The 125,647-nt window shown below is 47.3% G+C and overlaps 2 protein-coding genes across 3 annotated transcripts; both read right to left on the minus strand.

The window, feature by feature from the left end:
* Window positions 1–25,896: 25,896 nt before the first annotated feature.
* LOC142465581 (venom prothrombin activator porpharin-D-like) lies at window positions 25,897–60,254 on the minus strand. Of its 2 annotated transcripts, none has more exons than XM_075569613.1 (9): window positions 60,115–60,254; window positions 56,300–56,377; window positions 45,859–46,013; window positions 41,343–41,367; window positions 39,740–39,853; window positions 36,125–36,259; window positions 32,032–32,693; window positions 31,294–31,411; window positions 25,897–28,514 (listed from the first exon to the last, which is right to left on the minus strand). In XM_075569613.1, exons 2-9 carry the CDS (start codon window positions 56,358–56,360, stop codon window positions 27,937–27,939), a joined length of 1,848 nt encoding a protein of 615 aa, XP_075425728.1. In that variant the 5' UTR covers window positions 56,361–56,377; window positions 60,115–60,254; the 3' UTR covers window positions 25,897–27,936. The 2 variants fall into 2 exon arrangements, with proteins under 2 accessions (XP_075425728.1, XP_075425729.1); XM_075569614.1 differs by lacking the exon at window positions 60,115–60,254 and adding an exon at window positions 59,815–59,929.
* Window positions 60,255–76,879: 16,625 nt separating this feature from the next.
* Window positions 76,880–113,570, minus strand: PROC (protein C, inactivator of coagulation factors Va and VIIIa). Its single transcript, XM_075569615.1, has 9 exons — window positions 113,417–113,570; window positions 98,134–98,220; window positions 90,083–90,243; window positions 89,971–89,995; window positions 85,694–85,804; window positions 81,951–82,091; window positions 80,353–80,450; window positions 79,026–79,140; window positions 76,880–77,929 (listed from the first exon to the last, which is right to left on the minus strand). The coding sequence occupies exons 1-9, from the start codon at window positions 113,421–113,423 to the stop codon at window positions 77,301–77,303; spliced, it is 1,374 nt and encodes a 457-aa protein (XP_075425730.1). The 5' UTR covers window positions 113,424–113,570; the 3' UTR covers window positions 76,880–77,300.
* Between the last annotated feature and the right edge of the window lie 12,077 nt (window positions 113,571–125,647).

Raw genomic sequence — 125,647 nt, forward strand, 5'->3', positions numbered from 1 at the left:
GAGGAGAGAATCCAGTCTAGCAAGGAATGGTTATGCGATTTCAGGTTTATGCGTGTGGGTTGGGAAATGAGTTGCGATAGGTTAAGTGACTTGAGTTGTATCTGGATTTTGTGGTTTTTAGGGTCAAGCCAATTGAAGTTGAAATCCCCAAGAACTAGCAGCTCACTCTTCTCATTCAGAGAGGAAATGGAGCCAAGAAATTGGGTGATATCAGTCAAGGATTGTAGAGGGGCTTTAGGGGGGCGGTAGATGCCAGCAAGCAAGATGGGCTTAGAAAAGGGGAGGCAGATTTTGCCAACTAGAGTTTCAAAAGAGGATGGACTTGGTGGGCAATTTAACAGTGTAAATTGTAAGGTGTCTGCAATATAAAATAACACCCCTCCTCCTCTCTTTGACCTATCTCTCCTAAAAATTGAGTATCCCTGAATGGCGATATTTGCATCAGGGGTTTTAGGGGATAGCCATGTTTCTGTAAGAACGATGGCTTTGGGTTTATGCATAAGGCACCATGCCCTTAGTTCGTCCAGTTTGGGCAGCAGGCTCCGGATATTTATATGGGCGACAGATAGCCCTTTTTGGAATTTAAAGGTGGAATTCTCAGGGTCATGGGACAGAGCTGAAATGGGAGGACCTGGGTTAGGTTCAATATCACCTGCTAAAGAGAGTAATAGTATGACTAGAAATTTGGGTAGTTGTTTGCAAGTTGTAGATTTGTGGTGTTTTCCATTAGAGTGAGCAGTGGTTGGAGTGCTGGTTTTTAGAGTTCTCCACCAACATTCAGTAGATAGTGCAAGGCTTTTGAGTAGTCCAGGGTGTATGGTGATGTTGGGTGTGGGCCAGGATGGAGGAGTTTGTAGTGGATAGAGGGAGTAACATCTCTGAGACCAGGAGAAAGAAAAAAATTAAAATACATAGCAGGTTCATGATGGCAGAGGTAGGCAGTGCTGCAAGGAGCTGTTGTGAGCAGAGTGAGTGTGAGCAGACTAAACAGCAGGTGTGTGCCTGTTACTTGTCAAATGTTTAGCTGTATTGCAATGCTAGAGTCAATTCAGGGTTTCAGTGTATTGTGCAGTCAGTTTTGGGAGAGACTGCAGTGAGTAAGTTGTAAAGGGGTGGGGGGTTGAAATAGGCAGGTTAGCAAGCATGGGATCATGGTGTGATCTGAATAGCTTGCCGTTTGTTGTCTTGAGTAAAAGAGTTTGCAGAAAGAAGCAGTCCCCAGTCACCTCTAGTCTAACTGTAGTCTAACTGTATTTATCACTTAAAAAGCTCACTTTAAATGCCTCACTGTCTAATGCCTAATGCAGTTCCTGCAAAGATGCAGGAAAGGTTTTGGTATTATACAGATAAAAGCAGTCACATGACCTTCCCCCTCCCCAATCAATCAGCTTGTTCCATTTGGTCAATTAACAGCACAGAGTTAAGAGGGAAAAAAAAAAAAAAAACACTTTTTACATTCAAACATACTAACTTATATCAATTCTACAAGCCCAGATTCAGTCTTTTACACAGGGTTTCAGCATCAGGAACATACTTATATCAATTATATCAATTCTACAAGCCCAGATTCAGTCTTTTACACAGGGTTTCAGCATCAGGAACATACCTGTGAAGAGAATGCAATTAGATCCATGTTATATCAGCTGAGGTTATTGGTTATTGGTCTTGCATGAAGAAAGTGAGTAAATTAACTATATATATATATTTATATATTAACTGTAGTCTAACTGTATTTATCACTTAAAAACCTCACTTTAAATGCCTCACTGTCTAATGCCTAATGCAGTTTCCAAATAGAAAGAATGTGAATTATAATTGTAATAATCCCCGAAGGACAGGACATTACCTGGCCATGAATGGACGTAATTAACATATATACGCACAACGTAATGTATAGCAGCCATAGAATCGCTTTATTTGGGAAAAATTACAAGGTGGAAATGTTGCTGTAAACTGATAAAATCGAGTCTGCAAACGTCACAGCACCTGGGGAATTCTGGGTAACCGCGGTTGCCGGCGCATGTTATCTGTTTGGTAAATCCTAATATACAGCAGCTTCACAAAATAGTGCCAGCGTTCATGAGGAAGAACAGGGGTATATGGCTATTAGAAGGGCCATTATAGGGGCTGTGAGCTGCTTATAGAGAGTGTGTGACAGTGAAGTAGGTGTGTGTCAGTGATGTCACTGTACCTTTTGGCCAATGAGAGTTGTGTGGGAGGCTGACTATGGGCGGGCGGACATAGGGACCAATGTCTGTGTGTGTGTGTGTGTGTGTCACAGTGGAGCGTACCTCTTGGCCAATGAGAGCCACGGTGGGGCGGGCAGACCCACGGACCAATCAGATTCACCACATCTAGTAACAATCTCACAAATTTTGATTATATAGATATAGATTGTGTCCTGTCTGGTAATAGTGACCCCAGTGGTAAAAGGTGTTAAAAGTACTGGTCTCCCGTGACAGGCTTTTTACCGGTGTCAGCGGTGGGCTCACTAGGCTCAGCTCTTAAATTCTTTTGGGAATTTCAGTTCTGAGTCAGTGTTAATTTCAAGACGGCAGGACCAGTAGTTGCGGGCAGTGCATAGTCCAGTGTACCTCTCCGTTCACATGTGTAAAATGATATATTAGGCGCAAAACAATGTAACAGGTGATCACTATTAATACAGTGAAGTGAATTAAACAACCTTATCTATTTATCTACAGTGCACATATATTCAAATGCACATATAAATATTGTGAATTAGTGATAATGATATAATGCAGTGAAATACAAAAAGTAAAATATTAATAAGTCTTAACCCCCTGCTCAGACCCTCTGGTGGGGTTCGTCTTCACTTGTCCCAAAATGTTGAGGTAGATTCACAGAGTCTCGGGGGGAGCATAAAGGGGAAAAAAGACAACAAAACACAAACAATCTGAGTGTAGGAGTAGTGTAATGTTGGACCAATAACAGCTCCAATCTTGGCTCTTATAGACGACCTAATTACAAGATGTAAGATGTTCAAAAGCAGTATGTAACTAATGCTGTGGCAGTATCTCCAATATGTAGTGTAGCTCAGCGTCATCAACAGTACTCAGAGGAAGCGACCCCCATAAAGAGAGATGAGAGAGCACTATATAGCACAGATCAACTAGGTATGAAAAATGTTTATCTTTAAAATATAAAGTTTGCACTTACAATAAAATTGTTTAAAATGGGCACATAACACTGAAATAATGTAAACGAGAAGCCGCTCACCGTCCCATCTCTCGTAAACGGCTGCTGTCCCCGGATCAGTTCTCTGAGCACCTAGGAGACGCGCCGCAGGCTGCTTGAACATAGCTGAAGCCAAACCGGAATTGACGTCAGACGTCCAGACTCGCGGTGACGCAACAGAGCAGGGACCATAGACCATGATCCATCCACCATAAACAGTGTTTATCAGTTGTCCATGGAACAATGCCTGCAGTCCCTCCAGATGACTTGCCCTGCGATCCCCACACTGGCCTCCACCAGCCGTAGTCACTGTCCCCGGCCCCACCGTGCCAGGGTGTCGTGCTTGGGCTTCGCCAAGTTTGTGCACGGCACCAACAATATCAATGGGTTCCTGAGTGCATTCAAGAGCCAATGATCGTCGCACGGGTTGCCGGAGACCAAGTGGGTGAAGTACCTGATCCCACAGCTGAGCGGGAGGACGTAGACAGCGTGTTGCCCACTAGAATGTCAGCGAAAATTCCCATGTGAAGGCCAAGTTGCTGTCCAGGTATGGCATCAAGACGGTGACCTACCCAGCGGCCGCTGAGATGGCCGATGATGGTGTGGGCACGCAGCCACAATTAGAAAAGCGGTCCTGACTCATGCTCCGCCGGCGGAGGTTGCCCACGAGCACCAGTGCTCCCTGTGTAACCGGCTGGGCCATCTGCAGGTGGATGTGACGATCGTGAGGGTTTGGCCCGGGATTAACGGGGTTACCCCCCCAATTGGCCCCCTCTAACCTCGCCAGGGAGACAAGGGGTTAACTGGGCTGAGGCCCAGAAATGTGATTTAACCCTTGTTATAACATGAAAATGCTTATTCCCCTGTGTAAATGTATTGTTGCTGGATCAGTGTCTGCATAACCCACCCACTGGGACTTAAGGGGTTAATCTTACATGCAGTGCTGAATAAACAGTTACCTGAAAACTGGTAATTTGGGAACAGAGAGCGCCAGCACCCGGATTTTTGGGGTGCCGCCTCAGCGTAAAACCCAAAGGACACCCCTATTAAAAATATAATGTTGTCATAAGAGGAACATATATTTTTGATATTTGTGCCTTTCTGGTGCAGTTTTGAAATGCATACCAGAACCAAATGTTGCCTCTGCCTGCCCTTTGTAATGCAAGCTTCCTCTCTGCAAGTGCAAAAGTGCATATCAAAAGGGACCCAGAGGATTCAGGACTGGGCCCCAGTGAGCAAAAGGTAATTACCTAATTGTTTATGCGGGAGGCAGGCACAAGGAATAGTTAAGTGTAACAATTCACACTTACAATGGAAGCCAAAAGCCTGCTTCAAAAGGTTTTATTGATGGGGCCAGGGTGGGGCTACCCCAAGCAGGATATCTGAATGGGTGACCTTATTAAATATAAGAATATTATGAGATGTCCTTGACTGAACATGCTAAGAGTTACATATTTGTATTAGTGGGATTTAGCATATCTTTTGGAGTCTAAACACTGTATATGTAACCGCTACGAAATGCCAGATATTAATATCTCTATTAATTTTCAGATTACACTGTAATGTTTGGTCTCTCTGCGAGCGTCAGGTGTGACGGAATGTATTAATATATCTCACCGGCCTGTATGTATTACTGAAGTTAGGGAGTGATTTGCAGTAAATATGAAGTTCTGAAAGACTGCAACCCCCCCCCCCCCCCCCGTTATGATAATGAGCAGGGACGAGGATGTTTTTGTAAACGTGGTAACTCACACTTACACACCAAGGTTTCCTGCAGGAGTGAACATGACAAATGTCCTCCCTGCTTCAAAGGGTTTATTGATGGGGGGGCTACCCCAAGCTGGATGTCCAAAATGAGCTTCAAAAGCTTCAAAGGGACTTTTGCTAGACGGCACGGCGCCGTATCTGGGAAAGAGGGGGTTAAAATGATATATAAGTCAGAACCACCTTTTACCCATTGTTTTTCATGTGTTCATTGCCTTCATGCCTGCATGTCATCAGGCCTGTTGTGCTATACCATCTTGATTGCTGAGAAGAAATGCCATGCAATGTCTTGGGCTGATTGCTGCATGAAACTGCCAGTCCAGATGGGACTGTTTTCATTATTTTCATCTTTTAAGTAAGTAATTTTGCTGTTATTTGTACATTTTTTGTGTGTTCACCTATCCTAAGGAATAAATACATTTTATCATATCTAAGTCTCGTCCCAGTTCAAACCCAGGTATATATATATTTATATATAGTTTTGGTGTAAATTACAGCCTGTCATAAGCTACCGTGACAGTGGACTGCCCCCACCTACCCCGATCCAGTTAACCCCAATCCAAGGCAACGCTCGGGAGCGGCGAGGCCAATCATCTGGCCCCAACAGCAGTGCAGCAGGTGCCGCAGCAGTCGCAGCAGCAGCTGGCGGCGCAGAAGCAGAGCTCGATGGACCTTGGGTCGCAGCCGTAGGACTGGAGGACAACAATGTCCGACAATGGTGTTTGTGCTCGGTGACCAGCGGCCGGCCTGATGGACACTAGCACTATGGTATCTCTGGCGCAACCTGATATGGTCAGCCCAGGGACAGGTATGGAAGTGAAGATGCCGGTAGGAGCCCCAAGTCCTTACAAGTTGCCTGGGTGTCCCCCAACTGGGGCACCGGTAGAGGAGCCCGGGATGTCGGAGTTTTGCCAACTTTGGGCACCAACCTCCTGCAGGTCACCCGGAGCCAAAGTTGGGCAATTGTCCAGGTAGAGGTGCCTTTGGCGCTGCCACCCACCAACTTGATCGCTCCCAAGCTTTTGGAGCCAACGAGAGCTGATAACTCGGGGAGACCCGGCAGGTATGGCAGCATGAGCGTGACCTTTGGCCCAACATTTCCCCTGACTCTGTGACTGAGGGCGACCGACCAAAGCTGAGTCAGGAATTCAGGGAAGCGGTGTGATCGGACCCCGATCTGGAGGGTATGAGACCTCGGACATTCGAGTCTGACTTCAAGATCGTGTCCGATTGATCGCTCGGACACCGTGGGCTCTTATACCGGGAACAAGCCCCGGTGCTCCAGTCAGACCATGGACAAGTAGGAGACAGTGGTTCCCTGGGTGGATAGGGAACAGTGGTTGCAGGTTGCAGGTGGCCCAGGCGATCCTGCTGGTGGGGCATCAGGGTTTCACTTGTACCAGTGCCCGGCTACTGCAAGCTTTCTACTGTCCGGAGGCATCACAGGAGGTATCGGCGTTCAGCCGCACCTGGGATGTCTGCCAACAAGTAGGCAAACCTGGTGACTATGTGAAGGCTTCCCTAAGACCACCACCGGGGCTAGGTGAGTGTGACGGTGAGGGGGTACCCAGGCCAATAAATAAAGGTATTATGCCCGGCTGGGTGCCCCTGAGCCAGATTGGGAATTGTAGAGTTCCAGCTCTGCAACTGTGACGATCCAGGGGATTTCTTCCCCTTCCTTAGCTTCCCCTGTCCCATCTCCTGTTAAACCTTCTACCCTGTCCCACTCCTGTTCCGTTCCTTCTACCTCTCTCCCACTTCCTCAGCTCATGCCCCGCAGACCTCGCGCATCCGCGCGGTCCTCGAGCCCCTGCAATAGCGCTCCCCGCTCCCAGTCACCCGTTGCGCCCACGAGCAATACCTTGCCATCCTTGGCGGTCCCGTCCGCTCCTCTGCCTCCCTCCTGCACGGTTCCCGCAGCGCGGCGCTCCGAGCGCCTGGTGACGTGGCCTGTGCACACGCCCTCTCCACTCACGCAGGGCGCGCGCACACGCTCCTCCGGGCTCTGTCCACCCTCTACGTCCTCCTCCCGGTCCCTGCGGGCCGTCCCGCTCTCCCGGCCTGTGCGCGCATCCTCAATTTACAGAGGGCGCGCGCACACGTTCCTTTTCTCTACCTTGCCACAACCCTGACTCCTCCCAAGCTCCACCGGTTACTCCCCTGAGTGCCCCCTCTGTCTCCTCCTCTCTTATTCCTGATCTATCCCTATCTTCTCCCACTTCTCTCTCTGCTCCTCCCCTTTCTGTCATTGGTGCACTTTCCTTTATAATCCCTGTCTGTCCACTTCTTCCTCGCTCTGCATAGTTCCTGTTTCCCTGTGTGCTGACCTATGCTGTGCTCCCTCTGTGTCCCTGCTGTATCCTGCTCCTGTGTTTACTTTGGATTTCCCTAGCTTTGACCCTGCTTGCTCTGACGACTCTGCTCTCTGTACCCCTTTGAACCTTGCTACACTCTCGACCACGTTGCTCTCTGGAACCCTTGGGCCTGGCTTTGTACCCCGACGACTCTACCTTCTGGAACCCTTGGACATTGGCATACGGACACGACTATCCTCTCGCATACTACTAAGGACGTTGCAAGTATTACTAACTACTCTTTCTACAGGCACAGCAACGCTATACCACACTCCGGGCTTGCTCCCACTGCTGTGGGTGTGTGGTGTAATACCTTTCCCACCTCAGTACTGGGGTCTTGCCAGGTCTGCGGGCATACAGGCGTGACATTATGCAGAGCTCAACAAACGCAGACCCCCCTGAGGTGGGTACGAGTATTTCCTTAGAGGCCTTACAGTTTGTCAGCAGCCAACTCTCTACCGTTTCCCAACAATTGGCGAACTTCTCCCCTCAGGAGAATCTCATGGCCCCCATGCCATCAGTGGCCACGACTTACCCCAATTCTGTGCCTCGGATTCCCTCTCCGAACCGTTACAATGGGGACCCCCTCGCCTGCCGCGGTTTCCTAAACCAATGTGAGGTGCAGTTTGAGATGTCCCCCTCCCTGTTTCCTACTGGCCGCGCCAAAGTAGCTTATATCTACGCCCTGTTAACCGGAGACGCTCTCGCCTGGGCTTCCCCCCTGTGGGAGCGCAAAAGTGAAGTGACACAAGATTACTCTCTCTTCAGACGCGAGTTCCAACTAATATTTGATACTCCTGCACGGCGTGAGACAGCCGCCTTCTCTCTTTTTCACATTTCTCAGGCCCGAAGATCTGCTGCCAAATACGCCATCGAGTTCCGCACGCTGGCCGCTGAAGTCCAATGGAATGACGAGACACTTGCTGCCGCTACTGGCATGGACTCACGGATATGTTGAAAGATGACCTTACGACTCATGCCCGGCCTTCCTCCCTGGAGGAGTTGATTACCCTGAGTGTACGCATGGATCAGCGTACTCAGGAGCGGCGGCATGAAAGGAGTTGTTCTCGTTCTCCCTCTTCTGTTGTTTCTCATAGGTCGCCTACAACTCCGCTCCTGGCACTGGAGTCTCCGGAACCGATGCAGGTCGGCAGCCAGCAGCTTCGGGCCACGGAAAGAGCGCGGCATCGCCTGAATCGACTGTGCTTCTATTGTGCCTCTCCGGAACATCGTCTCCAGAATTGTCCTCTGAAGCCGGGAAACGGGCACACCCGAACCTTTTTCTGAAGGTTGAAGCGTTCATCGACTCGGGTTCGGGTGGTAACTTCTTGGACCAGAAGTTCGCTTCAGAGAACCAAATTCCCATGGTCAGAAGGAAGACTCCCATTGGCCTCGAGGCCATTGACGGCCGACCACTCCAGCCGGCATTTATCATTTGGGAATCTATTCCTCTCACATTGACCCTGGCTGATGGCCATAAGGAGGTAATCATCTTCGATATTTTTCAATCTCCTTCTGTGCAAATTATTTTAGCATTACCGTGGCTTCAACTCCATAATCCGCACATTGACTGGACCGGTGTTTTGCCTCCCCAATGGCCTTCGTCCATGGATACCGCTCCCCAGAAGTCTCCTGTTGCGGTGTTGGCCGGCCTGGATTCTGTTTCTTCCAATCTATTAACCCTTCCTACTGTGTATCACGAATACCTGGATGTGTTCAACAAGGTACAAGCAGAGATTCTTCCCCCACATCGTCCGTACGATTGTCCTATTGATCTCATTCCAGGTACCGTCCTGACGAAGTCAAAGTCTTATCCACTCTCCGTCCGGAGACTGAGGCCATGACGTCCTATATTCAGGAGAATTTGGAGAAGGGATTCATCCACAACTCTACCTCCCCTGCCGGGACTGGCTTCTTCTTTGTGAAGAAGGATGGATCGCTTAGGCCGTGCATAGACTTCCGTGGACTCAATAAAATCACGGTGAAGAACCGCTATCCTCTTCCGCTTATCTCAGAACTGTTCGATCGTCTCCAGGGGGCGTCTATCTTCTCTAAGCTCGACTTAAGAGGGGCCTACAATTTCATCCGCATAAGGGAGGGGGATGAGTGGAAGACTGCATTTACACACGTTCTGGACATTATGAATACCTTGTTATGCCCTTTGGGTTATGTAACGCCCCTGCCGTTTTTCAAGAGTTCATGAATGACATCTACTGCGATGTATTGGGTACATTTGTTATAGTCTACTAAGACGACATTCTAATTTTTTCAAAGAGTTTGGAGGAACACATTCAACATACCAAACTAGTGCTTTCTAGACTCCGTTCTAACCATCTATATGCGAAAATGGAGAAGTTTTTGTTCCATCAGTCTTCTACGGCCTTTCTAGGCTATATCATCTCCAGCCAAGGCTTCTCCATGGATCCAGAGAAACTGAAAGCTGTTCTCGATTGGCCATTGCCTGATTCACTCAAGGCTGTGCAGCGTTTTCTTGGCTTTGCCAACTATTATAGGAAATTCATCAAAAAAAAATCTTCTATTGCGCTTCCCATCACTGCCTTGACTAAAAAGGGCAAATAGTGATATATCAAAAGTGGCGCTCTATTATAAGCTTTAAACACGTGTTAATCCAATATTAACATATAAACCATAAATTGAATAAATATAAGTGATACAAACAAATCCTTGAATGCTGCTGTGACCCAGTGCAGGACTGCTCTCTCAATCCCAGGTGAATATGGCGACGTGGTGATCAAAGGGAAGCGCAAACATGTGGAGATATAAAAAATAAAACTGATGGTGCAGTATTGTGACAAATAAATATGTATTCTTCTTTAAGTCTGCTGTTATTTATACTCACAAGTGTGAGGATGATACTGTGTACGTAAAGGTATCTTTGGGTATATGTCTGCAGTGATGATAAGCTGACTGGAACCTCGGTGTGGGAATGTATTCCTTAAATGGTTAAACACAGAAAAGCCAACATAGCGCGATCTGTTTAAAAACTGTATTCAAGTGGTTAAAAATATAACAATACACTCACATGATGTATGCTATTTAAAAGCATTTAGATACGCAATGCATCTCGCCTCCGGTATCTTGGTGCAGTTTTTCCTTCCCTCTTCTCGGCGTGCGTCTCACTCCTGCGTTCCAGCAGGGCGGATGTGACGTCAGTGAGACTTCGGGAGTTCCGGTTTGGAGGACTGGCTGTGAATCACCTTCACTCTACGCGTTTCTTCCCTTAGGATTTCTTCAGGAGCCTGGTGTTTAACCATTTAAGGAATACATTCCCACACCGAGGTTCCAGATCATCACCTTCAACCTTTAGTTCACCAGGTCCGATCCTACTTGCGTGATACTACTCATGTCCTCCAGATATTGAGAGACTTGGAGTGGAAGCCAGAATACACATGGGTAACAGCCGATGTGACATCACTGTATACTACCATCAATCATGTGAAAGGATGTCAGGCTATATCACGTAAGTTAGAATCGGACAGCACTACGTCACCAGCACTTAAATCATTTTTAGTAGATAGTATTAATTTTATTTTAACACATAATCACTTTCAATTTAATTCACAATTCTTTTTGCAGATCTGTGGAACGGCGATGGGCACGAGGTTTGCCCCAAGCTATGCGAATCTTTTCATGGACAGTTGGGAAGAAGATTTCATTTGGAACAACTGTCCGCTCGGGGCCCACCTGGTGCTCTGGCGCCGTTTCATAGATGACGTTATATTTGTTTGGTCAGGTAGCCAGGTACAGCTTGAATAGTTTTTTAACTATTTAAACTCTAACGATAGGGATCTTAAATTCACCTTTAACCACCATAAGGAACGTATAGAATTTTTAGACCTCAATATATACATTAGCAACAACAAAATAGAAACAAAAACATATTTTAAATCTGTCCAAGCCAACAACTACCTCAGGGCAGACAGCCAACACAATCCAAGCTGGATCTGGAATATCCCTAAGGGCCAGCTCACCCGTCTGAAGCGCAACTGTTCATATCCTGGGGAGTTTGCGCTCCAGGCGGATGAGCTCAAAGATAAATTCCGTGATAGAAAATATCCAGAACATATACTTAAGGAAGCGTCCTTTCAGGTGGAGAAAATTGAGAGGGCCACCTTGCTTGAATATAAAAATAAAAATCAACTAAATGAAATAGAACAGAATAATGGAGTGGTTTTTGTCACCCAATATAATGAGATGGCACCAAGAATTCGCCAGATTTTTAATAAACACTGGCCAATGCTCCTGTGTGATAACACTCTATCAAAATGTCTCCCAGAAAAAACAAAAATTATCTTCACAAAGGCTCCAAATATTAAAATGCGTCTAGCCCCCAGTTGCCCTTTAGAAAATTCAGTTTCTAAAATAATTAGCAATAAAAAGGGATTTTTTAAATGCACTAATTGCACGGCTTGTTCATTTAGTAGTAGCACAGAAACCTTTAAATCAAATGTTACAGATAAAATATACACCATCAAGACATCAATAAACTGTCACTCAACTTTTGTAATTTACCTGCTACAGTGCCCATGTGGCTTACAATATGTAGGTAGGACTGGAAGGTGTTATCAGAGAAGGGTGTATGAACACATTTATAATATAAAACGAGGTTTAACAACATTTTGTGTTTCACACCATTTTAACATTCATCATAGTAGAAATCCGATGGGTCTTAAGTGTCAAGCCATAGAAACCGTACAGACTAATTGGAGGGGAGGAAATCAATTACAACAGATCAGTAGACGTGAAGCCTATTGGATTTACGAATTAAAAACTCTCTCACCGAATGGTCTCAACATTGATTTCGATCTAGGCGTCTTTCTTAAATGAAATATTTTATTGTATTTTATTGAATTTTAACATAAATAATATATATTTATAAGTTTTTTTATAATTAAAGTATACATGTTTTAAATTAATGAGTCCTTTAAAAATTAATAGAGACGCGTATATATGGATAGCTATCAGCATCTTTTGCATTTTTGCACAAGTAAAAGTCAAATAACGTGCCAAAGTATATTACATCAATATGAAATAGATTTTGCCGTTAATACTATCTATTTTAATCCTATACTGTTATAATACCAATGCTTTGATTGTTAAGATGTTTAAGTATGAACTGTATATATTTTATTATGTCTTGTCATTTGTGAGTTTGTTTTATGTAGCAATATGTTTGTAGTTTGTGTGTGTTAGGCTGCTTTTCACACAGGACAAGATTGACAGGTATTCTAACCAATCGTGGTCACCACAAGTTAAGTGTGAGTGACATTCGGCGCAACCAATGGTATACATCCTGTCAGTATTTAATTCCATCATGTACTGTGTCAATTTTCCCCTGAAGAAGTGCGCATGCGCACGAAACGCGTTGGGCCTTTTTGAGAATCATTCCAGCAGTTCACTGGCATTGGAGCAGACCCTTGCAGGAGTCCCATTGCATAACGGTTCATCGGAGATACAACCATCAACCATAGGAGCGAGTTCCGGAACGCGGTCCCGCCTACCGTGACGTCATTCCGGGCGCGGAGAGAAAGCGTTGTGGGAAGCTGCCTGCAGTGACGCCGTGCTCGGCGTCCATCGGAAGAAGTGCTTGCAGTCCTCAACAAGTGGCACGCGTCCACCAACAGCTGCCGTCGGACAATCGCCACCTTATCCACCTGCCTATATACTGTGGACATCTTGTAAGTAGGACTCCGGTTTTACACACTGGATCCTAAACCTGCTCCTCATCAGTTTTCTGCTATTTATTGTTTAATAAATTATCTGTATATCAGTCAGCCTATCTGTTCATTGTTGTATGTGTGTGTTTGTCTTTGTCTATGTGTCTTGTCAGTTTAAACAGTGTCACGCTATGATTTTTCCTTCTTGTCTCCCCTGCATCGTATACTATTGTTGCTGCTGAGGAATCTGCTGTATATTCGGCTGGATCATCATACATTGGACACTGCCACCAATCTCTGGACTTATTCTATTTCCATCCATTTGGACTCTAGGCACCGGTCTGTATTGTTTTCTTGTGTCTTCACTAACTGTGTTTGGGTTAGTTTTCCTGGCAGCCTTGCCTCACTATATTATTGTTCACTCTATTGTTTACTATTAGCATTGCACATATATACATTTTTAGCGCTGTATACACCACCTTTTTTTTCTTTTGCCAGAATCACTCTGCTCTTTTCTAAATCTATCTCAGCGTCTCCCCTGCTTAAATCCCTCTCCTGGCTTCCTATCAAATCCCGTATCACACACTCAATTCTCCTCCTCACTTTTAAAGCTTTACACTCTTCTGCTCTTCCTTACATCTCAGCACTAATTTCTCGCTATGCACCATCCCGGCTGTTAGGACCAGTATGTCAGGCCAGAGTCTGCACTCATGTTAAGCTTCCATTTTGTATGGTCATAACTAGTTAAGATTCTGTAGTCAGCCTTTTGCTGAAATATAAATTCATAGATGCACTCAGTTTCTCTGCTAAATTGCATTTCCTTTCTTCCTGGTCAGGATATTACTAGATACTTTTGTGATGTCAATTTCCTGGTGTTTTAGTAGAATATAATAGAATGGTTCTCTGCAAGAAGCAAGGTAGTGAAATATAGTTGCAAGACTCAAGGTCTCTTTTGATAACAGACAATGAATAAGCTATGTATTTAGACAATTGCTTGTATTGAAAAAAAACACGTCTCAAAAGTCACGCCACTAATATGTCCTGCCCCTAAATCACGCCTCTAATCAAAGCTACGCCCAAGACACACCTAGTATACGCCCAAGACACGCCTATGTTACGCCTCTAACCAATATCTTTTTTTTTCTGTATAAAAGTTATTACCCTATGAGTAATAAATTGGGACAAAGGATTTGAAACCTGGCATGCGTTACGTTTCATTTCGTTCGTCAACCAGGCCTGAAAAGTTCATCAAAAATCGAAGATAACAGTGGCAGGGCGTGAAAACTTTTCCGGGGAAGTCTGCTGCAAACGGTGCAGATTGTGTCCAGTCACAAGGCTTCAGTTTTCTTTGCAGAGAATAGGTTCCTTTTGGTTCTGAGGCCAGGGGAAGGAAATTAGATTTTCCTTCAGTTTGGCTTCAGTTTTTCTCTGCAGAGAATAGGTTCCTTTGGTTCTGAAGCATCGGCGAGGAAATTAGATTTCCTTCAGTTTTGGCGTCCAGAAGTGGGAAATTCACAAAGGTGGTGAGTATATATGTAAATTTTTATATATGATACTTCACCCCCTCTGGGAATTTAATAGACCTAAATTGTGACTGAAGAATTGGGATAGGCCCTTTTAAACAGAATTTTTGGTAAGAGTCCAGTAAATTCTGTGCACGACTGGACTGTTATCTCTGATCTAGCTGAACGACCATTGTATATTGTGTAAGTATAAATATTGCAATTATTTGTAATAATTAAGTTGTTTTTCTTTAAGCCACTAATGGGTGCTTGCATGAGTAAGAATGACTCTGGACGGAAGCCTAGGAATGTACAATTTTTAAATGCGAGTGTAAATCTGGTCTGATTCCTGAGGAATTTGTTGCTCAGACAGCTAGTCATTACCCGTTTGTCGAATATGCAGAAGGTTGTTCTCGGCATGAAAATAAGGCAATGTATTTACAAGGCAGAGGGCAGAATAGACGGAGATCTTATGCTGGTCCCAGAAATCAATCAGGGAGAATAGCTCAGAATAATGGTGTCTGTTTTAATTGTGGTGGTTTTGGTCATTGGCAGAGAGTGTGCCACCATCAGTCAGAAGCAGGGAAGTGCTGCTTTGCCCATAGGGGCTCAGAGTGAAAGTCTCTGTAAAAAAAAAAAAAAAAAAAAAACACCGCTACTTTATGTAAAGCTTGTTTGTAACCCTGATGAATTTTTTCCTGAATGATTTCTTGTGTGAAAGACACTGTGTGGTCATGCTGATTAACATCTGTACAAAAATATGAATATTAGTTGCTCATGATGAAATCTAAATTTTAAAAGGTTTTAAAAAAAGGTGTACACCGAATATAGAGAGAAATACCTCACAACAAAAGGGGAGTATATTCAGCTCGGTCCCTGGTTATAGTTTGAAAGGTTTATTCGTCCTGGCCAGGCGGATACTTTTTAAACCGGACACATTTCTTTTCGTTTGTGGTATTTCTATCTTAATAAAAGGAGGGGCACAGCCTCTCCCTTACAGTTTAAAGAATGTGAAGCATTCACATTAAAATTAACTAGCTGTGCTTAAGCAGTTTATTCATGAGTAAAAAGGTAACGTAGAACTGTCTTCTTTTCCGTAAAGCAGTAAGATAACACATTTCAATTTTATTTCTACAGGATTAAGATATATTTGGGGCTATTTTTGTTTAAAATGCTGGTAAGAGCTCATAAGCACTGTTTGAATTAATATATTGCATTATATATGTATATAACGCCATTAATGTACATAGCGCTTCAAAAGGAGGGTGTGCCTGGTGTGAGCGGAGTGTGAGGATATCTGCCTTTAGCAGCATGGAGGTCAGTTATTTTAGCGAGAATTGTCTCCGTTAAATAAGCAGTGTAGAAGCCATACAAGACAGGTAGGGTCAAGCTTGCTGTTTATTTAGTCATGGTATAACTGTTGCATGTTTGAAGATATTTTGTTTAGTTTAAGAGAGGACATAGTTAAAACGGGATAGCAATTGTATTGATGGAAGTTTGCAGGAGTATGAGATTTCTTGCAGAAGGCATTCAGGTGAATGAATGAAAGAATATTGCATGCTCTTGTAGGCATAGACTTGGTGTTTATAAGTAATTTGAAATATTCCCGTTATTTAATTTTTGAAAGACCATACAAAATGCAGTTTTAGGACAGCGTGGAAAGCTTCATATTTAAAATTAAACTAATGTTACAATCCCCTGTGTGAGGATTAATCCAGTAGTTAATATGAATTAGACAGTGAACCCCATTGTCTGTTATCTGTACTGTGAAATTTCTGGCTGTTTTCCCAGAAAGAAAGAAAAGAAAGAAAAAAAAAAAAAAAAAGGCTCTTTGAAAATTATTTTTTTCTTTTTAAAGTCAGAGTGTCTTTTAAAGTTAATGCTGGCCGTGTGCTCAGCACTTTGCAAAGGGTTCAAAATTATTTGTCTATTTTAAAAGGAAATCTTTTGCTCGGGATTTCAGGATTTTTCTTATATTGTAAATGCCACAGTTGTTAAAAAACCTACTGCAGGCTTTTTCTTTTAACACAAGCAGTAAATATTTTTATAGTCACAACACGTACAAATCTATTTACCAGTTTAATGTTGCTATATATCAAAGCAACCTGTTTTCATAATTTTTTTTTTTTGTATTTTTGTTCACATATATAGATAATATGTGAACAAAAGAGGGGAGATACATACTGTACATAGGTTCAGAATTTATTATAACAATGTTAACTCCAAGAGCTGACAGGCCCCTGGTAAATAATAATACCTTTGCAGATGTCACAGCAAAGCAGGTAGCAAGCCGTCCCTATGTTGAGGGATATATCATATCTGCCAAATTTATAATTTTGTAACCATTTATTTGTTTTTGGGTATGTCCTGGAAATAGAATTTAAGGACAGGGGATATATAATTGCATAAGTGAACAGGGTATATATTATATACAAGGCATTTCACATTTTTAGCAGAATAGTTACAGTGGAGTGTTTGAGGTAAAAGCCAGGAGTGACTGTGGGTGTGGGACAATAGCCATGAGTGCAGGCTGTTGGGATGCTTGACTTGTGGGGCGAGTTTTAAGGTTAGTTAGTATTAAATGACTAAAAGGTTGACACCATTTGCATCAGAGAAAATGGCAGATGGCAGTTAGGTATGAATGAGAGTAAGTGTGTATTGGGAGAAGAGAGATTGATTTGTAGTTTGAGACAGTATTTTTGTCCCCATTTTTGAAGATTGGGATAACTCTAGCAGTTTTCAGGTCTTAGGGATATGGCCTGCAGACAGGATAGAATTGATTATGGAAGCAATTGGTTTGGCACAGGCTGAGGTACCAAGTTTTAGGAACTTGGATTGTAGCAAAGTCAAGTCCATATTGGTTGCTTAGTTTAAAATTTGAGGAGCATTAATAGGGAATATCTCTGTTTAATATTGCGGATGCTAATAATAGTAGTAACCATATTAATACAAGAATTTATTTCTAGGTATAAATTCTCTCCCTATGAGACACTTATGGGATGAGTTATGACCATCAGTAGTTCAAAGTAACGAATTAAGGACCATGTTATTGGTAATAAAACAATTAATAAGTATTGCATGCAACTAATATATATTTTTGAGTCTTTCTAGGCATAGGTTAAAGCTGAAAGTGCACCTACGCAAGACGGGTTAATGGTCAAGCATTTTCTACGCAAGCACGCTCTTCATCCCAGATGAAAAGGCCATTTAAATACTACTCATCACCAGCATTGCATTAAACATTTTGCTTATCATCATGGATACACATCACGCACGTCAAAATAGTGCCAGCCTAGGCACAAACAGCTAATAAAGACAAAGACACAGCGCCTGCAAATAAGTGTTTTGATGGACACAATACTCTCTGACCACTAATCATTAAGGGAGAAAGGTCATAGGCAAAAATGTCCAGGCCTCAACACACAAACTTTGAACTTTTTATTTTTACAGGTTTTTATTATTTTTCAGTTACAATGTATGCTCCATTATGTTTGTGTAAGTGGCGTCCCATAAGGATGACAAAATAGTATAAGGTATTATTTGTTTAACTTTGTTTATTTTGTTTGGATTTCTAGGTTAATAGAATCTCCCTGCAGAATGATATCCCGGTGGGAGAATGCTTTATCAGTCAAACACACGGTTATGTTAATTGCTCACAGGTAGAGTTAGAAACAGAAGAGATGCACCCAATACACAAGTGCTAAAAAGTAGTCTATGGGAAGAATAAGTTTCAGGGAATTTATTCCCAAATGTAGGAGTTGGGTTACTGTATGACAGGTTTACAGGGATATCCTAAATCATACAATCGCAGACATTTACTCATTTAACCAAGAATAGGTTTAGTTTAAATTAATGGCTCCGCAGAATAAAATAGCTCTGGACTATATTTTAGCCTCAAAAGGAGGGGCATGTATGCGCCCTAGTTAAAGCGCAATGTTGTGTATTTATCCAGGATTTAGGGACCATGGGGACTTGGTGGTTGGATTGATTTGCTTTGAGCGAAGCTAGCGAATGTTTTTGTATGTGTGTGTTTGTCCTACTCATTGCTCTCTATGTATTAAGTACACCAAAACTCTGATCCAGAAGTGCGTTGCAACCCCCACCGACGCTATGCCTCTCTGCGGTGATGATGTCGCCAGTCCCCCAGAAGAAGAGACCAAAGAAGAAATCAACTGGGCTGATATAATGGCCGGAAAAGAAAGGAATGAAGTTATGCACAACTTGGACATCTTGGTCCATCAGGACTATGAAATGGTTAACTGTTCTGTTCCTTAAATAGATTGTCTCTTAAGGATATGGGGGGGACTGAGAAGACTGGATATGAGGAAGGTGGGAGGTCACAAAGGGACGTGAGTCAACCACAAGGAAAGGATCACAAGTCAGCCATTTTGACCAAAGCAGCCATCTTGGTCCGTTTTGCCATTCTGAGTAAATGCAGTATGAAAGATGTGTGCAAGAAGAATGTTTGTGCAGTCGCTCTTAGCAGAAATTAGCCCCCACCAATTCTCACAAATAGCTGACCCTTAGATTATGTGACATATTGAGATGTAAGCCATTTTCTAATCTATAGAAATATTTAATGATATATATATATATATATATATATATATATATATCTATTGGTTGTGTGGCATGTGGGCCACTAAGATTGTACCCTGCAATCACACTGCCCTTTGTTATCTGGGATTCATCCTTCCCACTTTCTCGGAAAATTAGGTATGAAAATTCTCTATGGTTTTATTGTAGTGATTAGTATAATCGCAGCAATTTTTGTTATTTTTCACTGTGCTAAGTGTGCAATGCTTTCATTTGTCTCAAGGAAACCTTCAGTTTCATCTCACGCCATGTATGCAACTAATAATTCATATGTGGCCATGAACAGAGTCTATGATACTATTGGTCCCCATAAGGCCATAGTCATAGAGAAGCGTACCTAGTAAGGGTATTTGTTCTTTTAGAGAACAAAAAGGAGGGATTGTTAGGACCAGTATGTCAGGCCAGAGTCTGCACTCATGTTAAGCTTCCATTTTGTCTGGCCATAACTAGTTAAGATTCTGTAGTCAGCCTTTTGCTGAAATATAAATTCATAGATGCACTCAGTTTCTCTGCTAAATTGCATTTCCTTTCTTCCTGGTCAGGATATTACTAGATACTTTTGTGATGTCAATTTCCTGGTGTTTTAGTAGAATATAATAGAATGGTTCTCTGCAAGAAGCAAGGTAGTGAAATATAGTTGCAAGACTCAAGGTCTCTTTTGATAACAGACAATGAATAAGCTATGTATTTAGACAATTGCTTGTATTGAAAAAAAACACGTCTCAAAAGTCACGCCACTAATATGTCCTGCCCCTAAATCACGCCTCTAATCAAAGCTACGCCCAAGACACACCTAGTACACGCCCAAGACACGCCTATGTTACGCCTCTAACCAATATCTTTTTTTTTCTGTATAAAATAAATTACCCTATGAGTAATAAATTGGGACAAAGGATTTGAAACCTGGCATGCGTTACGTTTCATTTCGTTCGTCAACCAGGCCTGAAAAGTTCATCAAAAATCGAACATAACAGTGGCAGGGCGTGAAAACTTCTCCGGGGAAGTCTGCTGCAAACGGTGCAGATTGTGTCCAGTCACAAGGCTTCAGTTTTCTTTGCAGAGAATAGGTTCCTTTTGGTTCTGAGGCCAGGGGAAGGAAATTAGATTTTCCTTCAGTTTGGCTTCAGTTTTTCTCTGCAGAGAATAGGTTCCTTTGGTTCTGAAGCATAGGCGAGGAAATTAGATTTCCTTCAGTTTTTCCTTCACCGGCTCTTGCGTTCTGCTCAAGGATGTCTTCTCTCTACCCCTTTTGTATCCAAAGCCCTCTCCCGCCTTAAACCCTTTCACTGATTGCCCCACACCTCTGGAATGCCCTCCCTTCAATACCCGACTAGCACCCTCTCTATCCACCTTTAAAACCCACCTTAAAACACATCTGCTTAAGGAAGCATATGAGTAGCTCGATAGCTGATAATTAACACCTCATACATTAACTTTGGCCCCTTGCAGACGCACTTGCCAGAATGTCCCCCTACTGTCTCTGTACGTTCTTCCTACCAACCAATTAGATTGTAAGCTCTTTGGAGCAGGTACTCTGTCATGATGGGCTTGCCAGGTGTGTAATAAAGGGGTCACCCCCCAGTTGGCAGCCCCTACAATCGTGTAGGATGCAAGAGGTTAATGGAATCGTATATATGTATTTCTGCAGTCCCCTGCTTCAGCACAAAATGTATTCCCCTTTGTTTTATGTGTTCTCGCCCTGTGACGTGATTGCACCAAACATCTACACTGGGATCAGGCCGGGAGGGAAGGGGTTAACTGTGTTTCAATGTTTATGGCCCTTTTGTTCCCTTCCCGCCTTTTTGGTCACCATTTGCAGTGACATACAGAATGCCATGTATTCCTATGCAGAGGTTACATGGCTGTTGCAATTACTGCTGTTTTGAAATGTGGTTTGTGTAACATGAGGTTTTAAAACCCAATATTGCTATCTCAGGTTCCGTGATAGCTGGAAGTCTGAAATTTGGCCATGAGGCACAGACCACTGAGTCAGGATTGCATGGCAGGTTTCAGCCCTCTCAGATTAACCGAACGGAGTATTTTTGATATATATAAATTGTGATATATTTCTGTATAGTCATGGCTACCCAATTAGCCCACGAAAGTTCCTGGCCATTTGGAATTGTAATGAGCCATCAGGCGCCGATGTGTCTGCGTGCTCTGTCCGGATCAAGGCTTCACCTCCCAGATTGTGTGTGCAGGGGGGAGAGATAGAAGGACCTGGCTGTGTATGTTTAGGTGCTACAAATCACACCTCCAGTCAGCCTTTCGTCTGTGAAGAAATACAGATGGCAGACTCAGAGGCAACAGGCTTAAGAGTGGGGTGCACTAAATGGGACTCTGACTGACAGTGTGTGCGCATGTCCCACCTACCAGGGGGCATGTACCAGCTTGCTCCCACGTGAGCTGGCAAAAGTTAATTGTGTCCAGATAATTGTTCCCCAATACCTGGGTCCCAATGTTAAGGAGTAGAGGCAAAAATATATTTAAGTGGCTGTGAGCCCTCTACCCAGTGGTCTTCGTTTGTATCCTGTATTCCTGAATGAATTGCTAGCCTGAATCCTGGCTACTTCATGGTCTCCTTCCTAAGTAAGTGTAAATATTCCGTTTGTTATTTTTCCAACATTGTGTGTCCACTTTATTTGAAGGAATAAAATCTCTTTATCATATCACAGTCCTATTCAATTCAACCCAGTAATTGTATATATTATAACCCTGTAAATTATCGTGACAGACCCCTTTTCCTAAATGTTACTTTTAATTCTGAAGCACTTCTTCCCTTTGTGTTATTTATATCTTATTATTTATATGATGGTAACTTTTACTGATGTGAAGCGCTATGTACATTAATGGCACTATACAAATAAAGACATACATACATACAAAGATAGGACTTGTGAGGTTTTAAAAGTCCGTGCAGCCAGTCAGGAGGTAGATTAAACATGTTGTAAAAAGATTCATCTGAAGTGTCCATCTAAGATATTTCCTGTAACCAGAGTTAACATTGTAACTAAGTAAGTGTATTTTCGTATTATTTTGTAAATTAAGCTGTGTATGTTCATTGTGTGAATAAATTACAATTTATTTTATCTTACGTTTTGCTCAATCAAATGAACCGGGTATTTTTGTGTTAAATGCATTGGTCCCCCATGACAGTGAGCCCTTCCAGCACGAGGCTGTGAGTGGGCTAGCAGCGTTGGCTATCTGTAGCCCATTGCTGGGAGATCTGGAGAGCCATGCTCTGCCCGATGTCCTAGGAGAAGCCAGGCAGGGAGGCTCAGTGGAGCAGGTGGGGATCAGTCCCCCTGCTCCATGTAAAGCATAGGTGTCACGGTAAGACCCGCTTATTACCACTTTTAATTACCGGGATCATTGATTGAGCAAGCAGAGAGATAAAAATAAATTGCGTTTATTCACCTAATGAACGCACACAACAATGTTACACAAAAATACAGTAAAAAGGCACACTTACTTTGGAAAACTGGAATAACAAAACAAATCTTTCCCAATTGCAAACACACAGCAAAATATTCCAGGCCACTTCTCCAGTGGGACTGAATCTCAGGTGAATCACACAAGGTGGAACTGATGGAACTCTTAGATGGAACTCTTAGAACAGAAGAATCTGACCTGTGTCAGGGCTTTTCAAACCTCTGGTGTCCAGGCCCCAGAAAACCTGCAGCCCAATCAAAAAACCTTAGCAACCGCATAACGACCAATCTAAAACACTCATACAAGGTTTCCCACTCCTGAGCCTTTTAGCCGGGCAGGTAAAATATCCCCCTCTGCCTCTTCGCCCCCCCACGGTGCGAGGCTCCACAGCGGCTGGCTGTTTAGCAAAGGGTGTTAGTTTGCCTTGTTTCATGCCAGGATATGGGTGCTCTATAATAATGGCAGGGCCCATATGGCCTCACACCTAGGCATCTCTGAGCCCTTTCAAGTATGGCCCCTGGTAACCATCTGTGCCTTCCAGAGTCTATAAGTTAGAAAGCCCTCAGCTCATATACAGGTCAGCAATATCTATACATATTAAACTATTCCCGTTTAATAAAAGATGTGGTGTCCTGTCTGCTGCGTGCAAAAAGTTATGAGTTCCTATTCTGGTGTCATGCATGGAGGGAGTGTATATCCTCTACTAATCACTAGCCTCATTCCTGGCACACATTAGAAACATATTTTTAAACACTGCAAATCTGCTCAGCTTCATAACCTTAGCGTGAGCACCTTCCTGAACCCCTACTCTAGGCTCAGGATACCTGGGCATGTACAGTATGTGGGTACCTCTGCTATACTGGGGAGCCCCATGCTATACTAAGGACTCTGTGTATACCTGCAGATATCTTTTAACCGTTAACCCCTTCATACCCATTTACCTTGTCTGGAAGATGCTGCAGCAGGGACTCTGGCAGTGAGTCGTAAGAGCGTTTTCAGGGTACAAGGTTGGCAGAGTAATGCGCTTAGCTGTATCAGAGGATATCACTCAATCTCTGTATACAACTTTTGGGGTATCCCATAACCCGGAACCCCGCTACATAGACGCGTTCTGCATAGACTTTCTCCACCAAACCCACCCTGAAACTTACAGCCTAGAAATCTCCCGATCCCAGCATCCCCGGAAAGGAAATAAAAATCACACCATTCTTTAATGTCGCAAAATCAGTATACAGTTGCAGTAATATATTTTTGACATCTGGGTCCCGGAGCTGACACTCTAAGACCCTAATACACGGGTCAGGGTTAACCAAGTGGGCCTGAACTTTATTATAAGCCCAGTTAACCCCTTCCCCGCCACAATAGGCAACCGAGGTCTAGGTAAGGGGAATGCCCGATCTGAGTACCAGACAATCTCTGGAGACGATCGGAGACGCGGCTGGCCTGCTTTTCAAAAGTGCTCTGTGGGGAATAGCACTGCGCTTGACGGAGAAGCCGGATAACATCTTTGGAGCTGATCGGAGACACGCTGGCGGCTGATTCAAAAGGAAAAGAAGGGATCCAGCGCTCCACGGATTTCTGAATAAGAAAGATTTATTGTGCCACACAACGTTTCGACCTTATGGTCTTTATCAAGATGCCTAGTCACTTGATAAAGACCATAAGGTCGAAACGTTATGTGGCACAATAAATCTTTCTTATTCAGAAATCCGTGGAGCGCTGGATCCCTTCTTTTCCTCAGTGTACTTTGGAGTTTATGGCAGGTACTTCCTTGAACCAGCAGCACCGGTAAATTGTATGCATTTTCTTTTTTGTGGAGTGCAGCCTTAACCCCTTTTACAGGCTGATTCAAAAGAGCATACTGATCTCAGTGGAGAGGCGCCGGAGAAGCCTGGGGCAGGAAGCGGACAGGATAAGCCTTCTGAAGCAGGCTCCTGCACCTAATTGAGGCTAGAGACTTCCACCCAGACCCCCAGTCGGTGAGTGTTTCACTGTGATCTTGTATTTGGTGTATTTGCTGGCTTGCCAGAATAAACTCTATTTATTCAATTATTGTGTCCTCTCTGGTGATAGTGATCCCGGTGGTAAAAGGTGTTTAAAGTACTTGTCTCCTGTGACACACCTTTTTAACGAAGGCTATCTGGCACACTCATAACATCTACCCCCCTCCCCCAATCTTATTGATATCAGCTGTGCGAATGGACCTGACTCCATGCTATCTAACACCCCTCACATCCAACCCCCCCAAACCTTAATAGATCTATCTCTGCAGCTGGACCATACTCCTTCCTGAAACATATGCCATCCCACAATGAGTAGCCACTTTACACTTTGTTTAATCATTGCCCTATATTTCCTCTAGATTGTAAGCTCTCATGAGCAGGGCTCCCACAAACCTTTTGTATCTGTTTGCGCTTGTTTGTCCTTACTTGTATGCCACTCTGTTTATGTAATAAATGTCACTCTGTACCCCTAATGTACCGCACTGCGGAATATGTTGGCACTTTACAAATAAACAATGATAATGGGAACCTATGGGGCTTTTATTTAACCAGTTACTTATAGGAATGCTGGATTTGAAATGATTATGTGCCCGTATACCTTTTAAGGCTTTTCAACCATTTCCAGACTGTTAGGCTGGGGGTTTAGCATCTCTGTAATATCTTCATTATCTCGTAAAATGTACTAATGCTTCTCCATGATCTTTCTTATTTCTTGCCACTGTTTATTGAAGGTCCCTATCAAACTTAGTGTTCTTTTCTTTTGGTGTTTTATCCTTTAGAAGATTTACCCTGGGGGTCTTTAATGCTCACCTATATATAGGCTGTTTTGATGGTGTTTGAGCTGTATCCTCTATCTAGGAATCTGTGTCTCATCAATTGGGATTGGAAGTTCAATTCTGACAGGTCTGAGCAGTTTCTATGGATGCGCAGAAACTGATCCACCGATATACCTCTAATTAATTGAGGATGATGACTATCTTCCTATTAGATAACAGTTGGTCGCAGTTGTTTTCCGCTGGAGTGTTGTCACTACTGATCCATCTGGTTCCTTCCAAATCACGAGGTCTAGAAAGGTAATCGATTCCGAGTCAATCTCTGATGTCAGTTTTTGGTTATGATTGTTTGGATTTAAGTTGTTTGCAAATTCCTCAAAACGTTTTTTCCTGCCTCTCATGTGGATCAGGATATCGTCGATATACCTAATCCATAGTTTTATACATTCGGTATACCTACTCGTGGTGTCTCTGAAAACATTCAGTGCCTCCCACCAGCCTAGATGGAGATTTACGTAGGTTGGCGCGTAAGTGGAGTTGATAAAGTAGCCATAAGCTCTTGGGTGAGCTGATGAAGATCAAAGATGGGGACCAGGGACTTTTAGTAAAACAAAATAGAGACTCTTTATTGTAGAATCTTCAACAGCAACAATGTCGTCTTACAACAATAACTTCTCTCGCACAAATTATTCACTGCCCTCAACCTGAGGGATCTCTTAGGTGGACTACCAGAGGTGACTCCTGCTAGATTAGGACTAGTGTATTCCTTCTTCATTTGAGATAATGGAGACCTCTCTTAGGACCCACAAGTACTGACAGGACCCCTGCTGTCCAATGCTCCCGATAGTCTGGTAGTTGTCTGGCCGTTTCCACTGACTAACCCACTGCAGCAATTTGCAGCTGCTCCTATGTTCGGGTTTAGCACTTAAATATTTAGACACTAACTAAAAAAACTGAACACTGAAATAGAGAACTAAAAAATAGAACAAGAGCTAAAAAAAAGACAGGACTATTTATACTGTGGGTACTAAAGCCCGCTCTTCCCATAGCTACAGGGAGAAGCAAGATTAAAACTTAGGGGGTTCTTTACTAAAGTCTCCTGGCACAAAAACCGGGGCAAAAAGGGTGCAAAAGAATTGCACTAGATTTATCAAAGTAAAATCTCCAACTGCTTTCAATGGAATGCCCTTAGTTTGATAATTATGGTGCTTTTTGGGGGGCCTCGTTTTATCCCACTTTTGCACCCTGGAGACTTTAGTAAATAACTCGTTTAGTCGCCAATATAGGAGGGAGGGAGGTTACACTTATACAAGTGATTTCTCACTCACAGACACTGCAATGTGTTGTGCAAAGCCATTTTCCAACATGATAGACACTTCTTTCTGCTCAGTCATGCAATCAGTAATGTACAATCGATGCAGTGGTCCTATTCCCCTCCTGCAGATACTCTGCTGTTTCCATAATGCACAGATACCCATCTGTATGTGGGGAAAGTGGAAGTCTGACCAGAAAATATTGGGTCACCTTTCATGTAGAGCGGCCAGGATGGGAGTACTCTTAATTATATAATCAACCTAGTTCTCAGGAGTTAAGCTTTTATGTGGGCCCGTAATGTTTTAAATAAACGGAGATAGTGTCGCTGGGGCCGCTATTGCATTGAGGTGCTTAACCATATCAGTCCTGGAGAGACTTGCAGTGTATTTAGCCTCATAACCGAGGGGCCATATGACTGGGAAATGTTTAATACATTAAAATGAGATTATTGATGTCAGACAAGTATTATAAAAAAATTAAAATCACGTTTCACAGACTTTCTTCTTTTATATTTGTTATGGGGGCCCAGCAAAAAGCTGGGAGCAGAATGGTTGATTGTCAATGTTGCTTGCACTACTCCAATGATAAGGTAATTAGATTTACTCCTGCACCCTTCTCAGACCCAGTGAAACAGCTAGGAAAGAAAACTGAGAGAGGTAAAAGTTGAGTTAATTACCATAATCCTTAAGGTACAACACTTCTGGGGGGGGGGGGGGGAGGTTGGGGAACTGTTTAAATATATATATGTATATATATTTTTTTTTTTAAACATTACGTATAACGCTATAATTTTTATCAAAAGCATGAAACACCTAATTTTAACTTATTAAACATGTACCTGCCATTAAATGTAGCCATCTAACGTAGTTGGCATTATGATGCCTATGGCCATCACCGTGGGTTTGCCCATTACTAGTGAAAAACGTCTCTCCAGAAGTTGTCAATAAGTTCTGGACAGAAGAGGAGACTTATTCTTATGTTTTCTATAACACGGGATGGTTCCTCACCATGTGTTTGGATCACAACCGATGTGTGAGGTCTGTAGCACTTCGTGCAGCAGACATTCCGGATTCATTTATTGCAACAATCGTTGGACGTTGCAACGTCAACAGTTAAGCACCATTACATTGAACACATCCTGGTAAATTCAGGACAGGCCCTTACTCTCCACGCACAACTGAGTCTATGGGCATTTGTTTTTAATTCTTTGCTGAATCATGGTGGCATACTGCAGAGCAATGTGGTTAACCTGTTCACTGCTGTGAGTGCCTCTTGCAATAAAGGGTCCAATTATTGATTACAGAAGTAGCAAAGGTTCTTTGATCTCATAACGTGGTGACCAGTGGCTCGTCTGCTCCTTCTTTATCTTCCACTGTTTCCTTTATCCATGAGATGTAATTGGCCACTCTTGTATACACGCCATACTTTCCCTCTGCCGCGCAGCCTTCTCCCCAGCTCACTACACCTAGAAGGTACCAGGTGTCACGGTAGGACACCGCAAAGGGACCCCCACTGTCCCCTTTGCAGGAATCACGGGCCTCCATGATGTATCCAGCACAGAACATGTTTCCTGACAGCACCTGGTGCGTGGATGCCATACATGTTTCTTGGTTCACTATGGGCAGCCGAACCTTGAGCAAAAAGCGGCTGAAAGGGCCCATGTCCCGCGTGGTTCCCCAGCCGCTTACCTGCCCTATCTCGCCTTCCTGGGTCAACATGTGCCCAAGCCCAGGGCTGGGAAGGCAGATGGGCAGAGCATAGTCACTGAAGACAGCCGGGCTACGCAGGAACAATATGGCAATGTCATGGTCGTAATGGTCTTTCTGGTAGTGCGGGTTGGAGAAAACCTGCAATACAGCGATCTTCTGCTCGTCCTGATCACGTCGGTACTTATCGTAGTCCCCTGAAAGGAGAGAGATGGTGGTGGGAGAAGGGAGGGGTCATGAGAAGAGAAACACAGAAAGAGGTGAGAGAAAAGGAGAAAAAGATTTTAAGAACGAGTTTGAGAAGGAGAGAGGTGAGGTAAAGGTGGGACAAGAAGAAAACAGAAAGTTTGGAGAACAAGAGTAAGGAAAGACGTGAAAAGTTGGGTAAAGAGAAATGTGAAAAAAGTAGAGAGGTAGAGTGAACAGAAGAGGGATGTAAAAAGAGAGGAGAGAAAGATAGAGTAGGATAAAAAAAAGGCATGCAAACATAGAAATGAGTAGTAGATAGCAAAATGAAGACGGTTGAGAGATGAGGAATGTGAAAAGGGGCCTAGTTTCTTGTTGGTGCTGTGATTTGATCATTGTTGCAACTTCTATTTAAGTATTATGCCCTTTATATAATGTATACTTCGTCTTTAATAATTTTGACTTGGAATAGTGGGATCTATGAAACCATTGGTTCCAATGAGCGAAAACCTCTCCAAATGAGTGATACTTAATGGACCTGCTTGTCCCTCTTTCTATATGTCAACTACAGTATCAACTGAAGATCCCTGTGAAATATTCAGGTCACTTCCATTTCAATGTATTTCTCTGGAGTGGCTGAACGCAGAAAGCGTATGTGGTTGGGCTAAAATACTTGGCCAGTGGAGTACAAGATCACTAAATATTACACTCGTTATGTTTTACATACATGTGGATGTAAGAGGCAGTCCCTCCTAGGAGCAAAGTGAACTAGAACATACAGGTGGCATGTTTAATAAGTTAAATGGAGATGATTTACACCTTTGAAGAATGGACAACTATAAGTATTTTCAATGTTTAATATTTTCATGGCTTTGGAGGGTCTTTACAATCTGCGTTTGATGTATTTTAAGAAGGCTGTTTCCCAGTGCACAATTCTTCTTTTTGTTTTGTTAATTATTTGCAAAGTAAGTATAATGCTATCATCAGTTAAACAGACATGCTTGAAATCCAATAGAAACAACCAATAGAAAAGAGGATTCCCCTCCAAAAGTACTAAGTAGAGCTCCACTTACAGAAGTCTTTTGCAGCAATCTCCCAGTCATTTAGGAACAGTTGGAGAGTGCAAGATTTCCGGCGGTGATGAGAGGTCCGTTTTGGACCTGAAACGTTGCACTCTCCACTGTACTTTTTTTGGGGAGGAATCCTGTGTTCTACTGAGTGTATCTTTCTAAGGAAGCCGGTTACGCCGACACGTTGAACTGTAAAGTGGATAAAGAGATCACTAGTCAAAGAGCTTGCAATCTGGTAAATAGGAAGCCATGAATGTAACACTGGGAACAGTAACAAATGGGGCAAGCTCATCCAAAATCAGGACTGTGTGTGAGGGCCACAGACGAGTATGTTTTACAGGATTTCTTTCATTAATAGATACTTAAAGCTACGATTATAATTAGACAGTTTGCTTAGGCTTGTATTGTCTTACAACTTGACATTTGTCATTTGGCCGGTACAGCCGTGCCCTTAAGGCACAAACGACACATGACATAATTACCCTTGTGCATATGACTGGGCACGTGGGGGAATTTCTGGTGGTCTCAATGGTAGTGAGTAGCAGAGCTTGTAGCATAACTGTTATCATGTCATAGATGTAAGCGTCCTATAAGTAAACACATGACTCTAAGCCAGGTATTAGGGATATCCCTGCTTCAGCACAGGTGGCTGAATCAGTGGCTCAGTAATACTGACTGAGCTACCTGTGCTGAAGCAGGGATTTCCTTGATACCTGACCTGTTGGTGGCCCTTGAGGACTGGATTTGGCCACCCCTGCTCTAATAATCCAGATACAGGTGCACTCACAGTAGCAGGTTACAAAGTACCACGGGTGTGCAGCAACAATAGTCCAGCAGAACCAGCGGTGTCATTGGAAAAACAAGGGCAATGCTTGTGCAATAAATGTATTACCTTTGGAAGACTACTGGAGTGCCTCTATTCATATGACACCACTGATCTAAGCCATTCATTAAACCAGTTTAGGCTCTCATTAATGCAATCACTTACCCCTTGGAGAGTCATACACCCAATTCCATGCTTCATTCATCGAACTCTTATTAATTCATCATATTAATTAATTAAATATATTGCTCACTCTCCTTGTGCAGATTCTCAATGTATTCATCGAATACAGACTCATGTATTCACTCAGTCATTCTCATGATGCTTGCTCTTTGCTATTCATGTATTTTCTCTAAGCTCTCACGCATTTAGCTGCGGGATGCCAAAAAAAACCAATATTGTTATTTCCCTTTTCCACGATCAAGATTCCTTAAATTCATTAACTTCAATGAGAACCAGATTCCAAGGAATCGTTCACTTACCGAGTGCCAACTCTTAATTCTTTCATTTACCATATAACATTCATTCATTCAGCTGGTGAACTGCACATTCATGTACTAAGGATAAAAACATGTGCCTGGTGAATGAATGATATCCACAGTAAGTTAATGCATATATAGCTTGAGATTTGAGCGTAATTCTATGTACACTTTTGGACTGTAACCTGGAATGGCACATTACTAAAGCAATGTACCTCGTGTCATCTTCCTTGGAATTTTGCCATAAAAATTATTCCAGCAACTTGTGAATTTTTGCGGTCTCAAAAATAGGCAGTAGACATATGCATCCTTGGGCAGTGGGAGGTTGAGATTGGTGGTTGTATTTGAATATCTTGTCCCTTCCAAGACTGAACATGATCAGCTCTGGAACTCTGTGTGTTACGTGAAAGTCACTCACCTATGGTGACGTGATGTGGCCTGATGTCTTCAAAGCAGTGAGCAGCAGACAGGACCCAACGGCTGCTAATCAGGCTCCCACCACAGAAATCTTGCCCCCGGGCGGTGTAAATCAGAACCTGCAATGAGAGGAGGGAAGGGTAGAGCGAGAGAAACATCCGACGAGAGGAAGGGAAAGAAAGCGGGAGAAAGGACGACACGGTATGGAGAAAGGAGGTGGGGGAGAACAAAGAGAGAGCAGCCGGGGAAGACGGCAAAGACAAAAAAAATAATAACCCAAATATGAATGAAGAGGAGAAAGTGAATCAAAAGATAAGGAGAGAATCTAGGGAGAAAGAAGAGTTAAGAGAGAAAGGAAGGATAACAGAAGGAGGGCAGAATAAAGGAGACAGAAAGGCTGGAGAGACATTGATATAGATGAAGTGATATAAAATCAGAGCTTGGAGAGAGGGAGATTGGAAATGGCACGGACAGGGAATTAGTGAAAGATCTTCTACATTGCTCAGTTTTTACCCGTGCTCCCCAGACATTAATTTGACCCTTGAAAACATTGACAAACAGGAATTGAGCTTGTAATCACATTCCATGCAATCCCCTGAATGAATGTGTAAGAACCCCCAGAGGACGCCTATCTGTTCATAAGGAATACAGCACCACAATGGATATCATCAGTTATGTAGTACTGTACATACAGCTGTACTAGAGACATAGTAACTACACGAAGGCAGAGTTTACCCACCTGCCAGGGGCAATGCCCTAGCTTACACAGCATCCCCCCTACAATCCGATGATCGTCAAATATATAATCGTTGTCTACTTCTCTGAAGGTCTCACTGGGGTCCTCCCCGCAAGCTGTCTTATTCCCACTGTCTTTCTTAACCGTATCATCTCCATCACTCAGCTCGGTGATCCCACTGTTGCCATCTCCTGCAGAGGTCTCATTATCATGGTCTATCCAGGATGTCTCATTCATAAGCCCTCTTTCGGCAGTCTTGTTACCCCCCTGTCCCAAGGCAGTCTCATTCCTGCCATCTCTCACAGAAGTCTTATTCTCATTGCCTATGTAGTGTGTCTCATTAACATGGCCCTTCGAGGCAGTCTTGTTACCGGCCTGTCCCCAGGCAGTCTCATTCCTGTGGCGTCTTCCAGCAGTCTCATTACTGTGGTGTCTTCCAGCAGTCTCATTACGGACATTTCTTGTTCTATTTAAGCTTCTCTGATCAGATCGGAGATCAGCTGCATCAGAAAGAGAGCTATTAAGGACAACAGAGCCAGCGTGAGAGTGCTCAGTGGTTTCCAAAAGACAGCGCTGCCCAGGTTCTGGTTCGTTTACGGATGAGTCCAGAATGGGGTCCAGCAGGGAGCGTGTTGAGGTAGCCATCAGTCCACAGGGAAATCGAGCTGTAGAGAGAGGTTTCTTATGCATTAGAAATGTGGATTTTGGCTCTGGAAACTGGCTAGCTGTGTATTTTTTTACTACTATTTACAGGTTAAAGGCTGACTACACCGCAATTAAGAAAAACTGCAATTTAATTTGTATTAAGCTGTGTGTGTGTTTTTCTTGGGGGGTGGGGGGTAAGGTGTGTGTCTTGGGTGGGGAGCTGTGTGTGTGTCTTGGGGGAGGAAGCTGTGTGTGTCCTGTGGGAGCAGTGTGTGTGTGATTCATAGGGGGAGGTGTGTGTGAGGAGGGGGCATTAAGTGAGTGAGTAAAAGAGGGAGTGCCGTGCGTATAGTGCCCGCGACGTCGCCCAAAAACAAATACATTGCCGCCGCCGCGTGCGCTTATAGTAAGCGAGACGGCGACAATGCGACAGAGCGATGTCGCATCGCGAACGTTGGAAGCTGGAACTATTAGATTTTTCAAGGGCTGTCGCATCGTGACAGCGGAGAAAATAAGAGCTACAATGTGTTTGTATCTCTGAAGAAAATTCACTTATGTGCACACTCCTGAGAGTAAAATTTAACTTTTAATATACAATACTTAAAACATATATTACCGAAAAAGATGGTATAATAAACACTAAAAATAGATTAAATAAAGTAAGTACATACACCCCAGTTTGGCTCTCCAAAAAATATATAAATACTCCAGTTACTGATATTGCTGGAATACTGGAGGCTCAAGAGGGTGCAGCCAGTCCAGGTGAGCCCAAAAGAGCTCAGCACTTGCAATCACTAGAACAGAAAATCTATTGCCTCGCACAGCAGCACCAGGGAATGATCATTGCCTGTTTGTAAATAGTAGTTAGCAACACTATATAATTAAGACAAGGTCCTAGCTGCTACACTGTTTTTATATATATGTCTGCACTAATGAATCACTGGGAAAGACTCTATGTTAAAAACAGCCCCATAACGGGGACTGATGACATAATCACACGTCATTCCCTGGTGCTGCTGTGCGAGGCAATAGATGTTCTGTTCTAGTGATTGCAAGTGCTGAGCTCTTTTGGGCTCACCTGGACTGGCTGCACCCTCTTGAGCCTCCAGTATTCCAGCAATATCAGTAACTGGAGTATTTATATATTTTTTGGAGAGCCAAACTGGGGTGTATGTACTTACTTTATTTAATCTATTTTTAGTGTTTATTATACCATCTTTTTCGGTAATATATGTTTTAAGTATTGTATATTAAAAGTTACATTTTACTCTCAGGAGTGTGCATATAAGTGAATTTTCTTCAGAGATACAAACACATTGTATCTCTTATTTTCTCTGATTCACTTCAATTCACAGTTGCACCTACCTACATTGATAATTATCGATTATAAGACATTATTATTATTTTTCATAATTACAATTAGTATGGTTTAGGTGATCATTCCCTAATCCCTGTCCTTTCCTTGGCATCGTGACAGCCCCTGAACAAATCAAATGCCAGTACGCCCGCGACTCCGCCACAAAGCGAAATATAACTTTCACTAGCGGCGACAGGTGACGTCATCCGTCCCGTCGCGTCTCTGGTCACGGGCACTATACGCGCGGCCTAAGAGAGGTGGAGTGTTCCCGACAATATTCAAATAAGTAAAACAATTACTTTCAGGGTAATTACATTTTTCTACGGTCGACGATTGCAAAAAAAATTCGCCCCACTGAATTGCGCTTCCTCTTTTAAAGGCGCGATCCAAGTGCTTTGTGTTATATTTATTTAGATATTTTTGCACCGGATTGAAGCTAGGGGTCTCCTGAGCTGAACCCCATTTATTTCAGCTTCAGGGACCCCCATCTTCCCGAGATACAGACCTCCAAAGGGGGCGCCGGTATCTCGGCAAAGTTTAAAGCTCCCGCGTCACGTGGCCCAATAGGAGGCGGCACCTGATGATGTCACGGCTTCCTATTGGTCCGCAGGGCAGGAAATCTCTGAACAGAGGACATATTGTGAACCCGGGTAGCCGAGGAGAGCGGCTACCGGCACCTCATTCACAGGTTAGTATCTCCGGAAGCCGGGGGGTTCAGCTCCGGAGACCCCCTGCTTCAATCCTATATATAAAAATTCTCTAAATTATTAGCCGCCTTGCATTGCCTCTTTAGCATATTGGGCATATACTTCTTACATTGACTCTTGCACAGATAAGGCAAAGGCCCCGCTCCCAGAGTCAGCGCGCCCGCACTGCAGACAGGCGGGGCGCTGACATACACAGACCACGATATGCGGTCTGTAGGGAGCCGGAGCGGGAGGTGGGCGGGAGTGGGAGGTTTGAGCGGGAGGGGGGGCGTGGCTTGAGCGGAGGGACCCGCTACTCTCCCCCCCTCCCTCCACGGCTCGGGTAAGTAAAGCAACACACACACACACACACAAACAGAGGCAGGCACTCACGCACTCAGGCACACACATACATACACACACACACACACAGACAGAGGCAGGCACTCACGCACTCAGGCACACACATACACACACACAGACAGGCACGCACGCACTCAGACACACATACACACATACACACACACAGACAGAGACAGGCACTCACGCACTCAGGCACACACACACAGACAGGCACTCACGCACTCAGGCACACACATACATACACACACACACACACAGACAGAGGCAGGCACTCACGCACTCAGGCACACACATACATACACACACACACACACAGACAGAGGCAGGCACTCACGCACTCAGGCACACACATACATACACACACACACACACAGACAGAGGTAGGCACTCACGCACTCAGGCACACACATACACACACACAGACAGGCACGCACGCACTCAGACACACATACACACATACACACACACAGACAGAGACAGGCACTCACGCACTCAGGCACACACACACAGACAGGCACTCACGCACTCAGGCACACACATACATACACACACACACACACAGACAGAGGCAGGCACTCACGCACTCAGGCACACACATACATACACACACACACACACAGACAGAGGTAGGCACTCACGCACTCAGGCACACACATACACACACACAGACAGGCACGCACGCACTCAGACACACATACACACACACAGACAGAGACAGGCACTCACGCACTCAGACACACACACACAGACAGGCACTCACGCTGCTGTCACTCAACACTCCTCCCCGCTCCCCGAAGCCTCTCCTCCTCCCGAAGCCTCCCCTCCCCATTGGCTCACAGCCACACCACGTGACGCGTCAACGCTAGGGATCACCTTTCTCTTGTATCCCATAGCGGCTGACGCGCCACAGCGTGTAGTAAGTTGTCCAGCCAGGGGGGACCGGGACCGGCTCCGCAGGATTCCCCTGCTGGTGGGGAACTCGCGTGTGGCCGCCCGCGCCACCGAGCGCAGCGGGACCCAGGCCTAAGAAATGACTGTTGCTTACCAGACTTGCCACATCGCTTGCCGTCCTCCTGTAGGGTGTATCCTTGTGCACAGGAGCAGCTCACGCTCAGTGCCCGAGCCGTGTCTGTACAATACTGCCAGCATCCCCCGTTCTTATACCAGCACTCAAAACGCTCTACGGAGAGAGAAAGAGCCGGGTCACGCGTTCCTTGTGCAGCACAGCATTATGGGTCATATTTATCAAGTGCTGCTCCATACGAGACCCTCGCATGCTCGACGACATCCTTATGTTCAAGTGAATTGACCAGAAAATGCTATAAAGCGGTGTTACTCCTGTAATAAATCCAAGAGACACATGTAATGCTGGGAGACACCACCCAGCCATTCACTTCAACAGCTGAAAAGGTCGATTTACTAAGCCGGGCTCGGAGATGTATTATGGCAGAGGGCTCAACTCCAGTCCTCAATTCCCCCACCCCCCACAGGTCAGGCTTTCAGGATATCCCACCTTCAGCACAGGTGGCTCAATCAGTATCACCTTCAGCACAGGTGGCTCAATCAGACCCCGCTTCAGCACAGGTGGCTCAATCAGACCCCGCCTCAGCACAGGTGGCTCAATCAGTCCCACCTTCAGCACAGGTGGCTCAATCAGACCCCGCCTCAGCCCAGGTTGCTCAATCAGTCCCACCTTCAGCACAGGTTGCTCAATCAGTCCCACCTTCAGCACAGGTGGCTCAATCAGACCCCGCTTCAGCCCAGGTTGCTCAATCAGACCCCGCTTCAACAGCGGTGGCTCAATCGGGCTCCGTCTTTGACGGAGCCTCTGATTGAGCCACCTGTGCTGAAGCTGGGATATCCTGAAAACCTGACCTGTTGGGGGGGGGGGGCGGGAGGCTTGAGGACTGGAGTTGAGCCCCCCTGTATTATGCAGTAGCACTGCTTAGTAAATATGGCACTGGGCATGGTGGTATGTAACTGACGTGGCGTTGGATATATGTGCAGCTGTGAAAGCAGCTTTCCCCGGCTGAGCACACATTGCTTCGAGGTGCTGGGGTTTACAGACTCGATTTGCAATAGAGAATGATTATTTTTCTCACATTTCACTCTGCCACGTCTGAATATACCATATTCTGCCACGTCTGAATATACCATACCGCGCCCATTTCATTCTGCCACGTCTGAATATACCATATTCTGCCACGTCTGAATATACCATATTCTGCCACGTCTGAATATACCATATTCTGCCACGTCTGAATATACCATATTCTGCCACGCCTGAATATACCATACCGCGCTGTTTGGCGATAACCACTTCCGCGCTACATGAATACGCCCCAGTGACTCTCACTGGCTGCTGCGGGTTTATTAACCGCAGAACAGACAGAAAGGAGTCACACAGAGAGGCGTCTCTTATCCTCCAGGTTATAACGGTGGTTACATCAACTTATCATCACCTTTTAAATACGTTTTTGGACAGGGATTTAGACCAGGAAATCTGACATCGGAAAACCTGCCTACAGTATACAGTATACAGGCAGTAAACCCTGCGTACAGTATACAGGCAGCAAACCCTGTGTACAGTATACAGGCAGCAAACCCTGCCTACAGTATACAGTATACAGAATACAGGCAGCAAGCCCTGCCTACAGTATACAGGCAGCAAACCCTGCCTACAGTATACAGTATACAGTATACAGGCAGCAAACTCCGTGTGGAATTCATCTACAGGTGGAGTAGCTGCTGGTATTTTGGGCCCTGTACTGGCACCCCCAATTTTCATATAGCTCGGACTAGTTATGTATTTTACTTGAGTATAACTACCACTGGGGACAGAGGTTTGCAGAGTGTTTCTGTTTGCATTAACCCGTTCCCAGTACCAGTTTGGGGGATATCCCTTGTGGTGAAACGATTAATCATTATGTTGGTGAGTTCTTTAGAGCAGCGCTGCGCAAACTTTTTGAGCTGCGGGTCCCCTTCCTGGGAGCCGCAGCGTTCGCGACCCCCTCTCTCGATGGCTCGGCGTCAAATGACGTTGCAGGTCATGTGACACCATTGTGTCATTTGACGCGCGTTTCCATAGTGACGCGTGACTTCACATGACCCTGTGGCGTCATTTGATGTCACGTTGCCATGGCGACGTGTCGCCAGAGACCCAACTGGATGCAGGTAAGTGAGTTGCAGAGGCCTCACGCCTCCCCGGCATTTAATTTAAATACCATGAGGAAGAGAGCAGGGCCTCTGTAACTGCCCGCGCTCCCCTAGAAATTCTCCTGCCCCCCATGGGGGACGCGCCCCCCAGTTTGCGCACCGCTGCTTTAGGCCTCGGCCAGGCTCCCCGCTGGCGTGCTGAGGCGCGCTGCGTCTTAGGCAAAGCGGGTGCTTTCCCTGGCCTTGCGGGTGCTTTCCCTGCGCGCCGTCAGGGGGCGGGCTGGGGGCGGGCCAGTGGCGTCACGGAGCTGGTTCGCCCTCGTTGGGCAAACCGCTCACGTGACAGGTCCTGCGCGCCGGCAAGCGGGGAAATTTTAAAATTCCCTAAGACCTGCGCTTCCGCGCACTTGCTCTAATTGCGGCTGTAGGGGCTCAGTGCTGAGCGGGAGAGCGCCTCAGCGCGCCTCTGCCAGCAAGCAGTAAGCATGACCAAGGCCTAAGAATGAGGGGCTTTACCAAGCAAAGCCTCAGCGCTGGAGGCAACCGCAAGACTATATAGCACGGAAAAATCCTTTCCTGCATGATGTTATATACTGCTATACTGTATATATCTCACTTGTCGTGTTGTATTGTATAGATATATATATATCTCACCTGTCGTGCTGTATTGGATGGATATATATCTCACCTGTCGTGTTGTATTGTATAGATATATATATATCTCACCTGTCATGCTGTATTGTATATTGTATAGATATATATATATATCTCACCTGTCGTGTTGTATTGTATAGATATATATCTCTCACCTGTCGTGCTGTATTGTATATTGTATAGATATATATATATCTCACCTGTCGTGTTGTATTGTATAGATATATATCTCTCACCTGTCGTGCTGTATTGTATGGATATATATCTCTCACCTGTCGTGCTGTATTGTATGGATATATATCTCTCACCTGTCGTGCTGTATTGTATGGATATATATCTCTCACCTGTCGTGCTGTATTGTAAAGCTATATATATCTCACCTGTCGTGCTGTATTGTATGGATATAGATCTCTCACCTGTCTTGTTGTATTGTATAGTTATATATATATCTCACCTGTCGTGTTGTATAGTTAGGATATAGATCTCTCACCTGTCGTGCTGTATTGTATGGATATAGATCTCTCACCTGTCGTGCTGTATTGTATGGATATATATCTCTCACCTGTCGTGTTGTATTGTATGGATATAGATCTCTCACCTGTCATGCTGTATTGTATGGATATAGATCTCTCACCTGTCGTGCTGTAGTGTTAGGATATAGATCTCTCACCTGTCGTGCTGTATTGTATGGATATGTATCTCTCACCTGTCGTGCTGTATTGTATGGATACAGATCTCTCACCTGTCGTGCTGTAGTATTAGGATATAGATCTCTCACCTGTCGTGCTGTAGTGTTAGGATATAGATCTCTCACCTGTCGTGCTGTAGTGTTAGGATATAGATCTCTTACCATTCTCACAGTGTCTGCCTGTGTAGCGTGGGGGACACAGACACGTGTAGCTGTAGTGATACTGCTGGCAGATGGCACCATTCTGACACGGGTTCTGTTTACACGGATTCAAATCTGTGAACAGAAGATACCAGGTGTATATTACCCTAAGAAATACACATACTGTACCCAGGAGCAGGAGCTCCCAGCTCAGGTATGTCAGTCACCGTGGCGCTAACCTAACTCAATGTCGCATTAATAATAACGGTGTATCTTCACCGGACAATAACATCATGTTAAGCCATATGTTCTCTCTTACCTATACCGGACGCTAGTGATAACGACATGCAAATGAGGCATTATCACAACATTGCATATCCGCTAACGTCTACCAAGGTAAGTCTCAGAAGCAGGTCCCTATGCTAAATGCATACTAATTTTATATAATAATTTTATATTTATTTTCCCATTTATTGATAGCTCAATGGAGAAGCGCAGGGATTCACTTTCTGTTTTTATATATATATATATATATATATATATATATATAAATATATACACACAAAGAGTAGCGCTATAAAGTAAAGTGATAAGTGATATATAAGATTATATAAACATGTATATAATTAATAAATATAATAATAAACAGTGATATATATATATATATATATATATATATTTTTTTTTTTGTATGTTAAAATAAAAATGTGTATCATAAAGTCCAAAAAGGATAAGTTTCAAATGGTTCCACTGTTATGAAAATAGCAGAGAAAATAAAGTTCCAAACTAACGGATCCCAGGAGCACTTTGCAGCTTCAAGAAAGTGGTATAGCCTCCCACTAGTGAACCTACAGATAAAAAACAAAAAGAAGTGCAGGCTCCATAGCATGTAACTGTATAAAGATAGGGTACATTTATTAAACCAACCAGTCCCAAGGAAATGCACTTACAAGATTCGACGAAAACACACACATGGGAGAAAAATCTCTAGAGGGAGTCATCAACATGGGCGGAGGAGTCCCATATGGATACTGTGCACCTGATCATCAGATTGGTCGCATACAGCTCCTGCCACGAGCTGGCGTTGCCCCACAGCTTCCTGCAATGTCTCACTTGTTTTCCTCCGTCTGTGGTGAAGTACAGGCAATAGGAGGATCAGCTGGCTGGATCTGCTGGAGACTCAGGAACTCCTCTCACACATCCGTATGTGATGACGTCACCACGTCCCTATGCGTTTCATCACGCTTTGTGACTTCTTCACCCCTGATGATCAGGTGCACAGTATCTATATCGGACTCCTCCGCCCATGTTGATGACTCCCTCTAGAGATTTCTCTCCCATGTGTGTTTTTTTTTAGAATCTTGTAAGTACATTTCCTTGGGACTGGTTGGTTTAATAAATGTACCCTGTTTTTATACAGTTACATGCTATGGAGCCTGCGCTTCTTTTTGTTTTATATATATATTTATATATATATATATATATATATACATATACATATACATATATATATATATATATATATATATATATATATATGTGTTAGAACTTAAAATATAGTCCATTGTGTCTGTGTCCAGACTCCGGGAGCTTTGTCCTGTAATAACCCTGATCCCTCACTCACCTCTATAATGGTACCAAAACTCTGTCTGCAGAGACACAAGAGAAAAAAAATGGTCAGATAACAAGCATGGTCCATGTACGTCCTCATTAGTAACTCGGCAAAGAACCCACCCTGGCCCATGTAAAGAAATAACTGGGCCGCAGCTTCCATACAAGCAATCCAATACACCGGCTTACTATGATTGATATCAGTATATACAGTGTTAAACGCTGTGGCTTTGTACATGTGTGCGTGTACATATACTTATCATTCTATATAGTGTAGCAGTGTGTCTGTATTTAAGCTACGGGAGTTATTTATTAAACTGTGAGTGCTAATAAGGGGGAATCCTATCAAAATCAATAGCGGTTTCCATGTAAGATCGCCTGATTGGCACTATCACATGAATAACCCCCTGTGTGTGTGTAAGTGCCTGTGTGACATTGTGTTAATATGAGTTTTCTCTGGGTGCGTCAGTTTGTGTAAGTATATTTGTACAATGGGATTACAGAAACACTCCTAGGGACACTTTTTGTGTGTGGAGCTGAACAGCGTTAATTTCAGCTCCAGGGACTCTCTGCTTCCCGAGATACTTACCTCCGAAGGCGATAGAGGCCCAGATGGGGCTATCGAAATGGCGGCTTTAAATGCCCCCCCCCCATCCTATGGGCTAATAGGAAGCCGTGATGTCATCCCTGGCGGCTTCCTATTGGACCACGTGACGCAGGATAGTTAAACTGTGCAGAGATACAGGCACCACCTTCCACAAATAACAATACAAGTGCGCAGCTAAAATGAATTCATATTTGTGATAGGATAGTGATTAAATATTACCACTAAAAACCCAAAGTGGATATCTTAAATGTTATCTGTATTACCAGTCAAATAAACGGAGCGTCTGCTGCTGTACAGAGGGTAGCCCAAGACCCTGGGTAACTAGACAAAACAAAACAAAGAACAGCGCACAACGCACATCGTGAAATAAGTAAATACAATTTTATGTTAAAAATGGTTCAAGGTTCTGCGTACATCAAGCAGGTGGAAAACAGGCACAGAATATAACACTGGTATCTGTTACCCCTCAGGGACACTGGAGCACACAGGCACAGAATATATCACTGGTATCTGTTACCCCTCAGGGACACTGGAGCACACAGGCACAGAATATATCACTGGTATCTGTTACCCCTCAGGGACACTGGAGCACACAGGCACAGAATATATCACTGGTATCTGTTACCCCTCAGGGACACTGGAGCACACAGGGACAGAATATATCACTGGTATCTGTTACCCCTCAGGGACACTGGAGCACACAGGCACAGAATATATCACTGGTATCTGTTACCCCTCAGGGACACTGGAGCACACAGGCACAGAATATATCACTGGTATCTGTTACCCCTCAGGGACACTGGAGCACACAGGCACAGAATATATCACTGGTATCTGTTACCCCTCAGGGACACTGGAGCACACAGGGACAGAATATATCACTGGTATCTGTTACCCCTCAGGGACACTGGAGCACACAGGGACAGAATATATCACTGGTATCTGTTACCCCTCAGGGACACTGGAGCACACAGGGACAGCAGGGATGGATGTCTTAGTCCACTTCCGTAGTCTGCATCAAGGTGGTCTGGGGGTCCCTGTTCAGCACAAGGTGCGCTTAGAGAGTCCAATGGGCTCACCCACAAGTTCCGGGTAACTCCGGTTCAAGCTCCGCTGAGACCGGGGTCTCCGTTGGTGCACTCACAGCCTCGTGAGACAGCGTCTGACGTCAGACTCGCAGCGTTGCACTGTGCGCCGTTGGATGATGATGACGTCACCACGTGTGCGTCAAAAGGACAGAGTCTCTCTGAAAGGCTGCTAAATCACCAGAATCTTGCCATACAATACTGGAGAGCATACAGATAAAAGAGTGGTATATTCCAACGCGTTTCGAAGCGCTAAACAGCTACTTCTTCAGGGAATAAAGGTGTTGGGCTAATGCTCAAAATAAATACCACTCGATGACCTGTGATTGGCTACCCAATTTTTTTTAAATATATTTTATATTTGTATTAAAGTATTGTAGCAATAGAGTAATCAACTGTTCACACAACTGTATGTTAAGTGCAGTTAATGGTTGGCTGCCATTCGATCGCTGGGTAGCCAATCACAGGTCATTGAGTGGTATTTATTTTGAGCATTAGTCCAACACCTTTATTCCCTGAAGAAGTAGCTGTTTAGCGCTTCGAAACGCGTTGGATTATGCCACTCTTTTATCTGTATGCTCTCCAGTATTGTATGGCGAGATTCTGGTGATTTAGCAGCCTTTCAGAGAGACTCTTTCCTTTTGACGCACACGTGGTGACGTCATCATCATCCGACGGCGCACAGTGCGGCGCTGCGAGTCTGACGTCAGACGCTGTCTCACGAGGCTGTGAGTGTACCAACGGAGACCCCGGTCTCAGCGGAGCTTGAACCGGAGTTACCCAGAACTTGTGGGTGAGCCCATTGGACTCTCTAAGCGCATCTTGTGCTGACCAGGGACCCCCAGACCACCTTGATGCAGACTACGGAAGTGGACTAAGACATCCATCCCTGCTGTGCCTGTGTGCTCCAGTGTCCCTGAGGGGTAACAGATACCAGTGTTATATTCTGTGCCTGTGTGCTCCAGTGTCCCTGAGGGGTAACAGATACCAGTGTTATATTCTGTCCCTGTGTGCTCCAGTGTCCCTGAGGGGTAACAGATACCAGTGATATATTCTGTCCCTGTGTGCTCCAGTGTCCCTGAGGGGTAACAGATACCAGTGATATATTCTGTCCCTGTGTGCTCCAGTGTCCCTGAGGGGTAACAGATACCAGTGATATATTCTGTGCCTGTATGCTCCAGTGTCCCTGAGGGGTAACAGATACCAGTGATATATTCTGTGCCTGTGTGCTCCAGTGTCCCTGAGGGGTAACAGATACCAGTGATATATTCTGTGCCTGTGTGCTCCAGTGTCCCTGAGGGGTAACAGATACCAGTGATATATTCTGTCCCTGTGTGCTCCAGTGTCCCTGAGGGGTAACAGATACCAGTGATATATTCTGTGCCTGTGTGCTCCAGTGTCCCTGAGGGGTAACAGATACCAGTGTTATATTCTGTGCCTGTGTGCTCCAGTGTCCCTGAGGGGTAACAGATACCAGTGATATATTCTGTCCCTGTGTGCTCCAGTGTCCCTGAGGGGTAACAGATACCAGTGATATATTCTGTCCCTGTGTGCTCCAGTGTCCCTGATGGGTAACAGATACCAGTGATATATTCTGTGCCTGTGTGCTCCAGTGTCCCTGAGGGGTAACAGATACCAGTGATATATTCTGTGCCTGTGTGCTCCAGTGTCCCTGAGGGGTAACAGATACCAGTGATATATTCTGTGCCTGTGTGCTCCAGTGTCCCTGAGGGGTAACAGATACCAGTGATATATTCTGTGCCTGTGTGCTCCAGTGTCCCTGAGGGGTAACAGATACCAGTGATATATTCTGTGCCTGTGTGCTCCAGTGTCCCTGAGGGGTAACAGATACCAGTGTTACATTCTGTGCCTGTTTTCCACCTGCTTGATGTACGCAGAACCTTGAACCATTTTTAACATAAAATTGTATTTACTTATTTCACGATGAGCGTTGTACGTTGTGCGCTGTTCTTTGTTTTGTTTTACCACCTTCCAAAGCAGGGGGTCCCCGGTGCTGGAATGAAGCGCTCTTTTAAAAGGGATCTGACATCAGCAGCTGTAAAGGGGGGTGAAACTGTTCAATGCTTCTTCATTCCTCCACTCAGCACTTTTCCAAATAGGAGCCTTTTAAGGTACTAAAAAATGTTGCAAAGTAACCAGATGTTTCTCAGGAGCATTGTTTTAATCCTGAGATAAAGACCAGAACGCTGTTGAATTCCGGTTGCCGCGTACATTTAATAGGGTGAGATAAAGGAGGGAGGTGCGATGTGCTTCCTTAGATTATGGTATAACCTTGGTCTGGTTGTTCTGCATGAAGTAACTTTAAAGTTAATTGTTAGAACCGAGTGCATGACCTTTTTTGCTTTAAGGTATTGTCATAGATGAGTTACAGACATCTCAGCATCGAAATATTCTTATAATGCACGTGAGATTTAGAAACAATTTATATGTGTCACAGGGGGGCTGGTATTTTAAATTACACACAGACTGACAGACACACACACACACACACATATAGACAGACACACACGCAGGCAGGCAGACATACACCGACAGACAGACACACCGACAGACAGACACACAGGCAGACAGACACATACACACCACACACAGACAGACAGACACACATATACAGACAGACATACACACACAGACATAGACACAGAGACAGACATACACACAGACAGACATACACACAGACAGAGACCGACACAGAGACCGACACACACACAGACAGAGACCGACACAGAGACCGACACACACACAGACAGAGACCGACACACACAGACAGAGACAGACACACACACAGACAGACATTGAAGATATAAAACCCTCACTGTTTTCTCCTGGGATTTGAAGATTTCTCGGGCCTCCTCCCTCGAACACGTCTCCTCATAACATTCACGCTCCAGGTTCCCAGGGAGAATTTCCTCTAGGAAATGGTTGGCTCGTTTCTTCAGCACGTGGTGAGCAGCCTCCCGTCCTATAAACACTGGGGGAATATACAGCATGTGATGAGCGGCCTCCCATCCTATAAACACTGGGGGAATATACAGCACGTGGTGAGCAGCCTCCCGTCCTATAAACACTGGGGGGATATACAGCACGTGGTGAGCAGCCTCCCGTCCTATAAACACTGGGGGGCATATACAGGACATGGTGAGCAGCCTCCCGTCCTATAAACACTGGGGGGATATACAGCACGTGGTGAGCGGCCTCCCGTCCTATAAACACTGGGGGGATATACAGCACGTGGTGAGCGGCCTCCCGTCCTATAAACACTGGGGGGATATACAGCACGTGGTGAGCGGCCTCCCGTCCTATAAACACTGGGGGGATATACAGCACGTGGTGAGCAGCCTCCAGTCCTATAAACACTGGGGGGATATACAGCACGTGGTGAGCGGTCTCCCGTCCTATAAACACTGGGGATATATATACAGCACGTGGTGAGCGGCCTCCCGTCCTATAAACACTGGGGGGATATACAGCACGTGGTGAGCAGCCTCCAGTCCTATAAACACTGGAGGGATATACAGCACGTGGTGAGCGGCCTCCCGTCCTATAAACACTGGGGATATACAGCACGTGGTGAGCGGCCTCCCGTCCTATAAACACTGGGGATATACAGCACGTGGTGAGCGGCCTCCCGTCCTATAAACACTGGGGATATACAGCACGTGGTGAGCAGCCTCCAGTCCTATAAACACTGGAGGGATATACAGCACGTGGTGAGCGGCCTCCCATCCTATAAAGACTGGGGGGATATACAGAATGTGGTGAGCAGCCTCCCGTCCTATAAACACTGGGGGGATATACAGCACGTGGTGAGCAGAATCCCGCCCTATAAACACTGGGGGGATATACAGCAAGTGGTGAGCAGCCTCCAGTCCTATAAACACTGGGGGGATATACAGCAAGTGGTGAGCGGCCTCCCGTCCTATAAACACTGGGGGATATATATACAGCACGTGGTGAGCGGCCTCCCGTCCTATAAACACTGGGGGGATATACAGCATGTGGTGAGCAGCCTCCCGTCCTATAAACACTGGGGGGGATATACAGCACGTGGTGAGCGGCCTCCCGTCCTATAAACACTGGGGGGATATACAGCACGTGGTGAGCGGCCTCCCGTCCTATAAACACTGGGGGGGATATACAGCACGTGGTGAGCGACCTCCCGTCCTATAAACACTGGGGGGATATACAGCACGTGGTGAGCGGCCTCCCGTCCTATAAACACTGGGGGGATATACAGCACATGGTGAGCGGCCTCCTGCCCTATAAACACTGGGGGGATATACAGCACGTGGTGAGCAGCCTCCCGTCCTATAAATACTGGGGGGATATACAGCACGTGGTGAGCGGGCTCCCGTCCTATAAACACTGGGGGATATATATACAGCACCTGGTGAGCGGCCTCCCGTCCTATAAAAACTGGGGGGATATACAGCACGTGGTGAGCGGCCTCCCGTCCTATAAACACTGGGGGGATATACAGCACGTGGTGAGCGGACTCCCGTCCTATAAACACTGGGGGGATATACAGCATGTGGTGAGCAGCCTCCAGTCCTATAAACACTGGGGGGATATACAGCACATGGTGAGCGGCCTCCCGTCCTATAAATACTGGGGGGATATATATACAGCACGTGGTGAGCAGCCTCCCGTCCTATAAACACTGGGGGGGATATACAGCACGTGGTGAGCGGCCTCCCGTCCTATAAACACTGGGGGGATATACAGCACGTGGTGAGCAGCCTCCCATCCTATAAACCCTGGGGGGATATACAGCACGTGGTGAGCAGCCTCCCGTCCTATAAACACTGGGGGGATATACAGCACGTGGTGAGCGGACTCCCGTCCTATAAACACTGGGGGGATATACAGCATGTGGTGAGCAGCCTCCAGTCCTATAAACACTGGGGGGATATACAGCACATGGTGAGCGGACTCCCGTCCTATAAACACTGGGGGGATATACAGCATGTGGTGAGCGGCCTCCCGTCCTATAAACACTGGGGGGATATACAGCACGTGGTGAGCGGCCTCCCGTCCTATAAACACTGGGGATATATATACAGCACGTGGTGAGCGGCCTCCCGTCCTATAAACACTGGGGGGATATACAGCACGTGGTGAGCGGCCTCCCATCCTATAAACACTGGGGGGATATACAGCACGTGGTGAGCGGCCTCCAGTCCTATAAACACTGGGGGGATATACAGCACGTGGTGAGCAGCCTCCTGCCCTATAAACACTGGGGGGATATACAGCACATGGTGAGCAGAATCCCGCCCTATAAACACTGGGGGGATATACAGCACGTGGTGAGCGGCCTCCCGTCCTATAAACACTGGGGGGATATACAGCACATGGTGAGCGGCCTCCCGTCCTATAAACACTGGGGGATATACAGCACGTGGTGAGCGGCCTCCCGTCCTATAAACACTGGGGGGATATACAGCACGTGGTGAGCAGCCTCCCGTCCTATAAACACTGGGGGGATATATATACAGCACGTGGTGAGCAGCCTCCCGTCCTATAAACACTGGGGGGATATACAGCACGTGGTGAGCGGTCTCCCGTCCTATAAACACTGGGGGGGATATACAGCACGTGGTGAGCGGCCTCCCGTCCTATAAACACTGGGGGGATATACAGCACGTGGTGAGTGGCCTCCCATCCTATAAACACTGGGGGGACATACAGCACGTGGTGAGCGGCCTCCCGTCCTATAAACACTGGGGGGATATACAGCACGTGGTGAGCGGCCTCCCGTCCTATAAACACTGGGGGGATATACAGCATGTGGTGAGCAGCCTCCAGTCCTATAAACACTGGGGGGATATACAGCACGTGGTGAGCGGACTCCCGTCCTATAAACACTGGGGGATATACAGCACGTGGTGAGCAGCCTCCCGTCCTATAAACACTGGGGGGATATACAGCACGTGGTGAGCGGACTCCCGTCCTATAAACACTGGGGGGATATACAGCATGTGGTGAGCAGCCTCCAGTCCTATAAACACTGGGGGGATATACAGCACGTGGTGAGCGGCCTCCCGCCCTATAAACACTGGGGGGGATATACAGCACATGGTGAGCGGCCTCCCGTCCTATAAACACTGGGGATATATATACAGCACGTGGTGAGCGGCCTCCCATCCTATAAACACTGGGGGGATATACAGCACGTGGTGAGCGGCCTCCAGTCCTATAAACAATGGGGGGATATACAGCATGTGGTGAGCGGCCTCCCGTCCTATAATACTGGGGGGATATATATACAGCACGTGGTGAGCAGCCTCCCGTCCTATAAACACTGGGGGGATATACAGCACGTGGTGAGCGGCCTCCCGTCCTATAAACACTGGGGATATATATACAGCACGTGGTGAGCGGCCTCCCATCCTATAAACACTGGGGGGATATACAGCACGTGGTGAGCGGCCTCCAGTCCTATAAACAATGGGGGGATATACAGCACGTGGTGAGCGGCCTCCCGTCCTATAAACACTGGGGGATATATATACAGCATGTGGTGAGCGGCCTCCCGTCCTATAATACTGGGGGGATATATATACAGCACGTGGTGAGCAGCCTCCCGTCCTATAAACACTGGGGGGATATACAGCACGTGGTGAGCGGCCTCCCGTCCTATAAACACTGGGGGATATACAGGACGTGGTGAGCGGCCTCCCGTCCTATAAACACTGGGGGGATATACAGCACGTGGTGAGCAGCCTCCCGTCCTATAAACACTGGGGGGATATATATACAGCACGTGGTGAGCAGCCTCCCGTCCTATAAACACTGGGGGGATATACAGCACGTGGTGAGCGGCCTCCCGTCCTATAAACACTGGGGGGATATACAGCACGTGGTGAGCAGCCTCCCGTCCTATAAACACTGGGGGATATACAGCACGTGGTGAGCAGCCTCCCGTCCTATAAACACTGGGGGGATATACAGCACGTGGTGAGCAGAATCCCGTCCTATAAACACTGGGGATATACAGCACGTGGTGAGCGACCTCCTGTCCTATAAACACTGGGGGGATATACAGCACATGGTGAGCGGCCTCCCGTCCTATAAACACTGGGGGGATATACAGCACGTGGTGAGCGACCTCCTGCCCTATAAACACTGGGGGGATATACAGCACGTGGGGAGCGGACTCCCGTCCTATAAACACTGGGGGGATATACAGCACGTGGTGAGCAGCCTCCTGCCCTATAAACACTGGGGGGATATACAGCACGTGGTGAGCGGCCTCCCGTCCTATAAAGACTGGGGGATATATATACAGCACGTGGTGAGCGGCCTCCCGTCCTATAAACACTGGGGATATACAGCACGTGGTGAGCAGCCTCCAGTCCTATAAACACTGGGGGATATATATACAGCACGTGGTGAGCGGCCTCCCGTCCTATAAATACTGGGGGGATATACAGCACGTGGTGAGCGGCCTCCCGTCCTATAAACACTGGGGATATACAGCACGTGGTGAGCGGCCTCCCGTCCTATAAACACTGGGGGGATATACAGCACATGGTGAGCAGCCTCCCGTCCTATAAACACTGGGGGGATATACAGCACGTGGTGAGCGGCCTCCCGTCCTATAAACACTGGGGGGATATACAGCACGTGGTGAGCAGCCTCCCGTCCTATAAACACTGGGGGGATATACAGCATGTGGTGAGCGGCCTCCCGTCCTATAAACACTGGGAGGATATACAGCACGTGGTGAGCGGCCTCCTGCCCTATAAACACTGGGGGGATATACAGCACGTGGTGAGCAGCCTCTGCCCTATAAAGACTGGGGTGATATACAGCACGTGGTGAGCAGCCTCCAGTCCTATAAACACTGGGGGGATATACAGCACGTGGTAAGCGGCCTCCCGTCCTATAAACACTGGGGAATATATATACAGCACGTGGTGAGCAGCCTCCAGTCCTATAAACACTGGGGGGATATACAGCACGTGGTGAGCAGCCTCCCGTCCTATAAACACTGGGGGGATATACAGCATGTGATGAGCGGCCTCCCGTCCTATAAATACTGGGGGGATATACAGCACGTGGTGAGCAGCCTCCCGCCCTATAAATACTGGGGGGATATACAGCACGCGGTGAGCAGCCTCCCGCCCTATAAACACTGGGGGATATACAGCATGTGGTGAGCAGCCTCCCGTCCTATAAACACTGGGGGATATACAGCACGTGGTGAGCGGCCTCCCGTCCTATAAACACTGGGGGATATATATACAGCACGTGGTGAGCGGCCTCCCATCCTATAAACACTGGGGGGATATACAGCATGTGGTGAGCGGCCTCCCGTCCTATAAACACTGGGGGGATATACAGCATGTGGTGAGCGGCCTCCCGTCCTATAAACACTGGGGGATATACAGCACGTGGTGAGCGGCCTCCCGTCCTATAAACACTGGGGGATATATATACAGCACGTGGTGAGCGGCCTCCCGTCCTATAAACACTGGGGGGATATACAGCATGTGGTGAGCAGCCTCCCGTCCTATAAACACTGGGGGGATATACAGCACGTGGTGAGCGGCCTCCCGTCCTATAAACACTGGGGGGGATATACAGCACGTGGTGAGCAGCCTCTCGTCCTATAAACACTGGGGGATATATATACAGCACGTGGTGAGCGGCCTCCCGTCCTATAAACACTGGGGGGATATACAGCACGTGGTGAGGGTTATTGTTACCCATACACCACTCGGGACGACAGTGAAGTGTAGTGATTCATGCTTCTTTTTTAATGATCTCTTATGTAAATTGCACTATTATATTCTTAGGTGCACTTCAAGTTAGGTTATTGGTACTGTTTTTAACCTTTTTTTCTTTTATTTTAGAGTCACCGTTCGAAGGGTGTTTATTTACCTACTTTTTGTTTGTTCAATAAAGTTTATCCTATTTTGTTTTGATTAGTTGCTCCTAGAAACATGTATTAGGGCCATGACCTGTGTAGTCATTTGACTCCTCCCCGCTTCCTCTGGATTGGCCAATGTCCTTGATTGGAGGGCCTATCTGATGGAGGCGTGGGGTATTTAAATGTTTTGTCAATTTTAGATTTATTATTCCCTGATGAAGAGACTTTCAGGTCTCGAAATGCGTTGGAATTAAGATCCTAGCTGCTCTATGAACTTTGGACTTTGCACTATCTCATTGCGGGCCTTCACGGTGTCTGGGAGGGCTACGACGCGCTGACGCTCCCGAGTGACGTCACTGATACGGAAGTACCGGATCGGAGTGTGGAACAGCGTGACTCGTGTTGCTGTAAAGACTCCCTGACCTGAGGACACTGCGTGCACCGTGAGCCCTGCTGAACGGTCTACGACTGAGCTGATTACCATCCAAGACACAGCCTGAGTGAAAGTGACCGTGACGGCAGGAGCGGTGTGTTTCTACACTGAAGACCTCTTCACTGTCGTCCCGAGTGGTGTATGGGTAACAATAACCCTCCAATTGCCTGTTTATTTTGTATTAATGTACGCATAATACTCACCTTTTTTATTGATTCACATTATAATTTTTAATACACTATGAGCGTTGTGCGCTGTGTTTTTTCTGTATCCTGTTCCTATTAGGGGTTATTTGAGCTATCCCCTGTGCCACAGCTGCAGACGCTCCTTCCGAGTTTACCAGGTCACATTTTTTACCCCTTTATATCACCTAACACTATATCACGTATATATTGTTTGTGGTTGCGCACCTAATTTTCACATTTGTTCACATATTCTTTGCTCTTGGTGTGGCACACTTCCAATTCATCTGTCACTCATACTTTCACCATGGTGTGGAGTTTGGTCAATTGTCGACAGAAACGTGATGAGAATTTTGATTTATTGTTTTCTGAAGAAATTGTAGTAGTTCCCGGTAAAGGGGATTTTAAGGGTTCAGCTGAGGAGCAATTTAAAATCTTAGAGCAATTACTCTTGACCGAAAATAAATTGTACCTCGAGAAAAGAACAATACAAAAGTATGTAGATTGCGAGAGAGCCCCAAGAGGCCTACGCATTCGAAAATTACCCACTTTTGGTAAAGATGACTAACATTTAAACACTGGGGGATATACAGCACGTGGTGAGCGGCCTCCCGTCCTATAAACACTGGGGGGATATACAGCACGTGGTGAGCAGCCTCCCATCCTATAAACACTGGGGGGTATACAGCACATGGTGAGCAGCCTCCCGTCCTATAAACACTGGGGATATACAGCACATGGTGAGCAGCCTCCCGTCCTATAAACACTGGGGGGATATACAGCACGTGGTGAGCAGCCTCCCGTCCTATAAACACTGGGGGGATATACAGCACGTGGTGAGCGGTCTCCCGTCCTATAAACACTGGGGGGATATACAGCACGTGGTGAGCAGCCTCCCGTCCTATAAACACTGGGGGGATATACAGCACGTGGTGAGCAGCCTCCCGTCCTATAAACACTGGGGGGATATACAGCACATGGTGAGCGGCCTCCCGTCCTATAAACACTGGGGGGATATACAGCACGTGGTGAGCAGCCTCCCGCCCTATAAACACTGGGGGATATACAGCATGTGGTGAGCGGCCTCCCGTCCTATAAATACTGGGGGGATATACAGCACGTGGTGAGCGGCCTCCCATCCTATAAACACTGGGGGGATATACAGCACGTGGGGAGCGGCCTCCCGTCCTATAAAGACTGGGGGATATATATACAGCACGTGGTGAGCGGCCTCCCGTCCTATAAACACTGGGGGATATATATACAGCACGTGGTGAGCGGCCTCCCGTCCTATAAACACTGGGGGGATATACAGCACGTGGTGAGCGGCCTCCCGTCCTATAAACACTGGGGGATATACAGCACATGGTGAGCGGACTCCCGTCCTATAAACACTGGGGGGATATATATACAGCACGTGGTGAGCGGCCTCCCGTCCTATAAGCACTGGGGGGGTATACAGCATGTGGTGAGCAGCCTCCCGTCCCATAAACACTGGGGGGGATATACAGCACATGGTGAGCAGCCTCCCGTCCTATAAACACTGGGGATATACAGCACGTGGTGAGCGGCCTCCCGTCCCATAAACACTGGGGGGCATATACAGGACATGGTGAGCAGCCTCCCGTCCTATAAACACTGGGGGGATATATATACAGCACGTGGTGAGCAGCCTCCCGTCCTATAAACACTGGGGGGACATACAGCACGTGGTGAGCGGCCTCCCGTCCTATAAACACTGGGGGATATATATACAGCACGTGGTGAGCGGCCTCCCGTCCTTTAAACACTGGGGGATATATATACAGCACGTGGTGAGCGGCCTCCCGTCCTATAAACACTGGGGGATATATATACAGCACGTGGTGAGCGGCCTCCCGTCCTATAAACACTGGGGGATATATATACAGCACGTGGTGAGCGGCCTCCCATCCTATAAACACTGGGGGGGATATACAGCACATGGTGAGCAGCCTCCCGTCCTATAAACACTGGGGATATACAGCACGTGGTGAGCGGCCTCCCGTCCCATAAACACTGGGGGGGGATATACAGCACATGGTGAGCAGCCTCCCGTCCTATAAACACTGGGGATATACAGCACGTGGTGAGCAGCCTCCCGTCCCATAAACACTGGGGGGCATATACAGGACATGGTGAGCAGCCTCCCGTCCTATAAACACTGGGGGGATATATATACAGCACGTGGTGAGCAGCCTCCCGTCCTATAAACACTGGGGGGACATACAGCATGTGGTGAGCGGCCTCCCGTCCTATAAACACTGGGGGATATATATACAGCACGTGGTGAGCGGCCTCCCGTCCTATAAACACTGGGGGATATATATACAGCACGTGGTGAGCGGCCTCCCGTCCTATAAACACTGGGGGATATATATACAGCACGTGGTGAGCGGCCTCCCGTCCTATAAACACTGGGGGATATATATACGTGGTGAGCGGCCTCCCGTCCTATAAACACTGGGGGATATATATACAGCAAGTGGTGAGCGGCCTCCCGTCCTATAAACACTGGGGGATATATATACAGCACGTGGTGAGCGGCCTCCCATCCTATAAACACTGGGGGATATATATACAGCACGTGGTGAGCAGCCTCCCGTCCTATAAACACTGGGGGGACATACAGCATGTGGTGAGCGGCCTCCCGTCCTATAAACACTGGGGGATATATATACAGCACGTGGTGAGCGGCCTCCCGTCCTATAAACACTGGGGGATATATATACAGCACGTGGTGAGCGGCCTCCCGTCCTATAAACACTGGGGGGATATACAGGACATGGAGAGCGGTCTCCAGCCCTATAAACACTGTCCGTGTTTACCTTGGTCTTTCTGCCCCTGTCTCCCTATCTCTGACCCTCTGCAAACTGCTCTCTCTTCCCATCTGCTCTGTCTCTCTCTGCCCCTCTACAGTCTGCTCTGTCTCTATGTCCCTTTGCTCTGTCTCTCTTCTCCTGTGCTCTGTGACTTACTCCCTCTTTCCCTCTGCTCTGTCTATCTCTGCCCCTCTGCTGTCTCTCTCTGACCCTCTCTGCTCTCTCTCTGACCCCCTCTGCTCTGCTCTCTCTCTGACCCCCTCTGCTCTGCTCTCTCTCTGACCCCCTCTGCTCTGCTCTCTCTGACCCCCTCTGCTCTGCCTCTCTCTGACCCTCTCTGCTCTGCCTCTCTCTGACCCTCTCTGCTCTGCCTCTCTCTGACCCTCTCTGCTCTGCCTCTCTCTGACCCTCTCTGCTCTGCCTCTCTCTGACCCTCTCTGCTCTGCCTCTCTCTGACCCTCTCTGCTCTGCCTCTCTCTGACTCTCTGCTCTGCCTCTCTCTGACTCTCTGCTCTGCCTCTCTCTGACCCCCTCTGCTCTGCCTCTCTCTGACCCCCTCTGCTCTGCCTCTCTCTGACCCTCTCTGCTCTGCCTCTCTCTGACCCTCTCTGCTCTGCCTCTCTCTGACCCTCTCTGCTCTGCCTCTCTCTGACCCTCTCTGCCTCTCTCTGACCCTCTCTGCTCTGCCTCTCTCTGACCCCCTCTGCTGCCTCTCTGACCCCCTCTGCTCTGCCTCTCTCTGACCCTCTCTGCTCTGCCTCTCTCTGACGCTCTGCCTCTCTCTGACCTCCTCTGCTCTGCCTCTCTCTGATGCTCTGCTCTGGTCTGTCTCTATCTCTCTCCCCCTCAGTCCTACCTTCATGCCGGGAAATGGCAGCAGGGTGAGGTAGAGAGCTACAGTACTGTGAGTCCTTGAGAGAGTACCTGAGTAACAGGATGAGGTAAAGAGCAGTAACAATGTGACACACAGGAGTTGTCTTGACATTTTTGATGTTTCAAGATCTATAAAAAATAAAGGACAAAAAATATCATGACAATCCAGAGATAGACAGAGACGGTTTCACAGAGGGAGAGATAAGGGAAGATTCCACAGTGGGAGAGAAAGAGAAGGTTCCGCAGTGGGAGAGATAAGAGAAGATTCCACAGTGGGAGAGATAAGAGAAGGTTCCGCAATGGGAGAGATAAGAGAAGGTTCCGCAGTGGGAGAGATAAGAGAAGGTTCCGCAGTGGGAGAGATAAGAGAAGATTCCACAGTGGGAGAGAAAGAGAAGGTTCCGCAGTGGGAGAGATAAGAGAAGATTCCACAGTGGGAGAGAAAGAGAAGGTTCCGCAGTGGGAGAGATAAGAGAAGGTTCCGCAGTAGGAGAGATAAGAGAAGGTTCCACAGGGGGAGAGATAAGAGAAGGTTCCGCAGTGGGAGAAATAAGAGAAAATTCCACAGTGGGAGAGAAAGAGAAGGTTCCGCAGTGGGAGAGATAAGAGAAGGTTCCGCAGTGGGAGAAATAAGAGAAGATTCCACAGTGGGAGAGAAAGAGAAGATTCCGCAGTGGGAGAGATAAGAGAAGGTTCCGCAGTAGGAGAGATAAGAGAAGGTTCCACAGGGGGAGAGATAAGAGAAGGTTCCGCAGTGGGAGAGATAAGAGAAGGTTCCGCAGTGGGAGAAATAAGACAAGATTCTGCAGTGGGAGAGAAAGAGAAGATTCCGTAGGTGGAGAGATAAGAGAAGGGTCCGCAGAGGGAGAGATAAGAGAAAATTCTGCAGTGGGAGAGATAAGAGAAGGGTCCGCAGAGGGAGAGATAAGAGAAGATTCCACAGTTGGAGAGATAAGAGGAGTGATAAGAGAAGATTCCGCAGGGAGAGGGATAAGAGAAGGTTCCGCAGTGGGAGAGATAAGAGAAGATTCTGCAGTGGGAGAGATAAGAGAAGGTTCTGCAGGGGGAGAGATAAGAGAAGGTTCCGCAGTGGGAGAGATAAGAGAAGATTCCGCATTAGGAGAGATAAGAGAAGATTCCGCATTAGGAGAGATAAGAGAAGATTCTGCATTAGGAGAGATAAGAGAAGGTTCCGCAGTAGGAGAGATTAAAAGATTCTGCAGGGGAAGAGATAAGAGAAGAAGCAGCGGCAGAGAACAACGGAGAAACAGATCAGCGATCAAAGCACGAGGAAGGTTCTGGAAGACAGAACAATGTCCAATAACATGGGGAAGGAATGCGTTGGAGCCTCACTGACTCAGGACCATATTAACTTAGCAGCGCTATTCCATAAAACACCATCATAGTTACTTAGTAGATGAAGTTGAAAAAAGACGTACGTCCATCAAGTTCAACCTATGCTAAATTTAGACAACAGATACTTTATCCTATATCTATACTTACTTATTGATCCAGAGGAAGGCAAACAAAAAACCCCAGTGTCATATCATCCAATGATATCTCGTAAGGGAAAAATAAATTCCTTCCTGACTCCAATTAACATCTGACACCTTCCTGACTCAGATTAATACCTGGATCAACATCCTTCTCATGTTTACTTATTTGGTATATCCCTGTACACCTTTCCTATCTAAAAATATGTCCAACCCTTTTTTGAACAAATCTATTGTATCTGCCATCACAGTCTCCATGGATAATGAATTCCACACTGTAACTGCCCTTACTGTAAGAACCCTTTCCTTTTTTGCTGGTGAAATTTCCTTTCCTCCAACCTTAAGGGATGGCCCCGAGTCCTTTGTACTGCCCGTGGGATGAATAGTTATTTTGAAAGCTCCTTGTATTGTCCCCAAATATATTGGTATATAGTTATCATATCCCCTCTTAGACGCCTCTTTTCTATGTAAATAAATCTAATTTAGCTAGCCTCTCCTCATAAGTAAGATTGTCCATCCCCTTTATTAATTTGGTGGCTCTTCTCTGCACTCTCTCTAGTTCCATAATGTCTTTTCTTAGGATTGGTGCCCAAAATTGTACTCCATATTCAAGGTGTGGTCTTACTAATGCTTTGTAAAGAGGCATAATTATGTTTACTTCCCTTCCATCCATTGCCCGTTTCATGCAAGATAAGATCGTGTTTGCCTTTGCAGCTACTGCATGACTTTGGGCACTATTACCAAGCCTGCTGTCTACAAGCACTCCTAAATCCTTCTCCATCAAGGATTCCCCCAATGTATCCCCATTTAATTTGTAATTCGCCTTTTTATTCTTGCATCCCAAATGCATAACCTTACATATATCTGTATTAAACCTCATCTGCCATTTACCTACCCACGTTTCCAGTCTCTCCAAGTCCTTCTGAAGAGAAATTACAACCTGCTCTGATTCTATTACCTTTCACAATTTAGTATCATCAGCAAAGATGGAGACTTTGCTCTCGATCCCAACCTCAAGGTCATTAATAAACCAGTTAAAAAGCAGGAGTCCCAGTACCAATCCTTGAGGTACTCCACTCACGACTTTAGCCCAACCTGAAAAGTTTCATTTATGACAACCCTCTGTTGTCTGTCCTTTAACCAGTTTTCAATTCAAGTGCATATATTATTACTGAGTCCAATTTTCTTTATTTTGTACACCAACCTCTTGTGTGAAACCGTATCAAAAGCCTTTGCAAAATCTAAGTAGACCACATCAACTGCATTACCCTGGTCTAAATTCCTACTTACCTCCTCAAAGAAACAAATAAGGTTAGTTGGCATGATCTATCCTTCATAAATCCATGCTGATTATTACTAAGAATTTTATTTTCCATTAGGTATTCCTGAATATTATCTCATATTAAACCTTCAAGTAGTTTCCCCACTATTGAAGTCAGGCTTGCAGGTCTGTCATTTCCCGGTTGGGATCTAGCTCCCTTTATAAATATAGGCACCAAATCTGCTTTACGCCAAACTTGTGGTACTGAGCCTGTGGAAATGGAGTCCTTGAATATTAAATAGAATGGTTTTGCTATTACTGAGCTTAACTCCTTGAGAACTCTTGGGTGTATGCCATCGGGGCCAGGTGCCTTATTTACTTTAATTTTTTCAAGTTGCTTATGAACTTCTTCCTCAGTAAACCAATTGTTCATTAATATGGAGGTTGTGGCTTCCTCCTGCGGCACTACTATTGAACTTGATTCTTCCCTGGTAAACACAGAGGCAAAAAATGTGGTTAATAGCTCAGCTTTTTCCTTATCTCCAATAATCTGCCTGCCCATCTCCCACTGAAAGGGTCCTATATTTTCTTTTCTCAGGCACCGGAAGAAACCTTACAGACCATTCAAGTAAATGAGCCATATGGTGTGTTATGGAACAGAACGGCTTAGTATGGCCTTCAATGCTTTATCCTTCCCCATCCAGTCCAAGTCACTATGCTGTGAAGCCATCCTCCCCACCATCAACAATGAACAATGTAGTCCCATTCAGTAGAAAGGAGCTGAGCGCTTCTCCAGCATAGGAACCACATACCTGCATCGTTATTAACATCTCCCTTCTGTCATTTCACCCCACGCCCAGTCCTGTCCCTTGTGCTCCAATTATTCAATCCTTTATCTCCTCCATTCTCCCCCTCCCCCAGGGAATCAGCCCGGAATACCTAGTCCTGTATGTCCTCATCTCTTCCTATATACATGGCACTAAGCCACGCTATTCCAAAATACAGCCCATAGGCCAGCCAACCGGTTCTATGTCTATACTCAGTCCTTCCTTCCTTCCGAGTGGCTTCATTTCAAAATGCCGCTCTACCATTCTTTATATTTCAGCACCTACCTTGGCTGGGAGTGTCTTGGGATGGTCAGGAGGGGTTCTCAAGGTTTCGCTTGAGAGGGGTGTCTTCTTGATCTTTCTGTAAGAGTGAGGGGTATCTCTTTACACTGTGAGTGGCAGCGCAGCGCTCAGGGCGTCCCTGGTTAATTATCAGTCCAAGCAAATATTGACCGTGGATACACAAAGCATAGATCAACACACAATGCAGCCCATGCTATGTACACTATGTTCAAGTGGCCTGTACGGGGGAGGAGGATGGAGGGCAGGATTGAGGAGTATTGGTGAGTGCTGTGTGTCCATTTCATGATTAACCATGTGTAATGATCTGATACATTGTAGAGTTTGTCCTTCCTTTGTGGAGTATCAACACCCCAAAAGGGGCCTATCGCATGTGCTTCTTCTCACCACACAGTGACAGAAGTGAACTATGGACCATCAAATCACTGAGACACAGTCACAGATCCAGCACGAGCCAGCAGCCAATGACTGTAAGTCACGAGAATGAGGATTGACAAAACAGAGATGTAACTGGTTATATATCCTGTTGAACCACCACACAGGAACACGTGTTACTGGAGAGAATACGTCAGCGTGTGTCTTGCACCATCCTAACTGTGCTGTGTGTAAAGTTACCAACACAGAATAACAAAAAACACATACAGCAGCCAAAGGAGTCAACAATTAGGGCTACCTTTACTAAGCGCCTTTATATCGGGGCACATAATGTGATGTTACCTAATACCAGAATGGCCGGTATTTTCCCTGAGTTAATGCCGGATTCACTCGCCATTATATGCAAAAATAACGGCTGTTATAGAGCTAATTAGAATAAGGTTAATGCAGGGGCGGCCAACTCCAGTCCTCATGGGCCACCAACAGGTCAGGTTTTCAGGATATCCCTGCTTCAGCACAGGTGGCTCAGTCAGTGGCTCATTCGTTAATGTTTTGTTATTTCAGGATAACGCTGCATTATCTTACAATAATGTGACTTGGCATTACAGTCACTCCAAAACCTCGAGGAGAAGAGAGGAGAGAGACCCATGGACTCATCCACCTCCAAATTTCATTTTAGCATGCAAAATATATTGAAATAATTGAAATGTGCACATATTGCAGATTTCTCTGGTGTGTTTACAGGTATCTATCACATTTAGTGTAGGTCAATCTATTTGGAGATGAATAGATTAATAAAGCCGTGCTATCGGAAGGCTGGCCTCAGGGCAAGGCCGCTGCCTTGGGCTCTGCGCTCCCTCCTCTCAACGCTGGCAACCAACTTTCACCCGACCAGAGTTTGATCCAGACGCCGACAGGAGGAGGGAGCGCGGCGCCCCTGGACTGGCAGAGGTAGGTGGGGAGGGGGGGGAGTATGTTTCCTTTGTCCGCTTACCTTTTCCGGAGCGGCCGTCTCTTGTAGCGTTGCGCTGCCATGGTGACCGACGTCATGCCTAAGGCCGGCTCTGTGACATATTATCATAGAAAATCTCCACTGATATACAGTATATAATCACATAAAAACCTCACGTGCGCTATGGTCCGAAGTTTCATCATAGGCCAGCAGAATGTTGAACATTTTAATCATGGAGCTTGTGAGGTTAATTAGGAAACAGGACCAGCACCTCCCAGTACACACACACTTTCTCAGTGGGTAGGCCTAGTTGAGCGTTCAATAAGAAGTTAAAGTAGTTAGAGACGTGGATTGTGACAACAAGTGGCTGAAAAGGGTTGTTGTTGGCAGTTTAATGATGGCCAGTGTAGGGGGGGCTGAAAAGTGCAAATGTAAGCACGAGTGTTTGGGGGGAACCACTAGGTGTTGCATTGCTTTAGGAAGGACAGTGCTGGGGGATGGAAATCAGCTGGAAAGGTTGGCAGTGGGTAGGGCAGTGTTGCCAGTGCTGGTAAGTAAAATGGGGATTTAGTTGAAGCGGTATCCTACAAGGGTTGTAGCCCAGTTATTGTTAGAATGTTTTTCGTGGGGTATTAAAATACTGTTTGTTGGAGAATGGAAGAAGTTCTGGGTGGATAACTTGGTGTCAGGCAGCATAAGATTAGTGGAGAAAAAGTTGGAGAAGTTGAGGTTGGACCGGATGCAGAGAACGTTCCTTGAACCTCCTCCCTTGAGGAGCTAAGGATATCTCCTTTAGAAATGGTTCCCAGAAAGAAACCTAGATCTTTCCAGTTAACTCATCTTTCATAACCTGAGAACCTTTTTGAATAATCAAACAGATAATGAGGTTTGTAAGGTTGTTTATGTGTCCTTCGATAGGGAGACAGCTTTGTTGAGGGGCTGTGTGCAGAGGGCATTGCCTGCTAAGGCCGCGCTTATAATGCTGGCGACGCGACCGATGACATCACCCATCGCCACCGGCAAAAGTTGTAATTTAACTTTTAGCGATGTCACTGGCGACAAGGCCAGTGACGTTACCAAAAGGGGCGGGCCGCGCAATTTGATTGGTTTAGAGACAGTCACATGTGGTGACTGTCTCTAAAAAAATCAAATAGACCCAGCTTCCAAATTTCTAGACGCTCCGTCGCCATCGCACTTACTATAAGCGGCGGAGGGCCATCCAGGATGATATAGCAGAGAGACATTCAGAAACATTGGTTTGTACAGCAGGTGTAAGGTCGGGTGTTGAAAAGTATATTTGTGTGTCGTCAGCATAGAGGTGATATTTCAACCCAAAAGATGTTATTAGGTCACCTAGAGAGAGTGTGTACAGAGAAAAGAGAAGAGGTCCCAGGACAGAGCCCTGGGGTACCCCCACAGACAGATCAATAGAGGAGGAGGAGGTGTTAGAAGAAGAGACACTGAAAGTACGATGGGAGAGGTAGGATGAGATCCAGGATAGAGCTTTGTTCCAAATACCAAGAGTATGGAGAATATGAAGGAGAAGAGGGTGGTCCACGGTGTCAAATGCTGCAGAGAGGTCGAGTAATATGAGCAGAGTCTAATGACCTCTGTCTTTGGCAGCATGGAGGTTCGTCAGTTATGTTAGTGAGGGCTGTTTCCGTGGAATGAGCAGTGCGGAAGCCAGATTGTAGAGGGTCTAGGAGAGAATAGGTGTTGAGAAAATGGAGCAATCGAGAGAATACAAGACATTCAAGGTGTTTAGAGGCAAAAGGCAGGAGGGAGACAGGTCGATAGTTAGAAAGACAGGTAGGGTCAAGCTTGCTGTTTTTGAGTAATGGTATGACTGTTGCATGTTTGAAAGAGGATGGAAAGGTTCCAGAGCAGAGGGAGGAGTTAAAAATGTGTGTGAGCGTAGGGATTATAGTAGGAGCAAGAGGTTTTAGGAGATGGAGGGAATGGGGTCAAGAGGGTAAGTGGTAGAGGGAGAAGAGGCGATCAACAGAGACACATCCTCCTCTGAGACAGTGGAAAAAGAGTCAAGGAAGGCAGGTGGAGATTTAGGAAGAGGTGTAGGATGGGAGGAAGAAACAGAGTGGATGTTCTGACGTATGGATTCCACCTTTTCCTTAAAATAGTCAGCAAAATCTTGAGCGGAGATGGAGGAAGGAGAGGCAGCTGAGGGTGGTTTGAGTAGAGTATCAAAGACAGAGAACAGTCGGCGTGGGTTAGACTTGTGCATGTTGATTACAGTAGAAAAGTAGGCTTGTTTAGCTTGCGAGAGGGCAGAGTTGAAACAGGATAGCATAAATTTGTAGTGAAGGAAGTCTGCGAGAGTGTGAGACTTCCTCCAGAGGCGTTCAGAGGAACGAGTGGAGGAACGCAGCATGCGCGTGTGGGAATTTAGCCAGGGTCTAGGGTTAGAAGGGCGAGGGCGGCAGAGAGAAAGCGGGGCATGTTGATCAAGAGACAAGGCCAAGACAGAGTTGTAGTTCCTGACCAGGTTGTCAGGGTCTGTAGCAGAGAGGAGAGGGAGGAGCATAAAGTGGACTCAAAGTCAGGTAAGTGAATAGAGCGCAGGTTTCTGCAGAACCGGGGGGTAGATAGAAGGGGAGAAGCGAGATAGAGAGAGGAAAAGGGGAAATGGAGAAATCGGAGAGAGAGAAGTTTTTAGTGAAAACCAGGTCTAAGTAGTGGCCATCCTTGTGGGTGCTGGCTGCAGTCCACTGTTGAAGGCCAAAAAAAGAGGTTAGAGAAAGAAAGCTGGGATCCCAAGGGAGAGAGGGGTCATCAATGTGGCAATTGAAGTCCCCAAGAAGAAGAACAGGGGAGTCTGAGGAGAGAAAGAAAGAGAGCCAGGATTCAAAGTGAGAGAGAAAGGCAGAAAGGGGATGAGTAGAGGTAGGTGGGCGATAGATGACCGCCACATGGACAGGGAGAGGAGAGAAGATCTGGACAGTGTGAGCCTCAAAGGAGGGAAAAGCAAGAGATGGAGGAATAGGAAGGGTTCGGTAACGGCAGAGAGAGGAGAGCAGGAGCCCCACGCCTCCACCCCTGCCATCAGTGCGCGGAGTGTGGGAGTAGAGGCTGCAATTGGCAGGCAAGGACGAGCGCATGTAGAAATAAGGCAAGGACCAGGATTGGGAGAGATATCCCCAGAAGCAAGGAGGAGAAGCATGGATAGAAAGAGAATGTGTGAGGATGATTTGTAGGGGTGTTTTTTAGTGCAGGGTGTATAGCTGTGTGGTGTCAGAGGACGCAGGTAAGAAAGGAGTTAATGTGAACTGAGAAGTGGGGAAGGAAGGAGAGATGGAGATATATGAATAGAGTTAGAGACATACTGAGGCTGGTGAAAAGAAGTGCATAATTTAAGAAGTGAAGTCACAGCAAATATAAATGGTAAAGGCAGCATCACAGCAGTAATGATGCAGTCTGGTATAGATGATATCCTCCTTTCCAGCGTAGTTCAAATGCAGGAATCAGACGGGGTGTCCACTTCTTCCTCACTTCTTTTGAACTTCCTTTTAAACTTCAGTTGTTCAGTAATCCTGCCACTTATAATGGGCCGGATTCAGATATGGGATATTACCTAAGATTGTTTTAGTTGCATATACTGACATACACACAGCAAAGAGTTGAAGCAGACAGGATTCAGATATGGGATATTACCTAAGATTGTTTCAGTTGCATATACTGACATACAAACAGCAAAGAGTTGAAGCAGACAGGATTCAGATATGGGATATTACCTGAGGAGAGAAGATGATTTTGTTAGGGTAAGGGGTCCTTCCTTTTAAACTTCAGTTGTTCAGTTGTCCTGCCACTTATAATGGGCCACTTGGAGATGTGTTGCATGCAGACTAAAGCTGTTCTACCTGGGTTTATATGGGTCTAAACAGTCGTCTGACAGTGTGGTTCTGTCTGCTTAATTAGCACATCTGAGGCACATTCAAACAGATGGTTTTCTACACAAGGTGTTCCCTGCCTAGATGTCAACACTTAATTTGATTAGGGGTAGACAGAAAACAACATTCAAATATGGTTTTTACCTAGCATTGGGTCACTTGCATTTATATAATACACACAGCAAAGGCTTCAGTTGTTTCCTATCATGATGGCAGTTGAGATGTGGGGTCCTCAGTTGAGGCATAAAAGTGTAGTGTTTCAATCTAATAATTCTGGGGTGGTAATGGCGCATAATCTAATTACCCGCTAATTCCCCACTGGTAGTTCCGTTGCTGAGATGTTTAGTGCTGTGTTGTTTAGAGTAGAATATTTGTTTCAGGGCCCGGCGTGTGCTTTCCGACAAGTAGCACCGGGAGCATTGTGGAATGGCCGGCAGTGCCGAAAGCCGACTTGCTGGAAGCGGCTTTGACAAGATTGCCTGGGAGGAAGTTTTGATCCTGTGGCAGGTATATTGCATTTTTGTGTTGAGCCTTAATAGTGAGGGTGGTCACTAAACACGTGGCAGGGTTTTATTTTATCTGCAAGTTATTCAACATAAGTGACTGGACGAAGGTTTTTATAGTTAAAAAGGTGTGGGTCACTTGTGGTAGGTGAGGATCAGGGAGAGATCTGCAGAGGCCAGTAACTCTAGAGGTATTAGCTAAGATGTTAAAAGCAACTGAGTAGGTGTACAGTTTGGATTTTAAGGTTTGTCTCATTAGGGTAGCTTTTCTATTGGCTTTCTTTGGAGCCTTAAGCGTAAGCAATGAGGTGGGAGGAAAGGGTGCTTATTCTTGGATCATGTAGTGGTTGGAGTTGTATGTTGGGAAGACCAGAAAAGCAGGATGATTGATTAACTTTGTTCGTTACGCAGGATCTTGAACTGCGTCCAGTCGAATAGCGGTTCAGGGGTTCCATGAAGTGAGACTTGTGGTCGCTGGTCGGTTGTTGTGCATGCAAGCGGTAATCCATTGTCCATTTTCCAGTTCGTTAGTGTTATCAAGAAGAGTTTGAGAGTAATGGGATCAGATGAGTACTATGGCACTTATTCATTTAGAATAGGGGTTGTGACCTCGGCAGCCATGTTGGTTTTAATGAGGACAGAATTATGAGGATCGGGTGTTGGTGTTCTGGAAGTTATCCAATACATTTTACTTGTTGGGGTTTTCTTTAGGTTGAAAAGCTACGAGAGTGTAGACTTTGGAGCGGCTGCTGTGAGGACGTATGGATCAGACCTTGGCTTCTGGAAGTGAGTTGGTTAAGATTTGTCGGAAGGGTCAGAGGGGTAAGAGAACAGCCCAAGACAATATGTTGGTGGACTTGGGAGGTTGGGAGGGAGATAATGATATCTAGTTTTTCAAGGCAGTGAAGTTAATTCTTAGACTGAAGACCATGTTTTCTCAGTTGTTGGCAGTTGTTTTGACTAACACCACAAAGTGGTATTGAGCAGCGCTTCCACACCATATACAATAAGTTATCAAGTGATTATAATAAGTGACCAAGTGATTATAAGTGATCAAGTGATTATAATAAGTGATTATAATAAATGAGTGAAAATGGGAATAAAATATATATAATAAATTATAATACTCGGGTGAAATTGCTCAAAACCTCAGTTGGGGACTTGTTTTCAAAAACTCCTCCACGTACAACTCTCCACAAATTCCAGAGGGAGCAGGATCAACCCAAAATAAAAGAGAAAATATAGTGCACACTGTTATGTCAAGTTGTGGGGTGAATGGGATCTCGGCTCTTATGGGTGTTCTACTTAGAGTATGTTAGTGTAAATAAAGCCTGTCTCCAAACTGTGGCTGTGCTGCTCCTTCTTGTGATGATATAGGGAGATTTACCTCAGGGTAAAAGAGTAGAAAGAAACATACTGCAGACCAAAATATCACATTTATGATAAAAAAGCATCTGCTTCATGTACTCACATTTTGAAGGCATATAGGGTACATGAGGGACCCGGAATGGTATCGCTGGGTGAAATTTTCCAGCTGCCCCATTGAATTCGGGCTTGTTACGGCGTAGCTCCGCTAGTATCCCTCAATCTCAACGCGTTTCACAGCTTTACACTGCTTGCTCAGGGGAATTCTCCTGAGGAAGCAGCATAAAGCTGTAAAATGCTGTGCGATTGAATGACAGTCTAAATGGAACCATAAAAGGACAGAGGACTGATCGCTGTTTGCTTGAAGTTGCTCCATAGCGAAAACCAGAAGTGACGCATGCAAGTATCACCGGAAGTGATGCGGGTCCAACCTGAGGTGACGTCAGACACCGGAAATGCCCATGAGGGAAGTCTCCAGAGGGATTCCAGCAGAGCTACGCTGCAACAAGCCCGAATCCAACGAGGCAGCTGGAAAATTTCGGGCAGCAATATCATTCTGGTCAGATCATTTTCTTGGTCAAATCAGTCAGGGGCTTGGTCAGGGCGCTATACTGGGCACAAATTTACAGTAGTAGCCGGTGGTGCCTTGACCTGTTCTTAGTATGGGGAACCGGCCTGTTGACAATTGCTTCCACCTTGGCAGGCTCAGGCAAGAAGAGCCCCCCCCTCCTCTCCCTTCACCCGCTACCCTGTGACCGAGGTACAGTACTTCTGCCATGCCGACCAGGCACTTGGATGGCTTGAGGGTTAACCCAGCTTCCCTAATCCTAGTTAGCACCACCGCTACATGTTCAAGATGTACACCCCAGGTGTCACTAAAAATGGCTAGATCATCGAGGTACACCCGTGCAAAACCCTGCATCCCTTCCAGTAAGCGGTTGAGTTGGAAGGTAGCCGGCGCATTCTTCATCCCAAATGGCATAACTGAAAACTCATATAAGCCACTCGGGGTGATGAAATCCGACTTTTCCTGTGCATCCTGGGTCAACAGGATCTTCCAATACCCCCAGGAGAGATCCATGGTCATCAGACACCTTGCCCCAGCAAGCTCATCTAAAAGCTCATCCATGCGGGGCATGGGGTAGGCATCTGACACGGTCTGAGCGTTGAGCTGCTGGTAGTCAAACCGGGTAGTCCCATGCTTCTTGAGCACCAAGACTACCGGCAAGACTATGCTATGACCCCTAGGGCCAGCATCTGTTCTACCTCCCTATGCTCCGCTTCAGCAGAAACCCTATAAGCATTCTTGTGGAGGGGCCGGTGATCCCCGGTGTGGACCGGGTGATCGGTTAGATGGGTCCTGCCCAGGTTATTCATACTGCACCGACACACTTTATTCGAGCAAATACCCGGTATGTACCTGGCAGATACCTGGAATGCGCCGCTCCTCACCTCTGACAAGCCCCGTTGCATTTGCCTTCCCAGCCTGGGTTCATGCCTGGCTGATGGGCGGCTGATCTGTTAAATGATAATGATTAGGATTTAATAGGCTGCAATGCTTCGCGTGTCTACCAGATGGCATAAATTCATGAATTGTAATGCAGTATATATATATATATATGTAGTGTGCAGTATTGCAGCCAACGGGAATAAAATGCTTCAATCCCTGCCGGAAAATAACTCAATGCACTCGGGCAGAAAACAGTCACAAACCTCAATACACCCGGGTATACCCGAATTCGTGGGACTAGCCGAGCTCGAATAAAGTGTGTCGCCAGTGTAAACAGGACCCTGTACTCCTCTAGCATTACTCTTACTTGCTCTCGTTGGGGAGCTGGGAGCTGGGGACCTATCCCCACCTGCTCCACTCAACCTTCCTGCCGGGTTTCCGCTGGCTCAATTGTGTGATATGCTTTTAGCAAATTTATGTGGTAAGTCCTGTGCCTATCGGTCTCTGGATCCAGGTTTACCTCATAATTACACTCAATAAACCGTGTACGGGCCGGCCCAGGCAGCCAGTAATTTGTTCTGCTGAGTGAGCTTCAGAACAAGCACTTGCTGCCTGGAGTGAACTCCCTACTAAGGGCACTCCTATCATACCAACGCTTCTGCTTGGTCTGAGCTGCCTGGGGGTTAGCCTGTGCTAACCCCCCCCCATGAGTCTCTCTAACCAATACCTGAGCTCCACCATGTATCGTAGCACAGAGCCATCAGTATTGGTAGTCTCCCTTTCCCATCCCTCATGGAACAGATCGAGTGGGCCACGGACACGGCACCAATACAGAGGTTCGAAAGGGGAGAAGCCGGTAGACTCTTGCGGTAGCTCTCGGTATGCAAACAGCAAGTGCTGCAAGCGAGCTTCCCAGTCTCCCTTCTCCACAAATGCTCGCAGCATTTGCTTCAAAGTCCCATTGAACCGCTCACACAGTCCATTGGTTTGGGGATGGTAAGGGACTATGCGGAGGGCTTTCACCCCGCATGTAGCCCACTGGAGCAATTCAGACATGAACTGCATCCCCTGATCAGTCAGTATCACCCTAGTAAAAAAAAAAATAATCAGAGCCTCCGCCACCTTTCTTGCCTCAATCGAACAGTGCTACAGCCTCAGGGTACCGGGTTACAGAATCAACCACCGTGAGGATGTAACGCTTCCCTGACAGAAAAGTGATCAGAAGCGAACCTACAATGTTTACCGTTACTCTCTGGAAGGGCTCACTGATCACTGGTAGTGGTCTCAGGGGGACCTTCACACGGTCACACGACTTGCATACTCTCTGGCAAGCATTACAGGCGCGCCAGAATGCTGATACCTCCTGTGATGCTCCCGGCCAGTAGAAGGTCTGCAATAGCCGGGCTCTGGTGCGGGTGACCCCGATGCCCCGCTAGAGGAATAGAATGTGCTACCTGCAGTAACTTCTGCCTGTACTCCTTGGGTACCACTAACTGTCTCCTACCAGTCCACACTGACCAGAGCTCCAGGGGCTTGCTCTCTGTACAAGAGCCTGCGGTGCCGGAGGAATCGATCAAACACCTTCACGGAGGCAGACTCTGCTGCCCGCAGTCTCATGCCCTCAAAGTCGGGATTGAAGCATACAGCTTCCCTGAACCGCTCACTGAGCTCCGGCCACCCACCCTCAGTCACAATGTCGGGGGATTGGTTGGAATGGGGGTCGGAAGGTGTAGGAGGACATGTGCAGAGGTATGCAATGGAGACTTTTTAGAGTGAAATTAAATAAGGCTTTTATTGCGCCTATTTCTTTAACATAAGAAAATCATCCAAACATATGCAAATAAGGAGTCAAACAAAGCTTCTGTTCCACTTGAGAGTATTTCTAGTGAAACCTATGCAGTCCACAACTCCCTTTAGATTAGCATGTCTCCCAGCCCCAAACATATATCTTGATATGTGCAGATATACGAAAAGTCTTATCAAGGAAAGTCTTATCTGTTTCTTGTAGTTGGAGGGAAAGTCTTCTCTGTTCCTGAGTTGCTGCCTTTTCCTCAGGCTATATCAGCATTCAAGTTTAGAGGTGCTTTCCCCTGTGTCTTGCTGGCAGCCTCTTCTGGTAGGCTCAAGACGTCTGTTCCTATGGTCAGTCCCACAACTTGTGAGACTCAGGAAAATCTCACTTCCTGTCTCAAAGACAGGCTTTTCTAAGAAACCTAATCAGCCAGGTGGTGTTGGTTTATTGACTACCAGCAGTTAACCACCACACTACTGGATTAGAGGCACATTTCCTGAACAGTGATAACTCCCCTGTTACATACCTCCCCTGTTTGTGGGAAGCTCGGGCTTGCCACGGCCAAAGCCCATCCTTCCACTCTCATTCTAGATATCTGTGTGACTTGAATGAGAGTGGATGGAGGAAGAGAGACCTCAGTCCCGCTGGGATTGGAGCCCTTTCTCCAGTTTATTCGTGTCTCCTCCCGAAGGTGCTTGAGATCAGCACTCGTCAGTCGCTCGAGGAGGACTTTTTCCAAGTATAGTCTTTTTGCTGCGTGCGCGGTCATGAGATTTCCCTCACGTCGGGTGCTCGTCTTATTGTAGGCAGACTGTATGGCAACAGTTGCAGAGCCAAAAACAGAAAAGACGGTGCAAAACAGCGCTAAAACACACAATGACAATAAAATATAATAGGCAGCCAGACAAAAACTGACTGTACAGTCAGTAACTAGACAAAGGAAAAAAGATAAGCCGGCGCCAGTTCAAACCGTGACGTGTATAGTCCAAATCAAGTCCTTTTGTGATGGTGATGAGCAAATTGCAGATTTCCTCCAAAACGTGACGTGATATGTGAAAAAATAAAGAGAGAATTATAGTGCAGTATGTCAAATTGAGGACATAAAAACATATAACACTAACAACATGAAACAAACAAGACAAACTCACAACACAAACTAGCCAGACAGAATTAATAAAAAGCTATTTAATGACAACTAATATAGGATTCTGGATGTTTACACACACTAATCCGGGGGGGCAAAATCGTTACCCTACTCACAGGATGCAGGATAATTAAAAGCAGCAGGACTGGAAGCACTTTCTGTAGATCCAAGATGGCGACCGGAGCTCACTCTCTGGCGTCCCCACGTGTGGCAGATGCTGTCTGGGGCTCCAGAGGGTCTGGATCAGTGGTGCTGCTGCGCGTGACTCCCTCCTCCTGCCGGTTTTCAATCCTCCTATTCTCCTCCTCTCCTGTTACCCAGCCGTGCGAATAATTTGCTTCTAAAAACGAGTCCTCCCAACGCGTTTCGTGCGCATGCGCGCACTTCTTCAAGGGATGTGACTACCCCTGAGTCTGGATAGTTTATATACACAGTCCACTGTTCCAATTGGTCCAAGTTGTAATTGGCTATATGTTAACTGTGTGACTTTCCAGCATAGTTCACATCCAGGATTGAGGGTCCGTAGGTGTTCTGTAGTCCCCTTGTTTCCCTCCTGTTGAACTCCCTGTTAAACTCGACCATGCCACTTTAAACTGGGCCACTTTGAATCTTGGGCTGCTTTTTGCAGTTGCAGAGCGTTTAAAAACAGCCCTTTGAGTTTTCCGCTCTTGAAGCTGTCTCTGCACTTTTTTCACTCAATGGAGTTGCTAGTTCAGCTTCTTTGGGATTAAGTTGCAATTCCACATCCACTTACAGAGAATGTCCCATCTTTTCAGCTTCATTAGCTAAGGATTCTTCTGGTTTTGATTCAGCACGTGTACTTTTTTTTGTTGCCTATTGGGTGGCTGAAGGTTTTGCTAGTGCTTGTTTAGGTGGTTCAAATTTTGCAACCTTGTTTTTCAGACGTGCGGTATTCCCAGCTCTCACTGTACCCTTGTCTTCATGGGTTTTTGTGGCTGTGGGATACTGACGCTTAGTCAGGGTCAATACTTGTCCTTGTAGAACTGTAATCTCATCTTTGAGAGAGCCGTTTTTTGAGTGCGTCTTGCAAGTCTCTTCTCAGGGAATTTATCTGCACACTTTGCTTTCTCTGAGTTTGCTTCCACATTTTCATTGTATTGTGAAGCACTATGAATTTCTTTGCTCGGGCCACAGTTACTTGTCTCAGTGTCTGGACCTTCTTGTGCTCCCTTTTGTGCTGAGTCACCTGGGTTCTAAGCTTGGCCTCTAGTGATGCTTTGGTGATGCTCAGGGTAGCCTTCAGTTTCTCATGCTGCTTTACGGGGACATACTGGGTAATCAGACGTTCCTGCAGCACTTGTACTTCCTTAGCAGCCTGCAGATTGTCTTCCTGCTTCTCCTCAGCCTTCTGGAGGTGCGTACGCAGACCTTGCAGTTGGTTCTGCAGTCGGTGCTCTGCTTCAAACTTCTCATCTTCCAAAAGTTTATTTATTTCTTTAAGCTCATGCAACTTTTCATTCTGTAGAAACCCAGCGATGTCATCGGTACCGTCCACATAGTTGCCAAAGCTGTGGTAGGACACCCGGACTGGGCAGGCTTGGGAACTGCCACGGCCGGACATCGAGGAGGCAGGGGCGGGGGGAGAAGCACGTAAGGTTAGCTGGGCAAACTGGATCCACTGCGGAGTCTGGACCCAAGGTAGCAAACAGGGCTGCAAACTCACCGGGAGGGGTAGCTGCGGCAACCGGGGCAGATCACCGGGCTCCCCTTCCTCAGTATTGGGGTCTGCTTCCTCCTGGGCAACTCCTTCCACTGCCACCTCGATAGTGTGGGCTACATTAGCCTTGTACTTCTACAGGTCCTCTGTGAGGAGTACCTTTGCTCGACTGACCGTCGGCAGCCCATAGCCCTCACAGCGGGCTGCAACTGCGGCTCGGTCCCAGGTCCTGTATCGTCCCGCTCGGTGGGACATCTTAAGATTCACTTGAACTAACGGGACCACGAATGGCGGGATTCCCCACTTTGTGTAACGTATGCCTCACACAACTTGTCCTGATTCCCTACAAGAAGTCCTAGCCCAAAGCCTAGTGATCCCAATGCTGCCTCCAGAAAAAAACCTGACACGGGAGACCAGTACTTTTACCTTCTGGGATCAATTTCACTAGGCAGGACACAGTAGTGGAATAAAATGAGGTTTATTCTGGTAAAAACCAGCAGGCATACAATGGAACACAAAAATACAGGAAACACGCTTAAATGGGGGTGTGGGGGGGTGTCTCTAGACTCACTAGGTGCAGGACGCCTGCTTCAGGAAGGCTTAACCTGTCCGCTCCATGGCCAGGAACACCACGGTACTATCTACAGGATACATGGCTTACCGGGTCTCCGTTCGATATGAGAACTTGGCCGCATCCCTAGCGCTTGTCCTCAGCTTGGCTTTGCTTCTCCGGCGCGTCAATGCCCAATGCTTTGATATTGGAAGCAAAGCACCTTAGAAAAGCCCGCCTCTGCTTCACCGGACCAAGCCTAGGAATAATTAAGTACTCTGGTCGGGCAGTCCCCTTACAAAGACCTCTGTGTCCTATGTCCAGTGTTCGACAAACCTATACATTTGCACGCCCCGGGCGAGTGGATTTCACATCGTGGCGAGCTCCTATTGGCCCAAGCAGCACACGTGTGGTACTAGGTGGCGAGTAGATTTTTTTGTTCGGCGAGTAGATTTTTTGGTGATTTGTCGACCACTGCCTATGTCTAACATGGAACAGGGACTTCCGACCAACCAGCGCATGGATTATAGTGCAACCACCACTCACAAACAGGAGGCTTGGCTTTTTTTGCCCCCATCAGAGGAGGGGGCGTACTGAAGGGCTCAGATAGCTGGCGAGCGGGAAATTTGAACTGGCCAATGGGAACTGTGCCTATGGTCAACGGCTTCCCCTTGTCAGCCCCATACCTCCCGTTGGGTTGGCTCCACAGTGTCTGAGAGAACAAAGTCTACCCCGCAGGGAGCCTTTGTCTCTGGACCTGGTTCTCCACCCTTCACCGCTCAATCAGATGGCCCGACACCTTGCTACTCCCATCCTCCCTTTTGATCCACCATCTCTATGCAGACATCCTGGCTTGTCAAATTACCGGGACTGCCCCCATAGAGATAAATACACATTTTAAAAACATATTTCTTTCTCTAACCTGGGCTCTGGGATTTGGATGATAAACTTGGCTTTGCTGGCGGGGAAAACAATATTTCATAGGGGAAACATAACGGTATTAACCTGCATATGCGTACCCGCAAATCAGGAGTGATTCGTGGGTGAAATTATAGGACAACCGATAACTTTATCCCACAATATTTTATACACATCTGACATCTTAACACTCGTTGTCCCCAAGTATCCACTATTAAAGTCCCAGTTTTATAGCTAAAACACATAGAGGGTCACAACACACACATTGTCCCCGGCATATAGTGCTGATAAGTCTCCGGGGAACCACGTTTTTTTTAGGAGTAGCTAGCCAAGCTTCACATTTATTATGAAGGCTGGCTACCCCCACCGTCACACAGGGGATCCTAGAGGTTTGTTCAAGCAGGAGTCCACCTATCTCATATAGCCTAGACATTTTCAATGGTGGGCTGCAGGATGCTTTGCAGTCAGCTTTGGAGGAGGTGGTAAAACGAGGCCAACTTAAGCAGTGAATGGTCTTCCTTTGATGGCCATGGGTAGTTTTTGGGGACCGTGGGGGTTTAGCATGCCATCTGATGGTGGTTACTTGGCAGACCCTATGTGGCTTTGCAGTGGAGTGTTAGGATCCATCAAGCCCATTTGTTTCACTGTGCTAGATTTGTTTTTCAGTGGGTTTTAAACAAAAGCGGTGGCCTGTCTGCTCAAATTTGTTGAGTCCAAGTGTTTAGTGCAGTTGGGTGGGTGGGGAGAAAGGCCTATAGCCCAGTGGCAGCTTACAAGGTCATGGAGCAGACTCTCTGTTTCCTTATCACTATCCCAGTGCACAAAATGGGTGCTTGCAAGTGGCAGCCAATCAGTAAGGGGAATGCCAAGTATCACAGCAACATTCCTCTCTCTGATTGGCTCATTGTCATGGACAGTTGCTATTTTGATTTCCCTGTGTACCAGTAACTGGATTTACTGTTTTGATCCATTTCAGATAATGTAAAAGAATCGCACACAAAAAGATCCCCTATTGCTGTTTTAATTAGTCCTAAAAACAATTATTTATGTGACATGAATATTCACTAAATAATAAAAAAAAAGACTGAAATATTTGATCTGGATAATAGAGGTAAAGTCATTTGAAACATATATAGAGCAAAAGAGAATACTGATTTAAGTGGTTTTAAAGAACTGAACTTCATTGGTTGGGTTATCACATTATTGTCCTTTTATTGTCCCGAAGAAGACCATATCATTTCTCCATCTGCAGATATTTATTTTATCTTCTATAAATTGTGAGGTGATTTTCACCCCCCCCCCCCCCCCCTACAGCAGGGGTGGCCAACCTCACTCCTCGAAGGACACGAACAGGTCAGGTTTTCAGGATATCCCTGCTTCAGCACAGCTGGCTCAATGAGTGGCTGAGTCAAAGATTGAGCTACCTGTGCTGAAGCAGGGATATCCTGAAAACCTGACCTGTTGGTGGCCTTTGAGGAGTGGAGTTGCCCACCGCCCCTGCTTTAGACCTAGGGCCAAATGGCTCACACAAGCAGTCAAACTATTCCACATTTAAAAAATAATAATAATTAAAAATGTTGGCAAAACGCTTGTTCTGGAAAAATCACAATATATATATATATGCTATAAATACAGAAATTATTATTATTTTTAAACACACAAATCAGTTTCTTTACGAAGAAGGTGGTATGGAAATGTATAGCACTGGGGTGGAAATTTCCCCCAAAAGTAGTGTTCCTCTCTGTACCCCTGGTACAATCACACTTCAAACACTGCCCTGGAAATGAATCATTTATCTAATCCAGGGGTTCTCAACTCCGCTCCCCAAGACACCCCAACAGGTCAGGTTTTCATTTAGTATAGGTGGCTTAATCAGTCCCTGCTTCAGCACAGGTGGCTCAATCAGTGGCTCAGATTGAGCCACCTGTGCTGAAGCAGGGATACCCTTAAAACCTGACCTGCTGGGGGGTGGCAGGAGGGGGTTGGGAACTGGAGCTGAGAACTCCTGATTGAATCAAAAGCAAAGGGGACATCCACTCTAGGCAGAATAGTTTGATTACAAATATACCTATGCGGTCTATTTGACGGATGATAACATTACAGGCTGGATACACCCCCCACATTTTAAGCTCTATTTTTATTCTTTTAAAAAATAAAACAGTATTGTTGTTTTTTTTTAAACAAACATAGTAAAGTTATTATTTAAAAAAAAAAGTATAACAGGAACTTCCATATTGCCTCTTTGGTGATGTCACTTATGGAACAGGAAGTTCCGAGTACAATAGACATGTAACGTCATTTCACATAACTTTAAACTATCCCTCGATGACAGGAAGATACAATGCACCTTACTTTATAGATGCTTCTAACACTGGCAACGAAATAACATTTTGATTTAACATTGTATATTAAAATCACAACCTTTTAAACACCTCCCCCTGCAGTAATTAAATATTCCCTGTCGTAGGCAGTCATAATGAAGCAGGTTTTCCTCATAGCGGCGTAGCCGGCCTTAAAAAACCTCCTGTGCCCCCCTCCTCTACGATGTGTTTTTCTGTGGCTTGTGGGGACTTTGCTTCCCTAGGGGTGGGGTCCCCGACAGCCGTTGCGCCGGCACTTCCTGGGTTACCACCTGCTGACTTATCCACTCTAGGTAACGGCTGACCTTGGTGTATATGCCAAAGTTATTCATCCGTCCGCAGCCTTCCCCCCAGCTCACCAACCCCACCAGAAACCAGATGCCCCCGAACTTGGTGACCATGGGCCCTCCACTGTCCCCGCCGCAGGCGTCCTGCTTGTCGCCCAGCCGCCCTGCACACAGCATGTTGTCAGACAGAGCATTCTGCATGACTTCAGCACACTGGTTGCGGGCGGCCAGCGGGATCTGGATGTAGTTGAGGATGCTGGAGCGGTTGCGGGACACTTCGTCCTGGTTGCCCCATCCCGTCACCACCACCTCAGTGCCTTCTAGGGTCAGATTGCTTTCGGCGAGCCCCAGGCTGGGCAGGCAGATGGGCAGCACATACTTGCTGTAGACGGCCGGCTGAGAGAGGCGCAGAAGAGCAATGTCATTGTTTGCATCCAGGCTCCTGTACTCAGGGTGACAGATGATCTGGGACACAAGGACCTGCTGCTCCGTGTTCTCCAGCTTACGGCGGTTATATTCACCTACAGGTGAACAGGAGAAAGGGGGGAAAGGTGGGAGGAGATGGGAGAGGGGAGAGAGCAAGAAGTTAAAGGGACCAACACCTCCAAGCATTGCAGTCCTGAGCATCGTGCTACTTGTGTCCAACATAGATAATTACAATTCTAGTAGCCTTACTCATTCTGGAGAAGTGTAGATTCATTTTAGGTTTTAAAAAGGTCAGCCCCCTCGCTAACAAAATGTACTTATAGTAGCATAAATATTTTTTGTACGTTTGAATACACGGGGGGAGCTGAGACTTGGGGGACGTTTGATTTCCTCTGGCTGCTCCCTTTTGTCTACTGTCACTGTGTTTTTAACAGTTTGCACAGGCAAAGCCCCCCTCATCTTTATTATATCTCTGATAAGGGCAGGATGAGCTAAGGGTCAAGAAACCACTACTAAGTGTTGGGTGGGGGATTGGCATGCGGGTGGGGCCTGGGGCCATAAGCTGCTGTAAAGTTTAGTCTTCCAGGGCTCAAGTCTGGAGTATCTTGGGCCCTGTATGATTGGTCTGCTGGGTCCCCAGCCCGGGATACCAGGTCCCATTGCTCCCAGAAACCACCTGGGTGAAATATTAAGTGTATGGCTTCCACTGAGAGCCTGTGGCTACCCGGAGTGGCTGAGAAGTACCACAGATATGAGTGCAGCTCTTGAATGGACCCTCTAGTGGGCTGGTTGGTGTCGCTACCATCCTAGTAGGTTGTAGACTAGGATAATTTTATGGGGAGTTTGGACACATTTTTGGAATAGCCCGGTCGGGATTCTGTTGCGGTCAGTAAGACCAGGGCACTTTCCCGGCGGGTGGAATCTGGATAGACTCGGTGACCTACTGTTTATGTGAACCAGCGGTCTGACGTTACGTCACAATATTGATATTTCCTAATGTTCAATTCTATAAATAGAATAAAAAATGATTATGATTTTACTGTATATTTAATGTAAAATATGCAAAAAAGATTACAATCATTTTCATATTCCAGCTGGAGAGAATGATACTTCCGTGCTATTCCTTCCCTCTACGCAATACACAGCACAGGATACATAGAGGGCCTAGCAGGGACCCAATAAGATTCATACCCAGCCGCACAGAGTATTTCCCAGCCGTCTCGACACAGTGAGCTGCCGTCAGAACCCAGAAGGGTTGAATCAGGACTCCCCCACAATGAAACTTCTTCTCGAGCATAAGTAAAACCTGAAACAGCAAAAGGAACCAGTCACAGAGCGTCAGGTGACTGGGGTAGAACCAGTGACAGAGCATCAGGTGACTGGGGTAGAACCAGTGACAGAGCGTCAGGTGACTGGGGCAGTACCAGTGACAGAGCGTCAGGTGACTGGGGCAGAACCAGTGACAGAGCGTCAGGTGACTGGGGCAGAACCAGTGGCAGAGCATCAGGTGACTGGGGCAGAACCAGTGACAGAGGGTCAGGTGACTGGGGCAGAACCAGTGACAGAGCGTCAGGTGACTGGGGCAGAACCAGTGACAGTGCATCAGGTGACTGGGGCAGAACCAGTGACAGAGCGTCAGGTGACTGGGGCAGAACCAGTGACAGAGCGTCAGGTGACTGGGGTAGAACCAGTGACAGAGCATCAGGTGACTGGCGCAGAATCAGTGTCAGAGCATCAGGTGACTGGGGCAGAACCAGTGACAGAGCATCAGGTGACTGGGGCAGAACCAGTGACAGAGCGTCAGGTGACTGGGGCAGAACCAGTGACAGAGCGTCAGGTGACTGGGGCAGAACCAGTGGCAGAGCATCAGGTGACTGGGGCAGAACCAGTGGCAGAGCATCAGGTGACAGGGGTAGAACCAGTGACAGAGCGTCAGGTGACTGGGGCAGTACCAATGACAGAGCGTCAGGTGACTGGGGCAGAACCAGTGTCAGAGCGTCAGGTGACTGGGGCAGAACCAGTGACAGAGCGTCAGATGACTGGGGCAGAACCAGTGACAGAGCGTCAGGTGACTGGGGCAGTACCAGTGACAGAGCATCAGGTGACTGGGGCAGAACCAGTGGCAGAGCATCAGGTGACTGGGGCAGAACCAGTGACAGAGCATCAGGTGACTGGGGTAGAACCAGTGGCAGAGCGTCAGGTGACTGGGGCAGAACCAGTGACAGAGCTTCAGATGACTGGGGCAGAACCAGAGTCTCCAGCCTGGAGCACAACCAGAAAATAAGACGAAGCATCAGAGCCCGGGATGGGAACCAGAGATAAAGCAACGCGCTGCTGAATAGAAACGAGCATTGCTGGGTTTCACTAATATGTGGGAACTGACAACACAAACACCTACACTTAAATGTTTCACCAATTCACAAACAGCTTAGAAATATTGCAGGACCTCATCAAATAAACCTGCTAACATGGCCCATCTCTGACTGCAATGTGGTAAAAAGGGCCAAGATGTCCTTACCTGCCACGGACTGTCCCCTTTACGTCCTGCCTTTGCCCCTGTGAGACGAGCTTTATAATCTGGGTCCACGATCTTCTCTTTCCCACAGGGGAACTCAACTGCAAGACACCACGAGGCCAGAACACTGATGATGATGATGATATAGATATATATATATATATATATATACAGTGTACGACAAACCTATACATTTGCACGCCCCGGGCGAGTGGATTTAACATCGTGACGAGCTCCTATTGGCCCAAGCAGCACACATGCGGTACTAGGTGGTGAGTAGATTTTTTTGTTCGGCGAGTAGATTTTTTGGTGATTTGTCGACCACTCTGTGTGTGTGTGTGTGTGTGTGTATGTGTGTATATATGTATATATATATATATATATATATATATATATATATATATATATATATATATATATATATATATATATATACATATATGTATATATATGTGTATATATATATATATATATATATATATATATATATATATATATATATATATACATATATATACACACAGTATATAGACACTACATGGCCATACATGGAAATATACAGCCAACAACCCCATGCCCCTATGTATATCTTTATTTATATAGTGGCTACAGCTGTGCTCTGCGTTCTACACTACTCACAAAAGCATATGCTTTATTTAACCCCTTCAAGGCTTTCCCACATTTTTCACAAGTCCAATGGACAATAATTACATATATTCAGTGTAGGTACCTGCACATGTGGTTATGCCTTAACGGGGCTGCAGGTTTATAACGCTTTGGACAATGGTTTCAACTAAATAACCCTTATTCATGAGACCACTATTATATTTTAGCCTAGGTAGGAGCGCAGCAATCGTTCTTTTATTTATATATATATATATATATATATATATATATATATATACACATATATATATATATATATATATATATATATATATATAGGAAATTAATACATTTTGAAGTAGTAATAATCCCATCATTCCTGGCCAATAATGCCCTGACTGTAAGAGCTGTAAGCAAAGCCCCCACCTCTATACACACAATCACATACTGCAGCCCCCACTTCTATACACACAATCACACACTGCAGTCAGGGTTGCCACCTTTTATTGAAGGCTAACCCGTAGATAACATTTTTTAGAGCTTTTTATTATATATTTATCTTGCCTTTGGCTGTATCCTCCCCTCCAAATTCCGTCAACCTGGCTGCGCGACGTCACATAATGCCCATTGCCATAACAACGAGATGCTCCATGACGTCATGCGGCATCAAGTTGACATGACAATGGGAGGCATTATGGCGCCGAGGCATCACGTGATGTCACATTGCCATGGCAACATGTCACCGCCTGACGTCAGGGTCTCATTGTCATGGCAACGGGATGCATCAAGTGTTGTTTTATAAATAATTTTTTAATGTGTCCTGGTTTTTCATTTTGAAAATCTGGTCACCCGATATATATTTTTTTTTTCTGGCTATGACTCTAGAGAATCTCTGTGTGAGACTATGTGCTTACATGTTTATAGCTATGAAAGACTGCAGGTCCTCAGTGTGTTGGAGAAGGGACATTTGCATTGCACAGGGGGTAGGAGCTCACCTGCCGGCTCACAGCTGTGGTAGTCTTCCGCCAGCTGGTACCCTGAGGCACAGCTGCAAAGACGAGTGGTTTTGTCCTCGGCCTCTGTGCAGAAGTGAGCGCAGCCACCGTTGTCCAAGGAGCAGTTGGAGTAGAGGACCTCTATAATACAAAAACCTGGGTTATTATTTAATAATCCCGGAACAGGGCATTATTGTCCAGTAATCCCTGTGGCGGTAGGTTAATCCCAGCCATTGCCCCTATCCGTTCGGATGAATGTACAGAACGTCCCTGTAGATCCATCCTTCTGTGGCTCATCTGACCAAATATATATAATAATGTATATTTAAAACCTTTATTACATGTAAAACTGTTGTGTGTTTATTGCACTAAGTCTCTGTTCCCTGGGCATGCTAGGCTGGTACACTTATCCAATGTAGAGAGATGAGAACTGGCACACAGTCAAAGAAGTGGGTCCCAAGGTTGATGAAGAATAAGCCTTTATTTAATCCATAAAACAAACGGAGGTGAGCACCCTCCTACGCGTTTCGTGTACACCCGTACACTTTATCAAGGAGTACTCCTCTCTACATTGCACCAGCATTTCTACTTGGCAGCACGCCTTTCAGGACATCAGATTGGGCAATATGTGAGTAATGTTTATCCATTATTTTGTCACATTGTGAACCAAGGGACCATCCCTATGAGGATTACACAGGGGCTTCATTGCTAACCCCATCTTCAGGGTTATTATGGCCCCACAGAGGACAATATTTTCATTATCTCACTAGCCCTATTCTCTGTACCTATTTGTATTTTATGAACGAAATGGATCCAGCGCTGGAGCGCATTAATCACTAACTATCTGTTTGGTACATTTACCCAACCTGCATGCCCATGGATCTAGGTTTAGCTGGTTTCAGGAGGGGGTTGAGGACAAGGAAGATTGGGGATGGGCAGCCCTATCTGGGCGACGTTGGTCCGATAAGCGGAGCCATTTCCTGCTCAGACAGAGAGGCGCCCATCTCATCAAGAGATAGCGAGCCAGCACTGAGAGTGGGGGGAGGTAAGCGATGCTCTCATTGGCTGGTTTGTAATTCCCATCCTCCTTGCCTCAGCTGCCCGTCACACTCCCAGCCTGGATTGGCCAACACAGACGAGCCCTCGTGCTGTGATTGGCCTAACACACAACATCCGTGCCGTGATTGGTCGCTGACCCATGCGCCATGTTTTTTAATGGAGAGGGGGAATTTAGAGAAGCAGCGGCTGATCTGAGTTCCACAGAACATTCTTGGACTGGCATGCGGATGGACAGAGGGGTGTACTCTGAGGTTGTGCCAGAGATCCGAAACCGAGGCTGCCTGCTATTCCGAGCGGGAGATTTAAACTTGCCTGCCTGTGACTTGCATCCAGCGCTGCCTGGAGTTCATGATCCCCCACAGGAGTGGAAGCTGCACCGGGTAAGCCATTCCGGTGGCGCCGGGCACCTAGGACTGCTGGGATTCCCCCTGTATCCCCTGTGTGGCATGAGTATAGCTCTGTTGATGTTATTGTGTGATGTCTGCTGGCTCCGTTCGGAATAAATATGCTTTTATTTGATCTCTGTGTCCTGTCTGGTGCTTGAACCCGTGAACGAGTCCTGGTCTCCCGTGACAATGCCCTGCTATGATGGAATTATTACTATTTTATAGGCCGAGACTGATAATTCCTTCAGTTCTAAAAGCCGATTAGCTGATTTCAGGGCATTATTCTTCTAGTAATGGCTGGAATTTTTGGTACCTTGAGAAGTTTAGAATTACAGCCAATTTCAGAGCTGCAGCTCTCAGACAGGGAAAGATAGAGGAGGCAGAAGCACCTGCACAGACTGACTCCCTCCTATAATGTGTGTGTGTGTGTGTGTGTGTGTGTGTGTGTGTGTGTGTGTGTGTAGAGGGGAGGCTGCAGTGTGTGTGTGTGTGTGTGTGTGTGCGTGCGTGCGTGCGTGCGTGTGTGTGTGCATGCGTGTGTGTGTAGAGGGGAGGCTGCAGTGTGTGTGTGTGTGTTTATGAAGATGGGTGTGATGGTCAGAGGTAGCTGGCCTTCATTAATAAAGGGGAAACCTGGTCGGTCTAGAGACCGTGGGTTCTTGAGTCCAGTATTGTAAAACCGTGTATTTTCTGTAACTCTGTTCCCCTTATACTGTCCCCCATAGGGTTATAAGCTAGGGACCGTGTGTGTGGGGTTAACTACATAAGCCAGGGCCAGGTATCATTGCATGTAAAAGTTAAAGTGACCCCTGCTTTTCCACTTTTCATGTTCCCTTTGTCTCAGAGTCCTGAAACTTCAGAAGTGTAAGTTTTAGATGGGATATTTGGGCGAAAATGTAATCGGTTTGTTTGCAGGAGTTCAGGGAACAAAGTTACTGGAGGTCCATTAGTTCTCCCCGACGTGCAGGCATGATTTGTGGATGTGCAAGGAGAATTACACTGGGGCTATACAGTGTCCCCCAGACTCCTAGTTTTCAAGCCCAGGTATCCCAGATGCAGGTCCCACACATATATAAGGTTCCCCAAGGTTTATACTGTATTAAAGTATGGTTTATTCTGTTTTATACATTATGTATTAATGTCCATACAGCCAGTTGTGGGTTAGCATTTCAATGGGATTCCCTGTGTTCATTGAAAAGACATGCTGGTTTGTGGCACATGGTGAGGGGGAAGGGCTGTGGACTTGCTATCTTTAGAGAAAGCCTTTGTTCCAGCAAGACATTGACAAACCTACCCAGCAGGAGGTATGAGGCTAGCCTAAAAAAGCGGGGTTTCAAACCCATAGGGACGATTTTCATTGGCAAGTTTTTTAATTTCCCCTCCTCTCATTGAATGCACAACCACAATCGGTGCTCTAATTGGCTGCCAGCCCTTTCAATGTTAGAGTTAGGCAACAAGCCCTATATAAAGGAGTGCAGTGTAGCAGATAGTTCTCTTTTTTGTTGGGGACTTGTCACTTTGGAAATGCTTCCTACATTACAAACATTAAAAAATATCTTTAAAACATTTTTTTTAAGTGCTACAAGTATTTTCTCATAGTACAGAACTGATTTATTAAAAAAAAAAAACACATATGTAGGATATTGCTTGAACTGCTACTTTAAAAGACCTGGTCTACCGTAACAATGGGGGCTGTAGTGTGTGTTTGTGTGTTTGTGTGTGTTTATGTACAGGGGGGCTGCAGTGTGTGTGTGTGTGTGTGTGTGTTTATGGAAAGGGGAGGCTGTAGTGTGTGTATGTGTGTGTGTTTATGGAGAGGGGGGCTGCAGTGTGTGTATGTGTGTTGTTGAAGATGGGGACTGTAGTGTGTGCATGTGTATGGAGAAAGGGGGCTGCAGCGTGTGTGTATGGAGCCTTGCTGCTGTGGATACAAAGCATTGTGGGGAGCGACTTCAGAAGCTGTAATTGACAGCTTTACCACTCACACTAAGGTGCAGTCTGGGGCTTCACTAAGTGTGCAGTCCCCACACAGGCTCAGGAACCCACTATCCTGCCTGAGACCCCACATTGTATATTTATTGTGGTGAACACCTTGGAGACATCTTGCAAACCCCCTGTTGGGAATCACTGTCATAGGGGAATAAAAAATAGATACGCTCACAATTGGAGTCAGATGTCGTGATATTATAGATCTCAACATTAGCAAATGAAGCAAATAGCAGTTTGGCTTCTCGTTCCTTGCAGTGCTGCTTGGTCGGTGCCCATGTGAGTCAGTATCGGCTTATCTTGCACTCTCACCGTAATTGCACAGACGTCCTTCCCAGCCCTTCTGACAGATGCAGTCATATCGCCCAATGCTGTCTCTGCAGCTGCCATTCATACATGGATTGGACATACACTGATCCCCATCTGAAAGAGATGCGACCCTTAACCTTTTCGCTGCTGAGGTATTCTGAAACAATACTTTGTGTGAGAGGTATGCATGTTTTGAGGGTGTGTGACTTGAGTTCATGATGTTTAATTTGAAGAATGTAGTGTAGAGCATGTAAGATACACATGTGAGATATGGATCACTTAGTGTCCATGATGTTTCTGCAGAAGGAAAGGGGAATGGGAGTTTGTCTTGTTTCTCAATAAAATGTAGGAGAGAGAGTAACAGTATGTGTCCTTGATGTCTTTGTGTGAGAAAGAGGTATAGTGACCCTGGTGCTTTTGGGGAAGCTGTGGGTGAGAAGCAGTATGAGTTCCTCAAGTCTACTGGAAGGAGGAGAGTGTGTAAGGTATGGGTACCTCGTGTCTACTGGAAAGAGGAGGGTGTGAAAGGTACGAGTTCCTCACTGGAAGGAGGAGGGTGTGAAAGGTACAAGTTCCTCACTGGAAGGAGGGGGGCATGAAAGATATAAGTTCCTCGCTGGAAGGAGGAGGGTGTGAAAGGTATGAGTTCCTCACTGAAAGGAGAAGGGTGTGAAAGGTAGGAGTTCCTCATGTCTACTGGAAGGAGGAGGGTGTGAAAGGTAGGCGTTCCTCACTGGAAGTAGTATGGTGTGAAAGGTACGAGTTCCTCACTGGAAGGAGGCGGGTGTGAAAGGTACGAGTTCCTCACTGGAAGTAGGAGGGTGTGAAAAGTATGAGTTCCTCACTGGAAGGAGGAGGGTGTGAAAGGTACGAGTTCCTCACTGGAAGGAGGAGGGTGTGAAAGGTACGAGTTCCTCAGTGGAAGGAGGAGGGTGTGAAAGGTAGCAGTTCCTCATGTCTACCCGAAGGAGGAGGGTGTGAAAGGTAGGCGTTCCTCACTGAAGGAGGGGGGCATGAAAGGTAGGAGTTCCTCACTGGAAGGAGGAGGGTGTGAAAGGTAGGAGTTCCTCACTGGAAGGAGGAGGGTGTGAAAGGTACGAGTTCCTCACTGGAAGGAGGAGGGTGTGAAAGGTAGCAGTTCCTCATGTCTACCCGAAGGAGGAGGGTGTGAAAGGTAGGCGTTCCTCACTGAAGGAGGGGGGCATGAAAGGTAGGAGTTCCTCACTGGAAGGAGGAGGGTGTGAAAGGTAGGTGTTCCTCACTGGAAGGAGGCGGGTGTGAAAGGTACGAGTTCCTCACTGGAAGTAGGATGGTGTGAAAAGTATGAGTTCCTCACTGGAAGGAGGAGGGTGTGAAAGGTACGAGTTCCTCACTGGAAGGAGGAGGGTGGGAAAGGTAGCAGTTCCTCATGTCTACTGGAAGGAGGAGGGTGTGAAAGGTAGGCTTTCCTCACTGAAGGAGGGGGGCATGAAAGGTAGGAGTTCCTCACTGGAAGCAGGAGGGTGTGAATTGTATGAGTTCCTCACTGGAAGGAGGAGGGTGTGAAATGTATGAGTTCCTCACTGGAAGGAGGGGGGCATGAAAGGTATGAGTACCTCACTGGAAGGAGGAGGGTGTGAAAGGTATGAGTTCCTCACTGGAAGGAGGAGGGTGTGAAAGGTAGGCGTTCCTCATGTCTACTGGAAGGAGGAGGGTGTGAAAGGTACGAGTTCCTCACTGGAAGTAGGAGGGTGTGAAAGGTACGAGTTCCTCACTGGAAGGAGGAGGGTGTGAAAGGTACGAGTTCCTCACTTGAAGTAGGAGGGTGTGAAAGGTAGGCGTTCCTCACTGAAGGAGGGGGGCATGAAAGGTAGGAGTTCCTCACTGGAAGGAGGAGCGTGTGAAAGGTAGGAGTTCCTCACTGGAAGGAGGAGGGTGTGAAAGGTACGAGTTCCTCACTGGAAGGAGGAGGGTGTGAAAGGTAGCAGTTCCTCATGTCTACCCGAAGGAGGAGGGTGTGAAAGGTAGGCGTTCCTTACTGAAGGAGGGGGGCATGAAAGGTAGGAGTTCCTCACTGGAAGGAGGCGGGTGTGAAAGGTACGAGTTCCTCACTGGAAGCAGGAGGGTGTGAATTGTACGAGTTCCTCACTGGGCGGATGAGGGTGTGAAATGTATGAGTTCCTCACTGGAAGGAGGGGGGCATGAAAGGTATGAGTTCCTCACTGGAAGGAGGAGGGTGTGAAAGGTATGAGTTCCTCACTGGAAGGAGGAGGGTGTGAAAGGTATGAGTTCCTCACTGGAAGGAGGAGGGTGTGAAAGGTAGGCGTTCCTCATGTCTACTGGAAGGAGGAGGGTGTGAAAGGTACGAGTTCCTCACTGGAAGTAGGAGGGTGTGAAAGGTAAGAGTTCCTCACTGGAAGTAGGAGGGTGTGAAAGGTACGAGTTCCTCACTGGAAGTAGGAGGGTGTGAAAGGTACGAGTTCCTCACTGGAAGGAGGAGGGTGTGAAAGGTACGAGTTCCTCACTGGAAGTAGGAGGGTGTGAAAGGTACGAGTTCCTCACTGGAAGGAGGAGGGTGTGAAAGGTACGAGTTCCTCACTGGAAGTAGGAGGGTGTGAAAGGTACGAGTTCCTCACTGGAAGGAGGAGGGTGTGAAAGGTACAAGTTCCTCACTGGAAGTAGGATGCTGTGAAAGGTACGGGTTCCTCATTGGAAGGAGGAGGGTGTGAAAGGTAGGAGTTCCTCATTGGAAGGAGGGGGGTGTGAAAGGTACGAGTTCCTCACTGGAAGGAGGAGGGTGTGAAAGGTACGAGTTCCTCACTGGAAGTAGGAGGGTGTGAAAGGTATGAGTTCCTCACTGGAAGGAGGAGGGTGTGAAAGGTACGAGTTCCTCACTGGAAGGAGGAGGGTGTGAAAGGTATGAATTCCTCACTGGAAGGAGCAGGGTGTGAAAGGTACGAATTCCTCAGTGGAAGGAGGAGGGTGTGAAAGGTACAAGTTCCTCACTGGAAGGAGGAGGGTGTGAAAGGTACGAGTTCCTCACTGGAAGGAGAAGGGTGTGAAAGGTATGAGTTCCTCATTGAAAGGAGGAGGGTGTGAAAGGTGCGAGTTCCTCACTGGAAGTAGGAGGGTGTGAAAGGTATGAGTTCCTCACTGGAAGGAGGAGGGTGTGAAAGGTAGGAGTTCCTCATGTCTACTGGAAGGAGGAGGGTGTGAAAGGTATGAGTTCCTCACTGGAAGGAGGAGGGTGTGAAAGTTACGAGTTCCTCACTGGAAGGAGGAGGGTGTGAAAGGTACGAGTTCCTCACTGGAAGGAGGAGGGTGTGAAAGGTACGAGTTCCTCACTGGAAGGAGGAGGGTGTGAAAGGTACGAGTTCCTCACTGGAAGGAGGCGGGTGTGAAAGGTACGAGTTCCTCACTGGAAGGAGGAGGGTGTGAAAGGTACGAGTTCCTCACTGGAAGGAGGAGGGTGTGAAAGGTACGAGTTCCTCACTGGAAGGAGGGGGGTGTGAAAGGTACGAGTTCCTCACTGGAAGGAGGAGGGTGTGAAAGGTACGAGTTCCTCACTGGAAGGAGGAGGGTGTGAAAGGTACGAGTTCCTCACTGGAAGGAGGAGGGTGTGAAAGGTATGAATTCCTCACTGGAAGGAGCAGGGTGTGAAAGGTACGAATTCCTCAGTGGAAGGAGGAGGGTGTGAAAGGTACAAGTTCCTCACTGGAAGGAGGAGGGTGTGAAAGGTACGAGTTCCTCACTGGAAGGAGAAGGGTGTGAAAGGTATGAGTTCCTCATTGAAAGGAGGAGGGTGTGAAAGGTGCGAGTTCCTCACTGGAAGTAGGAGGGTGTGAAAGGTATGAGTTCCTCACTGGAAGGAGGAGGGTGTGAAAGGTAGGAGTTCCTCATGTCTACTGGAAGGAGGAGGGTGTGAAAGGTATGAGTTCCTCACTGGAAGGAGGAGGGTGTGAAAGTTACGAGTTCCTCACTGGAAGGAGGAGGGTGTGAAAGGTACGAGTTCCTCACTGGAAGGAGGAGGGTGTGAAAGGTACGAGTTCCTCACTGGAAGGAGGAGGGTGTGAAAGGTACGAGTTCCTCACTGGAAGGAGGCGGGTGTGAAAGGTACGAGTTCCTCACTGGAAGGAGGAGGGTGTGAAAGGTACGAGTTCCTCACTGGAAGGAGGAGGGTGTGAAAGGTACGAGTTCCTCACTGGAAGGAGGAGGGTGTGAAAGGTACGAGTTCCTCATGTCTGTGCGTAGAGGAGAAATAAGGGGTTTCTGTGCCTAATGTCTCAATGAATTATACTTACCAAAATATTTTGTCCAGAAGTTAAGCTATAAAAAAAAAAAAAGGAAAGCGTTATCTATATCGATAATATATTTCGCTTGTAAATTATACACAGTGCGCAATGGTTCTCTTACCGTCTTCTCCCGAGTCAGAAAGATCTCACTAGCCTCCTCAAGGTTACACTTCTCCTCCATGCACTCACGCTCTAGGGACCCGGGTTTCAGCTCCTCTAGGAAGCTATTTGCTCGTTTCCGAACTTTCAGCACACGGTTTGCAGCCTGGCTGCTAAAGAACACTAGAGAGGGGTTAGAAACACAGTGGCTCATATTTACGTGTAACCGTCCCTGCCTGGCTCCTAGGGAGGTTACTTCGGGGTATTATGTATGTGCTACTCCACATTGGGTTACCTTGACTCATTGACTGTATTCAGGTGCAGGCCCGACAACAGGGAAGGGTCTGCCGGGGTTGGCGTCCCGGGCCCTGTGAGTCAGGGAGCCCGGTAGCCCAGGCCCCCTGCGCGACCGTGCCCATTTTATTAAAAAAAAAATAGTCCTAAAAAAAAATGCCGGCAACCCCTCGTGCGCATGCGCACAGCCGAGGTCTCGGCGCGCATGCGTGGGGAAAGCAGGGTGTCCGGCCTGCTGCCTGTGGGCCCACTCTCCCCTGCTCCCAATGTGGGACGGAGGGGAAGCACTGTGGCGAGCCTGTGCCTGTCAACCCAGCGTCCCCCACACCCGCCTCCTGCCCCTGTAATGGGCAGCAGCTGCGGAATTAGACCACCAGTCTTGCCCCCCCAACCACCTACCTCCCATGCCCCCAAGCCTGTGCCCCCCAAGCCTAACTCCCGCCCTGGAGATCCATCTGGCGGGCAAGGAAGCAGGAAGCAGCACCTACCCGGTCAAGGTCAGTCACCCACCCAGGCAGTCACTCAGTCACCCACCTCACCCACCCAGTTACTCAGTCACCCACCCACTCAGTCAGTCACACACCAACCCAGTCACTCAGTCACCCACCCACCCACCCAGTCACTCATTCACATACCTAGTCACTCAGTCACTCAGCCAACGCATTCACTAACCCACCCAGTCACCCACCCAGGCAGTCAGCGACCCACCCAGGCAGTCAACCACCAAGGCAGTCTGTCACCCAGGCAGTCAGTCACCCAAAGGCAGTCAGTCACCCACCAACCCACGCATTCAGTCACCCGCCCACCCAGGCAGGCAGGCTGGCAGACAGGCAGTCACCCACCCAGGCCCAGACAGTCAGTCACCCACCCAGGCAGTCAACCACCAAGGCAGTCTGTCACCTAGGCAGACAACCACCAAGGCAGTCTGTCACCCAGGCAGTCAGTCACCCAAAGGCAGTCAGTCACCCACCAACCCACGCATTCAGTCACCCACCCAGGCAGGCAGGCAGGCAGGCAGGCAGTCACCCACCCAGGCCCAGACAGTCAGTCAGTCACCCACCCAGGCAGTCACCCACCCACCCAGGCAGGCAATCACCTGCCTTTTGTTGAAAATCTAAAAATAAACAGATTGCATTGTAATTTTTTTTCCGTATTGCAATAACAAGAAAACAGTTAAGTAAAAGTTGCGCGCTAAAAAACATTTTTTTGTGTGGTAGGTGAGCTATGGGTTCGGGGGGGGGGGAGGCTCCGTTCATTTGTCCTGGGCCCCATGATTTCTGTTGGCGGCCCTGTTTAGGCGGTTGGGCGCTGAGGTAGCAAGGTTGTAGAATAATGGGCATTAAGAACTTTTACCATACAACTATCATTTATTCGTGTCCCCAATACAGCGATCGCTCATACACATAGTGACACGTTGCACTGTATTTTATATCAGACAGACATGAATATGGTTCTTCCATCAGTGCCCTCTTAACACTAGAATGGAGGTATATGTTTTATTTCTTCAGTGTGCTAAGACCCGGGACCCCCTCCTCGTAGGTTTGGAACATCTTTCCTCTTTATTTCGGTAATACTAAGACCATTGGGGATCCTAGCGGGTCCTGTATACGTAACCTAATATCTTTAGCCGGTATGGTAACTACCACTTCAGCCTGAGAGGAAGGTCCATGCAGATCCGCGGTCAGAGCCGATCCGCCTGCATCTGGGAATCCTCGTTACTGATGCTCTCTGTCGCATGGCGTTTCATACTTAGCAACTTATACTGGACTCCCTCAGGCTTCTCTATGGATCCTAACTAACCAGTTACTACCCCTGTCTATAACATAATAAAAAGTATGGGGGCCTGGTCTATACTACAGTATTACTTTATGAACATGGGTAGCTACTCTCCCATAGGCTCCACTCCTCTTGTTTTCCTGGAACTTAACCTTCTAGAACAGTTCCCCCTCCTGAAATACCCGTGTGTGACGTCTGGACACCCATAGCAACCCAGGGTGGGGCCGGGCCTAGCATACACTAACACTGCTAGCAACTCTTTAGGAGGGGGTTACATACGCATTTATGTTAAGCTGTAAGGCACCTCACAACCCAATCATTTGAATAGGTCTTAAAGGTTCAGTCTAAGCGGCATATAAAAACAAATTCTTATAGGCTTGAAGCTGGGGGTCTCAGAGCTGAACCACATTAATTTCAGCTCCAGGGCCCCCTTGCTTCCTGAGATTCTTAGCTCCGTATGGGGTGCTGGTACAGTATCTCTCTCAAATTTAAATGTCCTGGTCACGCAGATCAATATAGAGAGAGGAGAACTGGCGCACAGTCAAAGGAGGGGGTCCCAGGGAGTACTCCTTGATAAAGGGTACGGGTGCACACGAAACGCGTAGGAGGGTGCTCACCTCCGTTTGTTTTATGGATTAAATAAAGGATTATTCTTCATCAACCTTGGGACCCATTCCTTTGACTGTGCGCCAGTTCTCCTCTCTCTACATTGCACCAGCATTTCTACTTGGCAGCACGCCTTCAGGACATCAGATTGGGCAATATGTGAGTAATGTTTATCCATTATTTTGTCACATTGTGAACCAAGGGACCATCCCTACGAGGATTACACAGGGGCTTCATTGCTAACCCCATCTTCAGGGATATTATGGCCCCACAGAGGACAATATTTTCATTATCTCACTAGCCCTATTCTCTGTACCTATTTGTATTTTATGAACGAAATGGATCCAGCGCTGGAGCGCATTAATCGCTAACTATCTGCACACAGGTCAATAGGAAGCCGTAACACAGGGGTGTGCAAACTGGGGGGCGTGGCGGTTACAGAGGCCCAGTGCGCTTCCCGAAGGCATTTAAATTAAATGGCGAAGGCCTCTGTAACTTCACTTACCTTACCTCAGGCGGCTTCACACCATAGCAACGTATTGTCAAATGACGCAGCGTGGTCACGTAATGCCGCGTTGCCATGGTCACGTGACGTCAGAACGCGGGAGCCAAGTTAAGGAGGGGGGGGGGGTGTGAGGAGGTGGGGGGGGGAGAGCCGGCGGGGAGAGGGGGCGCAGGGAAAAAGATTGCTCACCCTTGCCTTAAGGGATGACGTCACAGTTTCCTATTGGCCCACGTGACACATTTAAGCCGTCATTATGAGAACCCCAACTAGCCCAGCAGGTGCTGCTATTGGCACCCCCTACGGAGAACTGCATAAGGTGCCAGGTATTCAGGTTTGATCCGGACTGTCCTGTATTTGGACACAGTCCAGTAAAACATGAGAGGTAATACTAGACATGTATGTGTATATCGGTATTACCTCTCTGGGCGTGTATGTGTATACCGGTATTACCTCTCTGGCCGTGTATGTGTATACCAGTATTACCTCTCTGGGCGTGTATGTGTATACCGGTATTACCTCTCTGGCCGTGTATGTGTATACCGGTATTACCTCTCTGGGCGTGTATGTGTATACCGGTATTACCTCTCTGGGCATGTATGTGTACACCGGTATTACCTCTCTGGCCGTGTATGTGTATACCGGTATTACCTCTCTGGGCGTGTATGTGTATATCGGTATTACCTCTCTGGGCGTGTATGTGTATAGTATTACCTCTCTGGGCGTGTATGTGTATACAGGTATTACCTCTCTGGCGTGTATGTGTATACCGGTATTACCTCTCTGGGCGTGTATGTGTATACCGGTATTACCTCTCTGCCCGTGTATGTGTATACCGGTATTACCTCTCTGGGCGTGTATGTGTATACCGGTATTACCTCTCTGGGTGTGTATGTGTATATCGGTATTACCTCTCTGGGCGTGTATGTGTATACCGGTATTACCTCTCTGGCCGTGTATGTGTATACCGGTATTACATCTCTGGGCGCGTATGTGTATACCAGTATTACCTCTCTGGGCGTGTATGTGTATACCGGTATTACCTCTCTGGGCGCGTATGTGTATACCAGTATTACCTCTCTGGGCGTGTATGTGTATACCGGTATTACCTCTCTGGCCGTGTATGTGTATACCGGTATTACCTCTCTGGGCGTGTATGTGTATACCGGTATTACCTCTCTGGGCATGTATGTGTACACCGGTATTACCTCTCTGGCCGTGTATGTGTATACCGGTATTACCTCTCTGGGCGTGTATGTGTATATCGGTATTATCTCTCTGGGCGTGTATGTGTATAGTATTACCTCTCTGGGCGTGTATGTGTATACAGGTATTACCTCTCTGGGCGTGTATGTGTATACTGGTATTACCTCTCTGGGCGTGTATGTGTATACCGGTATTACCTCTCTGCCCGTGTATGTGTATACCGGTATTACCTCTCTGGGTGTGTATGTGTATACCGGTATTACCTCTCTGGGCGTGTATGTGTATACCGGTATTACCCCTCTGGGTGTGTATGTGTATACCGGTATTACCTCTCTGGCCGTGTATGTGTATACCGGTATTACCTCTCTGGGTGTGTATGTGTATACCGGTATTACCTCTCTGGGCGTTTATGTGTATACCGGTATTACCTCTCTGGGTGTGTATGTGTATACCGGTATTACCTCTCTGGCCGTGTATGTGTATACCAGTATTACCTCTCTGGGCGTGTATGTGTATACCGGTATTACCTCTCTGGGCGTGTATGTGTATACCGGTATTACCTCTCTGGGCGTGTATGTGTATACCGGTATTACCCCTCTGGGTGTGTATGTGTATACCGGTATTACCTCTCTGGGTGTGTATGTGTATACCGGTATTACCTCTCTGGGTGTGTATGTGTATACCGGTATTACCTCTCTGGGCGTTTATGTGTATACCGGTATTATCTCTCTGGGTGTGTATGTGTATACCGGTATTACCTCTCTGGCCGTGTATGTGTATACCAATATTACCTCTCTGGGCGTGTGTATGTATACCGGTATTACCTCTCTGGGTGTGTATGTGTATACCGGTATTACCTCTCTGTGCGTATATGTGTATACCGGTATTACCTCTCTGGCCGTGTATGTGTATACAGGTATTACCTCTCTGGCCGTGTATGTGTATACCAGTATTACCTCTCTGGGCGTGTATGTGTATACCAATATTACCTCTATGGGCGTGTGTATGTATACCGGTATTACCTCTCTGGGTGTGTATGTGTATACCGGTATTACCTCTCTGGGCATGTATGTGTATACCGGTATTACCTCTCCGGCCGTGTATGTGTATACCGGTATTACCTCTCTGCCCGTGTATGTGTATACCAGTATTACCTCTCTGGGCATGTATGTGTATACCGGTATTATCTCTCTGGGCGTGTATGTGTATACCGGTATTACCTCTCTGGCCGTGTATGTGTATACCAATATTACCTCTCTGGGCGTGTGTATGTATACCGGTATTACCGCTCTGGGTGTGTATGTGTATACCGGTATTATCTCTCTGGGCATGTATGTGTATACCGGTATTACCTCTCTGGCCGTGTATGTGTATACCGGTATTACCTCTCTGGCCGTGTATGTGTATACCAGTATTACCTCTCTGGGCGTTTATGTGTATACCGGTATTACCTCTCTGGGCATGTATGTGTATACCGGTATTATCTCTCTGGGCGTGTATGTGTATACCGGTATTACCTCTCTGGCCGTGTATGTGTATACCAATATTACCTCTCTGGCCGTGTATGTGTATACCAGTATTACCTCTCTGGGCGTGTATGTGTATACCAGTATTACCTCTCTGGGCGTGTATGTGTATACCGGTATTACACTGGCGACACACTTTATTCGAGCTCGGCTAGTCCCACGAATTCGGGTATACCCGAGTGTATTGAGGTTTGTGACTGTTTTCTGCCCGAGTGCATTGGGTTATTTTCCAAGCAGGGATTGAAGCATTTTATTCCCGCTGGCTGCAATACTGCACAGTATATATATATACTGCATTACAATTCATGAATTTATGCCATCTGGTAGACACGCAAAGCATTGCAGCCTATTAAATCCTAATCATTATCATTTAACAGATCAGCCGCCCGTCAGCCAGGCATGAACCCAGGCTGGGAAGGCAAACGCAACAGGGCTTGTCAGAGGTGAGGAGCGGCGCATTCCAGGTATCTGCCAGGTACATACTGGGTATTTGCTCGAATAAAGTGTGTCGGTGCAGTACCTCTCTGGGCGTGTATGTGTATACCGGTATTACCTCTCTGGGCGTGTATGTGTATACCGGTATTACCTCTCTGGACATAGTGACCTGACCTGCTTGGGGGGCTGTGGGATTTCCCTGAGCAGGGCTGTTGCTAGGGGGCTGGGCAGCTTCCTCCATAAGGATTGGCTGCATTACCCAGAAGCAACCAATCAGGAGGAGGTGTCAAGAGCCTGAGGGTGGGGCCAAGGAGAAGAGGAAACAGCATGGAGCAGGGAGAGAGGTGTATGTGTGTCTGTGTATCTCGAGCACTTCTCACCTTTCCCCATTATCTCCTGGCCACCCTAATCGGGAAGCAGGGGGTCCCCAGAGCTGAAATCAACGCGGTTCAGCGCCAGAGACCCCTACTTCAAACCTATTACAAAAAGAAAAAAAGCCGCCTGGACTGACCCTTTAATGGGTCTTATGACTTAGCACTGGTCAATATCGCCCAATTAAAAGGGAAAGAAGACCCCTTCCCCCTCTAGCCTTCACTTGCTGGTTCACCTCTTTCAGTGCAATGTTTATAGTGGTAATAAGAAGTATATGGGTTTCACATTATGTTATCAACAAGGGTGTGGCTGTGTCTCATGCATCCCGATGTAGCGAAACCCCACAATCAGATGAAATGTGGCCTTGTCAATAGCAGTAGTGAGACTTCCAGTCTTGGCTAATAAAGAGCATGTAAAAGTGCAGCTGAGGTCACGTGGGCTGAATGTGGTACTGTGAATATGAGTAAACTGCCGACAGCTGTGAGTGCTCAACAGGGTTTCACCCGGAGACTATGGGTTTTGGTCACGTATCTCCGGGCTACGGGTTTATCTAGTAAACTTCTGGGTGACGGCGGCGGCGGCGACGTCTCCCGGCATCTTCTGCATCCTCCCCGTATCTCCCCCTGCGACTACTGCCAATATGGGAACGCCACGTGATGTAACAGCATCCCGTGACACCTAGGCGCCCCGTTGTCATGGCAGCCATATTGACGGGAGTTGCCGGGGCAGATGTACGGAGGATGCCGGGAGATGCCGCTGAAGGTAATCGCTACATTGATAGAAGAAATGATCCGGGTTGACCTTCAGTAGAAGATGGCCACCCTGGTGCACAAGAGTATCTCAACGTGGGAATACATTAGTGCGAGTGTCAGGAAAAGATTCTGGCTCGCACAACAAATACATTGAAATCATTCAAATCATTGTGTGAAATGAAGTGTGTGTCAGTGTGCTGGCCTGGTGGAAGCAGTGCAACCTCGCATACACAGCGCATGACCCTATAAAAAGCCCTATACATTGCTTTCTATGCAGACCAGTGTGCAGCTTATTGGACACAGTTTACTTCACTATTATTATTATTATTTTTTTTCAAACATTTTTTTATTAGGCATTTGTATGGTTAACAGACATCGTAGATTACATATTGCCTAATACAAAAACTATTTTTTAAGGTTAGGATAGAAAAGAATATCACCCAATTGGGTGAGGCCCCTGGGCCACCTTGTGGCCCTAAAAGAGAGAGGCTAGAAAAAGAGAATATTATTATTATTTTTAATGGGGGATGATCTATATGAATAAGTCTCTGATTGCCATCTTCTGTTACCCCGGATGCACAAACTCAGCTGCTGACACACTTACCTGAGCTGCTCTGAGCGCCTGGTACGTCCCAGGTGAGCACCGTCAGGGTGAGGATTACCAGGCTCCACATTCTGTAGGACAGGAAGTCTGCGGGGCACAGGGACCAGAGCACAGAGTGAGGAGCAGACCGTGAACACGTCACTGACCTTAACTATACACAGATGAATAGAACATAATACACTTAAAGCAGCAATACTACATTCCCAGTATTTGTTTATGTAAAGCATGTGATAATGTATCATTCTACATTCTTACCAAAGCAGGCAAGTTTTCGGTGCCAGAGAGATGAAGACCGCACTGCCTAATATAATGCTAAACCACATCTAGTGTGAGGGGAGGGCTGCTAGAGACTAGCGCAGAAACCAGTACATACTGCACCGACACACTTTATTCGAGCAAATACCCGGTATGTACCTGGCAGATACCTGGAATGCGCCGCTCCTCACCTCTGACAAGCCCCGTTGCATTTGCCTTCCCAGCCTGGGTTCATGCCTGGCTGATGGGCGGCTGATCTGTTAAATGATAATGATTAGGATTTAATAGGCTGCAATGCTTCGCGTGTCTACCAGATGGCATAAATTCATGAATTGTAATGCAGTATATATATATATGTAGTGTGCAGTATTGCAGCCAACGGGAATAAAATGCTTCAATCCCTGCCGGAAAATAACTCAATGCACTCGGGCAGAAAACAGTCACAAACCTCAATACACCCGGGTATACCCGAATTCGTGGGACTAGCCGAGCTCGAATAAAGTGTGTCGCCAGTGTAAAGAGAAAGAGTCCCTGTAAACAAGCACTCTTCCTCCAACGAAATAAAATAATTCATTGTTTAATGTGAAAAGGGAGATGGGTGTTGATGATGCGAGTCTCTGATGTCATTAGATGCGACCACAGCGCTAGGCTGTGGTAATCAAGTCACCCATCAGAGTTGCTATTTTGCGAGTACTGCACTGCGGTACTGCTGCGCCTGTATGCCGTGAGGTAGCTAAACTAAGTTGTGGGCCCTAGGAGGCACCCACTAGCTAGCTATATATGTATGTGCAACACGGTAGCATTGGTAGGGTCCACGGTTTCTACCTGGTGGAGATACTGCACCGACACACTTTATTCGAGCAAATACCCGGTATGTACCTGGCAGATACCTGGAATGCGCCGCTCCTCACCTCTGACAAGCCCCGTTGCATTTGCCTTCCCAGCCTGGGTTCATGCCTGGCTGACGGGCGGCTGATCTGTTAAATGATAATGATTAGGATTTAATAGGCTGCAATGCTTCGCGTGTCTACCAGATGGCATAAATTCATGAATTGTAATGCAGTATATATATATATGTAGTGTGCAGTATTGCAGCCAACGGGAATAAAATGCTTCAATCCCTGCCGGAAAATAACTAAATGCACTCGGGCAGAAAACAGTCACAAACCTCAATACACCCGGGTATACCCGAATTCGTGGGACTAGCCGAGCTCGAATAAAGTGTGTCGCCAGTGTATATAGTGAGGCAGTGCTGGTTTACAGCCAATGTATGCCTGCACTCACTCACATGCATGTGTTTTGTGTATAGCTGTAACATCAAGCTAATGTGTGAGTGAGGGGAGCATTGCTCTATCTGCTGTACAATCCTGGCTCTGTGGACATTCACATGGTTACTCTCCCCACTTGGGGACACGTTTATTTTCATTTTCCAATTATCCCCATTCTGCCTCCGTGCTATGACACACTGAGTGGGTGCTCATATGAGTATGATTATTGGCACAGTATGGTCTAATTATCTACTCAGTTGGTTATGAAGTTGTCTACTCAATTGGGTGATTTACTACTGTAGGTGCCAGAATTAGATCTGAGGATCGTAATCACGATATTATACATAGTGACATCTCTGGGATTATAATATCCCTTCTCAGGGGAAGGTACCCTACTGCGCTATATATATATTTGGACTCGTGGGAGCTATCAGTGTCTGACCCTATCCTATACAGGACAGGAACACTAATTTGTGTCAAACTACAGTGACACTAGGCAGTCACGTTTCTGCACCACTTACATCTGGCACAGAATGGTTGGTAGCATCTTTTTGCATCTAATAGGTTTTAACTTTATTTGTTCTCCCTTTTCACATTAAACAATGTATTATTTTATTTCATTGGAGGAAGAGTGCTTGTTTACAGGGATTCTTTCTCTTTATGTATAAGTTTTCGGTGCTCCTGTTATAAATCTGTCAAAATCCTGAGGCCTAGCGAAATGGCCGCCTTCTGACTGTGCTGTCGTCAGTGAAATGCTGCAGCTGATATGCAACATTATATTACTAAGTAACATTAATTACATATTACTATTAACACATTATTGTGACAGCTTCTAGAGTAATAGACAGTCTGCTGTTTGGAACACAGCAATAGATATGTTTGGGATACTTTGTTGCCAAAGGACAGAGCTCAAAAAGGTGTGTGTCAGAGCCTGCTTCAGAAGAGGAAGTGGATATATGGTTGCTGTAGCAACCAAAGGATTCTCAGTACATTAAAAAAAAATGGCATTAAGGGCAGACAGTGTTATCTAATACTACGGAACTGATTTATTTAAAAAAAAAAAATACATAGGATTTTCCAGGTTTTCCTCCTTTAAATGGCTGTTACTGCCATGACATGCAGTTGATTTACACCTAGGGAGCCCAACTCCAGTCCTCAAGGGCCACCAGGTCAGGCTTCAAGAACAGGTGGCTCAATCAGTGGCTCAGTCAGTGAGTTGGCCACCCCCCCCCCCCCCCCCGGTTTCCACGCTGTTCCTACTACTGGTTCCTCCATTTCTGCTTGGGAGATTATGACTTTAACTTTTTATCACCGTTTTCCGTCTCCCTTTCCCGTCTCCCTTAGCAGTGCCCCTGCTGGAACTTTACTTAAACCTCAGACTATCACATCTCTCCTACATCTCGATCCGTCAGGTCTGATGCTCTACATCAGGAGTGGCCAACACCAGTCTTCAAAGGCCACTAATAGGTCAGGTTTTAAGGATATCACTGCTGTTACGGGAGGCCAGGACACTTACACCAGGGATCAGTAGACTAGACAGAACTGCAGAGATGAAGAAAAGTGAATTTATTGGAAAAAAGATTCCACAAACTTCCAGTACATAAGTCCCACACAAACTCAACCAACTGGGGTAACTGGGGAGCTCTAGGTGTGGGGACCTCCGTCCAGAAGTTTACCTCCATACGCATTCCCAACCTGCACCCCTGCTCTCGATGGTCGGGGCAGCAGTTGCTCTCTGCTAGTCAACAGTTTTAAATTCCCCACTGTCGCTTCCCTCCAAACTCCTCCGCCAGTCTCCGGAACACCCTCGGATGACTTCGGATATTTAAAGGGTCCACTCCGGCCCTCCGAGTATTCCACAACAGTCCCGGCAACAGTTCCCCTGGCCCTCCCAATGCTCTCCGAAGGGATAGGCAACTCTGAGCCTGGTCCACTTTCCCCACAACTGAGTCCACAGCCCGGCCTCGCTCAACAATGCCCCAAGCCACTCACCTTATCTCGCCCAGGATCTCCTTTGTCCTGAGGCTGGATACTTGTATACCCATACTCCGCACAAAGGACTGAACCTTTAAACCATTCCACATACAGTTAACCCCTGGTTCCCAAAGTGCTGGAGCCAGGCTAGAGAATATAATATCAGCCCAATGTGGGCACAGTACACAGGTACAGGATTGGTACAATAAACTGTGCATACATATATAAATACATGTAAACACTAGAGAAAGAAAAAGTATTCCACATATAGCACTCAAGTATGCAAAAAAGGTATACGTTTATTATAAATAACATCACATACAACAATCATAAAACAGTCCCTGAACCAACCCTATAGTAATATAAAGGGATAATCCCCTGAGGTAGAGAGACACCCATGGGCTGAGTGAAAGATGAATCAAAACTAGCAATAGATATAACTTGGTAGAAGGGCATGCAATCTGCCCTCTACCAATGAGACCGGCCGGTCAATGAGCAAGCCTGCTATAGTAAACACAAAGATGAAAAATGGTACTACATGAGCAAGAGCATACCAAGAGCACAAAGAATCATAAGCAGCAAGCACTGTAAAAACAACAAATGAGCAGGGACTAATGAGAGTAACACTGGGTCCCTGTGAATAAGTCCATGCAGAAAGAGAGCAACACAGCTATACTATTGTAGCTATGGTTGTTAGTATGCCATGTTGGAAAATAGCAGACACGTGTGTCAGTACTTAGCTGCTGATAAATGCAGGACAGCCCCAATGCACAGAAACAGCTGCTTGTAGTGCATAAGTAGCAGGAGCCCTTGGTAAGACCGGAAAACGCAAGACCCAGCAGCTTGTCATCAAAACAGGTCAGTGTACAGGTACCGGGCGTACAAACAGGAAGAGAGCCCCATATATAAATATATCATATTATTGACAGGTAGGGTTAATGACTGCTTAACTTTTGTTTAGAAACAACAAAATCTACCTCTAACGTCACACCTCCCCCCTTAACCGGAAAGCTCTGGGGTTGCAACTCCAGCGTGTTGGTCAAAAGGTCAGAGCTTAGCCGGCCCCGGATCGTCCTGTTAAGAAAGTCCATCATCATTGCTGTACTCACTCCCCTTTTTGTGCTGTACAGTGCAGTCATACTCCTTTAAGTCCAAACTCCACCACAACAGCTTGGCATTATCCCCTGAGATCCGCTGCAACCAGTTCAGGGGATTGTGGTCCATAATGACTGTGAAAGGTCGGCCGTACATACTATATATGGCTGGTCTTTCCAGGGGGCACACACTATGGCCAAGTACTCCTTGATCATAGCATAGAGGGCCTCCTGATCTAGCAACTTGCGCCTCAGGTATACAATGGGGTGATCAACCCAATTGGTACCCACATCACTCAGCACTGCACTGATTCCAAAGTTAGAGGCATCGTCCTTAATCAGGAACCGCTTATCATAGTCAGGAGCTGCCAAGATTGGAGCACTTGCTAGGGCAGCCTTGAGAACGGTGAAGGCACTCTCACACTCCGGCATCCAGGCTATCATGCTAGGGTGTCACTTTTTGGTCTGGTTCGTCAGGGGTTTGGCCAGGGCACTGTAGTGGGGTACAAACTTGCAGTAATGCTGGCGGTCCCCAGAAATGCTAGCTCCTGTTTCTGGGAACTGGCCACCCCAAAATGGCTTCCACCTTTTCGGGCTCGGGCTTTAAATGCTTAATCCCAGCCTCCTGGATGCGGGCTAGGACTGCCGCTACATGGGTAAGATGTTCGGCCCAAGGGCTACTAAAAACACTCAGATCGTCAAAGTACGCCGTGTCATACCCCTGCATCCCCTCCAGCAGGCGATTGACCAGGCGCTGGAAGGTGGCCAGTGTGTTATTCATTCCGAATGGTATGACCGAAAATTCATACAAGCCACTAGGGTGATGAAAGCCGACTTTTCCCGTGCTTCCTGGGTCAATGGGATCTGCTAGTACCCCAGGCTCAGATCCATGGTTGCCAGATACCTTTCCCCTGCGAGCTCGGCATGGGATAAGCATCTTACATGGTCTGGGCATTTAACCGACGATAGTCCACGTAGAACCGGGTGGATTTGTCCTTTTTGGGACAAGAACTGCCGGCGAAGCCCAGAGACTCTGCGACCTGGAATTCACCCCCACCTCCAATATCCTCTATCTCCCTGTCCAGGCTCTGCCTTAACTCCAGACACCTGGTACACAGACTTATGGAGGGGCCTCTGATCGCTGGTGTTGACCAGATGATCAGTGAGGTGAGTCCATCCAGGTTTGTCCGTGAACAGACCTCCATACCTCCCTAACAACTCTCACGCCTGCTTGTTTTGGGGGGCCACGATTTGGGACCCAATCCTGACGTCCTCTACAGAGCCTCCCCTAGGAGATCAGGCAGAGCTCTGCTCGCGCGTCTCCTGATGGTGGGCTACACACCGCCATCACCACTGGCCCACTCGCATGGTACACCTTAATAATATTTACCTCGCTTTATGCAAACAGTAGGTGCTTCAGGTGTCCGCAGTATTTGTTTCAGAGTGCAATTGAACAGCTCGCACAGTCTGTTGGTTTGAGGATATTAGGGGGTCGAATGTAGCGCGGTCACCCTGCTTGCAGCCCAGAGACTTTGGAGCAGCTCACTCATGAACTGTGCTCCCTGGTCAGCCAGGATCTCACTAGGGAAACCTACCCAACTAAAAATAATGATCAGTGGCTCCGCTACCTTTTGGGTGTCAATGGAGGAAAGAGCCACTGCCTCCGAGTACCTTGTCGCGAAGTCCACGGCCGTTAAAATATAAATTTTCCCCGACCTACTGGGGATCATCAGGGGCCTGATGATGTCTACCACCACTCGCTGGAAGAGTTCCCCGATTACTGGTAGCAGCCTCAGGGGGGCCTTCGTCCAATCGCCCTGCACCCCAGTCCAGGACAGTGTGAACCACTTCGAAGGATTTTCTACCCCCATCCGCCAGGGTCACCCGCATCCCTCCCCAGGTAGAAGGTGCTCCAGCCTGACCATATCAAGCCAACCCAGAGTGACAGCAGCACCGGAGTTAAGCATATCGGCAGTTATCTGGTCCCCAATGGTCACCGGTCAGAGGGGCTTGAGCCTCACGTCTGTGGGATGAAGATTGACCATGGCGACCTGGGGTGTAGCTCCGGATGGGATAAAGGGGTTGGTCGTTTGGATCTCTGGACCGGCATCAGCAACACAGGTGAGGGTGTTAGGTCATCCAGACTGCCTATCCAAGCCAAGACCCGGGCTGCTGGGGTACGTTGCCTGGCCCCAGCAACATTGGGCTGGGATGGGTGGGGGCAGTCGCACTCCATGTGCCCCATCTTATTAGATCCGAAACACCGCCGTTCATTGACAAACTTGGTGAGCGCTGTGGCTGGATGCCAGAATCTCACGTCGGTTTGGGCAGAATCAGGCTCTTGGGGCTGGAAAGGCACTGCGGGTGTGAGGGTCACCGGGGGCCATCTCCGGAGGTCAGAAAGTCATCTGCCAAGGTGGTCACTTGCATCGCACTGGACAGCTTACGGTCGGTGACGCACTCCCGCACCATAGGCAGGCATTTAAGCATAAACTGCTCCTTCATCAAGTCACAGCGGCTCGCTCAGCAGAGGTGGCACTGCTCCTCAGGTCCTACAGAGCATGCCTAATGTCCACCGGCATACCGATCTCCGCTGCGGGTAGCACCCTGGGAGTCTCCATCGACTCATCACTCGAGCTGGCAGACAACTCTCAGGGTCCTGAATTTCCTGCAACTATCTCATGGCTGCCCAGTGCTTCAGCTCCAACCACTGAGTACCTGGACTTGTAGGCCAACGGATCGGCAACCAAATGTTTCTTGTTGTGGTTCCTGTTGGTTATTCCACACTCCTCACATCGGAGTGCAATCTGGTCCTTGGTCCAGGACCGTTACTTGGCCGACATCCTTGTAGTCTCGTCCGTATGTTGACTAACTACAGGGAATGGTAAGGAGAATGTGTCAGAGTAACTGGAGCGTTTGTAACAGAGTTCTGTGATCTTCAAAATTGAGACCGTACTCATTACAGATAGAATATCAGTGCTGAGCCTATCGATACCACCGCTACCACCTGAACAGAAAGCCTGTCACGGTAGGCCAGGACACTTAAACCAGGTATCAATACACTAAACAGAGCTGCGGAGATGAACAAAAGTGAATTTATTATAAAAAAAGATTTCACAAACCTCCAGTACATAAGACCCACACAAATTTACCCAACTGTGGGAACAGAGCTCTAGATTCGGTACGTGTTCCCAAATTGCGCCGCTTCCTTGATGGTAGGGGCAGCACTGTTTTGCACTCCGCTGGTCAGCAGTTTCAAATTTCCTTCAGTCACTTCCCTCCAAACTCCTCCGCAAGTCTCCGGAACACCCTCAGGTTACTTCGGATATTTAAAGGGTCCACTTTGGCTCTCCAAGTATTCCACAGCAAGTCTCTGAAACCAAAGCTGGGTTCCCATTGATATATCCCTGCGGTCTCCATCCACCAACATGGGGGACAGAGGCCCAACCAATCCCAGAGCAAATTGTCTTCGGAGTCTGATCAGCGAGCGAGGGCTCGTCTGTGTTGGACTAATCCGGAGCAACGGGAGGTTATCCATCCTCCCCAAAATGGTCCGAGCCTTTAAACCATTCAACAGACAGTTAGCCCCTGGTTCCCAAAGTGCTGGAGCCAGGCTACAGAATATAATAGCCCAATGTGGGCACAGTACACAGATGTAAGATTGGTACAACAAACTGTACATACATGTATAAATACATCATATTATAAACAGGTAGGGTTAATGGCGGGTGCAACCAAATCTACCCGTACCGCCGCCAATTAAATTTTTTATTTTTTTTACATTTATTTAATTAACTGGCGCCCGACCGGAGTCATCGCGGGCCGCACAGAGAGGCCAGGCGGGCCGCGGGCCGTATCTTGTGCAGGCCTGTTATTGAGCAACCAAATAAAATAAAGGGTATTAAAATGACAAACTGAAGGTATGTGCTGGATCCAAATACTGACAGCCGTATAAGCTCAGGATCCTGAGCCTATACAGCTGTCAGTATTTGGATCCAGTATCACATGATCCAGGGGGAGCATAGGGAAAAAAACACATAAAAAACGCTCTAAGTGCAGAAATATAAACAGTGCTGGGATTAACCCTCTATAGCTTGGCTCTTGTGTTATTCCTACTCACAAGAAGATAGTAGTTTTCAGGCAATAGAGATCAATATACTGATGGGTGTGTGTCACTGGCTCTTGTACCTCACGGGATGTACCTCAGCGAGAGAGGGAGAGGAACACACATAGTACGATCTCTCGGTATGACACTTTATGAAAAATCTGGTAAAATGCACACTTACAGTGTCTCAAAGTAAAAACAGCATTAATGGCTATAAAAGCTAAAGTGACGCGGCTTGGATGAAGATAGACAGCGTCTCTCACCACACCGCCTACGTCTGGGGCTCCAACCCGATCACCACCTCCGTTGGCGGGTGACGCTGCCTCACTTCCGGTCGCGAGACGATGTCGTCACTTCCAGTCGCGGCGTTACAGCGGGTCGTTGGTGTCTACGTGGGATGCCCAGGAATCCTCTTCCCCAGCTGCGTCACGTTGTAGGCGGTACCACTCTACGCGTTTCGCCTGTTCATTGGATCGGCTTCCTCAGGAGTGTACCTATCCCTGCCTTATGTCTGCTATATATACTGCATGAATTAAACAATTGCGCAATAAAAAACTAATTGAATGCGATCAAACAATTAAAGTAAAAGGCCTGCTCTGCATCATCAAGGAGTGGATATATATACAGGGGAATACCCAAAATAGGGAAAATGTGTAGTGCAAATTGAGACAACTTATTAATCTTCAATAAGTTTCCATGGAGATATTTCCAACATCAAGATATCACAACATAATTACAATAACTATTGGCCACAATATTCAGGGATTTAGACTAGGAATCAATATTGAAAACATATATATATATATATTGAGAGGGCGGATAAAACAATCCTATTAGTAGTTTCTACATGGGACTAATTTCAACATTCTCATATTGAATACATAATTGATAAACATGGATTGGATATGTAATATATTAATACCCTTCATTACTAGACACAATGCCAATTATTCTATAGTGGGTAATTATTATAAGCTTAAAAATCTTCCTGACAATTCCCTTCCCCTCAGTACCCGACTAGCACCCTCTCTATCCACCTTTAAGACCCACCTTAAGACACATCTGCTTAAAGAAGCATATGAATAGCACTGGATAATCCTGGACACATGATACATAAAGCTTGGCCCCCTGCAGACGCACTTACTAGAATTCCCTCCTACTGTCTCTGTACGTTCTCCCTACCCACCAATTAGATTGTAAGCTCCTCGGAGCAGGGACTCCTCTTCCTTAATGTTACTTTTATGTCTGAAGCACTTATTCCCATGATCTGTTATTTATATTATTTGTTATTTATATGATACTAGCTGAGAGACCCGGCGTTGCCCGGGATGTGAACCGTGAATAAGTATGTGTAAATGTTGTATTCTAATGTGTATTGCAAACTTCTAATTTGATGTGAATGTTATGTAATATTTGTCCAAAGTGTGTTTGTAAACCAACAACAGTAGAAAGCACATGTATCTGAGGGCAATTTTGCTAAGTGTGTGTTCCTTGTTAGGGTTGTTAGTTCCTAAAATGTTGTTGTTGTAAAGGCGGGGGTGTTTTGGGGGGGTGGGCGGGGGGGTCCACGGGAGTGTTTTGGGAGGGGCAGGCAAGGGGGTCCACGGGAGTGTTTTGGGGGGGCGGGCGGGGGGGTCCACGGGAGTGTTTTGGGGGGTTCCACAAGAGTTTGGGGGGGGGGGCGGGCGGGCAGGGGGGTCCACGGGAGTTTTTTTGGGGTGGGCGGGGGGTGGGGTCCACGGAAGTGTTTTTGGGGGTGCGGGCGGGGGGTCCATCGGAGTGTTTTGGGGGGGCAGGCGGGGGGTCCACGGGAGTGTTTTTGTGGGGGCGGCCAGGATCCAGGAGGGCTTGCGGCGTAGTGTGGTGGTTGCGCTGCACGTGCGTGTTTTTGATGCGGGGCCTCCGGAGGTAGGGGTTGCAGTCCACGTGCGTGGTTGCGCTCCATTTGTGCTGCGGGGCCTCCGTAGGTAGGGGTTGCGCTCCATTTGTACTGCGGGGCCTCTGTAGGTAGGGGTTGCGCTCCGTTTGTGAAGCGGGCCCTCCGTAGGTAGGGGTTGCGCTCCGTTTGTGAAGCGGGTCCTCCGTAGGTAGGGGTTGCGCTCCGTTTGTGAAGCGGGCCCTCCGTAGGTAGGGGTTGTGGCGTCCTCCGGGAGGTGTTGGAGTTTAAGCGGGCTAGGTGCGGCTTGGGCAGTTGTGGGCACGGGAGGGTTTGGGGGGGGGATGTGGGCACGGGAGGGTTTTGGGGGGGGATGTGGGCTACGTGAGTGTTTTGGGTTTTTAAATACACTCAATGATAATGACAGTAACCTGAAGTTCACCAGTGTACTGAGTCAGGAGCGTGTCAATTTTCTTGATTTAAGTATTTATGTAGAAAATGGGAAAATCAAAACAGAAACATATTTCAAGAATACAGATAAGAATAATTATATTCTAAGGTCCAGCTGCCACTTACCCAAATGGATGGATAATGTGCCAGCTGGACAATTTTCCTGTATCAGAAGAAATTGTAGCGAAGATGAGTCTTATAAATTACAATCAAATATGCTAAAACAAAGATTTGTGGATAAAAACTATAGTGAGAACATGCTGGACAAAGCGATGCAAAAAGTGGATGAAATAAATAGAGCAGACCTTCTAAAACCTAAGATTAAAACTAACACTAGAGAGGGAAGATTTGATTATGCGTTTTTAACAAATTACAGCAGGGAAGCAGGAGAAATAAAAACCATTATAAATAAACATTGGAAAATCCTGAAAAATTACCCCATTTTAGGAACAAGTATTCCTGATAAACCTAATATAATATTCAGGAAAGCAGCCAACTTGAAACAGCATTTGGCACCAAGTGCATTAAGAACTACAAAACAAGGGGGAAATAGTTGGTTGCAAACAAATAAAGGTTTTTATGGATGCAGAACGTGTAGAACTTGTCAGTTTAGGTCAGCCAGCAATACAGAATTTGTCTCAAATATCACGCGGGGAAAATTCCTTATAGATTCTTGTATGACATGTAGAACTGATCACATGGTATATCTTCTAGTGTCCATGCAAAATGCAATACATTGGAAAAACAGGGAGACCCATTTGGACACCAATTTTGGAACACTTAAGCAGTATTAAAAGAAAATTAGAAACAAATAGCTTATCAAATCATTTTGCAAAATTCCATCAGGGAGATAGTGCTGGTCTGACCTTCATTGCAATTGAACATGTTCTGCAGCATTGGAGAGGGGGTGATAGAAATGTGGAACTAAGGAAGAGGGAACCATTTTGGATACACAAAATGAAGACCTTATCCCCAAGGGGTCTAAACATGGAAATCGATATTGTACCATTTTTGTGATACCACTAATGCTTGCCTCTCTCCCCTTTTTTTGTCTCCCTTTGCTGTATTGTGAGTCAAATCACTATATCTAAGGAGTTACTCTATTTTGTATTATTGTCCAGGATGTTTTGTAGTTATTATGTATGAATTGTCAGGAAGATTTTTAAGCTTATGATAATTACCCACTATAGAATAATTGGCATTGTGTCTAGTAATGAAGGGTATTAATATATTATATATCTAATCCATGTTTATCAATTATATATTCAATATGAGAATGTTGAAATTAGTCCCATGTAGAAACTACTAATAGGATTGTTTTATCCACCCTCTCAATATATATATATATATATATTTTCAATATTGATTCCTAGTCTAAATCCCTGAATATTGTGGCCAATAGTTATTGTAATTATGTTGTGATATCTTGATGTTGGAAATATCTCCATGGAAACTTATTGAAGATGAATAAGTTGTCTCAATTTGCACTACACATTTTCCCTATTTTGGGTATTCCCCTGTATATATATCCACTCCTTGATGATGCAGAGCAGGCCTTTTACTTTAATTGTTTGATCGCATTCAATTAGTTTTTTATTGCGCAATTGCTTAATTCATGCAGTATATATAGCAGACATAAGGCAGGGACAGGTGCACTCCTGAGGAAGCCGATCCAATGAACAGGCGAAACGCGTAGAATGGTACCGCCTACAACGTGACGCAGCTGGGGAAGAGGATTCCTGGGCATCCCACGTAGACACCAACGAGCCGCTGTAACGCCGCGACTGGAAGTGACGACATCGTCTCGCGACCGGAAGTGAGGCAGCGTCACCCGCCAACGGAGGTGGTGATCGGATCGGAGCCCCAGACGGAGGCGGTGTGGTGAGAGACGCTGTCTAACTTCATCCAAGCCGCGTCACTTTAGCTTTTATAGCTATTAATGCTGGTTTTACTTAGAGACACTGTAAGTGTGCATTTTACCAGATCTTTATAAAGGGTCATACCGACAGATCTGTACTATGTGTGTTCCTCTCCCTCTCTCGCTGAGGTACATCCCGTGAGGTACGGAAGCCAGTGACACACACCCATCAGTATATTGATCTCTATTGCCTGAAAACTACTATCTTCTTGTGAGTAGGAATAACACAGGAGCCAAGCTTTATAGGGTTAATCCCAGCACTGTTTATATTTCTGCACTTAGAGCGTTTTTTATGTGTTTTTTCCCTATGCTCCCCCTGGATCATGTGATACAAGTTTTACTCTTTGGGGATAAGTGAAAACAACCCCACCAGAGGGGTATTACATGTAATTTCTTATCACTTGTGAGCCATATATTGCACAGTTATATCACATTGAGTCACGTGATATATATTTAGGGCTTAGCGCCTTGTTTACACCTTTTTGCTGCACAAGTATTTGGATCCAGCACATACCTTCAGTTTGTCATTTTAATACCCTTTATTTTATTTGGTTGCTCAATAATAAAGATTACGTTTTAAACACTACATTAATCACCAGAGAGTGAGCTTGAGTGCAATATTTGGGTTCTTTCTCTATCAGTTCTGTATTAATCATTACCCAAGAGCACCGCTTACCATTATAACCATTGTGGCAGTAGCAGGGGCTCCCCTATTGTTTCTGAAGCAGGGATATGCTTAAATCCTGACTTGGTGGTGGCCCTTGAGGACTGGAATTGTCCGTCCTGCTCTTCATACTGTATATATAATAGGTTCTCTTTGCACTACTTGTGTAAAGATCCTTTAGTAGTCGATTCTGGCAGGAGTTCACAGCCGGGAATCTCGCGCGCAGGGAATCTCGCGCGCCGACGCTTCTTCATTTCTTATTATCGCAGATCATCGTGACATTTTTCCAGCACAATATTTCGGGGGACGCAGTCCCAACACCAGGAGCAGGTAAATCAATCACCTGATGAAAGTTATCCTCCTACCCTAACCCCTAAAGTTCAACCCCTACCCTAACCCCTAAAGTTTAACCCCTATCCTAACCCCTAAAGTTTAACCCCTACCCTAACCCCTAAAGTTTAACCCCTACCCTAACCCCTAAAGTTTAACCCCTACCCTAACCCCTAAAGTTTACCCCTATCCTAACCCCTAAAGTGTACCCCCTACCCTAACCCGTAAAGTTATCCCCCTACCCTAACCTCTAAAACCCCTAAAGTTATCCCCCTACCCTAACCACTAAAATCCCTAAAGTTATCCCCCTACCCTAACGCTAAAACCCCTACAGTTTAACACCCTAACCTAACCCCTAAAACCCCTAAAGTTATCCCCCTACCCTAACCGCTAAAACCCCTAAAAGGTTTAGGGGGGGGGGGGGGTTGTATCTAAACGGGCTGATTATAAGTGATGTTTGTACAAATAGTTTGCCGCAGAGTAGAAATGCATTTTAAACCCTGAAACATGCAATGTAAATAGATCATATGCTACAACCATGATAACCTGCAGTCATATATTATTAATACCCGGGCATTTAATTATCCTGCTGGTTCTGAGCAGTAGAAAAACAGGGAGATAACACTTATAAAATGGGGATTAGGACCAAAAGTAATACAGCACCTTTAGCAACAACGTGTTGCAAGTGCTTAAAAACACACACAACGTGCGCACACATCAAGAAAAGTATATAGATTAGTTTATTTTGACATTTATAAACACACACAATATAATATACCCCGTATATAAATGAAAGAGAACAAACCGTGGCACATTAAATCCAGAGGAAAATGTCTGGGAGTTCATGAACAAAATCTAGGATATCACGGGGAAATCCGGCAAACGGTCTGACTGTTTAATAAACTTCTGTCACATTTTATGGTACAAGTCCTGTGACTGCCTGCTTTTATATACAGGTACATACATATATATATATATTTTTTTTTTATTTGAGACACACACACGTTATTAGCCCTGTTAAATTTGAAATAACACACAAAATTCCATGATAAAATAACACGTACAGTATTATCTCCTTAACCATTGTTTTTTCTTAATGGGAGCAATAATGTCCCCTATATCTGTATTCACAAATATACATATACTCCACACACACAGTATACTCATGCAACGTACCAGAACACAAGAAATCTATACAGTACACGCACGCATATAGATACTCCACACGCACATATACAGTATGCTAACACAACAGAATACAAGAAGATACATTATATATATATATACGTATATACTGTATATGTATACACGTGCACTGTAATAGAACATTAGATCCGGAGATAACTCACCCTTCATCCCTGGGTAACAAGTATCCAGCAGGTGTCTGGCGAGACTGTGGGTCGCACAGAGTTTTTCGGGGGACCGTAGGATCTCGCACCGTTTGCTTAGGATCTCTTTATTCAGCCATCAATGGCAGATCAGGATTCGGGTTAATCCATAACCTGAAATATTGATTTCCTGTCCCTATCTGTGCAAACAGCGGGGGCAGCCAGCGGCATATTGCAACCCCGAGTGAGATGGGAGGCGGCCAGTGTGGTGAGATGGGGGGGGGGGGGGGGGGGGAGCAGTGAAATGGGGGGTGGGGGGGAGAAGTGACCAAGAGAAGAGGGGAAAATAAGTTAATGAGGCATCAGCAGCAAGAAATAGCGCAGGCGTGGCCAAGTCCAGTCCTCAAGGGCCACCAACAGGGCAGGTTTTCAGGATATCCCTGCTTCAGCGCAGGTTGCTCAATCAGTCCCAGGTTCAGCACAGGTGGCTCAATCTGTGCCAGCTTCAGCACAAGTGGCTCAATCTGTGCCAGCTTCAGCACAAGTGGCTCAATCAGTGGCTCAGTCTTTGACTGATTCTGCCACCTGTGCTGAAGCAGGGATATCCTCAAATCCTTGAGGTGGCCCTTGAGGACTGGACTTGGCCGCCCCTGGACTAGGGCACGACACGAGAAAGGGGGCAGAGCTGCAGAATAGGTAATAACAGATTAGACAGCCCAATATGATTTTTAGGGGGGATATTTCTTAAACTGCAATAGTGCTGATCGGGGCTGTCACGGGAGACCAGGACTAATACCTGGGATCAGGGGAGACCAGGACTAATACCTGGGATCAATATCGCCAGACAGAACACGAGAGTTTATAAAATTAATTTATTGGAAAAACATATCCACAACTATACAAAAGAAACAAACATCACACATACCCAACTGGGGACACTGGGGGATACCCGGCCTAACTAGTCGCAGGGACCTACTTGCAGAGATTTCCCCTGTTGTCTTTCTTTGCCCAGTGCCTACAGGACTGGTTTTCAGGCCTGAGACCTGCACTGGATTGGACACTGCAGTTTCTCCCTGTCACAGCAACACCTCTGTAAGGCCTCGGCCATGCTCCCTGCTTGCTCGCTGAGGCGTGCTTTGGCGCAGGGAAAGCGGGTGCTTTCCCTGGCCTTGCGGTTGCTTACTGCACGCTCTGTCAGCGGGCCGTCAGGGGGCGGGCCGGGGGCGGGCGCGTCACTGGCTGGGGGCGGGCCAGTGACGTCACGGAGCTGGTTCGTCCTCATTGGGCGAACCGCTCACGTGACCGGCCTGTCCGGCAAGCGGGGGAATTTTAAATTCGCCTAAGACCTGCGCTTCCGCAAGCGCGCGGAAGCGCAGGTGAGCCCCTACTAAAGCCGCTCTAATTGCGACTGTAGGGGCTCAATGCTGAGCGGAAGCGCGCGTCAGCACGCTTCCGCCAGCAAGCGCTAAACATGGCCAAGGTGCTGCCTACATGCTGGGCCCTGATTGGTGGGTAGGAAGGTGCTGCCTACATGCTGGGCCCTGATTGGTGGGTAGGAAGGTGCTGCCTACATGCTGGGCCCTGATTGGTGGGTAGGAAGGTGCTGCCTACATGCTGGGCCCTGATTGGTGGGTAGGACTGCAATATAACATTTGCAACAATTCTCCTGCAAACATATTGACCCCTGATTCCTGAGGTGCTGAAACCAAAGACATACATATATACATAACATATAATACAATACCAATGTATTACTGACAGGTAGGGGTAATGGCAGACTTAACCTTTACTAACACCAGCCATAATTTCCCCTCCCGTCACACCTCCCCCCTTAAGCGGAGAGCTCTGGGGTAGCGACCCCAACGGGTTCATCCCCAAGCGTGACGCCTGAAGGTCAAAGCTAAGCCGGCCCGGGATCGTCCTGCCGGGAAAGTCCATCGGCATTGCCGGGCTCACTCCCTTTTTGTGCAGTGCGGTAAAGTCATATTCTTGGAAGGTCAGACTCCACCGCAGCAGCTTGGCGTTATCCCCCGACACTCGCCGTAACCAGCTCAGAGGGTTGTGGTCAATAATGACCGTAAACGGGCGGCCATACACATCTGGTTGAAGCTTCCGGAGAGCCCATACTATAGCCAGGCACTCTTTCTCAACAGTAGCATAAGCAGCCTCCCGATCTGATAACTTGCGGCTCCGGTACACGATTGGGTGTTCAACCCCATCGGCACCCACCTGACTCAACACTGCACCAATGCCAAAGTTAGAGGCATCAGTTTGAATCAGGAACCGCTTATCATAGTCGGAGCTGCTAGGATTGGAGAGCTTGCCAGGGCAGCCTTGGGGGCTGAGAAGGCACCCTCACACTCCGGTGACCAGGTTACTGTGCGAGGGAGTCTCATTTTAGTCAGGTCGGTCAAGGGTTTGGTCAGGGCACTGTAATGAGGTACAAATTGGCTGTAATACCCAGCGGTCCCCAAAAAGGCTAGTACCTGCTTCTTAGTTCTGGGAACTGGCCACCCCACAATGGATTCCACTATGGCGGGCTCAGGTTTGAGATGCCCCCTGCCTACCCTGTGCCCAAGATATACGACCTATGCCATCCTTATCACCGGTAGTGGCCTCAGGGGTGCCTTCGCCCAATCGCCTTGCCTCCCCACTCGCTGGCAGGTATCACATGTGCGGCAGAACGCCGATGCCTCCCGTGATACCCCTGGCCAGTAGAAACTCTGGGCCAGCCTGGCCCTCGTACGGGAAACCCCGATGCCCGGCCAGCGGGATCGCATGAGCTAAGTGCAACAACTGTGCGCGGTACTTAGTACATGGTCTGTCCGGAGCTGTCAGGGCTTTTTCCCGGTATTAGAGTCCCTGACGCCACAGGATCTGCTCGGATCTGGACTCGGAGGACAGTTCAGCAGCACGCTGCCTCATGCCCTCCAAGCTCGAGTCCGTCTGTACGGCATCCCAGAACGTCTGGCTCTGCTCCAGCCCACTGGCCCTAGTCACACAGTCTGGGATATCAGTCTCAGTCAGGGCAGGCTCCGCTAGACTTACCCGGTCAACCTTCTCCGGAACGTCCACGATTGGGGGTTCCAAGGCCTCGGAAGTGATTGTTTCAGGATTGGGACCCTGAACCACAGCTGAGTCCGGGACGGGACCACGGTGACTCTGGCTCCAAGTCACTGCAGCTACAGCTACGGCATCGTCCTCCTCATAGCTGCATCGGAGTCGACCCAAGTCATTGCCCAACAGTACAGGAGCATATAAGCCGGACAGAATGCCGACATCGCGGATGCCTTGGCCCGCCCCCCAATCCAAGGAGGGATTTGCTGCCCCCATCCGCCAGAGTCACCCTCATCCCCTCCCCAAGTAGAAGATGCTCTGGCCCGACCATATCTGGCCGAACCAGAGTAACAGCAGCACCGGAATCCAGCATACCGGCCGTCATCCGGTCCCTAATGGTCACCGGTCGAAGGTGCTTGATCTGAACATCCGTGGGACCAAGACCGACCGTGGCAACCTGGGAAGCGGGTTCGACTGGAACAAAGGGGTTGGTCGCTTGGGTCGCTGCGACTGGCACCGGGAACGTAGGGGAGGGTGCTGGATCATCTGGGCTGCCTATCCAGGCGACGGCCCGGGCTGCTTGGGTACGTTGCCCAGCCCCTGCACCCTGGGGCTGGAGAAGCTTGGGACAGTCGCGTGTCATGTGCCCCGTCTGGTTGCACCTGAAGCATCGCGGTTCATGGACGAACTCGGTAGGAGCCGGCCAGGTGCTGTTAGGTGCTGCAGCTGGCCGCCAGGAGCTCGTTCTGGTTTGGGTGGCATCAGGCTGTTGAGGCTGCAATGGTACTGTCGGTTTAAGGGGCACCATGGGCCACCTCCGGAGATTAGGACGTACGGCTACAAAGTCATCGGCTAGGGCCGCCGCTTGCCTCGCGCTGGCCGGTTTGCGGTCGGTGACCCACTCTCATATCTCAGGCAAGCATTTTAGCATGAACTGTTCTTTGACCATCAGGTCATGGAGTGCCTTAAAGGTTGTTACCTCACACCCGGCGATCCATCTTTTAGAATTGTGCTCTAGTCGGGACATGAACTCGAGGTGCGTGTCTTGGGACCCCTTGTTCAGGGCTCTGGGGTAATAGCATACCGCGCCAGTAGAACCTCCTTCACAACTGGGTAGTCCTTTGCATCCTCCCGGTGGGCCACAGCTGCTTTGCCACGCAGCTGAGGGGCCAGGTATTTAACCCTGTCCTCCTCAGGTAGGTCGTGCATGTCACAATAGTTCTCAAAGGACCACAGATATCCATCAATGTCATCCGTGTCCTCGCAAAACGCGGCAAAGCTGCAATACTTGCTTCGGGGTGCCCGACTGGCACGGGACCTCCTACTTCCCGATGATGATCGAGTGGGTGCGTGAGTCGTCAGGAGCTGGAGCAGGGCAACTTGCTCAGCAGCAGTGGCCTCGTTGTCTAGGTCATCCAGTGCACGCCGGATGTATGCTGACCTCCACTGCAGGCAGCTCTGTCGAATCCTCCTCTGACTCCTCACCGGAGTTGGCTGGTGATTCCTGATGTCCGGAGGGGCCCGTAACTGCCTCAGGGCTGGCCGGTGCTTCAGCTCTAACCCCTGAGCGCTGCGCCTCATACGCTAGCAAGACGGCAATCAGCTGCGTCTTGTTGCTGTTTCCGGTAGGTATTCCACACTCCTCATACCAGAGAACAATCCGGTCCTTGGTCCAGGACCGATACTTGACTGGCATCCTTGTAGTCTTGTCTGTATGTTGACTAAACAACAGGGACTGGTAAGGGTGTGTGTCTGAGTATTGTACATTTGTAACTCTGAGTTCTGTGGTCTTCAAAATGGAGACCTCACTCAGGACAGATATTCCCTGAACAATATCGGTGCCAAGCCTGGCGATCCCACCGCTGCCACCAGAAAATAGGTCTGTCTCCAAGGGGTCTCCCTCCCCACCTTTTTATATACTTAAAACATAATATTGCAACACTCAGGGCCAGGAGCTGCCTACATGCTGGGCCCTGATTGGTGGGTAGGAAGGTGCTGCCTACATGCTGGGCCCTGATTGGTGGGTAAGACTGCAACATAACATTTGCAACAATTCTACTGCAAACATATTGACCCCTGATTCCTGAGGTGCTGAAACCAAAGACATACATATATACATAACATATAATACAATACCAATGTATTACTGACAGGTAGGGGTAATGGCAGACTTAACCTTTATTAAAAGCAACCATAATTTCCCCTCCCGTCACAGGGGCATTATCACAAAAACATCCATTCACTTCAGTGGGAATTTTCCTGCCTCGGCACTTTCATGGATATCTATACTACAAACAACAAAAATGTTATTTTATCTTTTGAATGCATCACAGATGACTTTCTTTTTAAAGCGTATCCCCATTCTCACCCCATTACATTGCCGGATAATGTCAGTCTTGAGCCTTCCAGAAATGTGGAAGATTTCATTACAGGGGGAGGAGGCAGCAGTGACCGAACTATGGCACTTCAAAACAAACTAAGTCCTTCAAAACAAATATAGCAGGATTGCAGGATCTGCAGCCCCGTGTCTGAGCGTGGGGGAGGAGAGAGAGGACACAGTACACACTGCAGAAGGGAATGGGGGAGAGGGGGGAAATGGGGGAGGGGGGAATGGGGGGTTGACGGGAGGGGGGTAAGGGGGGGAGAGAGAGGACACAGTAAACACTGCAGAAGGGAATGGGGGAGAGGGGGAATGGGGGAGGTGGGCGGGAGGGGGAGGAGAGAGAGGACACAGTACACACTGCAGAAGGGAATGGGGGAGAGGGGGGAAATGGGGGAGGGGGGAATGGGGGGTTGACGGGAGGGGGGTAAGGGGGGGAGAGAGAGGACACAGTAAACACTGCAGAAGGGAATGGGGGAGAGGGGGAATGGGGGAGGTGGGCGGGAGGGGGAGGAGAGAGAGGATACAGTACACACTGCAGAAGGGAATGGGGGAGAGGGGGGAATGGGGGAGAGGGGGGAATGGGGGAAGGGGACGGGAGGGGGAGGAGAGAGAGGACACAGTACACACTGCAGAAGGGAATGGGGGAGGGGGGGAATGGTGGAGGGAAGGGGAGGAGAGGACACAGTACACACTGCAGAAGGGAATGGGTCACGATCTAGTCTCCTGCCCAGTGCTGGAGACAAATGATTCAGCTTCATTGAAGAAGGAGAGGGAAGGGGGAGGGAGAGAGGAGAGGGAAGGGGGAGGGAGAGAGGAGAGGGAAGGGGGAGGGAGAGAGGAGAGGGAAGGGGGAGGGAGGGAGGGAGGGAGAGAGGGAAGGGGGAGGGAGGGAGAGAGGGAAGAAGGGTGAGAGGGGGAGGGGAAAAGAGAGAAGGGGAGGGAAATATGTGTGTGTGTGTGTGTGTGTGTGTGTGTGTGTGTATGTATATATATATATAAATGTAAGTACAACTGTATGCTCATCTGTATATATATATATATATATGTAGCGGTCATGTAAAATGGCTGCAGTCATCTCTCCTGCTGACAGTAAGGCCTGGTAAATTGTGGGCATGCCAGCAGTAATCATGGAGGTTTGCCCTCACACCCTGGTGAGGTGCCCTATGTATGGATGGGAGTGGTCACAGGCTCTGACTCTGGTTGGTGATGTCAGAGTTGTGTCAGCCTCCAGAGTATACATAAGGCACAGCACTGTGTCAAAAGTTAGTTCTGGTTCTAGTGCTAGTTCAAGTGCGAGTTCTAATCTGAGCCTAGTTATGTTATAGTAGCTGAAGAAGGAGACTGTGTCCAGGGACCTGGCACAGAGTAAAGGTATCCCGGCAGGGATAGGGAATCCCTAATTAAGGAGGACTATTACCTTTCAAAGGGAAGTGCGGTGAACGATGGAGGGCTGATTACACCCCATTGTGGAGGGCAGCATGGCCCACCGTACAATAAAGATGCTCTTGATTACCAACCCTCTCGTGTGCATGTGTGGAGTGATTGCACAGAGATGAGCACCACAGAGGAGTTCCTCACCAGGACCATCCCCATGCGGACGCAGGGACCCTGATGAGGTGGAGGCGCTGCACTGGATCTAGGTAGGACTCAGCACACTACCTCAGCTGCCTGTCTGGACGGGTTCTCCCCACACACCATCATGCGGGAGACTCAGGAGTCCTGTAGCCAACAGGTGCACCACCAGACACTACTACACTGTAATGGGGACTGGTTAGACCACAGGGGCCAATGTGAGATTGGGTGGGTCAGACCGGTTCACAAAAACCGTTACATTTGGAGGCGAGCTGCTGAGATCAGACCTGTCAACGGGACAGGCTTTAGCTAGGCACACTGGGAAACAGGGAGAGTGTCTGCTGCCACTTTGTGCTGCGTTGGGACGGACCTAGGGGTGGTCAGGGGGCTGACGGGGTATTGTCGGTTCGCAGGGACGACCTAGGGGCCTGAAAGGAGTTGGGAGTTTGGAGCCGGGCTATAGCTGACCGAGTCACTTTGAGGTAGTGCTAGTTGGTAGGATGCCAGAAGGGATAGCCTGTTAACGAGGTCAGGAATCCTGGAGAGGGTCTGCGCTAGGCTAACCAAGACAGGTAGACGCCCAAGTACTGCATGGAAGAGCCAGAGTACTCTAGCCCATTCCAGACACTTACCATAGGGAGCACTGACTAGGAGGAAGGAGTCACAGCAGACACTGAGAGAGTGAGCCTAGCCTGAGGTAGTGCAACATGAGTCCAGCCTACATTAGGTACACATGTGGTGGTGCATCAGGGCAATCTTTATTGTACCGGTGTGGTGGCTGCACCGCAGAACGGAGCCCCATGTACGATAACTGTTATGAGAACATGTCGACCCCAAGAATGGAGGATCCGCGCGGTGCGGATAGTCCAAAATGGCGACCGGAGGCTGATGGGGAAAGCACACGTGGCGTGCGCCCCACTGAAGAGCAAACTGTTGCTGAATTGTCCCTTACAAGTCTGCTCTGGAGTGGAGCGAAAGCTGTGGCTGCCCCGTTTTTGTCCTGCCTAGGACACCGAGGCGCCCCCCTTGAGGAATGTGTTGAGGACATTGTAGTAACCGGGGAAGAACACAGTGAGAGTGAATGTCAGTTGACTTGCAAACAAATGAACGCTACCTCATTCATAGATCAGACTGACAGTGCTATCCAAAATGGCGGCTCCTGCTTCTCTGGGAGACCGCGTGGGACAGTTGCAGAGAATTCTGCTAGTTCAGGACTTGCAAAGAGTTGGCCGGGAACGGCGCGAACAGGAGAGCCCCGCCCTGATGGGGGGTATGGCGCGAAAGCTGTGGCCGCGCCGTCATGGACAGTGACACACGCAGCCCCAGTGCTGAGCCAACCGCTTAGCCTGTGGGACCCTCCCCTGATTTCCACCAGGGGGAGTGGCTTTCAATTATGGCCTGTGGGAATGCATCCACTGGGCCCAGGAACTGATGTACAGACGGTGCCACTACCTGAAGTAGTTCCGGCCGCGGAGGTAGCGTGCAAAAAGGAGGGCTATTTTGCACGCAAGGCAGCTCCAAGGAAAAGGCTGGAATTGGCAGCGAAAGAGGAACCCCACCCTGTTGGGGATAAGGGCGCGAAAACTCTGACCGCGCCCACTAGGACTGAGAAGGGCGTGGCCTTAATTAAGGGGCATCCTATTCCCTTGTGGGACCCGCCCATAATTGCAACCACTGGGGGCGGGTTTCAGCTATGTCAGCGAAAGGAGGAGCCGAATCAGGGAGTGGCGGGCCCTGCAACTTCTACTAGTCAGTCGCGAGGAACCAACTCCCTGAACAGACCGGTGCAACGAGTGGCTCCCACTAGAAGCATGGCCTGTTCCTCGACTGTGGGCACCATGGTGTCTACCCAGCCCTACACGGTGCCCGGCGGGGTGCTGGTGGTCAGGGTGGCCAACACCGAGACGGTGGTAGGGCTCTGCCTACAATGCGGGCTGCCCGGAGGTACTGTCAACACGGCGGCACGCTGCCCACACTGCGGGACGCTATATCTTTGGCCGATGCCTACCTTCATACCTATTCAAAATACTGACCCCCCGGGGGATACGGCTAGGCTGTCCGCCGAGTCCCCTGGTGCACTATGGCTTAACCGTGCAGGTCCCGGAGAGCGGGGACTGGAGCCGACCAAATCGGCTGGGTCTGGAGTGACCGAACCGGTCGGTTCGTACACCGACCGAGAAGGAAAAAGACAATCGCCCCGATCGGTGACCCCTAAGTCGGGGAAAGGAGACTCCTCCGATGAGGATCTCCGCGAGTTATCGGAGGTTAAGGCGGGGCCCGGTAAGGAGAAAGGGAGAATGACACCCCGCGGCGTGAGTAGCGGTAAAGGAAGCCGGGCGTCCCCCGCAGATCGGCGAGTCGAGAGACGGAGTCCCCCCGCCCCAGGATCCGGCGGCAACGGGCGAGAGACGCCTACCCCCCTGCGGAGTTGTAAGGGCAGTCCATGCACTTACCTAGCCCCGGTTGCAGGTGTAACAGAAGAGAGGCCGTGCCAGGCCCGAACAGCACGTGCGGAGACGGCGGAAGAACTTCCGGATGTCGTCATCGAAGAAGAGATCCCGCATGGGGGTCCCACCCAAGATGGCGGCACATCCGGATCCGGTGAGGACGTCACATCCGGTGGATACGGCGGAGCGGACGGAAAGGGAGCATCAATGCTTCGGCAATCGGGTGGATGTCCCCGATCACCACAAGGACCTAAGAGCTGGACGGCTGAGCAGCAGACTGAGGAGGGTGAGCTCTCGTCCCTGGAACAGTCCACTGACAGCCGGGAACGGGTCGTAACCCCGTGGCGGCCTATCGCTTGCCCCTATGCCCAACCCCACGCCCTAGGTAAAGCCCCTGCCCCGATCACTTGTCCCCGGGGGTCCCCGCCTAGCTTGGAACTGGTGGAGGTGTCTTTGGGGGTGGAGGAGAAATGGACTGGGGAAAGACAAAGCAGCTGCGCTACCGAGGGTATTTCCAGGGGTAGAGGGGAACTGGGTAAAGCAGCGGTGGGTCGGTGGTTGCCTCCTGCGACCGAGAAGTCAGAGGGGAAGGCCCCGGGATCATCTCGGTGGTCCATGCCACGGTCTGAAAGGACCTCGGGGGTATTTTCATGGGGGGATGCGGAGGAAGGTGACTCGGAGGATTCACACCGCTTCAAGGAAACCCGTTGGTGGGCCCCCCTCTTTGAAGGCTATGTAGCATGGATGGATCGTACGCGATTCCTCATCCGTAGGGAAGATGTGGTGGATTATTGGTGGGCTGTAGGGGAATTCACACCTGTACAGAGGGATAGGGAGCTACAGGAAAGGTGGCTCAAAATAGACCCCCGGGACATAGAGCCCATGGGACCCGATACCCTATCATACCCTGATGAACCCCTGTCATGGGTGCTGCCTGGGCGAGCAGGAAACGCTGAGCTGACCAGGATCAGCAGGGCAGAGAGGGCCATAGTGGCTAAATACAAAGCATCCCACGGGTTGGAGTACCCCTATGTCCCGGAACCCCTCATGGAGGAGATAGATGAGAACAGGGATAGGTGGCTAAGGGAAACAATAGAGATGTATATGATCAATAAAGGGGGTGCGATCACTGGGAGGAAGGCTGAGGACCTGATAGAGCACCTGATGAGGGTGTGGAGTATTGGGAGAAATATTCACAAGCACAGGGTGACATATAGGCCCGAGAGGGGATTGCCTCAGCACTACCATGTCACCGTTCTGGATATGGGCGGTCGGGAGGTCAGGAAGCCTGACCCTAGTCACTATTTTTAGGTGGTACTGGGACATTGCGCGGGCTCGTGGCTGCTGGTCGGGGCGGGCTTGGCGTGATGTAGATTCTTCATTTTGTAATAATGAGCCTGTGTGATGTTTAACAATAATGTTTTGTTTTACAGTGCTTCCTGGAGAAAGGTATTCAAATTTAGGTCCCAGTCGGGGACGATGGGATTCACCAGGGGGAGAATGTAGCGGTCATGTAAAATGGCTGCAGTCATCTCTCCTGCTGACAGTAAGGCCTGGTAAGTTGTGGGCATGCCAGCAGTAATCATGGAGGTTTGCCCTCACACCCTGGTGAGGTGCCCTATGTTTGGATGGGAGTGGTCACAGGCTCTGACTCCTGGTTGGTGATGTCAGAGTTGTGTCAGCCTCCAGAGTATACATAAGGCACAGCACTGTCAAAAGCTAGTTCTGGTTCTAGTGCTAGTTCAAGTGCGAGTTCTAATCTGAGCCTAGTTATGTTATAGTAGCTGAAGAAGGAGACTGTGTCCAGGGACCTGGCACAGAGTAAAGGTATCCCGGCAGGGATAGGGAATCCCTAATTAAGGAGGACTATTACCTTTCAAAGGGAAGTGCGGTGAACGATGGAGAGATGATTACACCCCATTGTGGAGGGCAGCATGGCCCACCGTACAATAAAGATGCTCTTGATTACCAACCCTCTCGTGTGCATGTGTGGAGTGATTGCACAGAGAGGAGCACCACAGAGGAGTTCCTCGCCAGGACCATCCCCATGCGGACGCAGGGACCCTGATGAGGTGGAGGCGCTGCACTGGATCTAGGTAGGACTCAGCACACTACCTCAGCTGCCTGTCTGGACGGGTTCTCCCCACACACCATCATGCGGGAGACTCAGGAGTCCTGTAGCCAACAGGTGCACCACCAGACACTACTACACTGTAATGGGGACTGGTTAGACCACAGGGGCCAATGTGAGATTGGGTGGGTCAGACCGGTTCACAAAAACCGTTACATATATATATATATATATATATATATATATATATATATATATATATATATATATATATAAAAAGAAAAAAAAAGCACCCAATCCTAGTGCATTACTATGCAAAAATAATTTAATTTCCCAAAAAAGATCATAAATTGAACTCACAAACATAGAAGATAAAAATGCAGTTTATGAGATTATACTCATGCTCCAAAATGACAGCAAACATCCGCTCCTCTGCTCCTCTGCTCTGCAGCACCACCGGATCCGATCTAGCCCTCATGAGTAACCGTCCAGCAGGGACTCACGACATCAGGATCTCCACGAACTCCTTCCCCGGGAACACACCACCAGATGACTATAGTTCCCCCCGGGGATGCCGGATGTGGCGGAACGGCGGCTGACGTCACACACTTAGTATAGGGGTGACAAGCAGGTCACGGAATGACGCTAGGATATCCACAGCACACCTAGCCCTACGCGTTTCATCAGACAAGCTGATTTCATCAGGGGAGGAGGAGAGGGAA

The sequence above is a fragment of the Ascaphus truei genome, chromosome 14 (genome assembly GCF_040206685.1).
Source record: "Ascaphus truei isolate aAscTru1 chromosome 14, aAscTru1.hap1, whole genome shotgun sequence".
NCBI classification, from domain to species: domain Eukaryota; kingdom Metazoa; phylum Chordata; class Amphibia; order Anura; family Ascaphidae; genus Ascaphus; species Ascaphus truei.

What these genes read in the sequence shown, in the direction of transcription:
- LOC142465581 (XM_075569613.1), bottom strand. Translation starts at nt 56,360, where the DNA reads ATGTCAAGACAACTCCTGTGTGTCACATTGTTACTGCTCTTTACCTCA. An exon ending in TACCTCATCCTGTTACTCAG is followed by an intron (nt 46,014 to 56,299) that starts GTACTCTCTCAA and finishes ATATTCCCCCAG; the next exon opens with TGTTTATAGGACGGGAGGCT. An exon ending in AGGCAGACACTGTGAGAATG is followed by an intron (nt 36,260 to 39,739) that starts GTAAGAGATCTA and finishes CTCTCTCCGTAG; the next exon opens with AGCGTTTTGAGTGCTGGTAT.
- PROC (XM_075569615.1), bottom strand. An exon ending in CTTCTGGACAAAATATTTTG is followed by an intron (nt 85,805 to 89,970) that starts GTAAGTATAATT and finishes CATCTCTTTCAG; the next exon opens with ATGGGGATCAGTGTATGTCC. An exon ending in AGGACGTCTGTGCAATTACG is followed by an intron (nt 82,092 to 85,693) that starts GTGAGAGTGCAA and finishes TTTGTATTATAG; the next exon opens with AGGTCCTCTACTCCAACTGC.